This window comes from Pygocentrus nattereri, chromosome 8 (genome assembly GCF_015220715.1).
Source record: "Pygocentrus nattereri isolate fPygNat1 chromosome 8, fPygNat1.pri, whole genome shotgun sequence".
NCBI lineage: Eukaryota > Metazoa > Chordata > Actinopteri > Characiformes > Serrasalmidae > Pygocentrus > Pygocentrus nattereri.
Genome location: NC_051218.1, coordinates 15820415 through 15964593, shown reverse-complemented (window position 1 = coordinate 15964593; position 144179 = coordinate 15820415). Strand labels below are relative to the sequence as shown.

General features: G+C 39.0%; 7 protein-coding genes across 14 annotated transcripts; 6 read left to right on the top strand and 1 right to left on the bottom strand.

Moving 5' to 3' along the window:
* Positions 1-47244: 47244 nt before the first annotated feature.
* bscl2l (BSCL2 lipid droplet biogenesis associated, seipin, like) lies at positions 47245-61103 on the top strand. 3 transcript variants are annotated; one of them, XM_017689418.2, is made up of 9 exons: positions 47245-47270; positions 52270-52931; positions 53555-53636; positions 53867-54010; positions 55481-55615; positions 56697-56794; positions 56924-57053; positions 59217-59313; positions 60230-61103. In XM_017689418.2, the coding sequence occupies exons 2-9, from the start codon at positions 52672-52674 to the stop codon at positions 60505-60507; spliced, it is 1224 nt and encodes a 407-aa protein (XP_017544907.1). In that variant the 5' UTR covers positions 47245-47270; positions 52270-52671; the 3' UTR covers positions 60508-61103. The 3 variants fall into 3 exon arrangements, with proteins under 3 accessions (XP_017544907.1, XP_037396209.1, XP_037396210.1); XM_037540312.1 differs by having other exon boundaries at positions 53552-53636; XM_037540313.1 differs by lacking the exon at positions 47245-47270 and adding an exon at positions 47352-47510 and having other exon boundaries at positions 53552-53636.
* Positions 61104-63502: 2399 nt separating this feature from the next.
* On the top strand, positions 63503-72053 carry si:ch73-22a13.3 (inositol-trisphosphate 3-kinase A). Its single transcript, XM_017689425.1, has 7 exons — positions 63503-64725; positions 66050-66134; positions 67200-67413; positions 69309-69513; positions 69594-69695; positions 70988-71059; positions 71219-72053. Exons 1-7 carry the CDS (start codon positions 63847-63849, stop codon positions 71558-71560), a joined length of 1899 nt encoding a protein of 632 aa, XP_017544914.1. The 5' UTR covers positions 63503-63846; the 3' UTR covers positions 71561-72053.
* Positions 72054-72938: 885 nt separating this feature from the next.
* Positions 72939-88635, top strand: zgc:153681 (uncharacterized protein LOC751719 homolog). 3 transcript variants are annotated; one of them, XM_017689819.2, is made up of 21 exons: positions 72939-73049; positions 76166-76373; positions 76541-76715; positions 76832-76915; positions 79058-79162; positions 79385-79465; positions 79553-79622; positions 79704-79792; positions 81018-81125; positions 81979-82088; positions 84903-84939; positions 85190-85258; positions 85335-85390; positions 85499-85606; positions 86232-86290; positions 86641-86756; positions 86857-86899; positions 87034-87106; positions 87321-87503; positions 88101-88161; positions 88342-88635. In XM_017689819.2, the coding sequence occupies exons 1-21, from the start codon at positions 72977-72979 to the stop codon at positions 88378-88380; spliced, it is 1947 nt and encodes a 648-aa protein (XP_017545308.1). In that variant the 5' UTR covers positions 72939-72976; the 3' UTR covers positions 88381-88635. The 3 variants fall into 3 exon arrangements, with proteins under 3 accessions (XP_017545308.1, XP_017545313.1, XP_037396485.1); XM_017689824.2 differs by lacking the exon at positions 72939-73049 and adding an exon at positions 74333-74774; XM_037540588.1 differs by lacking the exon at positions 72939-73049 and having other exon boundaries at positions 76200-76377.
* A 289-nt stretch (positions 88636-88924) lies between these two features.
* Positions 88925-110330, top strand: atg2a (autophagy related 2A). 3 transcript variants are annotated; one of them, XM_037540573.1, is made up of 42 exons: positions 88925-89458; positions 89861-90023; positions 90137-90286; positions 90427-90529; positions 92245-92383; positions 92706-92903; positions 93181-93280; positions 93964-94134; positions 94237-94379; positions 94857-94932; positions 95046-95298; positions 95656-95797; positions 96160-96258; positions 96443-96604; positions 96987-97248; positions 98866-98953; positions 99157-99328; positions 99517-99659; positions 99922-100055; positions 100133-100290; positions 100380-100530; positions 100702-100886; positions 100975-101055; positions 101166-101272; positions 101412-101504; positions 101588-101658; positions 101737-101813; positions 101908-102078; positions 102207-102333; positions 102615-102841; positions 102945-103174; positions 103539-103674; positions 103784-103999; positions 104286-104387; positions 104669-104753; positions 104846-104999; positions 105088-105157; positions 105512-105594; positions 105769-105890; positions 106363-106517; positions 108056-108208; positions 108802-110330. In XM_037540573.1, the coding sequence occupies exons 1-42, from the start codon at positions 89288-89290 to the stop codon at positions 109036-109038; spliced, it is 6060 nt and encodes a 2019-aa protein (XP_037396470.1). In that variant the 5' UTR covers positions 88925-89287; the 3' UTR covers positions 109039-110330. The 3 variants fall into 3 exon arrangements, with proteins under 3 accessions (XP_037396470.1, XP_037396469.1, XP_037396468.1); XM_037540572.1 differs by having other exon boundaries at positions 93961-94134; positions 100136-100290; XM_037540571.1 differs by having other exon boundaries at positions 93961-94134.
* A 359-nt stretch (positions 110331-110689) lies between these two features.
* On the top strand, positions 110690-112677 carry trmt112 (tRNA methyltransferase subunit 11-2). Of its 2 annotated transcripts, none has more exons than XM_017689439.1 (4): positions 110690-110766; positions 111551-111652; positions 111989-112081; positions 112320-112677. In XM_017689439.1, the coding sequence occupies exons 1-4, from the start codon at positions 110713-110715 to the stop codon at positions 112419-112421; spliced, it is 351 nt and encodes a 116-aa protein (XP_017544928.1). In that variant the 5' UTR covers positions 110690-110712; the 3' UTR covers positions 112422-112677. The 2 variants fall into 2 exon arrangements, with proteins under 2 accessions (XP_017544928.1, XP_017544921.1); XM_017689432.1 differs by having other exon boundaries at positions 110743-110924.
* A 4925-nt stretch (positions 112678-117602) lies between these two features.
* tgfb5 (transforming growth factor, beta 5) lies at positions 117603-123801 on the top strand. The gene is made up of 7 exons (XM_017689445.2): positions 117603-118785; positions 119918-120081; positions 120298-120430; positions 121162-121272; positions 121427-121604; positions 122709-122862; positions 123128-123801. Exons 1-7 carry the CDS (start codon positions 118437-118439, stop codon positions 123284-123286), a joined length of 1248 nt encoding a protein of 415 aa, XP_017544934.1. The 5' UTR covers positions 117603-118436; the 3' UTR covers positions 123287-123801.
* Positions 123802-129777: 5976 nt separating this feature from the next.
* On the bottom strand, positions 129778-143379 carry kcnk4a (potassium channel, subfamily K, member 4a). The gene is made up of 9 exons (XM_017689454.2): positions 143266-143379; positions 141234-141343; positions 140430-140684; positions 135767-135881; positions 135474-135634; positions 134107-134290; positions 133604-133740; positions 133018-133295; positions 129778-132324 (listed from the first exon to the last, which is right to left on the bottom strand). Exons 3-9 carry the CDS (start codon positions 140616-140618, stop codon positions 131763-131765), a joined length of 1626 nt encoding a protein of 541 aa, XP_017544943.1. The 5' UTR covers positions 140619-140684; positions 141234-141343; positions 143266-143379; the 3' UTR covers positions 129778-131762.
* Positions 143380-144179: the final 800 nt, after the last annotated feature.

Genomic DNA, 144179 nt, shown 5'->3' with positions numbered 1-144179 from the left:
GCTAAGGCTTCATTTTGCTTGGCCATCCAATCACTGCTTAGAAACCATCGCTAGCCGCTTTTCAGCTCCTTAGCAGGCCATGGATATATTTTTGCCAAGAGAAGTGTCTGCTTTGTTGTGAAAGATACTATGGCAGAGTGGAGGGTGTTGTATTCTCCAAAGCCACAAATAAGCTTTAAAAAATGTGACCTGTGACCTGTGTGTCTGTGTAGTAAACTCATATACTTCCAGAAACAAATGTGTTTACCTATGTTAAAACATTGGTTTATCATCCGGGTATCTTGGGGACACTAGGGAAATCATGTTAGCCACATACCTCATTCTACTTACCACTTTTTGGGCACAATCAGTACATGTGCAGCATGCAGTAGGCCATTTCAAACACATCTCTGCAGATGCTTAGCTACCTAACCTTCTTGTTAAGTTCTGAAGGTATGCAAAACTATAAGCCATATAGCTATGATATAAAAGTGAACAATTACGACAGAACAAGGGGTACTGTGGGTAATGGTTTTTCGGCTGTAATATACAACCCCCAAAATGTGTTCTTTACTTGAACCTAGTGTTACATTGCTAAATCGAAATCAGCACATACATCTAAATCAGCATATTTGCATTTAGCGGGTAAATTTGATTCACCCTCAGACACATGTGGGTAAATGGATGTAAGCTATGTAAAATATTGCTATGTTTGAGTAGTGTAAGAAACTAATTTTTGTGCCTGTAAATTGCACTCGAACAGTCAGCAGTGTCATATTTATAAGTGGGAGACTAGGGATTATAGAAAATAAACAACTTTATGGGGTGTGATGTATAACATGACCCTTTACGTCTCTCACCGGTAAAAGTTATACACTTGGTTTTGAATGGGAAAAATTATACATGACGCACTTCCATGTAATCTATGTGCTTTTTAATAGCATAAAAAGGGGCAGAATATGTATTTAAAGCAGTTTATGGAAGAGAAAAACAGTTTATTGAAAAAAATGAAATGAGCTGAACAAATGAAATAGGTACATACAAAACATTATAAAGTTAGTAATGTTACAAAGGCAGTAATGAAGTGTTGAAATACATAAAAAAATTCAAATTAGCATTTAGCCCATTTAAGCCCAAATTTTTCCCAGACATGCAAATATGCAAACCATGTGTTATTAGCAACCCTTTGAAATAATCAAGCATTATTTAAAAAAAAAAAATAGAGAAGTAGATGAAAAAGTGTTTTTTATTATCGGTCACAATCATGAGCGGTGGGATAAAATGCGTATTCTTAACTAAAGGTTGCTCAAATTGTTGGGTTTTTTTTTGTTAAAATTAGGGCATCCTGACAGCAATGACTGAAACAGAATACTTGATCAGGAACTTGGGGCTTTCCACACTGATATGAACACAGAACAATGAAAATTTTGATCAAAATGATCAAAATATGTTAAGGTTATTTATTTATTTATTTCAAATACAACTTGCAACAGCATTACTTGTTGAATTCTTTCTTTGGCGTGAAGGGAACATCAAAGAGGCGGTTGTCCCTTATTGTCCCACAGCACCCATATCCCCTCTTTGTCATCTCATCCAGAAGTGAAAGTGAAGTAAAGAGGTTGTCATGATGAAATTTACAACCTTTAGGCACTTCACCTTGCTCTGCAAGACCGAGAACGACAGTCGGACCCTCGCCTAATCCAGTCTGTGGGAGGAGTGTGAAGCGTCCCCCATATGACTCCATATGATGCATGTATGAGGCAAGGCTCCAGATTTTATAACCAAAAACGGATTGATTTGCCTTTGATAAACTGCTTGCATCTATGACGGCCATAATATCGTATCATGCTTTCATCCACAACCAGCCATTCTGAATATGGCATGACTTTGTACACTGTGTTGCGCTCAGTGAAGATGGACCTGACCTGGAAAAATGGGTCCTCTGTGATTTTGGTGTTGTCATCAAAATGTAGTAAGGCCATGATCTCGTTAAATCGATTCCTCCGCATTGCATTTGAAATGCATTCATTATGTACATCATTGTCAAGCGACCAGTGCATACGCCTTCTTGGAACAGTGCTGTAGCCAGATGCCACTAAGATCCCATAGAATGTAAGGAGCTCTTCCATATTCATATTCAGTGGCCTGGCCTTGGTCTGGGCGGAGTAGAGGTTGGACATTTCGACATTGATCTCTCTTAGGGTGAGCGGATACATTAGGAGGAAAAGAGCCATTGGATCAGGACAGCCCTGTTTGACACAATTAGCAGCATTTGGGCTGTATACTTTGTATTCAGGAAAGCTAACAGTGGTTGTCCTCTTTGATCATTTGAACACTGTCTTTATTTTTAACCACTTCAGGCTGTGCCCTTAGCCCTTCCGGATAGCCTCTCTAGTGGCTGACCCACTAGAAGGATTGTCAGATCCATGATTCTGACAGATAGAAGACCTTGAAGGTTCCTCAGACTGGTCATTGTGGCATTCAGGGGAATGGAGTGTTTTTATACTTGTTTCTCTGGCAGCTAGGATATCTTGGAGGTCTCTCAGACTGGCCAGTCTGGTGGCGTGAAGACTTTTGAGGTTCTTTGGTCTTATCTATTTAGTGGCTAGAAGAGCTTGGCTCTTCAACAGTAGATGATGGTGAAGAAGAGTTTGGCTCATGGGCCATCACCTGCATCCAACATGTCAAGGACTTCACTTAAATTCAATCTAAATTAAAGAAAAAATGTAGGTAAGATACGACAAGAATTTTGTTTCTATAGAAGTATGTGTGTATCTAGATACAACATTCTATCCCACCAGTCACTATTGTGACCGTTTACATGTTTACTCATTCTGCAAACACACCAATGACATTTGAATAATTACAAATGCATGTCCCATAACTAAACAACTTACAGAGCATGTCTACAAAAAATCTTTCTCCTATGTTTATTTTAACATACTTTACTATCCTTTTATATGGGAGCTTTGAGGCAGCCAACCTCTTCTCAAGGTGCAACCAGGACATAAACAGCTCTGGTCAAGTGACAATTTACTGTCCACATTTCATTGAAACACTCTATTATTTCAGTTTTTACTGAAAGAGTATTGGGAAATTCGCCAGTACCATTTTTTCCATCCATCCATTTCATAAGCCGCTTCTCCGTCAGGGTCGCGGGGGGATGCTGGAGCCTATCCCAGCAGTCTTCGGGCGGAAGGCAGGATACACCCTGGACAGGTCGCCAGTCCATCGCAGGGCAGACAGACACAGACAGTCACTCACACACTCACACCTAGGGGCAATTTAGCATGTCTAATTGGCCTGACTGCATGTCTTTGGGAGGAAACCGGAGAACCCGGAGGAAACCCACGCAGACACAGGGAGAACATGCAAACTCCACACAGAGAGGACCCCAGTCACCCGGCCGGGGAATCAAACCCAAGCCCTCCTCGCTGTGAGGCGACAGCACTACCCACCACGCCACCGAGTAACATTTTTTTTCAGTCACAATTGTGACCGATGGGTCGAAATGGGTTAGTGTAGTTTGCATATTTGGCAGTGTGGTTTATTCACTGTGTGATGTGGGTCAAACTTCTGCAGTATGGACCTTACTAAAATGCTCGTCCTGGTTATGACTCTGCCACCAACCTAAATATTTTCAATATACTACTTTTGTGTATATTAGAGCTCTAAATTGGTCGGTGTTCGTTTGGCAAAATGGCTGTGTACATCCCTGCATTTGCATAATCTGGCTGTGATGGACTGAATTATGTGTTAAATTGTGTGCTGCTCACATAATCCTATCAAGCATGCTTCGGAAATGATCCAAGAAACTGAATCTGCAAGCCTTTAAACAAGCAACGCTTCGCATCTATATGTTACCAGATTTTCTTTTCCTATTCCATTTTTATATTCCTTAATCCAAAAGTTTCCCTCCCTTATATCCTGGTGGATTGGAGAAAACCTGCAGAAGACTCAGCTTCAAATGAGCTTCCTCCAACCCTTCCATCCTTGGCCAAGGAGGAGAAAATGAACAGTGAGTTAGCGCATTAATCAGAGCATATTTATGTGATTATGGAGAGCCAGGTCTGGGAGATGGCTGTAAGTCACTGGGAGAAGAAGTGGGCCACCGATTTAAGCACACAGGTTTCATCTGTCACAGTGTAGAGATTGATTTCTCACTGAGTCACTCATTCATTAACTCTGACGGAGCGAGATGTAGATTAGGACTTCAGGGAAGATTGAATTTTAGCAAGAAGTGGTGGCAGAAAGGAGGTAAGGGGAATTATGCCACACACTGTATTTCATCTGTTTAACTGTCATTGTGTAAGCACTCATTGCTGTGTTTAATAGAATGAAATAGTTGTTGCAGCTATTGTTAACACGTATGGCTAATACAACATCAAAAAACATTTGCATAACAGTACAATTATAAGTCATCATAGCGTAGAGCAGGAGAAGTTTTCTGTAGTGTTGTTCTAGTGACAATGCTTTTAACAAGAAACCTTCATCATTTCAATATCGAGTAAAAATGCAGTCCTTTTTTATTTCAATAATCCAGACAGCAGAACATTTCCTCCTGTATCTCAGCTGGTCTTTCAAGGGTTATACTTTCATCTGTCGGTAATAATTGGCAGAAAATTGTGTATGCAGTGTGCGGTATTATTTTTTTCCCATCAAAGAGGGAAAAAGGGCCAGCAATTATGGTCCCCCTTATCTTGCTCCTCCCCAGTGTAGGACTTGTGCTCTGCAAGGCAGCAGAATGGGGAAAGGAACATTGCCCCTCGTTCTGTGAAATTTGCCACACTGCAGCGAAATGGATTCAGTCTGCATGCCCTGGCAGAGTGCACATTTGATTCACCTTTTTCATTCATATACAGTTCAGATGTGCAGTCGCAGCACTGTATAGATCCACTTCTTCCAATGTCTGTTTTTCCATGCAAGAAGCTGCCCTGTGTGATAACTGTGGCCATTTTATGCATTGATTCAACACATTGACATCTAACATGATTATCCGAGAGAAAGGGAGAGAGCAATGTGTGCACAGCCAGGGCAATCTATACATTAAAAAGCCCATGTCCTTCATTTTTCTTGCATTTTATTTTTAGTTGTGAGGTCCCCTATGTTAACAACAATTCGCATGGACATTTTTGGGCTGTTATAGAACAAACACAGACACTTCTAAAAGACATTCCTTGTCTTGAAGCTTGTGACAGACATATTAGGCCTTTACTTTGGACAATAAATGTCAAAATTTGGTCAAAACATGACAATAATCCATAGATGTTGAGTTCAGCCAGGCACATCATATTGGAATGATCAACACAACCGCCGCACTGCATTCAGTACATTCAGAGCCAACGTTTAAGAAAGGTACCACACAAAACTGTTTCAAGAACGCTGCACTCAGAAAGTGGGATAGGATTATATGATGGAGAGACTCATGTTTGTGAGATGTCTATGTGGTTGGTGTAATTATTTTCTACTGGTATTAAACTAATTACATTTAATAACTTATGGGATGTCTTTACTTGATGTGAACATCTTAATCTATATGGAATGTTCACACTACATAAGCACCTTGTTACTGTTTTTTAGGGTTTTATTGCATTTTTATTTGCATGCAGTTTAAAAATAATAAACACATTTATGGACTTGCTGATGTGTGTCAGATTGTTGTGTTTCTACCAGAGCTCACTCTAAACTCATGTTGTTTTTTGATATTAGGTGCAGACCGAATCATTTTCCTGCTGCTCTGAACAGCATGAACGTTCACAGGACTGAAATAGAAATAAAAGCAACCGATAGCAATCCTTGCAAGCTAGACAGCTACGTGATGTTTTTATTTATTTATTTATTTATTTCATTTTGTTTGTACACAAGTGTAAGGAAATTAAAATCTTCTTTGCACTTCGTGATAATTTTCTATAACACTCTGACTGAGTTCTACCATAGGACGGTAAAAAGCACTTGTATTTACATGTGGTATGTATTTTTATGACAGCTATTTTAACATTAATGTTCAGACTTTTAAAATCTCAATCAAAAATAAATTAATGGTCATTTGATCTGCTTTCTCTTTGCTGAAGGGTGATCCCATTGCTGCCAGCAAGCATCAGATAAATGGAAATCAAATATTAATTCACTTGGACATTTTTCATCAGCTTCCTTATTTCAGTTCTGACAGGTCATATATAGCCACATCTGTTGGAATGGGAAAGCCTTGTCAATCATATATTTAAATAATCAAAAACATGCAGAAATGTTTGAAAATTATAACAAAACAAAGTTTGTAAAAATTGATTGAGGAATAAGTAAATTCTGGTAAAAAAAATAATGAAAAATTCTCAACACATATATTTATTTACAAGCAGACCATAACTGATCTAACTTGGAGGACACACACATATCGCTCTGAGAACAACAGACAATGTGGCATCTGTGTATGTCTATGAAGAAACCTACTTCTACGATAATGCTAATTTCTGTTAGCATCCCTAGCATTCTAGTAGTTTGTTAGCATTAGACTAGTGGTGATTTGTATGAAGATTTTCTGGTCTCTCTAAATTAAACACAGACATTTACAGGTTCTAAAAGACATTCAATGCTGATAGTTATTCTAAGGCATTTGCCTTTTTTTAGCTCTTGAAGTCCTATCCAATGGAAGAGCTTGCGCAAAAAAGGTTCTTCTACTGTTGCAAACTCAACATTGAGACAATGTCAGACTTTGTGGTGCTATATAAAACCATTTTTAAAGAAGTTCTGTATTTAGCCATATACAACACATTCTCCATCAGAATGAAAAGGATTTCACCACAAACCATTCAGCATGCAAATAGATCTATATAGGACTCATGGTTCTAAACAGTTCTATTCACTGCCTTTACTAGACTTTTTAAGTGCATCAAAAGTATAAAGCTCTCAGAAACATGGTTACAGCCGTGACTCTAAATTGCTGAAAACAGTGTATATGAAGATGTGTCACTGATCCCAGCACAAATGCTTAATTGGCTATTAAGATGGATTTTGAAATCACACAATACAGTCTTTGGCTTTAGGAAGTGCAGCCATCTCTAGAGAAATGTAACTGCTCATCCAGCTTGTCTAGAATTCTTCAGTATGCAAGTTTCTGGCAGGCGGAGTGAATCAACACAGGCCTGCTCTGTGTGGCGTGTGGGATTAAGGAGGTGGGATTAAGGGCTGTTTCACGGCTAAAGGGAGATGGCTAATCTCTCGCCAGCAGACTGGGGTAAAAGCTGCTCCAGACTGACAAGCCGGTCCGTGTTCCTCCTTCCGGCAAATTCCAATTCTCCTCCATCTCTGTCTCGCCTGTCCACTCGATGAGAACTCAGTCTAGAAGCACACTTCCCCCTAGAAATGCATCCTCCAGTGTGCTGCAGTACTGAGAAAATGATTAATTTTCACATGAAACCATTATGACAGCTTGACAGCTTTCTTTTCTCCCACATATTCCATTTACTGCATGTGGATGGCTTTACAGAACAAACAAGCAGCGCTTACACATGTTCAATCCATACAGTTACTGTTTAATGGCTGCTAAATATCTAATCCATTTGTATAATATTACCTCACTGTGCCCTTTATCCTTGGTAAACTGAGGACTGGCTCTCACCCTCAAACTGAGCATCAGTAATAATAGGCTTCAGCCTGTTTTATGTACTGAGAGATGGTGATTAAATATTTGATATGGCTGCAATGCTAACATGCATGTCCCCATTATCCCAGCGGGGGAGTGGAGCGCTTCTCTGAATCGGTGCATCTGAAGGGCACAGAGAAGAATTAGTCACAAAGCACCTGTTCTGCACTGATAACACTTCACTTCATCTGAAAGAATGGACTGTAAGGAAAGACTATGTGTGATAAAGGGGACTGTGGAGCCTTAAGCCTCTTTCATACTCAGCTAAATGCAATCCTAATTTTATAGACCCACCATTGCTCAACAAACACAAACACAAACAAGGCTGGCTGTTGTCTTTAGATTACTCTGACTCATTTATATGGGTCAGACACAAGATTACAGAGGGCATTGCAGGCCCTTTAAAATCAATGCTTGTCAGACATTGTCAACATGAAATTTGAATTTTCCATTAGTACTGAAAAGGAGCTAAGTGGTCAAGGTGGTGGCAATGACCTGATCTGTAGTTTGTGGGACGATATGTCCTGTGTGAAGGGCAAAAATATTCTATGCTTGATTTTGATTATAAAAAGTATGAATTGAAGTATGGATATTAATAATTAATACATCCAGTTATATAAGGCTTGTGAACTATGTGGGGAACCCTCTAAAACATTAACAAAAGCTTATTGATTTTTGTGAAATAAAATGAATTTTTTGTTAATTTTCCCTCAGTATCATGCTTGCTGTATTGAACCTGTGCATGTTTTATAGTAATGCACTTAGTTTAGGGTTTGTTTTTGGCTGAAAACGTATATACATCATAAAGCTATAAAAGGCTGTAATGTTGAGCGATGATGAGGCGGACGCATATGTGGAGACAAGCGATATTTATTCAGAGCAAATCCATAATTAGGGTCGAAATGGTCCATGGTCAGAGAGCCAACATGGAGAGCAGGAGGGACAGACATCACGAAACAAACACAGAATGTTACAAGCTTCAAATAAAGCATGGCATGTCTTTTACCAGCTTCAAATGTCCATTTATAATCTATAATAGACAGAAAAGTTAATGTGACTACTACTGAAATCCCACTAGCAGATATGAGCACTATTATGAAGTTTTTTTTTTTAAGTTTTTTTATGTATATGGCCCAAACTGAAGGCTTCTAATAGTCACAGTTTATACAGATTGACCTTGACTTTTAAAAGAATCCTTTTTCTATGTTATAACATGTTAACTCCAGCAAGGCTTGATTAGAATAAAAAGAGGAACATTTTATCTTCAGTTGCAGCTGCTTCTCTTAATACGTTTAGAACGTCCTCTCCTTAAAGTGTGCTTCACCAAAAGTTAAGCAGGAAGTGTTAAATTACCCTTTAAGGAAGATGTAGCCAGGCACCTGCAGCACAGCCCTGAATTAATGAATAGTTCAGTTCTTCTCTATGCTTACAATGCATTTACTGGCTTGCTCAGCTTCCCTCGCTCGGAGCAAAGCTGAAGGAACACTAGCAATGGTCAGAGTGAACTTTGGAGAAGTAGTTAATGCACAATGGAGGATCAGTTTTTCATTCCTGTCCTTTGCCACAAGCCCACCACATCTCTCCTCGTTCAGAAAGACATGTCTGTGATGCATGAATATTCTGAGAATGAGGCTAAAACCTCTCTTTATTCCTCTTCTGTGAAATGAATGCTCTTAAGTGCCCATTGTTGTGTGCTCACTGAGCAGAGCAGTGAGTAATTGATGAAGCACTGCTGCTCACTTTCACCTGCCCTACTCTGTTATTTGCCGTGCCCAGTGGCCCTGTGATTTTCCCCTCTTACTCACATGTGTAGGAGTGTTGACACTGTGTGGGGGAAAAACACAAAGGGTTGTTACATGTCAGGACATGACTTGCATTGGCAATCTGTTCTGTTTTTTTTAGAACTTATACAGCAATTTAAAAATTTAGAAAAATGTAAAACAAAGTTAGACCAAGTAAAATGAAGAAGAAATATTCAACATTCTCCACTGTTTGTAAAATTTGCTAAATTGACCATGTTAGGGCTTTTTTAGTCTTAATGCTTTACTGTCCAGATGACTTTCAAGAGGATTTGATTTACCTATGATAGGCTTTTCCACAAACTTGTGGAAAGTCCATGCCAGCTCGAGTGCATGGTGTTCAAAACTGTTATGCTGATAATAGAGTTTGAATTAGAAAGAAATGCAATATATAAGCATTTTTACCAGTGGTCAGAGACATTTCAACCCCACTGTACATATTATATGTAGGTCTATAGTCACTGTCATGTCAAAACCTCATATCTCAATTATTTCCATTATTATATTTTTGTTATTCTAACACCTTTTCAAAATGACAGCTGTCTTTTGCATTAATATTTCATTACATTTACACATTTACACAACACTCTTATCGAGAGCCACTCACAATTCATATCACAAGTCATATTACAAAGGTACATTAACTTGTGTTAATAAGAACATTTATTCTTCTATAAATATAGATGGCATATGATTATAGGTGGGTATCAGTATTGGGCTCAAATCAGCAGAATGTGCTGGATTGAATATTGGGCGTAAGAAAGAATGGTGGGCCCAAAGTTTCATGGGTGGGCCCAAAGTTTCATTACACACATGTATAACAAGTCTTTTAAATTGAAGTACCAGTAGTTACTTATAAGTATAATAATCCTTAGTCCTGGGATTTTAAGTGGTTAAACAAGAAGGCTAGACCCCCCCCACCTTGATGAACCAGGGTGAGAGCAGTAGGACTGTGGAACAAAGAGGAGATGAGGTCGGGGGCTGAAAGGGTGAGTGCAAAAATTTTTATGAAAGAGCAGGTAGAGAAGGGGAATTTATAAAAATGGCAAATTTATATTTAAGACATGCATGTAACCTCTTTCTGCTTTGTAGACTGCAGTTTACAACTGAATCACATTTCTTTAACAAGAACAGTGGTTTATATTTTTGAAGAACTGAAATAAAGCTGCTGTTTTATTTCCAAATGTGTGTTTTTTGCAATGGTCAGAAAAGTGCATATTGTTGATTACAATAATGTACAGCTGTCAATATGTAGTCTTGCAAATATGCATTTATTTAAAAATACAGCACAACATGTCATTACTGTAAGCAAACATTACAGTTAAATACAGTTTAAACTGTAAACAATTACAGTAAATACCTGGATCAATAATTGTTTTTGCCTGTTCAGAATTTGTAAACACACAAATACACACAGAGAGAGAGAGAGAGAGAGAGAGAGAGAGAGAGAGAGAGAGAGAGAGAGAGAGAGAGAGAGAGAGAAATGTCCCTAGAGTGATTTCACAGGCCTGTGGTCCAGGCACTGCTCAGTCTCTGTTCAGGATTAGAACGACTTGACTGACAGGAGCTCTTGGGTCTAGAAGACAGGTTTGGCAGAAAATGGGGAAATGTCACAAAATGTCCTGAACTCTCTCAACCTCTCTCTCTCTTTCTCTCTCTCTGTAGCTCTGTCTCTCCCTCTCTATCTGTCTCCCTCTTTCTCTCTCACTCTTCCTTACTCTTTGCTTTGATAGCTAAATCTTCACCCTGTAGCCCAATCAGCTGGCTCAGTGTGTGTGTGTGTGTTGCCATTGGATGAGCTCTGTTGTGTCGCTCTATTTTACAGCTATTTTGTAGCTATTTTACAGAGCCAACATTATGAATGTGTCAGTAATATTATCATGTGTTTGATGCTTTGGGAATCCAGCCAGAAATGCTTTTCAGGTTGCATCTATTGTCTTGTGTCTTTTAGTTATGCAAATTATTCCAGACTGTTAAGTGAATAACTACATATTTTATTATGCAACAAGATTACAACAAAGTAAACTGCAGCAATTGTCTCATACTCTAGATTATATCCATGCTTCATGGAGGCTTCTCCTTTTGCTGCCTGAACTATATCTGATGATCTTTTAAGGCCACCATAAATGAGCAGATTCATCCATGCAGAATTGGGGTCCCAGGTTCAGCAAGTCCTAACATGCAGTGCTTTTAAATGTGCTGGTTGGGCAACAAAAAAGCAATGTACAATGTGAGTCAGCCCAACATCATCAGAGGAACATGAACTAGGAAAACTGATTGAATGATCATCCACAGCATCAATCAACAACATGAGGGGCTAAAAATCATCTTTGTGGCAGTATTTTTACAGTGGTTCACTGCATGTCTGCTCATGTTGGACAGATGAGCCATTGTCTTTCTCTGAAAATGGATTAGATTTGATATTTGTCATGCGGAGCGATGAGGCGGACGCATATGCAGAGATAAGTGAGATTTATTAGGGGCAAATCCAGGGTCATGGTCAAGACAGTCCAGGGTCATAGGGCCAACACGGATAGATCGGAGGGCTGACATGACATAAACCAGAATAAACACATGAAACAAAGACCGGCAAACACAAGAGGCAAACACAGGACTTAAATACACAGGGATAACGAGGGTCAGGTGCAAACAATCAGAGGCGGAGTAACCAAACATTGGGCAGGACTTAAACCAAAACAAATGCACATGGAAGACCAAAACAAAGGAGCACATGGAGTAGTGGGAGGAGCCAACTGTGACAATATTGCTGTTTCACTTAATTGTAAAACTCCATGTGATAAACCTCTTATAAGTTCCTTTTGTGTACTGGTGCTTCGTCAAATATCTTCTAAGAGAACTTGAAAAAACTATTTTAGTCATTATAGAAGTGTTGCAAATAGCTTGAATAATCAGTGAAGGTTGACACATATTGTTGCCTATTATTGCAGAAAAATTGCCATTGCCATTACAGAGGTCAACCAGTGTATTCATGCCTCCAGAGAGCCACATATTATTTAGTTTTGGACAAGATTGCTCAGAAAGAACAGTTCCTCATTTTGTGTCAATCAGTGATCAATAACAATGGCAGAGAATTTACTGTAATGAAAAACAGCTCCTCAGAATCCCGCCTATGGTTTGTTGCTTCAGGCATGGCTCAGTGGAAGCTGTAACAGCTGAGTTAGTCATTAACTCCACACCTCATGCACTCATTCTTTAGCCTACAGCAACGTAATGCAGTGTAAGGTATGTTATATTCATTCTCCAATAGACAGGGTTTCCTTTTGAACTGCTGTTCAGTTATGCTCTCGGTTACAGCATGTTTAGCATTGCTTTATGCACTAGTAATATAATGTGGAATGCAGGAGATGAAAAGAAGGACAGAAATGTTCATTTGAAGGCTATGTTACATTTTTGCCTATCAGTAATAAATGCATAGGTCTACACTAACTCTTGAGAGTATGACTGCAAAGGCTGTAAAAATTCTAGGGTTAGGACTTTAATACAACATGAGTGTGAGTGCATTATTATGAATAACTGTGATAACAGTTCTGGAAAGTAAAGTAAAGGAGCCCCAAATGTGCTTTAGAGGTGCAATGTGTAAGATTTAGGGGGCTCTATTAGCAGAGAGAGAGAGAGAGAGAGAGAGAGAGGGAGAGAGATAATTACGCAAAGAAAATTGCCAATCAGTGACAGCGAGGAACAGTGTGAATTAAGTAAGAAAAAAGATTTCCATCTGCATTAAAAAGATGTATTCAAATATATTCTACATGTAATCTGAATGTTACTTTTTACACAATCTTAAAGTGGAACACTTTACTGAATATATTTAGGACAGTATTCAGCCATCACTACTTTTTCAAAATATTCTGTCAAACTCTGTCAATGTGATGACTACGTAGAAATGATTAATACGTTTCATATAGAAATGAAATCGAATTGATGCACTAAAAACAACAAATAAAGAAAAAGAAAGAGGTGAGTAAAACTATACAAGAGCAGCACTAAATCCAAGCTGGCAGAGGCCTTTTTAATAATTTTCAGTCCACTCCATGAGACCTTGGCACAGGATTATGTTGTTTTGTTGCTGAGTCTCAGACCTTTGTGCTTCATCACAGTACGGGGAGTCCAAGACACAGCTTCATTTCAGATTGGCCCTGTGCCATTCCCCTGCTGATGACTCCAGCATTGGGAGAGAAGGGGGGTTGAGAGAGAGAGAGAGAGCGAGAGAGAAAGAAAGAGAGAGAGAGAAGAGAGAGAAAGAGACAGAAACATTACTTGTTAAGGGTTGTGTATCCAAGGGCGTATATGAGGTCACCACGCATTTGACCTTGCAGTAAATCCACAGATGCTTCAACTCAGCTAAAAAATACTGCTACATCAGGTCACATCAGGTTTAGTCTCCTTGAGTGTGCATAGTTGTGTACTCCATGTCTTGTTTAACCTGTCAGGAGCATCTCTTAGCAAACCACTGAGTGATTATTAGGGTAATCTGCTTAAATCTTACACAGTTCGCAAATATCACTGAATGGCAGTAGAATCAATTATCCACAAAATGAAGCAATTTTCACTTACTTTCTTTGACCTCAAGACACACTTTTGTGGTTTCTGACAGAAACATGCTAACACGAGCACTTAACATCTAACCTGAACTTGAACTATAAAAAGCTGGATAAACAGATTCGAAGCCTTTCTCTCCACAGCATACCAACTGCAGGTTCCGAATAGTGTCCTATCTGCTCTCCTCCAGCCTTCTGCTCTTTCATATTTCTCACCAGGGTTATACAGGCCACACATGTGGAATTAAAATGCTAAATATTGATCGCTAGGTGACAAAGGCCCCAGCAGCTGGGGTTTGCAGGGTGCTTGAAAACCATCTTTAATGAATGTGGCATTTCCAGAGTGCTGCAGGATGCATGAGGCTACCGGCTGGGTGTTTGTCATCCTGTTTGGAGGCTGTGAGACCCATCCCTCCTGCTTTTCAGACAGGGAGAAAAAAACATGTGGAGAACTCAAAGGGTAATCATTTAGCTTCAGGCACAGATAAATAGCTTCAAATTGGAATCAGAAAAAGGAAGTGCTTTTACTAGTCACGGAAGAGGAAGATGATTTAATCTGCATTGTCTGCATTGTATAGAGTGTTCTTACTGTACAGTCATCATGCGTAGGGGTATGTGTGCCTACCAGATGTTTATCCCACATAACAAGTATGTTTATTTCCTTTTCACAAATTCAGTACTTGCTAAATGAAAGTCAGTGGTAATGTAATGTAGTTATTTCACACAATGTAGTCACTAAATCCTAAGATGCATAGCCTGTAGGTCAGTAATATTTCCCATGAATGCCATGCTATAAAGCTGACTTTACACGATAAAACTTTCATGCAAATTTAGTTAAGTTGTAAAACTTGCATGAAATGTAATCCATTCTGCAACTCAGCTGCAACAGAGGCAAGTGTCTTAATTTCAATGAATAAAGTTCATGAAAGAGCCCATCAAACAGAATTAACGCCTCACATGATCACATCAACAACATACTTTCAAGGCATTGATTTCACCAGATCAGTGGACAAGAAAATAAAGCAGAAGATGTTTTATTGATCAGTTGAAAAGGTAGTCTCTGCCATCGTGATGGAGTCAAGGTAGCTGTTTTTCATTTTGTCAATTTCCTGAGTCACAAAGATAACATTTCCATAATTAGCTGGATTAACTAGCCAGCTAATGCTAACTGCTATTTAAAAGGCTGTTGTGTCAGCCTTTACTCTTCTTCAGCCTGCTGTGATTGTGATCTACTCAACTCTTTTCATTTTCTCCTCTCATGATGCTCTTAATTGTGTGCAGATTCGTTTGAGATCCAAAGGGAGAAAATTATTATGAAAGGGGAGAACAAGATGCAGGCCACGATGGTTTAAGGACAGGATGAGTGAGACATCAAGAAGGCTATGACCATAAAGCCTATTTAAAGATTCATTTCTAGAGGCTTAACATTGACAAAACATATTAAAAGTAACAGAAATGGTAAAGACCTCTGTGAAGATAAATGACTGACAAATATAGAAAAACAGGAAGACAATGACTGCTGGAAAAAATATTTGAAGATGACAAAAATGATGCAGATATGTAAATGATACCTTGAACTTTGCAGCATGAACAATGCAGTGCATCAAAAATTCGAGCTGCTAATTTGCTAGTGGAGTAACTTAATGTCTCAAGTTGCACTGAAATTATGCTGCATGCAACTTCCAACCAGCACCTAGTTTGGTTAGATACAATATGGTGCTCTTGATATGATACATTATTCAATATAATAGAATTAAGGAGTACCTCAAATCTGCCTTATGTTAATAGACAATGTATTAGTGTTTTCATTTTCAGTTTATTAGACTATTCAGCCTTATTACAATACACTTTTGTAGTGATCTGCTATAGGCCGGCACTGGCATCTATACACTTGTGAGGCATCAGCATGACCATGCCAGGAGGCTCAAGGGAGGAGCGCACCCTCAGGAAAAGGAACTTGAATGTTGTTGTCCACCAGTTAAAGGAATATAGTACAAGTTTGTTGTGTTGTTCTGTGTTGTGGTTTAGTTAGTGTGGGTGGCAGTCACTGTGAGGGAGAAGTGTATGGTAGTGAGTTCAGTGCTTTGTATGTGCTGCTGTGCCTGAATGAACAGCACTTCTCATGGTGCAATCATGGCTGCCTCTGTCTCTTACTCTATATTCACACTTCAATATTTTAGAGAAATATGCTAGCCATGAGCTCATATATTAGCTTTAAGTTAAAGCAAAGCACAAGAGGCATCCTTTTTTGTCTGCTCTTGATTTTGAGGTAAAGAGGATGCAGTGTGTTCAAATTAAGGACTGTCAGCTGTTATTGTAGGCTTGCTTATTAAATTTCATATACACCATGTAATATAATCAATGTTAAACTGACTACTACTGAATGTATTGTTTGATGCCTATGCATACTGAAATGAGAGGGTCATATTGATTGATATATGTTGTGTTGTTATACTCCTAGTTATAATACATCCATAACATGTTATAATACCTTGTAAATTAATTATAACCTTGTAACAACTAATGACACATTATAATGCATTTAGAGATTATAAACATGGCTATAAATATTTAGTGAAATTCAGGATTCTATGATAATTCCCAGTGAAGAATATCAACATGTGCATATGAATAGGTAATGGTATTTCTGTAGAGAGAATAAAAAAGGGAAAAATGGTCACATTCTTGTTGAATAGGACAGTCTGGGCAGTCTTGGCTGGCTACAAATCTGTTAAAATGGTTTTGGCTATGATCTCTACACATACTGTACCCCTCTAACTGAAATCAGGGAAAAAAGGCTCAGAGTGAGTGATTGAGAAGGGGGGAATGAACAAGAGCATGCTGAGTGAGCTAAAAATACAACTGCATATGATGACCTCTGATTACAAGCACACAGTGAGTGCCATTTCATGCAATTTGGCAGTCTTTTTGAGGTTATTAAGGAAAGCTCAGCTGATTAGTAGGATGTGTCTGTACTTGTCATAACCACTAAGAAACAGAGGAGTGGATCTATTAACATAAAACCATTATTAACTTCCTACTGGATTATATCTGTCACACATCTAGCAGCAACTTGGATGAATAAGGATCTCTACAGTAGATGAGCAGATTGTGGAAACCAGCACACTGTCCAAGTTCTGTTTGACTAATATTTATGCAACTTCTGTTTGGTCATTTCATTAAGTGCATACTTAAAAATGAATGGTTCTTAAATGGTTTGTGACTTGAACATACTGTTCAGTGAAAAAAAGCCTTTTAATTGGTTTAGAATCTTCTTCTTATTATGTTCTTTAAACTTTAGAAGGCTCTTCACGCTCCTCACATATCCCATTTACAAAACTCTCTAAAGAACTAGTCATTAAGGTCCTTCACAGAGTAAAATGTAACTATTCTATGTCATCGCTCCAAAGAAACCTTTAATCTTAAAAGTGTCTATGCACAATACTCTTACGCTGTAGGGGAGACTGGGGTTAGATGTAACACCAGTTTCACCAATCAGAAACACGCTACAGGCATAAGAAGTGACAGAGGTTTTTTGCAAAATAGGGATGTGTTTATGTTACACAATCCAATTCTGAGTTAATACAGTAAGATTTCACATCTGGACCTTTAGCTTATATCACTCATATTAAAATCAATAATATTTTAATCTGTTTCTCCAGTTAAATTAAACTCTAGTATAATAGGATGTGTTAAATGCTAGTTTTCTTGCTTCATTTCTAGAGGCTTAACATTGACAAAACATAAAAATTAACTGAAATGGTAAAGACCTCTGCTCTTCTGCTTAACCATATGGTTACACACATTTTACATCACGATTTAAGGCACAAGATCTACATGCTAAAAATCTTACAATGTCTAACCAGCACAAACATTTTACTTTGTCCTACATCACCTGCAGTCATTCAATTAGACATGCAGTTAGCTAATGGTAGCAAGCTAAAATGAACATAACAGCCATTTATTAATATAACATTCCTTGGCTGCATGTCACAGTCTAAAGCAGTCTACACAAATAATGCCATGCACAATTATAGCTACTGCAACATAAAGATGAGCAAACATATATTTACATTTTTTTTATTTCAGTGGCCTCTAAAGAGTTCTCTTTAATTCAATTCATGATTACATTACTTCCAATAAAAGTAGATGCAGTAATGCATTACAATGCAACTACATCATCACACTGTGAATTAGTATGAATACTACAACTGATTAACCCTTTAACAAACTGCTCCACCATATGGTTACCCACATTTTACATTACAATTTAAGGCTCAAGAGATCAGAAATCTCCAACTCTTCATCTTATTTCATGTAATTGCAATGAGCTTGTAAATCAACATATATGCACAAGAGGACAATCTGTATTGTATGAAACATGATTTTGAAGATGATATTCGTCATTCATTCCTTTCTTCTCATTAATATCATCCTTCTGTAAATAAATCCTTTGTTAAAACATGTGTGACTGTATGGGTTCAGATGCACTGGCTGGTAGCAACAGGTTTTTCTCAATGTGCTATGCTTGTTTATCCTTTATTTGTGCTTTCAGATACAACATAAATATAGATTATTTGAAATCTGTAATATCACAGCTAATTTGGCATAATTCACATGAACGCCCAAGTATAGAGATTGTGATTGACTATACAGTCAAATTCTACATGATTTTATCTTGTGTTCTGTGGCCTTTTGTTGTTCATTTAGTCTTGATCTGTTTTCCTCTCTTGTTGTGGGCATGAGGTTAAAATGTTTTTAATGCTTGAGCACATGGACATATTTACAAGTAATATTGTCATTTATAATTTATTTGTAATATAATGCTATTTTCTTCCAATTTTTCAAATGATTTTCATAATTTTGTAAGCCTAACAGTAAATTCTGTGTAAGACCAAGTTGATAACACTGATATCTTGTCATTTAATTAATCTTGAGACATCTCTTATGTGTAACCTACTGCTGTTTCACACTCAAATGCAGAAGAACACAGTTATTAGCTCTTACAGCATTATTCTGTCACAATTGGCCCCTCCCAATCCTGTCCATGTGTTCATGTTGTGTTTTGGTTTGGCCCATGTGTTTTTGTTTTGGGTTTTTAGTCCAGCCTCCTCGTTTTATGACTCCACCCCTGATTGTCTCCACCTGCTTCCCGCCTGTCCCTCTTTTACCCTGTTATTTAAGCCCTGTGCTTTGCCCTTTGTTTTGCTGGTCTTTGTTCTGGTTATACTGTGTGTTAGTTGACTGTCTTGTTTGCTTGAAGTACTTTGGATTTCTGTGCATTTCGTCATGACTGACTTTAGATTTCTCCATGTTGGCCATCTGACTTTGGACCATTATGACCCTGATTTTGGATTTGCCCACAATAAAAGTCGCTTACCTCAGCGTATGCGTCCACTTCCTCGCTCCCAAGCATTACATATTCAAACATGGTAAATCAGATTGTCCCTAACTAATTTTTCAGACTTCCACACTGTTCTGTCTCATAAAATGCCAGAACTGAGAATGGAATTACAGATAACATTCTCCACAGGTTAGCTCACAAAGCCTACAGACTGTTTCTCAATTAACTTCTAATTGATTGTGATAAGAGAGAATATTGCACAGTTTGAGCACAGGCCCAGGTAATTTATTTAGGTAGGTTTCAGAAAAATCCGGCTCTTTATTGTTCAAGTGGAGATTGACTTGGCAGAAGACCCAATGCAGTACACATCTTCTTTATGAAGCACTGGAGTAATAAGTTTTGAATCAATCTAATAGAACTCTCAATGTTGTGCCACTGTTTCGACAGGGCAATTGGCTTATTTTTAAAACCTGGTGTGGAATGAAGGGAAAAATTCAATCAAACAATCATAAAATTGCTGCTACGGTTATTTAATAACTACTCATCCTACAGTATAGAGTTTGATTGTGGGCCTTTTTGAGTGATTGATTTCTGAATGCTTGTGGTACCACTGATTATGATACCTGGAAATATTGATTTCATGCCTTATAACCTCAGAACAATGGACTGGCCACCCCAGAGTCAAGGCTTCAACATCACTGAATGTGGTTGGGATGACTTAAATAATGAGAAGCAGAAAATGCAACCAACTTCTAAGACTGAATTTTAGAGGTGTGGATTTCTTTGAAAAACTGAAAGCAAGACTTTTGAAAAGAATGGAAACTGTAATAAAGGCAAAGGTGGACACACTAAATACTGAAAATACATGTTTTCTGTTTTTCCTTGAAAAATGAATGGCCATTTTGCCTAGAAAGTAAATAAATGAAAGGTGGTCTCTTTACAGTACTGTATGTTGAGCAATTAACAGTTCAGTGGATTTAGAATTCCATTTAGGCTGAAAAGAATTATTATAATAAACTCACAGTATTTATACATTTATTATGGTCATTTAAAATGTACAGGGTTTAAAACTAAACATATCCTTTTCTTCAAGCTTTGCAACATCTTTTTTACTGACTAACAACTAAAGGCTTGTGGGTAGATCCCTTGTAAACTCTGTACTGGAGGTTTTAGCTCCATGCCATCTGAACGCTGCTGCTATGCCTTTCAGTGAGGCGTGTAACTCTTGGGTGCTCTGAACATTTAGCCCTTGTCACTGTGTTTCTTGTTGTACAGGCCCCAGGCCATTCATATAAATAAAAATGATTTTGTACTAACCTGTTGGGAAGATGTCATGATGGAGCATGTGGTCAGTACGATAGACATGTACCTGTGTTACATTCTGACCTCTCTATTTTGTGAAGGAGATGTTTGCTTGTTCACTTACAAATGGCTCTATTTATATGACACAAACTCTATTTAGGCCCTCAGGGAGAATTGTTCCTGCTCTAGTGCACCTGATTGAACTCATCAGCTAATTATCAGACCATCTGGGAGATGAATGAAGTGTCTTAAAGCAGGTCAGGATCAGAGTTGGAGAGTCAGAACACAGCTGTACCATTGGGTTTTGTGGAGGTGCATAGAATGTCTTTAAAATGGGGAAGCGCAAATGTTATTGTTGGTTCATGCTGAGAACACAAAAACGGTCACCCTTGCACTACAACATACAAGGGTAATAGCCAGTTTCAAATCCAAAATCATACAGTAGGGCCAGATCATACAAATGTCAGTGGACATACACCTTAAAGATACACAGTGAGGGAAAACAAGTATTCAGACACTTTTGTTTTTATTATTCATTATACACTATATAGACAAAAGTATTGGGACACACCTCTTAATCATTGAATTCAGGTGTTTAATTCAATCCCAGTGCCACAGGTGTATAAAATTAAACATCTAGCCATGCAGTCTGCTTTTACAAACATTTGTTAAAGAATCAGACATTCTAAAGAGCTCACTGAATTTGAGCATGGTACTGTAATAGGATGCAACAGTTGCAACAAGTCAGTTCATGAAATTTATTTCCTTCTAGATATTCCACGATCAACTGTAAGCGTTGCAGTTGCAGCTCAATAGCAGACCACATAAAGTTACAGAGCGGAGTTGCTGAGTGCTGAGGTGTATAGTGCATAAAACACTCTCTCAACTCAGTAACTGCAGAGTTCCAAACCTCCTCCGGCATTAACATCAGTGCAAAAACTTTGCCAGGAGCTGCATGGCATGAGTTTACATGGCTGAGCAGCCACATGCAAGTATTAAATCACCAAGCACAATGCCAAGCATCAGATGAAGCGGTGTAAAGCACGCTGCCACTGGACTCTGGATTCTCTGGAGTGATGGTTCACTAGCTGGCAGTCTGATGGACGAGTCTCGGTGTGGCGAATGCTAGGAGAATGTTGCCTGACTGCACTGTGGCACCTGTGAAGTTTGGAAGAGGGGGGGGGTCTTGCTATGGGGTAGTTCCAGTGAAGGGAAATCATAGTATTTCAGCATACCAGAACATTTTCTATGCTTCCAACTTTGTGGGAACAGTTTGGGGAAGGCTCTTTTCGGTTCCAGCACGACTGAGCCCCAGTGCACAAAGCAAACTCTATAAAGGCATGGCTGGGCAAGTTTGGTGTGGAAGAACTTAACTGGTCCTCACAGAGCCCTCACTTCAACCCCATCAAACAGGGTCTGACCTCACAAATGCTCTTCTGGATGAATGGGCAAAAATTCCCTCAGACACAGTCCAAAATCTTGTAGAAAGCTTTCCAGAAGAGTTGAAGATTATAGTTATATAAGATTATAGTTATAGCTGCAAAGGGGTGACCAACTCCATATTAATGCCTATGGATTTATAATGGGATGTCATAAAAGCTCCTGTAGATGTAATGTGTAGTGTCCCAGTACTTTTGGCCATATAGTGTACTTCTAGTGCCCACTTGTTTTGTGACTTTGCCCCTGAATGTTTCCACCTGTTTTCCGCCTGTTCCTCATCATTCCCTTGTTATATAAGCCCGTGTTTGCCCTGGTCTTTGTTGGTCTTTGTTTGATTATGCTGGATGTTTGTTTGCATTGGATGTATGTTTGATTTGTACATTTGTTGGATGTATCATTTGCTATTTGTTCTCTGTGTTTAGCCTGTGTTCTTCTGTCATGTTTGCACCCCGACCGTGTTGGCTAAAGGAACCTGGATTGTTCCGACGATGACCCACACATAAAGTCTTTTGACTTTGCACTTATAAATATAAACAAAAAGGTTTGTATTTATAAGCATAAATGAAGAAATAAAAAAAAATTAATTCATAGAGAAAAAGTATTAAGACGATATTAAAATATACATATATGTAAAGGTTAGAAGCCCTGCGATGGACTGGCCACTTGTCCAGGGTCTATGCTACCTTCCAACCGATGACTGCTGATGTGACTACTGAACCGATGTGTGTGTGTGTATGTGTGTGTGTGTGTGTGTGTGTGTGTGTGTGTGTGTGTGTGTGTGTGTGTGTGTGTAAAGGTTAGAAATTAAAATAATTTAAGTTTGATGTGTTAATATGCCAAAAAAGTTGTGCAAACTGCATCAGGTGCCATTATTAAAGATGTCACTGGTTGAAAAGATTTCATGCAAGTAGCAATCATGCTGGAAGTGCAGAAACTCCCTAAAGTTTTCAAGGACAGCAAAACTAAACAACATCCTTATCAGTACAGTTGGTTTCTACACTCTCAGAAAAAAAGTATGACAATGTCACTGGAGCAGTACCCCTTTTGGCACTGTGGTGGTTCCCTCAGGGGAATGTATTTGTATCATTATCCACTGAAATTATATTATCTAAATTTTATTGATTCCACACACCCTGTCTTGTCCCGAGGCTTTTTAATTTAATGTTCTGATTAAAATCATTTGGTTATGAAAAGGTACAAATATCTACTTTTCCACTAGGAAAAACTAAGGTACACCAGTGGACCTTAAAACCACTGTTATACCTTTGAGAGTACACTTACATTGTTTGTACCTTGATAAATGAATCATGTAGCTGCATAGTCCATTTATTTCTGACAGTGTACAAGTGGAAAAATCATGAAACCACAACTAATTATCCTCAGACAGGGGTGGCATGCCAGATTTCAATAATGATTTCGATAAAGAATAATGATAAGGAAGGTAAGAGAGAAGTCAGCAGTCACTTAAAAAGAGCAACAGAAACAGAAACAGAAACAGAAACTGGATGCAGACAATTACTAAGTAGTTATTCATAATGTTTATGAATTGATAGCATGCATTTAAATAGACACTTAGTACTTTATTAGTTTAATAATATGCTACATACTGTTTATTATTTACAATCTATGAGTTCAAAATACAATATAATGATTAAAACCTTATTAATGATTCTGTTTCTATTATTCTAAAATGACTATTAAGTACTATTAAGTCACTAAGTAAACAATCAATAGAGCAGTAGCATTGTAATATCCAACAAATACATAAATATAAAGAATTATTATGAAACTATACACAGCAGCTTAATTATATTATCTACAGTTATCTTCTTCACTATTGTTTTTTGAGAAAACTACTGTTTTTTGGCAAAATGAATCAAAATGTTGAAATGCTTAAACGTTACTGTACAGAATCTATCCATCCATCCATTTTCTAAGCCGCTTCTCTGTCAGGGTCGCGGGGGGTTGCTGGAGCCTATCCCAGTCTTCGGGCGGAAGGCAGGACACACCCTGGACAGGTCGCCAGCCCATCGCAGGGCAGACAGACAGACACAGACAGACAGTCACTCACACCTAGGGGCAATTTAGCATGTCCAATTGGCCTGACTGCATGTCTTTGGACTGTGGGAGGAAACCAGAGAACCCAGAGGAAACCCATGCAGACACAGAGAGGACCCCGGTCACCCGGCAGGGGAATCGAACCCAAGCCCTCCTTGCTGTGAGGCGACACCGTGCTGCCCCTTGTACAGAATCTAATAAGGTCTAATTCACTAGATCTAATGAAATGAACTAATTTTTGGCTCTGTAATTTCCCATTCTTCATAACTGTGTCCATGAATAAAGCTTATACAAAACATTTAAGGAGGCATCATTTACACCTAATCGTTTAATGTGTCTTGAGTATCAGGATTATATCCAGATTTGAGATTATCCACATAAAAAGGCAAGTGTAAATGCACACAAGACGAAATAAAACACCTGTAAATCTAATCGCTAGCTAAATATTTATACAAGTTTAAATGCATTCATCTCTCCAAACCACATCGGACAAACAAAACCACTCCCAAAACAGAGGCATCATCATCATCAGTTTCTCCTCTAGTTTATTTCATTAGCTTTAGCAGCCTGAGCTCAAATAAAGTAGCGGTTTGATTAATCTCTCCTTCGCCTTATCATTATTCAATGTCTTACATGAATAACTGAGATGACTAATACAGGAAGCTGATTATTCTACACAGTTATCTTTGAGTAAGCACTGATGTAAAGACGATGTAAGGAGATGAATAACACTATGCAAATTGTGCTTTTCAACGCGACAACCACCTTTCTAAATAGAACAGGAACAACAAAACAGCACAGGTGATTGGATTTAGTATATGAGTTGATTTGCATATTGCAGATTTCATTGGTGTAAAAGTAGAGGAGGCAGTGGATAGGGCAAGATGGAGGCAGATGATCCGCTGTGGTGACCCCAAAAGGGAGCAGGCGAAAGAAGAAGAAGATAAATGTCAGATTTCAATCTGCCTACCCAGAGACCAGCTGACTACCATATGTAAAATTCTTGTGCTTATTTAAAAAAGTTCAATGTTTTATAGTGATGGACATTCATAAGATTTAAGCTTGTGAAGGTGGCTAAGATTTCGTAAAAAGGTGTAGCTGTGATTTTGCCACTGAAAGAAAGCATATCGATATAAAGAATATAGATATAGATATTGTGTGTGTGTGTGTGTGTGTGTGTGTGTGTGTGTGTGTGTGTGTGTGTGCACATGTGATAATGTGGATTAGATCTGATTTGACAGTGTTGGTTCAGGGTGGGCACGATCAAATCAGTGATAGCGTCATCACTGTGTGACAAGGTGTGGATGGGTTTGTCTGCGAAGATCATTTTCATACTCTCTCTCTCTCTCTCTCTCTCTCTCTCTCTCTCATTTGCCTGCTCTCTCACTCTCGCTCTCCCCACCCTCCATACACACATACACATACACACACTGTTTAGACTCTTCCCCCTCTGGGCGAAGCTCTTGATCTCCATGCTCATGCTGTAAGACTCCTGCAGTTGAGGATTTGGTGTTTTTAGAGCATCACATTCTGATGCAGCTCCATTCAGACATGCTAGCCTTTCCTCGGGGGTATCTAATCATGTCGCATTCTTCTTCCATTCGTAGCACTCAGACAGAAATATGCCTTGAATAGAGCTGTTTTTCAGGTGATGCTTAACATGGTGTCCTTTTGCATTAAATCCACCAAAGGCTCTAACAAAGATGAATGACCCCTCTACAACAGGATCAAACCCAAAAAACATTTTTTCCGGCATCTTTGCTTTGAAACTTTGTAGAAGTACATCGAAGTTAACTTTGACACTGACTCTTTTAGATTCAACACTCATATTTTAATCCTCTCTGCAAAGAGCTTTTTAGATATTGCGGGAAATTAATGATCATGGTGGGTCGTCCTACTAGGAGAAAATCTCTGTGTAGAAGAAGAATACAGACAGACATTTTAATCATCTGTCTTCACTTATCTTATCTTTCCTCATGATCTTTTTCCTCCCACAGTCCTTTAAGCTCTGCACTATGTCCATTTTCTTAAAGTCTTTTTTAGTGTTTCAAATGTAAATGCCCACTTACAGTGTTCATGCTGATCAGATGATTATATAATTTTTTCTTATATAAAAAGTTGGATTTGAGATATGTTTATATGCAAAAGCTGATGGTGCTGGGAGATATGAAGTGAAAGTAGACTTGAGTGTTTTAATCTTCTGCATTTTAATAATCCCATTAATGCCTTTGGATTCCTGTTTTACAGCACAGACAGGCTATTGTCCTCTCAGTCAAGGCTGCTTCTTGGTGTAAGCTGTATAAGTAGATAGGCACAGATCATAAAGTTTAGGTCCTCAGGCACAAATGCTTGGTGGACTACCTTTTTTGCTGGTAAGGGCTTTTTAATGATATCACAGCAGACTACATGAGGGCTGCGCAGCATCATAATAGCATAGTAACTAACTGTGTCCCTGTGTAGTCAGGGTTTTTTGTGTAATCTTAGGGACTGAGATTATAATTATTGCAAACAGGTTATACTGTGCAGTATTGAAAGACTGTGGCCTTATTAAAACTGTTATTTTGTTTCTATCTGTCTTGTCCAGAAGGCAGTGTGTTGACTTAGCCTGGTTGCAAGATAATAGCAAGTTGCAAGGCAATATATGCTAGCTATATGCTATGTCCTACTATGGCATGACATGACGTTATAGCCTATTGTTGATAGAAGGGCACTCATCATTCTACACATGCTAACTCTCAACAGGTGGCAGAAAAAAACAAAACAGTAGCAAAATTATATACACACCAACAAGTATAAAGTCATCCATCAATGCTACCCTTCAATGCGTCCACTCAAGATGAAAAAAAAAAAACACTGGAAAACTAAAAAAAAACATCAACTGTCAAGCATCCTAAGCTACATCATACTTCTACCTCAGGCATGACAAATGTCTATGAATTATTTATCTTACAATTGATGATTTTTTGCACATAGGTGGACAGTTTGCAGACTACAATCAACAACAACGCAGCAACAAGCGCTGACTTCTGTGTGTGTGTGCGTGTGTGTGTGTGTGTTGGTGTGTGTGTGTGTGTGTGTGTGTGTATGTGTATGTGTGTGTCTGCTTGGTGTGGAAATGGGATTCCTCTATTCTGACAGGATCCATCTCACTTTATATGCCCCCCAAGCACATCTTTTGAATAAAGCTTCAATTTCATATAGAAATCCTAGCTCACTGCTAAACACAAAAACTGAAAAGTGATGTTGGATAGTGGAACAGTAGCTAAGTAGTGATTGGAGAAGAAAACAAAGCAGGGTGTTAGATCATTAGATCTTTTTGTTTTATCTGTGACACTAGTAAGGTTCCACAGTGAGCCAAGGAAATTGGCGAAATCTGTTGCAAACAAAGATACACCCTTTCTAAAACCTGCCAACAAAATCCTCTAGTCTGTGCACTTAATGTTCAGAGTAATCAATAGCTCAAGAAAAAAAGCTATCTAGCAAAACACTATCATTAGCTTACGTGTAGCAATATTTATATTTCAACTCTTTAATGACCTCATAATTCAGAGGATCCAGTGAAATTTGAGAATAATAAGCATATGACAAAACAAAGAGGCAATTTTTGAAAACTCAATTCATTCTTCTCATAGAGAAAAAACTTAAATGAGCATAAAAGCATGGTCTTTGTCTTTGAGGCCAGAGAAAGGATGCATCAGCGGTTACATGTGTCAGTTAGGCTCCATGTATATATTGTTGCCTCTCACCTTGTTATATCACTTTATAACACATTCTGATGTAAATAAAATGAGTAATAAATAATTTTATGAGGCAAGAAATTTGCACGATGTCATTGCTTACACTTATACATGATGCTTAAAACATTCCCACTTCCCTAATATGCACTGCATTTAAATACACATTTATTGTATTTAAACCTGTTTAATTTACTATGTATTGTTAGTTTATTACATATAGTTAAATACTGTATATAACTGTATGAAAATGTTTTGTTCATCAAAATGATTGATCTCTACATTCTTTTTTAAATAATAGGATGGTCCCACAAATGTTGCTCTCAGTGCTTGATTGTTGCAGTCCCAATGGGAAGACATCCACAAAAATGAAGACTTCCTCCTTTGGTCTTGAGTAATGACGGTGGATTATGGCTGACCACCTTCAAAGGCCTTCGATTTTCTTCTCAATTTAGTTTGATTTGCATCCGTCAGCTTTCGCTGACAACCCTGACCCTAGAGGAAATGAAGAAGCGCTCAGACGTCCATCACACCAGTGAGCACACACCGCTGCCTTCTTCCCTCATCTTTGCCAGGCTTTCGTTTCTCTGGTTGGCTGCAAAAGCAGAAATCGAGCCATGGCAGAGCTCTTTGAGGCTATTTGATGCATCTTCATTCATCAGCACTCATTATTGGGCCTAACAGCTGGTGACACAGGAATGCAGCGACATGGCAACAGATCTCTTCATCCGCTCCCATCTGTTCCAGGCCATTAGCTCGGGAGATGGGCCTGGGCCTCCAGTAAATGCCTTCCAGAACGTACTAATCCCACCCAGCTCTCTTCAACTCCCTCCAATGTGCCTTTCCAGCCCCATGATGACAGACACAACATGGCCACCTCCAAGATCCAAATTCCGACCCATTGAGGCAGAGAGAGTGTGGACTTTAAAATGGCCATGAAAAGAGATATTATAATGATAATAAACCCAAAGAAAAGATGAAAGTGATGAAAAATACCTGTAATTATACAGTAATTCTTAGAAGAACATGCCTCTGATGTAATAGTACTGACTCAGGTCCCAAATCTCGCCTATTCTATTTTCAGAAACTATTGTAGATACAATACAGAGCACACACTGTATATTTAAGGCCGAGGAGGACAAGTTACCAGCTCTTTTACAGCTTTCTTTAAATGGTGCAGAAAAATAAGCAATTATTTTGTTGTCTCCCATAAAAGGCAAAACTTCTGTTTATGCTGAGAATTGGTTTGGCATTTTCAATAGTCTGTTAATGTTAATGGCTCCATTAACTCATCAGATCTGGTCACCCCTCACTAATTTATTCATGAGCACGCCAGGAACACAGCCTTTGAAAAGCGCAATTGACCTTTAGATTGGCTTTTTGTAGTGGAGCACAAAAGGAAACCTGCACCAGGAGGCCGCAGCTAGAGTCATTACATGCTTTAACACATTGACTACCACGATAACCAGCATCTACAGCATACTGTACCATTCACTGAATGTTCAAGCACCAGATACTATTTCAGCTCAGTCAAAATCAACTGTATGATGTTTCCAAAGTGAGGCTTAATTAAAAAATGTGAGGAAAGAGTATTTTAAGTATTTCAACTAAAACTTTTAGAAAACTTCAGTTTCTGTGTAGAGCTTTTTTATTAAATAAACTCTGCTGTAGTTGCAATGAGAATTCAGACACTGAGGTGTCAAAAAAGGTTTTTGAAGTGATGCCACAGAAGAATCAGTTTTGTTTCTTCAAAGAGCCTTTCACTTGAGCGGTTTCAGTAGTTTTAGGAAACCAACTACTGAAAGGTTACAAGGGGACAAAAAGTGGTTCTTAAGTGACATCACTCCAAAGATCTTTTCTGGCATCTTTACTTTTAAGAGTGAAGTTGATTTTTAGCAATAAATTGTCCTTTCTTCTTAAATCTTGAATTATTTTAATGAAGCATGAATGCTTTTTTTCTGAGGAAAGAATAGTATTATACTATTCTACATACATCTGGGTTTTCCCAAAGCTTTTACAACAGTTTTTAGAAGAAGCTCCATATTCACAGATGTAGATTTAGGTGGGGGGGGGGGGTGGTGATGCAGAGCAGTTATGTTACTTCCCGTGTTTGGAGGACAGTGAACTGTTAATAAAGGAAACAGTTACAACACTGTCATGATGCTGGAGTATAATTGTGAATAGTTCTGGTAAGAAAAGGAGGTTGATGGTGCAACATGTCTCATATAGGATTTTAAATTAAAGTATTGTAAGCAAGAATGTGTCTGCATATTGAAAACATCTGCATATTTCTAGTGTAACATGTCCTTGGCGATATTATTTAGCATAAAACTCTAAACATATGATGGAACAGGTGGTATGAGCAGTGAAATGAAGTTGAAATATATTAGATGCCACTGTGAATATAGAAAGAAGATGCAATATTAGGCAAACTTTGCTTGGCTGAAGACACTGTAAGTATGCTTATTAATCAATTTGTTTATTTTGGTGTTTTTTCAAATAATGGTAATTTGTATTGCCTACTAATTTTACATAAAAACAGTGAACTCATTTACCGCCAGGCCAGCTCTTTTTATGTCCCTAGAAAAGAAACCCCAACAACCATGGCGCTTACTGAATTATTCATATTACTAGCATTAAAACATGCAAAGTACTAAGCCTAAAGCTTAGAAAGGGCACTGAGCTAAATTTGCGTGCTGCATGCATTTAAAGTAGTTATGGCTGGCTGCCTTAAAATGGTATGACCCAATGCGTACTAATGCATATTAATAAATAAGTCAAGTAATTAACAAATAACAAAATAAATTAAGAACAATGAGCTATAATGCATATTTGGTATATGTGTGCACAGGTGGGATTCAGTGCAATGTTCACAGCTTTATTTCTTTGATGTTTCATGAAAGGATTTGACTTTTTGACTTTGTGAAGGTGACATGTTTGATCACTCTACCAAAACTCAGCAGAGTAATTTAAAGTGCAGTTTAGCATTGAATAATTTCAGTGCAGTTTCTGAATCAGTTTGTTAGAGTTAAGGTCTGCTTTACATCAGTCATTGGATTAGCCAAAAACTCACTGTTCCTGCATGTTAATTTGAGGTCATTGCTTTAAAATCAGACACATTTTCTTAGTGGTTGTGATCTTAAGTGGTATGTAGTTTCTGTTGTCCAGCAAGTTCCATTTATTGCAAGAGATGGTGCGATGTCTCACCCAAAGCATTTCTATGCCCAATGATCCTGTGAATATTTATTTAATGTCACACCCACACACTTCTCACAGAATAGAGAATTCATATAATAAGAGTGCAAAAATGGCCTTCACACCTTTATTTAAGTATCACTGCAGTCATAGCCATGCTGGCACTGCTTTTAGGACTGAAAACAACCTTAAAGGTTCATGAAAAATGCACACAATTTTCTGATCTATGTTGTTGATCAGCCAAAACATGTTTGGACTTTGAAGTTTGCTTCTTTAGTTTCACACTTGTAGCAAAGAAGTAATTTAATAACACTTACACGTACACTTAAAACATCATGTTTGCCTCATACTATCACAAACAGACTTCCATGGTTTTTGACACTGTATGGCATACTACTATCTTTGACAATTGTATAGCTAGAAACAGCAGTGGAAACTATATTGAGGCCTGAACTCCTCAGGTCTGTATATTATATGTTTGTAGAGTCTTTTGATATGTACATTACTGTGCACAATATGAGTAATGTTTCTTCAGAATGTCCTGTCTTCTGTTTGGGTCTTCAGGCTCCTGAATGTCTGGTTCATGATTCCTCTGATTGTACCCATGTATCTTGTATCTGGTTGTCCTCTTCATCTTTTTAAAACGGTTGTTCTGAGAATATGTCCAAAATACAGTAGTTTCAGTTTGTTTATATGGGCTTTAAGTGAGAGGTTGATTTGATTGAGGATCCATTTATTTGTTTTCTTTGTGGTACAAGGTATTCTCATAAGTCTTTTAAAACACCAAAGTCCAAAGGCATCTATGTTTTTCCTGTCTCACCTGTTTATTGTCCAGCTTTGAAATCCAGAAACACAGAGAAATCCATAGCCTGACAATAATTGGACTGAGTAGGAAACAGCTATCTACCATTTCCACATCTCCTCAATCATTTACATTTTAGATATTCATTTACAGCATTTGGCAGATGATCTTATCCAGAGCAACTTACAATTTGATCATTTTACACAGGTTGGCAAAGGTAGTGTTAGGAGTCTTGCCCAAGGACTGTTATTGGTGTAGTGTAGGGTTCTTGTCCAGCTTGTCCTAGGACAAGGTTTTGGTCTTGTCTAGGCCATGCCTGGTATATCCCCACCGGGAGGCATCCAGGGACCATCTGGATCAGATGGATCAGTTCCCTCTTCACCACTACAGTCCATTACAATGATCACATTACTGCTGCCTCCTGTCCCAGCCTGTACCCAATCTCACGACCCCTCTTCCCATCACTTGTGCAAAAAACCCTGAGATACTTAAACTCCTCCACCTGGAGCAAGTCCTTTCCCCTTACTTGGAGTAGGCATGCCATCTTTTTCCAGGCTAGGACCATGGACCATGGAGGTGTTCCTCATCCACTCCTGGTGCCTTGCCACTGAATAACTTGCCAAATACCTCAGTGACCTCCACTTGGGAAATAGAGCTTGACATGCCAGAAGCCTCTGGCCTGACTGCCATGGTGCTGGAGATGTTATTGCCTATCCTGACTAACTGAGGTCTTTCAGTCAGGAAATCCAGGACCCAGTTACAGAGGGAGGCAGTCAAGCTCAGTAGCCTCATTTTTCCAATCAGCAACTGAGGGATGATGGTGTTGAATGCTGAACTGAAGTCTATGACCAGCATTCTGACGTATGTGTCTTTATTGTCCTGGTGGATGAGAGCCAGGTGGAGTGTGATGGACATGGCATTGTCTTTTGAGCGGTTGGGGCGAGATGCAAATTGTAGTGGGTCCAGTGAAAGAGAAAGCTGGTCTTTAATGTGCCTAATGACAAGCCTCTCGGAGCACTTCATGATGATGGGAATGAGTGCAATGGGACGGTAATCATTGAGGCAGGACACTGGAGACTTCTTCGGCACAGGGATGATGATGGTGGAGTTAAAGCACGTTGCAATGATTGCAGTGCTCATATGTTTGAGATGTTCAATATGTCTGTGAGATATCAGCCAGCTGTTTGGCGTATTCTCTGAGCACTCTGCCCAGTATGCTGTTGGATCCTGGTGCTTTTCGTGGGTTGACTCTGTGTAGAGTTCACCGCACATCAGCAGTGGACAGACACAGTACCTGTTCACTTGGAATAAGTGTAGTTTTCCTCGCTGTTGTGCCGTTCCGTGCTTCAAACTGAGCACAGAATTTATTATTCGTGTCTGGAAGGAAGGCATCACTGTCACAAGCATGTGGAGGTGACTTGTAGTTGGTGATGGCCTGGATGCCCTGCCACATGCGCTGTGTGTCAGCAGTGTTTTGAAAATTATTGTGCATTTTCTTTGAGTAGGCACAGTTAGCCTCTTTGATGGCCCAGGAAAGCTTGGCTTTTGCTATCTTGAGGCTTGCTTTGTCCCTTGAATTAAAAGCCTTGTCACATGTTCTCAGCAACATGCGCACCTCTGCAGTCATCCATGGTTTCTGGTTGGGGTGAGTTGTGACGAGTTTGGAGACAGTAACATCATCAATGCACTTACTGATGTAGCCAGACACTGATTCTGTATACTCCTCCAGGTTGATGGAGTCACCTGAGGTTGCTGCTTCTCTGAACCCAGTCCTCCCAGTTAGTGTGCTCAAAACAGTCCTGAAGAGCACAGATAGCTCCTGACGGCCAGGTTCTCACTTGCTTCTGGTCTGGTTTGGCATGTCTGATAAGTGGTCTGTATGCTGGAATGAGCATCATAGAGATGTGGTCTGAGTAGCCATATTGGCTCATTTAGTGTGGCATTAGCATTAGCACTGGGAGCTATATACACCGCAACTATGCACAGCATACTTAGCTCTCTTGGTAAATAAAATGGCCTGGCTCTGACAATTGCAAACTCCACCAGTGGTGAGCAGTGACTAGAGACTATCACTGTGTTATTACACCATTCAGTGATTATGTAAACACACAGTTCCCCTCCTCGAGTCTTACCGCACAGTTCAGCATCTCTGTCCACATGGAAGAACAACAAGCCATTGAGCTGAATGGCTAAGTCCGAAGTGGAGCTCGTCATTCATGTCTCTGTAAAAACGAAAACACAGCAGTCTCTGAACCCACGCTGGGAAGCCCGCTGAATCCAGAGGTAGTCTAGTTTATTCTCCAAGGAACAAATGTTTGAGAGATGAAGCGATGGAACAGCTGGTCATCTGGGGTTAGTCATTAGACTAGCATGCACCCCAGCTTGTTTGCTTTGCTTCCGTCTTCTCGCACATCATTTTTGGCCAGCAGGCTCACGCAATGCCATGAATTGTAGCAGGCCTAGCTCGTGCAGCTCTTCTTGCAGTTCATTTGGAAGCAGAGATTGTGGCTGAATTCTCAGCAGTAGCAGGCTCTGGTGTAGGTAGGCCCTGGTGCTGGTTGAAGCAGTCATGATATTTAGTTTTGGTCAGGTTACACGACAGATAGTAAACAAAAAATAGCAAAAAAGCACTGTTTTGCTGTTCCCAAAGTGGCCACTGCAGCTACTCGCTGCGTCGCCATAACCAGACACCAGACATTAGTTTTTCCACCCCTCCTGAATACAGTTTGGGCAAAGCCACCTAGACTGCTCCTGAGTCAGCAGACAATTGTGCAGAATCTCCTCAAGGCCGACCAAAAGTATTTTTTCCATGGCTTCATCAAACTCCTCCCACGCCCTGGATTTTGCTTCCACACTGGTACTGCTGCCACCTTTTTTGCCTGTCAGTACCTATCTGCTGAGTCAGGAGTCCATAGAGCCATATAGTCCCTAAAGGCCTCTTTCTTCAGCTTGACAGTCTCCCTCACCACTGGTGTCCACCAGGGGGTTCTTGGGTTACAGGCTCCCACAAGCTTTTGGCTACAGCTAAGCCTGGCAGCTTCCACAATGGAGGTTTTGAACAAGGTCCATTCAGACTCCATGTCCCCTACCTCCTCCAGGACATGAGAGAAGCTCTCCCTGAGGTGGGAGTTAAAATCATTCAGAACAGGTGCCTCCAACAGTCATTCCCAGTATGCCCTCACTATTTGCTTGGGCCTACTGTGTCTGACCATCAGTCTTTTTTGCCATCTGATCCAGCTCACCACTAGATGGTGATCAGTTGACAGCTCAGTACCTCTCTTCACCTGAGTGTCCAGAACATATGATCCCAAGTCAGATGAAACGACAACAAAGTCGATCATTGACCTTTGACCCACAGAGCTCTGGTACCATTTACACTTATGAGCATCCTTGTGTGTGAACTTGGTATTCGTTATGGACAATCCATACCTGGCACAGAAGGCCAATAACAATTCACCATTCGAGTTTAGATCGGGCTGTTCTTCCCAATCATGCCTCTCCAGGTCTCCCAGTCATTGCAAACATGAGCATTGAAGTCTCCCAGTAAGACTATGGAGTCTGTAGGCCACAACCCCACCCATTAACTCCAAGAAGGCCTAATACTCCAACCTGTGAGGCCTGTAATCCAGGCCTCGAATGCACTGAATTTTTTTAACAATGCATGCAAAAATGCAACCCACTTCTGACACTGAATGTTGGAGATGGGGAAAAATATAAGACTTCTTCTGTTTTCTTTGTGATTCTGAAAAATGAATAATGGGTACTGTTGTGACTAGACAATAAATGGTATTCAGGGCTTTCCTCGTTGGCTGGCTTCAGCGTTGATGGGCTGCTAACTCACTCGCCATAGCAGCACTGTACTAGCTTCAATAGAAACAAAATGTTTCATTTAACAATTCTTCTTTTGGAAATACTTTGTTCTAGTTTGGTACTTTTGCTCTTCCACACATTAACTGAGACCTTACACATCTCCTCTTTCATCTTCGGTTTGAGAAATGAGTAATAATTCACTCTTTTCATTAATCTCTTGGGAAATTTTCAGATTTACAAATACGTTACTGCACATTGTAAAGAGGTATCCTAGGCATAGTTGCAGTTGGTAGGCTATGAAGGACCAAATGAGTGAAACAGTTTGCTACAGCCCCACCCTGAGGTAGACCAGTGCTGCCTCCCTAGTTAGCTAAGAAATTTAAAGACAGAAGCTCACTGGTTGTGGGTGAAGTATTTAAGTAATAAGCTTTTGCTAAATTTATATTTGAGTGCCTATTTTTCCCCTAATAGACAGCATAACATCATAATAAGCTTATTTTCAGTGATCCGCCAGAATTTTGATTTTCTGTCCTGGAACCTCTAGATTTTCTGTCCTGGTACATCTAGGACACCCTGTATTTCACAACTTGAATGTAAAGTACACTTTTACTTGCAGTACTTCTATTTTGCTTTATTTTAATTCTATATATATATTTTTTTTTATTTCAAGACTCTCTCATTATAAAGTAAAATATGGGCTCTTACCCCACAATGATATTTTTAGAATACAACATAGTAGCCTTAGTAAGTAATATTTTAATTTAAAAAAAACTTTTCTTTATCATCATTTTTTTCAATTCATCACTGAGGAGAGCCATTAGCATGCATTGCTAATTACCATTGGACTGTTTGAGCAGGAGTGATTCAGGCCAAAAACATTTGAGCTTGGCATGAGTGTGGCAGGAACTAGGCTTCCAAACCCTCAGCTGTCATCTGGATGATGGCAAGTGCTCACCAGGCACAATCGGAAGGCATACAATCTGCACATCAAAGATAATATCATCAAAATTCATTCATTCATTAATTGACTTTTTAGGCAAACTCTGTAACCATTAAAACCCCAACCCTTTATTGATTTTCATCTCTTACACTCCGCTTGTCTCTATGATCATTATTGTCAAGCTGATCAGAATAATGCTAATTGTCCTTCAGGGCTTTGCAGAAGAGGAGAGCAAGTCAGAGCAATCTGTCCCCCTGTGTCACTGTCAGTGTCAGGCTTTCTAACAACATAAAATTTTCTGTTTGAAGAGAGACAAACTCTGTGACAAGTGGGTCAGAATAGAGCAGAATGAAAACAGCGTGACCTGAAGAGGTTGGAAATGTCACCAATGAAAAAATAGATGCATTGACAAAATAAATTCTTCAGGGGCTTTGATCAAATCTAAACCTACAAAACAATACCTACAAATGATTTTTATCATTATATTCTTAAGTACTGATAAACAGCTCATTCTTTCACCACTGTAGCATCTAGCACTAAAAACCATTTATATACTACCCTCCAAAATCACGGAACAACAATAAAAATAAAAAATACGGATGCATTGTTACCAAAACAAGTACCGAGAAGCGGCCCGATAGCATGCTCACATACTCGTACTCATAGAAATTCACAGATACCAACATTCCGATACCTGCTGTGACGTAAAGCAACAGCTACACTGCTACACTATTGAACAAATGCAGTGAGCGAGGCTCTGCTCTCACAGAAAAGAGTTACTGACTCCATCACAGTTGGACACAAATCTGTAGGCCATTTCAAACATTCCGCCTTGGCAGATGTTGTTTGAACTCACACATAAATACAATCACAACTGCTACCACAATACAGGTGAAGACATGCAGGTCAAGTTAACGACTGACCATTCAGTCTACAGTGGTTTAGCTCACACATTCACACTTAAGTGATAAGGAGTGTTGGTTTTGAACAAGATATAATAGGGTCATCCAATCAGAAAAGAGGTAATTTGCATATATGAGTCATAAAGGCACAGTAATATTAACAGCTTCACTGTTAAATATGGTTCTTCAAGGGTTCTTTAGTGAAGAGAATGGTTCTGTGTAGAACCATGATTTATATATAGAACCATTTCATGCTTAAATGGTTCTTGGCATGGTGAAACTGTTCTTCAGATTGATGGAGAATGTGTTGTTTATGGTTCTATATAGTTCCAAAATGGGTTCTTCTATTGGTATTATGTCAAGCTTGTAACAGTAAAAACGTTTTTGGTGCTATATAAAGAACCATTTTCAAATAGGTTCTACATAGAACCATATACAAGAAATTTTCCATCAATCTGAAGAACATTTCAGAAGGCAAACAACACTTTAATCATACAAATGGTTCTTTGAGTGTTCATGGTTCTATATAGGATCCATTGTATTTACTAAAGAACACTTGGAGAACCATCTTTTTGAGTGTTAAGAGGCATGTGGACACTTTAGGGTTTAAATGGTTAAAATCTTCTTTTGTCTACTTAAAGTTGTTGTTTGATGATGATATGTTCATTCTGCATTATTGGTAATACAATACTTGAACCATTCACTCTTTTATTAGAGTGTGTGTCCTGCAGTATGTGTTTGACCAAACAGTGAGACCATGTGAGCTTGAGTGCATTTCTTTCTCAGCATTGTTTGCCTACAAGCGGCCAGCGAGGTCAGAGGTACGTTTCTTCCAGGTGACCATCTGCTGACTAGCGATTCCAAAAAAAAGACACACAATTTTGCATACACACACACACACACACACACTACAGCCTGCATGGCCAGAAGCAGTCTGGCTCAGTGCGCAGCTCTGCACAGGTGACGGTGCAGGAAGTGGAAGGATACAACTGTTTTCTTCTCCAGCTCTATTTTAGCAGTAACTGATTGAGGCAGGGACCGTGAGACTACTTTATTCTGCTCCAGATCATGTGATGAATTGATGTGCACCCATACATTGTATTGATTGAAAGTTGCCTAAGGTATGTGCTAGACACACATATCCACACATATACACCCCGTAAGATGCACAGTGACAGGTGTGCATAATGTGTGACTGAATTAATGTAAATGATGGGATGGATTAAACACTGCTGTCCATCACACAAGCTACTGCTGAGCACCGTGGCTCCTGAGACAAATGGTCAATACAGCAAATGCCAGGTTAGTTTTACATTCAGGCCTACACAGAACCACCCTAGACATTGAAAATGAAAAACCAATGTAAAGTTTATCTCAAATACGCTGAATTAAATCTACTGTGAATACAATCACGTTGTCTCCCTAGGTTAGGATCATTCCTCTACAAGCCTATAACACCATTAAAACCAAAGCCTGGAAAATGTAAAATGCATAGCTAGGCCTAGATGCTGTAAAGGTAACGAGTTAACATGCCTTTGTTTGATCCTGCATAATGAATGTTGGCATTTAAAGGTCATATGCCATGTTCGAGGAGGTGCATATGCCATGCTTACCCATCCGTGTTGTGTTTTGATTATCACAGCACAGGCATAGCACCATGTCAATAAGACCTGCTGGCTGGAACTTCATTTTTAATGTGAGAACATCAACATTGCTGTCTGTAACTAATCTGGAAGTAATCCTTTTAGGCTCCCTGTTTGCTCTTTGATGTGTTAGTATCACCTCATAAAGCTGCTAAATAAGACAATCCCTTATTACGTACTTGTAGTAGTTATAATTTCAATCAGTGCAGGAGAAAAGCTTTGTGTTAAAGGAAACTCACTCTATTGTATACTCGCTTCAGATTCATTTGTGCTGGATGCCTTTGAAAATCAGCTTAAGATAATTTACATTTGTCAATATTATAAAAATATTTTTTCAGAAAAGTAATATTCTACGAGGTTAAAGGGGAATTCCACTGATTATTTGAACAGTTGTTCATAATTCGATCATTAAGAGGTAAACAAAGTCATTCAAAGTGGAAGAAATGCTCCTAGAGTTCTAGACAAGCTTACTCGGGCAGGATTGTCCACAGTTATGGAGATAGGAACAAGGCAGGTGAAGCGTTTAATGACTCTGAAAGCAACACTACAGAAAGTTATTACATGAAAAAGTTGCTAATATGCTCGATGCCTGAGAGACTGTTCTACGATAGTTCAGAGATTTTACCTAAACATATATATATATATATATATATATATATATATATATATATATATATATATATATATACATCCATCCATCCATCCATGTATATATGTATCCATTCATATATTTATATATTTTAATTTATAGATCTGAGCATCAGCAGTGTTTGTGTAGAAGTGTTGATTGGGTCAGAATTCTCCATACTAGAGCAGCTCTCTTAACTCTCATCCTTCAAAAGAGAGAGAGAGAGAGAGACAGTGAGAAAGAAAGAGAGAGACAAAATAGAGCGTGAAGTAAGCTAAAGTGCATACACCTCTGTGATGGCTTTATAAGTATTTTGTAAAATGCACACAGAACTATATGCTGGATCACATTCTTAGCTTACCATCATGTGTCACTGGCAGAATTTGAGAAACATTTGCAGCAGTTAACCTATTAAACTGCAGGTCATTTGTTTATCTTATTACTTATTATTCAGTTACCACTACATGTTATTCAGTAATATTATGAAACTAACATACAATTACAGTTATATGCAATGGTTTGGTCAAGTTGCACATTTGTTGAGAATAAAAAAGTTTACCACCACCTCTACATGGAATAAACTTAAATATGACATATTTCTATTTTTTATTTTTAATGTTATCGCTGTTACAGTGCCAGCCACATCTTCCTGCAGGTCCTTGAAAGTGATGTGGAGGTTTTGCTGTGCGTACCTCATCGGTCTATGAGGGGTTTTACTTCACTTTACGGTTGACTTTGGCATTTCTCTAACTCCATTTCTTAACGATATTTCAGACAGTGAAACATACAGGCAGAAACTACTTAGATATCTTTTACGGTTTTCTTTTACCTTTTAAGATCAAATTATCTTTAGTTTCAGTCAACTGCTTAGATGAGCCCATGGTTGTTGAGTGTGTAAGCATAACACCCTGAAAAGTTTGAAGGGTCACATAATTTGTTATGCTCTGAAATTGTCTACACTTGACTGGGAATGAATTAAATAAATTACAAAAACTAAGTGGAATCATGTGTCAACTGAATGGGTGCCCAAACTTTTGCACAATCCACATTTGATTGAAGTTTTTTTTCCAAAATATTACATTAAGCAAATAAACAGTATTTGTGCAATAATATTTGTAGAAATGTGTTATATTTACATTTTTTCCAAGCGCATGTTGTGTCAGCTTCTTTTGACTTCAAAATCAACAAAGCATAATTTGACAAGAGGTGCAAAAATCTTAGCATATAACTGCACATACTGTAGTTATGAGAGTGAAGAACTGAAGTGTGTCAGTGACACATTCAGAGACTTTGGCTTTGCCTCTTGTAACTCATTAAAAAGCCTCCAAAGTAGCTGGAACGCATGAATGCATAATAAAATCTATCAGCATTTGGAATTGGCTCTTTCTGTGTGCTGCCATTTTTGTCACTGTGTAATATGTGGTTGGTATAGTGTAGACTGGGGTTCAAGCCCCCTACACTATAGCAATAAGAGTTCTTGGGCAAGACTCCTATTACTGCCTTTGCCTACCTGTGTAGAATGATCAAATTGTAAGTCGCTCTGGATAAGAACGTCAGCCAAATTGCATAAATATAGAAGCATGATGATGCATTTATTGTATCAATGGCATTGAGAAGTCATAACAGTCAAGGAGGATTAAAGAATACAGAAATTTGCTTATTGTCTCTGCATTAAAGGATTAAATAGGTTAGTAGAAGGCCCAATATTTCAGTGTTTTTAGGTACTTCATGTTTCCAGCCCAATAGGATCCAGATCCCACCCTGAATCCTGCCTGAGTGCCATTCCCACTTCGCACTGTCTGGCAGCTCTGCCTTCGCATAAACCTTTTCCAAAGGGAGATCCACAGAGAAAATGCCAGAGCCAAACTGTCTGTCCTCTCAAGATTCTGGAAATTAATTTGGTAACAAATTGCTTACATTTGCATATCATTTGGAATACAAAGAATCAAATTATTTCTGACTCCTCTTGATAGAGCCCATGACTGTTGCTGTTATGCTTCAAATTTTCAACATGACAAAGGACACATATAATGGAAAATGTATTTTTCATTGTCTTAAAATTAGATGTAAACATTATTAAAGCTTAGAAACTTAAAATAAGATGTACACTGCATATGAAAATGAAGCCGCAATAACAGCTTGTTTTTGTGATGTAACAAGAACCAATATATTTTGATATAGACACCTATTCAGTCTACAGCAGTTTAGCCCCACATTGGCTTGCTATTTGAATGAGGCACAATATAGAGCAACCAGTCAGAACAGGGCTCACTTACAATCATCAGTCTTAAAGCCACACACACCTTCTAAGCCACTCCTCTTTCTGGGTCACAGGGGGTGATGGAGCCTATCCCAGGTGTCAATGGGCAGAAGGAAGGATACACCCTGGACAGGTCACCAGACAGACATATTCACACACTCACGCCTAGTGGCAATTTACCATGTCCAGTGGGCCTGACTGCATGTCTTTGGACTGTGGGAGGAAACCGGAGTACTCAGAGGAAACCCACACAGAAACAGGGAGAACATGCAAACTCCACACAGAGAGGACCCTGGTCACCCAGCCAGGGAATCAAACAAAGGCCCTTCTTTCTGTGAGGCGATAGCGCTAACCATCTCACCACCATGCTACCTATAACAACGAACAGCCTATTTTATTATAAGGGAAACAGAGATGTTGCAAAACGATCTTATAAAAAGGAATTATGACTGGTTTTGGTACATAAACCCACACAAACATCACAAAACAAGACTTCAGGGGATATGACTCCTTTAATTTTAACCAGCTGAGAGTTGCTTTGCCTTGGAATCGGGACCTTGTTAAAAACAGCCTTATGTGAAATGACATGTGACATAGTCTATATTCATGTCATTTGCACTTAAACTCAGTATCAAGCAGATTTTATAAATGCACAAATGGTGGCTCTATGGTGGAATTACAGTCTGTTCAACAAGACTTCAGAACATAAGGTTTCCACAATGATTCCCCCACATGTGCATGTTCAGTGGCATCTGGCTCAGGCTGAGAGAGAGAGAGAGAGAGAGAGAGAGAGAGAGAGAGAGAGAGAGAAAGACCATGACGTGGAGAGTGTAGAGGTCACTGATGGTTTTATTAGTATCGTGTAATGGCAAATCAACCAGATGGGAAATGGACACCTGGACCCTGACACACAGCTACACGTCACATCACACACTACTGACATAGCCTCAGTGTGATCACTGGGAGTTTTGCAGTCTAGGTCAGATCAGAATATAGAGCACAAGCCCATCCTTCATTTATTTAATTTCCTGTTAAAACTGTCACCAACAGATAAACAGTACAGAACAGTATAGCTTTCATATTTAAGAGACTTGAGAAAATCAAGCTACACTGTTTCTTCTGATCAGAAATAATTCACGGGTGTTTCTGTCCATCCTTCCACTGTGAGAAGACAACTCGATGCTATGAGTCTGAAAGGATGTGTAGCTGTCAAGAAGCCCCTACTAAGAAAAGGAAATAGACAAAAAAGAAGAACATTTGCAAGTTAAACAAAGAAGCTGCTGTTGTTCTCAGTTCCATGAACTGACCACCCCAGCGTTGACACCTCAAGATCACTGAATGTGTTTGGAATTAATTGCAAGAAACTTCTAAGACTGAAATTTGAAGCTGTAATAAAGACAAAGGTTGAACACACTAAATACTGAACATTTTGATATCATAGTAAAGGATTCATACTTTTTATTTTCATTTTGAACTCAATTTAATATTTGTGTGGTTTTATCTACAAAAAACTATGATAATTCATTTTTACATGATCCCTTTCCATGAGTTGGTTCCCATGACATAAAAGGAAAAATATATTCAAAGCAGTGTATACAGGCTTTGTCACCTCAACATAAATTGCAGCATATTTTTGCAGCTTAGTTTCCACATATGAAGTGTGTGGACTGACTACTGAAATGTGTTTTGACATGTTAACAATGTTAACCCATTAGTTCAAACTCCTTTGCTTTGAAAAACCAAGGGGAATTTGGTTGACCATGATATTGGCCCTTTCAGCTGGTTGAGTGTAATTGTCTGTTAATGTATCACATGGCACTGAAAATCACTTACCTTTGACTCCTAAAGAAGCCAACCAGTGCATCATGAAATCTCAGTTTTCACCACAGTTGATCCCATGAATTGGGTACAAGCATATATTTGTTTATTTTTATTAATAATATAATCAATTCTAATATAACATTTCAAAATTGATGCAGTTGAATCGATGCCATCACAATGCATTGATGAATATTCACACTTGTATTCATGTTCCTATTGTTTATGTTCAGCACAAGATGTTCATTTAATGTTATAATTACTTATTTATGCTGAATTTCACACTGACTATCAGAATTAGAAACGCATGAAGGTGAGATGAGAGGCAGGACTTGGCAAAGTCCTACACTTTAAAGAAACAATCAGGGTGCGATGTGAGAATGCCCTCTGGTGGTGCATGAAGTCACATTCACATCCACATCTGACATTCAGCCTGCCCCGTTCCCTACAGCAAGCGGCTCTAATGCAGGCAGCTGCCAATCAAAGCCTCCCTGCCATTCTCAGCAGGTCAGCCTGTGGCTACCCTACTTCATCTCACACGCAGCCAAAGCAATCTATAGCGCAACCTGTCGCTCCTATAGGACGTGTGGTCTATGTAAATATACAGAAGTATGGTCCTTCTAGGAGCCTGGCAGTCATTTCCCTTCCATGGTACTGATTGTTGGCAGGGCTTGACATTTCACTGCTGCCTGGCATTTGAGAGCTCAGGAGTATGAACACTGTTGCTGATCTCTGCTGACAGTGTGGGCTGATTGACAGGAAAATTTAAAGCATGCCCACACCGCTTCACTGCTTACACATGACCTGCTGCTTATTGTAGCTGCAGTGTGCATGTATTGCTTTTTGAGATTGCTCAGCAAGGTGTGAATCAATGCAAAAAAGAGCCTGAAGACAATGCCAAGATTCTCCCACTGATAGAGGCTACATTTAGCATTCTTTAAAGGGCCTATACCTTGAAAAACCTGGGAAAGCTCCCTCACTTTTTTAGTAAAAGAGTTTAAAGCAGTATGGAAATATCATTAAAAGTTTCAAAACATACCATTCTCATTCTAGTATGTAACTTTTATATATGGAAGCTAAGTTGCAAAAACAGACTGTTTTTAAATCTCTGTGTTTGTGATGCTATAAGAATAAGTACAGATGCTCTACAGAGAGCACACGTTTTGTATTTGCACAACTACTGTTAATTTGCAAAGCACATCGTGGCCTGTGCCAAAGCTATGGCACATTTTACACTTTATGTCTTATTTTTTCCAATATACTAAACTCATCACATACATAGAAACTGTGCACTAAATTTAGAGACAAATGCCATGTTTAATATTAAAGTTTTCCCTGTAGAGGATGTTTTAGCTTATTTTCACTTAGAACAACAAAACGTAACAACAAATTAACAAAACATGTAAATTGACCAGGGGTCAAACTTCTGCATATGACTGTATATGTAGCTATTCACATTGTACACAACGTGATCCCCGCCCTTTCGTGTTGAAGTTATAAGAAGTGTTTGTTTAAATGAGGCACAATGCATGGCAGCCGATCAGAACAAAGCTCATTTACATAATCTGCTTTAAAAGCACAGTACCAAAAACAGCCTGTTTCACTCTAAGAGATAAAATGAAATTAAATATGAATATTTTTGATACATAAACCCAAACAAACATTGTGAGTGGAGCTCAGGGGGTAAAAATAATAAAATGTAAGGAAAATGTAGGATATGGGCTCTTTAACTTCAGTGCTAGATACATCTCTCAGCTGCCACAGATTAGAGGCCCAGAATCCGGCTGGTATTTTATGCAGATTATGCTTTCACACCAGCATTTTGAGCCTGTTTTGAAATTGACTCATAGCTTTGGAAGGGAAACTTCATAGGCTCTATAAATTGTCAGCACACCCTCCCTTCCCTGCAACATGACACATCAAGCACCATCCGCACTTCAGGAACTGCCCTGAGAATTCATGTTTTTAAATTTGCTCCATGGCTGCGAGGTCACACACTTCAGTGACTGGCTTACCGTCAGAACTCATGTGAACAGCATTCTGTGGAACAGATCAATTTACCTGCCAGTTTCTATGCATATACAGATGTAGGCCAACAGGGGTTTTTCCCTTCCTGTTCTTCTTTTGGCAGGTCACCTGCAATCGTCCTCAAAGTTTCGTCTCCACCTACACTGGCAGCAGAAAAATCGGGTTGGACATGGCACCTGTTCAAGGACAGGCTCAGGACAGGAGATGAAAACTCGCCTTCAAAGTAAGCACTCAGTATCTGTGCTTCAAGGAGCCTCTTAGTAAAAAAGCTACCCGATCTCAATTTTATTTACTAACCATTACCAACATGAACCAAATTTACATTCGTTTTACGAAGATTATGTTGATTTTAATCTTGCTTTAAGTGGCACAAGAGGTTAGGGTTCTTGAGCAGGTAACATAAATTGCAGCATATTTTGCAGCTCAGTTTCCACATATGAAGTGTGTGGACTGACTACTGAAATGTGTTTTGACACGTTAACAATGTTAACCCATTAGTTCAAACTCCTTTGTTTTGAAAAACCAAGGGGAATTTGGTTGACCATGATATTGGCCCTTTCAGCTGGTTGAGTGTAATTGTCTGTGAATGTATCACATATATAACATTGCAGTTGAATCGGCACCATCACAATGCATCAATGAATATTCACGCTCATATTCATGTGTCTATTGTTTATGTTCAGCACAAGATGTTCATTTAATGTTATAATTACTTAGGTATGCTGAATTTCACGTTGACTATCAGAATTAGAAACGCATGAAGGTGAGATGAGAGGCAGGACTTGGCAAAGTCCTACACTTTAAAGAAACAATCAGGGTGCGATGTGAGAATGCCCTCTGGTGGTGCATGAAGTCACAGTCACGTCCACATCTGACATTCAGCCTGCCCCGTTCCCAACAAGCGGCTCTAATGAAACACATTTTACATTAGTTTTATGAAGATTATATTGATTTTAATCTTGCTATAAGTGGCACAAGCGGTTAGGGTCCTCGAGCAGCCAGGGGAGCCTGAGTATGTAGGCCCACTTGTAGGAAAACAATTATTATTATTATTATTGTTATTGTTATTGTTATTGTTATTATTATCATAGCTGGTAAAATAAAATAAATAAATCGTATTTCTCTTAATGGAAGTAGTTTACTTATTCGTTGTTCTTCTCTGCTTCCTACAAAATAGCACGATCTGTGTAGGTCGGGGGCTTCCCAAGTAGGACACCGCGGAGAGCCCCCAAATGCTCAGAAACGGGCCTGATTTTAATGTTGTAAAGCACAACGCTGCTGTAATTGTTGTAAATGGAGAGCTCGACGACTGGAAAAAAACAAAGCGGTGCCCTCTAGTGGGCGAACACGGACACTGCAAAAACAGTGAACGAGACCGTGGTGAAGACGACAGGTAAAAGACACAAAAGTTCTTGTGTGGAACAACACTTTAATAACGATACTCCGTCAAGTGGACGTTACTTTCGGTGAACTGTAGTGTCGTCCTGTTGCGAACGACTGTATAAAACGTTATGCCGAAGACTTTAGCGCTGTGGCTGCTAATGTTCGTTTGTCTTAAAAGCTGAGGCTCAGCTGGCGACCAAGGACTTGTGAGCCATCGACCCTCACTTGCTGCTTTCAGTAGAAGCCAAAAGTGAGTTTAATTGGGTTATTACGGAGCTGGTGACATCCTGTATAAATGAAAATAATGCGTGGCCACGACTTAGTAAGGTGTGGGAATAAGATGATTAAGTTGTGGCCACGACTTAGTAAAGTGTGGGAACGAGATCCTAATGCAATGCAAGTTAGTCTACGCATTAGGATCTCGTTCCCACGCGTTAATAAGGCATGGCCAAGCATTATTTTTATTTATACAGGATGTCACCATCTTCTTCTTCTTTCGGCTGCTCCCTTTAGGGGTTGCCACAGCGGATCATCTGCATCCATCTTGCCCTATCCACTGCCATCTCTACTTACACGAACCATCTCCATGTCCACCTTCACTACATCCATAAACCTTCTCTGAGGTCTACCTCTTCTCCTTCTACCCGGCAGCTCCATCTCCAAAATTCTTTGACCAATATATCCACTATTCCTCCTCAACACATGTCCAAACCATCTCAACCTGGCCTCTCTGGCTTTATCTCCAAACTGCTCCACCTTCACTGTTCCTTTGATCTGCTCATTTCTAATCTTGTCCATCCTTGTCACTCCCAACGAAAAATCTCAGCATCTTCATCTCCGCCACCTCCAGCTCAGCCTCCTGTCTTTTAGACAGAGCCACAGTCTCCAAACCATACATCATAGCAGGACGCACTACTGTCTTGTAAACCTTCCCTTTCACTCTTGCTGCTATCCTTCTGTCACACATCAGCCCTGACACCCGTCTCCACCCACTCCATCCTGCTTGCACCATCTTCTTCACCTATTTTCTACACTGTCCATTGCTCTGGATGGTTAACCCAAGATATTTGAAGTCATCCACCTTTACGACCTCTACTCCTTGCATCTTCACCTTTCCACCTGCCTCCCTCTCATTCACACACATGTATTCCGTCTTGTCTCTACTGACCTTCATTCCTCTTCAGTGCAAACCTCCACATCTCCAGATTCTCTTCCACCTGCTCTCTACTCTCACCACAGATTGCAATGTCATCTGCAAACATCATGGTCCATGGAGCCTCCTGCTTGACCTCATCTGTCAACCTTTCCATCACCATTGCAAACAAGTAGGGGCTCAAAGCTGATCCCTGATGTAACCCGACCTTCACCTTGAAACCATTTGTCACTCCAACTGCACACCTCACCACTGTCTCACTATCCTCATACATGTCCTGCATCACCCTAACATACTTTTCAGCTACATCTGACTTCCTCATACAGTACCACAGTTCCTCTCTTGACACCCTATCATATGCCTTCTCTAGATCCACAAAGACACAATGTAGCTCCTTCTGACCTTCTCTGTACTTTTCTACCAACACTCAACAATAACAATAAATTGCATCTGTGGTACTCTTTCTGGGCATGAAACCAAACTGCTGCTCACTGATCTGAACCTCTCACCTTAGCATTGCTTCAACAACTCTTTCCCATACCTTCATGGTGTGGCTCATCAACTTTATACCTCTGTAGTTACTGCAGCTCTGCACATCACCCTTGTTCTTAAAAATGGGGACCAGTACACTGCTTCTCCACTCATCAGGCATCCTCTCACTCTCCAGGATTTTGTTAAACAACCAAGTCCCCTGCCTTCTCTCCTAAACATCTCCATACCTCCACAGGTATGACATCTGGACCAAGTGTCTTTCCATTCTTCATCCTTTTAAAAGCTGCCCTCACTTATACCTTACTAAATCTCTGCACTTCCTGATCCACTATCTCTCCCCCCGTCGTCCTCCTCTCTCTCTCGTTTTCCTCATTCATTAGTTCTTCAAAGTACTCCTTCCATCTACTCAACACTCTCTGTTCACTCACTAGTACATTTCCCTTTTATCTATTTATCAGCCTAACCTGCTGTACATCCTTTCCAGCTCTATCTCTCTGTTTAGCCAAACGATACAAGTCCTTTACTCCTTCTTTTCTGTCCAGCCTCTCATACAGCTCATCATAGGCCTGAGCCTTTGCCTTTGCCACCATTCTTTTCACTATGCGACTAGCCTCACAGTATTCCTGCCTACTTCCTTCATCTCTGAAATGAAAATTACCCTGTTTTCCTTGTCGGGTTACAACTTCACATATTAAAGGCTAACCAGCTATGTCGGGGAGACAGTATCACGGGTTTAAATAAGCTTGTTCTGGCAATGTCTGTGACAGTGCTACACTCACACTGCAGAGAGATGGTTCTTAAAGGGCCCTTTGGTAATGACAGTGGTTCTATATAGAACCATGAACACTGAAGGAACCTTTTTTCATAATACAATAGCTCACTGCATGGTAAAATGGTTTTTCAGATTGATGGAGATTGTTCAATATAATAACAACATAGTAATAATGCTACCACAGCTCAAAGTTAAAGGGATATGTTTTCAAATGTTTCTCAAAAGTGTTCATTGAGCTTGACTGTCTAATAAAACATGGATTTGAGTTCCACAGTTTCGAAGCACACACTTACAAATGTTCTTCAAGGGTTCTTTAGTAAAGGGTTCTTTGCATAATGAAACCATTCTTCAGATTGATGAAGAATGTTCTGTAGATGATATTAAATAGAACCTTTTTGAAAAGGGTTCAATATTACAGCAAAAAGCGTTCTTCTATTGTAAAAAGTCTGACATAACAATAGATTAACCGTTTTGGTGCTATATAGCCCCCTACTCAAAAAAAGGTTTGCACATTCTCCATCAATCTGAAGAACCCTTTCATGATGCAAAGAGCCCTTTAATTATGGAAAGGGTTCTTTGAATGTTTATATTTGAATGTCTGTGTAGAACCATTTTCCTTACCAGAGAATACTTGAAGAGCCGTCATTTTTAAGTGTGCATAATATCTGAAAGAGGCCTCTCCATGTTTTCTGTATTTTAATGAAGATGCTTGCATAACCTGCAGATCTAATATCACATGTTGGAACATAGACAGACATTCTGTGAGGTAAGCTGGTGCTTTCAGGAAATGTATAATTGCATGTCATCAGCACAGCTATGAAATTGTATATCCTGTTTCCTTATGACATCAGACACCTAGAGGTAGAATGTACAAAGAGAAAAGCAAAGGCCCTAAAACAGAGCCTTGTGGGACTCCACAAGAAATGTCACATTTTTTGAGGAATGATTTCCCAGTGAAACCAACAACTCTCTATTCATCAAATGTGATTTAAACACTTCTAAATCTGTGCCTGAGAGGCCTACCCAGTAGTCTAGATGGTGGATTAGAAACTGTGGTCAACAGCATCAAAAGCTGCCCTAAGATCCAAGACAAACCAGAAGAATATTGTGCATCAGCACTAAGCCAAAGGTTATTCACAACACAAACCAAAGCTGTCATAGTACTATGGCTGAAGTAAAAACTTGCTTGGATTTCCTCAAATAACTTGTTTTCACTTTTTTACCTAAAAAAGTTGAAATTGGCATAAATTATTTAGTACAGAGGCATCCATGCTGCTCATTGTTAGTAGAGGTTTCAACAGGCCAGTTTTAAAAGCATCTGGAAAAGCAACCGTTGACACAGAACAGCTTACAATACTTATGACCTCATTTTGAACAGAATCAAAAACCCTCTTAAGGAGTGGAGTAGAGACAGGGTTAAGATCACAGGTTGATGAACTTAGTTTGTTTATGACAGTTGTAAGCTCCAGGAAGATGTCATCACTGATGTAAGTGGCTTATCGGGGAGGTTATACTGGCTTGTTTCGTCTTATCAAAGCTATTTTATTTTGAAAATGAATTGCAGACACTTCACAAATTTTGGAAAATAAATCACAATGCATGCACCACGCTAACAGAAATGATAGGGCTAATTAGTTGGTCTATGGTGGAAAAAAGGACTTTGGTATTATCTTTGTGTTTATTAATGATACTAATTAATGATAATATCAGTGAGAATTAATGAGAATATCATAATGTACCTGCGCTATGATTTGCAACATGGACTGGGATATTTCCTCATTCATCCACAGATTTTCATGAGTGCATGAATTTTTCTTCCAATATTATTCTATGCACAACCTTTTTGTGATTAGTTCTATATGGCACCAAAAAGGGTTCTTCCACGGTCACAAGTTATCCAACACATTATTCATCAGTCCAAAGAACCATTTCAACATGCAAAGAACACTTTAAGCATGCAAATAGTTCTTTGAGTGTTCGTGCATCTACATAGAACTACTGTCTTTACTAAAGAACCCTTGAAGAATCTTTTTAAGCGTGTACCTTGCCTGGAATATCGAAGCCCACACATCATGTCAGCACTCAGAATTTTCAGATGTTTAAGCACCTATGGGACTATTATTTAGAGTGTCAAATAATTTATTAACCATTCTTCATGCCAAGAAGACACTTCAAAAACATAAAATGTATATATACATATATATATATATATATATATATATATATATATATATATATACTCAAACATATATACTCAAAAGATATTCAAAGATTATTTTTATGTTACAAAAAAACTTTTCAGGCATTACTTCTTAATAGAAAAGCATTTAAAAATCAAACATTGCTCTGAAAATTCCTTTTGAGGAGCAGTAGATAATGTTTTAACAAAGTTGCTATAGATTCACTTCTAGCATTTTGTTTACGCATTTTCACACTTTTATGAATAAGTTCAATGCTTAATAACGTGGGTCTTGAATCATCTGATGCACATTTTTCCACTTGTGATAATGATTAGTCTCAGATGTTTCACAGCACTTGATTTCCTCACTGCTCTCCTTGTCCTCTTGCCTCACATGCTGGTCATGAACTCAGGAACTGTTCCACACTGGGTTAAGAGTCTCCATGTTCCAGGCCCTCGCCCTTTTCCCTGAATGAGACAACATAAGAGTGACATAGAGGGTTCTTGTACTGTTTAGTACAATGAATTTCAGGAAGATGAAGAGGGGTTAATAGCTGATGAGGAGTGGGCAGCTCATACGGAGCCTCTCTTTTAGGAGCATACAGAAGTGAGTAGTGACTTACTGCAAGAAGTCAGTCACTTTATATACTTCATGATGTGTACTTTGTCAGTTTACTACAAACGTGGAAAAGGAAAGTGAAGCTGAAGAGGGCAAAGGCGAGGGAGAAGAACGACGAAAAGGACAGAAAACAAGGCAGTTGCGAAAGATACTGTAAACAAGACAGAGTTTCAGAATCTTCCAGGCAGTTGGAAATATGAGTTCAGAGATGGAGGACATGGACAGCGAAGGCCCCACCATTCAGGAATTGGGGACCCATTTTAGTGGTCTCCTGATTCACATCCAAGAAAGGCTGACCATTCTGTACAGGAGGATCCAAAAGAGAGTCCTGCAGACTGCTGTTTTTGTGTGTGTTCTTCTGCTTCTTCTCTGGGTGGCCATCTTCCTTTATGGCAGTTTCTACTACTCCTTCATGCCCACTGCCAACTTCATCACTCCTGTCCACTTCTATTATAGGTGAGAGCACACCTGTGGGTCTTAAGCTTTTTGAACCTGTATTTGCTGCATCTGTAGTATATGGTCGATTACCACAGACAAGGATTTTGACACGTTTCCTTGTGCTTAGTTAAAGAACGAAAATCCCTCCAACTCAAAGCACACTTAAAATAATGGCCAAACATCTTCCAGCTGGCTTCAGTTACCAGTCTATTGTGAGTTGACAGGTTTTCTGATCTTTTGTTCATGGTAAGTGAGGATATTCTACATGCAAAAAATTCCAAAATTGCTTTCCAAATTTATGATATATTTGTTGTGAAATGTTCACATAACATGAACTAAAGGGCAGCTGGAGTTTTCAAATAGAGTTAATGAATTAATAAAAAATGAGAAATCAAAGATTTACTCATAACAGCAACAAAAAGAAGAACATGAAGATCACATAAAAGAAATCCTGTTATCATTTACTTTGCTCTGCTGTAAAAGATACATAACAGATTTGGTACATGATATGTTCTGTAGCCATCTGTTGACTTCAGAAGTGCTAAATTGCAAAGACAGAATGAGCAAGAAACAGAAGCTTGTGTAACAAAGGCATATTTGTCTCCCCCACTCCTTCTAACCAGTGTTTGATTGTCCAGCAGAACTGACTGTACCTCTCCCCACCACTCCATCTGCTCCTTCCCCATGGCTAATTTTTCTCTGCGTAGGAACAGCAAGAAACAGGTGCCCACATCCTTGTTCTTCTTTGTTATTGATTTATGAAAGTGTATGTAATTACCCTTTACCTGTTAAATTCACCTTTAGAATTGCTATCTTTTACTTTCTATGTCCTTGGTAGCCTTTAAACATGTTGCCCATGTTCACAGACATGTATTGGAAACGTTTTCATTTGTGACTTTTCCAGCTTCTGCTATTAAACTATGATTTTTCTTGCCACTACTCACTGACTCTAGGTGATGACATATGGGCAGCCCTATCAGATCACACTGGAGCTGGAAATGCCTGAGTCTCCAGCCAATGAGCAGTTGGGAATGTTCTTGGTGAAGATGTACTGCTACTCCTATGAGGGACAGATAATTGACACCGCTGCACGCTCTGTGAGATCAAAAATAAATAAAAACTTGTGAAATACTAGTGAAAAGTCAAATTTAGACATTTTCTCCTTAACCCAAATGTCTTCAATCAGTCTGGGCATGTTTGGTGTCCAAAGTCAGCTTCTTTAGTTTTGCACTTGCATTTGCTACAAGGTTAATGTTGCTAACAAGTAATGCAAGTCTATACCCTGCCTTTTAGAAATATGCAAACTGTAGACGTAAATCATCACAAACGTGCCTCAAGTGTCCTGTAATCTCAAATACACTTGCTATGTGGCTTGCTGTATGGTGTATGACATACCATTATCTATAAAAATAGACAAAAATAATGTTGTATAGCTTAAAACAGTGCTAGCAGCCACATTGAAGCCATTTTTATATCATCATCATCCAAAGAAAGCCATGTATCTCCATTTTTGTTGATTTTTAGTTTTCTACATCATTTCAACACACCAGCTGTCCTTTACATTATGTAAACTCAGATGTTGTGATGAATGGACCAATAGAAATGCTTTAAAATCACTTTACATTAACTTAGATTGAAAGGTAAGAGTGTTTTTGCCTTCTCCTGTAAACTTAGTATTTTGGAGATACTTGTCTTTATCGACAGTGACGATATGGAAAACCACATAAATGTCACAGTGTCCATATACACATAAGTGAGGCTATTTAAAGGTTAAGGTTATTTACCTTTAGGTTATACCTTAAAAACATTTGTGTGGTTTTATGTACATGAAACTCTCATGATTCATTTTTACGTGACCATTTTCAAATCTCACTTTATTACTTATAATGAAACCATCTGTTTTTGTTCATTTGCCTTTAGGACTGATAAAGGTACATGACTCTGTTTTGACTGGCTGCTCTGTAATGTGCCTCGTTTAAAAAGCAGTCTGGGCTCAAACACTCTTTATAACTTTGAAGGGGATGGGTGGGGATATACTGCTGTAGCCGGAATTGACAGGTATATGTTAATGCATTGGTTTTCGTGACACCATGAAACAAGAAATTCAGAATACACTGATTTTAAGCTTAATTTCTATCCATGGACTTTATGGATGGGGAAGTTAATGGTACATGCTGAAACTGAAAAAAAAAACATTTACATGCTGCTTAGAACTGTTTTATTTATTAAAGAAATGAGGAAAATTAGATTTTCTGTGAGCCCTTGAAGATTATTTAACAACTGGACATAGTTGGAGGCAATTGTACAGTGCTAGTTGGTGGGCTAAAAACTTCTATTACTTGACAGTTCTTTGGACATATTACAACTGGACATATTCTCATTTATTCTCATAGTGTAAATCTGTAGAAACAAGCCTCAAACAACAAATATGTCTTAGCTAACTGACTACATTTGGGAGGAAAATTTTGGAAGTTTTTTTTTTTTTGCCATACTATTACTATCCCATTACACTATGCTGTAAAGTTGCTACTTAAATAACACCTTTGTGTGTATGTATCTGTTCCTAGACCATGCTGCACTATCGCTCTAGTCTGCTGCAGTCTCTGAACACTCTGATGTTCTCTCCTCTTCTGATGATGGGAGCAGCTGAGCAGAAGCAGTACATCCTGGTGGAGCTTTACTCTTCTTACATAGATAACTCTGTGAGTGCAGCCTACACTCAGACCACAAGCCATATAATATGACCATACTGTATGAATTTAAACCACCTGATTTTAGAAAATGTCCTTAAAACACAATTGAAACCAAGAATTTTCTGAAGATTTCATGCATGCATAATAAGCCTTAGTATGCAATAAACCTGGGATTTTAAGGGGTAAATGCACTTGTGTCTCAGAAACCAATAAAGATAAAGCCTACATTTTTGAATATTACTTATTAGGCACAATAGCATCATTCACTTGATCTTTTAAATAGGTCTGAAATGGTCTGTTAGGATGGCGGCATGGTGGCGTGGTGGGTAGCGCTGTCGCCTCACAGCAAGGAGGGCCAGGGTCCTCTCTGTGTGGAGTTTGCATGTTCTCCCCGTGTCTGCATGGGTTTCCTCCCACAGTCCAAAGACATGCAGTCAGGCCAATTGAACATGCTAAATTGCCCCTAGGTGTGAGTGTGTGAGTGACTGTCTGTGTCTGTCTGTCTGCCCTGCGATGGACTGGCAACCTGTCCAGGGTGTATCCTGCCTTCCGCCCGAAGACTGCTGGGATAGGCTCCAGCACACCACCGCGACCGTGACGGAGAAGCGGCTTAGAAAATGGATGGATGGATGGTCTGTTAGGAGGACTGACCCAAATTTAATAAGAAAGATGTGTATATTTGCTTAAGCTACATTAATGGAAGGGCAACATTATTTCTTAGACCTCAGGTTTATTTCATGGCTCTTTTACATTCCTCAACCTCCAAACTTATACTTATTCACTCCATATGACTTGCAACAATGCTCTGAACAGGATTACCCTTTATCAATGATCCACCAGTGCTGGAATGAGATGCCATATTCATACAGAAAAAATAAAAATAATAACTGGTTAAAAATAATAAACTTCCTTCCATATGTTCCCTTAAACCCTTAGACTGCCTCTGACTTTTAAATATTGGACACTAAGCTTTAGACTTGCAAAAATTGTGTAGCAGGAAATATGTTTCATCAGAATTCACCACACAGAGCACAAAATTGAAATGAAAGATCTTACATTGGCTGTGCTTAACCTCTCTCGCTCTCTGCAGTATAAGCCCACTGTTGGAGCAGTTATAGAAATCCACTCTCAGCAAGTTCAGATCTACAAAGCTCAGGTGTACATCCATGCTCACTTCTCCGGCATAAGGTAAGTGTGTGTGTAGGGGTGTGTGTGTGTGTGTGTGTGTGTGTGTGTGTGTGTGTGTGTGTGTGTGTGTGTGCATAAGTGATGTATTTGAACAGCATCTGATTGAAATCTGTTTGTTTTTCTGCTCAGGTACATCCTCTATCACTTCCCTATGGCTTCAGCTGTTGTGGGCGTGTTGAGTAACTTCATCTTCCTCAGTGTGCTCATCCTCATCAGCTACCTTCAGGTCACCCTGGGTGGCATATGGCCAAATCAACAGGTATGTATTATCAGTCCAATATAATATAACATTAGCATTCATCAAATTTATAGCACCAGTCAAAAGTTTGGCAAGAGTGTATGCAACATGCTCTTAAAAACATTTTGACCTAAAGGCTCATGATTAAGGCAAGACATCATAGGCAGAAATTAGTTTTTTGCTGTCAATCAGTTAGCCCCACCCACAAACAGAAAAACTACATGGTGTCATATATCACAAACCTTTAAAATCTACATAGACTATCCAAATACAAGCCCAAAGGTTGGGACACTGGGCAGATGCAATAATATGCAAATCATGTAAACCATATTTTTAAAGGAAAATAGTACAAAGACAATACATTAAATGCTGAAACTGAGAAATGTAATTGTTTTTTGAAAAAAAATAAATGCCCGTTTTAAGTTTGGTGCCAACAACACATTCCAAAATAGCTGAGACAGGGGCATGTTTATCACTGTGTTTCATCACCTTTTCTTTTAACAACACTTTGTAAGCGTTTGGGTACTGAGGAGACCTACTGCTCTAGTTTTAAAAGTGAAATGTTTTGCCATTCTTGTTTGATATAGGATTTTCAACAGTTTGGGGTCTCCTTTGTCATATTTTTCATTTCATAATGTGCCAAATGATTTCAGTGGGTAACAGGTCTGGACTGCAGGCAGGTCAGTTTAGCACCCTGACTCTTTTAGCACAGAGCAATGCTGTTGTAATGCATGCAGAATGTGGTTTTCCATTGTCTTGCTGAAATAATTAAGGCCTTCCCTGAAAAAGACGTCTGGATGGCAGCATATGTTACCAAAACATGTATATATTGTTCAGTATTGATGGTGCCTTCACAGATGTGCATGTCACCCATGTCATGTGCACTGTACCATCATGACTACAGGCTTTTGGACTGGGCACTGATAACAAGCTGAGTGGTCTTTAGCCCAGAGGAAACTGTGTCCATGATTTCCAAAACTATTTACAAATGTTGATTTGTCGGACCACAGGACACTTTTCCACTTCTCCTCAGTCCGTTTTAAATTAGCCCAGGACCAGAGAAGGTGGCAGCATTTCCGGATCCTGTTCATATCTGGTTTCTTCTTTGCGTTTCAAAGTTTTAACTTTCATTTGTGGATGCACCGACGAACTGTTTTCACAGACACAACTTTACCAGTCTTTTGTTGCCCCTGTCCCAACTTTTTTGGAACGTGTTGTTGGCATCAAATTCAAAATAGGCATATATTTTTCAAAAAACAATTAAATAAACATTTGATTTGCTGTCTTTGTACTATTTTCAATTAAGTGTATGGTTGAAATGATTTGTATATCATTGTGTTTTGTTTTCATTTCCATTTTGCAAAGTGTCCAAACTTTTTTTGGAAATGGGGTGTATGGCTACTTTCTTTTTAATAGTAACAGCACATCCACAAATGGCGTTTGTTTTCTGAGATCTCACTGGAGTTTTGCAATTTTGAGCCCCGTTCGTGGTTTTTCAAATGTATCAGATTTTCTCCTCATTAAGAACTAAAAATTTTCAATTTATAGAATACCTACATTCATAAAATGAAGCATAAAGAAAATCACACAATTTCTTAGTATACTGCTAATAGTTGTATTGATGCTAGATTTTGTCTTATAAAATGACCTGGAAAAACATTGTTTTCTTGATTCAGCACTAAAATTAGTGATACTAAAAAGTATCACTTAACTTAACTTAACTTAACTTAACTTAACTTAACTTAACTTAACTTAACTTAACTTAAATTGATGAGGTTCCAGTAATAGTGAATCAAACATTTTATTTCTGTCATCCAAATGCTAGATTTTCTGTTTTTTAATATTTGCATATTTTCTTAGATAATGTGTCAATTGCATATCTAAATGTATTTTTTTTACTTCAAATATAAAAAATGAGAACATCAGCAATCAACTAATCAAGATTTATGGTGATATCTATTGTTTACTTGTAGTGTGTTAGTGTGCCTTAAGTGCTTGAAATGTATTTCCAAGAAAATTTAATTTATATTAATGAGAGTAATGAAAGTGGAAGTGCTGAAATGAGTGGGTTTCTCTGAACTTTTGACTGGCACTGTATTTCTGAATATCTGTACTGCAGTGCTGTTTCAAGACTGTTCATACTGTTGGCATGCTTTGGTGTGGGACTTCTTCTGTTGACATCAGGTTGGAAAATGGAATAAAGAGAGACAGGGGAGAGCAGATATTCCTGAACCCACAGATCAGTATAAAAGAAATATACACCCTGAGGACAACAGCATAGGTAAATATTGCCTAATTTTAAAGTTTTTTTTTTTTATATTTCTGCATAATTCACCTGTTGAGGTTTAAACAACGTAATATAAAATGGATTGATGTGAAGTGATCCATTATAGTGAAACTTACCAACTAAGGTGTTTTACAGTGGTTGTGTTAGGAACCATTGCCATTTTACTTACTATCCAAAATGACATGTGAATCATCATGTGGCTTCTGAGATTTTATATGTAATGTTGATGATGGTAAAATAGTACATGTAAAAAAAATTATTTTGTGGGAACTGTTTTGACTTACAATGCCCTGCATGTACCTCTCCACTATTAATAGATTTAAAAAATGTGTTTTTATCTCACAATTGTAGAACAATGTCTCAGTCATCAGACAGTGTAATCAGTTTGTGAAATAACATTGCATGAGACATTTTTAGAGACATTAAATGCTTTGGAGATCTGGTTCCTATCACCACCAATGTGAACAACCCCGATTTGTTACGTTTCTCTAGAGTAAAGCATTATGTATCAAACTCTGAATGATTTTCCTTACATCTTAAGAATTTAACTATGTAACTGTGGGACAATTAGTGGAATTCCCCTTTTAAAGCTTTTCATGGTAACTGAGGGTGACTGAGTTACAGATTGCTGGTACTATATATTAATATTTTTTAAAACAACACTTTTGTTTGTACTGTGTCACTTTGATGCCCTTTGACAATACCAGCAACATCATAGAAATGTTTCATGATGGACAGACTGATAGAAAGGTTCCAAAAATACAAAAATCATGGATGAAATTTTGGTAAATTAGCATACAATACATTAAAGTTAAGAATATCCTTTCTCTTATGAAGTTGCAATTCTGGTTTTGCAAGAACAGTGATGATATTTTTGATTTTGAAAAACAATATCTGCTCATTTGTTTAGTCACAAAGACACATTTGTTGGATGCATCTGTAATGGGACCCAGTGACATCAATGCTTACAGTTCTGGCAAGATTGAAGAGTCTATTCTGGATACAGAGGTGGAGGACAACGTGGAGACAAATGGCTCTAGAGGCCTTGCTGAAGAACAGCATGTATCTGAGGCACAGAATGAGGAAACTTATTTGAAGCTTAGATTTCTGTCTGAGGGGCTGCCAGATGTGTCCACTGATCCTACAGACCAGGCCTATTACCGTGCTGGAACCTGTCTGAGCTCCTAGAACAGAGCTAATGGAATAGTTTAGTAATGAAGGTAAAGGTTATGACAAGCAAAGGGCAACAGTAAACTGCTGTTCTCAGTATCTTAACTTGAGCAGCAGATTGAGTCATGTATGGTGGTGGTAAACATAATGTTATGGATTGTTGTGAATTAGATATGAATGCTCACATTGGTTGATTGCCAAGAGGCCCGTATTTTCCACCTGTTTTGCCATGTGTGTGTACTGTTCTGTAATGTTCTGGCCTGTGTTCTGCAATTACACAGATATCCAAATCATTATCTGTTTTTAATTTTTTTTTTTCAAGAAGTTCAACACTGTATAACCAGCAACATTTGTTTGTGGTGTATTTGTGGAAAGTAAATTCTTTATTTGCATTTATTTACATGGCCTTTGCTTTTCTCACAAGTCAGTCAGATATGACAGGTTGTTCTTTGAATAACTGATATCACGGCTTTCTTTAATGTGTATATGTCCCTAGGTGCCTTCAGAGAATTTAGGATAAGAGCATTGGTTATTCATTTTGCTATAAAGCTGAAAGGAAGGAGTGCAGTCATGCTGTTGAGACAAATAAACACAGCCATAGATAAAGAATTGAAGATGCAAGTGTTTTTGCATTGTTGTTGTTATTGTGATCAACTGAACTGTGTATTAGATATCATAAATAAGTCTACTGTAGATCATTAACTTTATGTAAACAAAATAACATAAAATCTCAGTGGTAAGCTCCATTGAGTTATTTTTAGTTACACTCTACATGTCTTAAAATTCAACACTATCCTAGCCTACTACCTTTCTGAACCTGTTGAACTACCTAGACCTGAGTTCACTTCCATCTGCCCTGGTTGTCTCCATGCCGCAGGCTCTGTGATGAATGCCAAAATCAACGCCTTCATTTGCATCCCATGATCCAATGTTTCCACTTGCATGTTTCACACAGCATGTTTGAAGACAGATTTCATGCAGATGTGTTAAAATAATTAATTCTTGGAAATTCTGCATGCATTAATGCAAAATGTTAATCACTGACTTACATACAGTTGTATGCAAATGTTAAGCCTCCCCTGGTCAAGTGACATGTTTTGTTAGTATAAAGTAGTTAAAGTAGTACATTGTCTACAGAGAACAAACTTATGCACATTTGAATCAAAACAACAATAAAAATTAAGCAGTAAAATGAACAGAAAAATGCAAAAACTAAGTTTGTTCCCCCTAGAGGATGTGTGTTCAAAACAAAAAATTGACATACACCTGTAGTAATGACATACAGATCTTCTTCCTGTTCTACTAGACTCATATAAAGAAACATTTGGACAGTTTTAATTGTGCATGATCATACAAATGTACATACAGTTAATTCCAGGTGTAAAGAGGAACCTAGATAAACAGAATACACTATATTGCCCAAAGTATTTACTCACCCTTCCAAATAATTGAATTAAGGTGTTCCAGTCACTTCCATGGCCACAGGTGTATAAAACCAAGCACTTAGACATGCAGACTGCTTCTACAAACATTTGAGAAAGTCGCTCTCAAGTCCAGTTGTGAAATTTCCTCGCTAATAAATATTCCACAGTCAACTGTCAGTGGTATTATCACAAAGTGGGAGGAACAACAGGAACTCAGCCATGAAGTGGTAGACCACGTAAAATGACAGCGAATGCTGATTAGCATAGTGCACAGAGGTCGCCAACTTTCTGCAGAGTCAATCACTACAGACCTCCAAACTTCATGTGGCCTTCAGGTTAGCTCAACAGTGTGTAGAGAGCTTCGTGGAAAGGGTTTCCCTGACCGGCCAGCTGCATCCAAGCCTCACATTACCAAGCTTAATGCAAAGCGTCAAATGCAGTGGCGTAAAGCGCTGCCACTGGACTCTAGAGCGGTGGAGACGTGTTCTCTGGAGTGACGAATCACGCTTTTCTGTCTGGCAATCCGATGGATGGGTCTGGGTTTGGCGGTTGCCAGGAGAACGGTACTTGTCTGACTGCTTTGTGCCAAGTGTAATGTTTGGTGAAGGGGGGATTATGGTGTGGGGTTGTTTTTCAGGAGTTGGGCTCAGCCCCTTTTCAGTGAAAGGACCTCTTAACGATTTCATTCTCCCAACTTTGTGGGAACAGTTTGGTGATGGTCCCTTCCTGTTCCAACATGACTGCGCACCAGTGCACAAAGCAAGGTCCATAAAGACATGAATGAGCAAGTGTGGTGTAGAAAAACTTGACTGGCCTGATCTCAACCTGATCTGGGTTGAATTAGAGCAGAGACTGTGAGCCAGGCCTTCTCGTCCAACATTAGTGTCTGACCTCACAAATGCACTTCTTGAAGTATGGTCAAGAATTCCCATAAACACGCTCCTAAACCTTGTGGAAAGCCTTCCTAGAAGAGTTGAAGCTGTTATAGCTGCAAAGGGTGGGCTGACATCATATTAAACCTTATAGATTAAGAATGGGATCTCACTCAAATTCATATGCGTGTGAAATACTTTTGGAAATACAGTGTATATAAACGCCATGCCAGGCAGCTCCTTATTACAGGTTACACTGAAAGCAAAGGATAACACAGAACAGTCTATAGACTACAGCAGTGGTCACCCACATTGCACCTGGAGATTGACCTTCATGCAGAATTCAGGTTCAGCCCTAGTCTAACTCCTGATCCAACTAATTAAGTGGATAGGTGATCTAGATCAGATGTGTTTAAACAGGATTGGAGGTTAACATTTCAGGAAGGTAGATCTCTAGGAGCAGAGATGGTAATTAGTCTGTAGTATATTATAGTCGACACAGTCTATACTCTCACAAGGAATTGGTTTATATAAGGCCACAGGCCAACATGTTTTGCATCTCCAAACTGGCTGGTGCGGTAAGTGTGCTGACTGGCACCCAGCTCAGTTCATTAGGAGTCACTGCTGGCGCTTGTGGAAACTTCATGATGTCAGGGCATGCAAATCCAAGGCTATAGACATCGACAGCAAGCATTTTGAGTGGAGTGCCGGGTGGATTTTGGACAGCTACAGAAATACCTTTGGATCTTGCAGAGCAAACTTCAAACTCTGAGCTCATGGCTGGGACAGGCTATACAAAAGGAGTTTGACTTAATTAGGTGTAATGCAGATGATCTGAAATTTAGACTTTGTAAATGAACTTCACATTTCCATACAGAAGTGCTTTTTTTATTTTAGCATTCATGAGCATGAGTGACTACAGTTTTTACAGATCCATTACAGTTAGTAGAGCATATTTGACCCATCTTTTCATCGGATTGTCCTTGTAGATCATGTTCTTCAGTGGATGAGTTATTGGATTATTGGAATTGTGCTGGATTTGTACTGGATAGCTTATCTTCATGAAAGGCTTGGAGTTTCTGTTGAGAAATATGAGCACATCTACAAACAAGCATGATGAAGATGACGCAGGAAGGTCCACTGAGCTTCAGAATGATGAAAGTTTGAGAAACAAGGTGAGAGAAGAGGAGAAAAGAAATATGTTTGCAATTGCTCCTTCTTATCCAATAAACAGAGGGAACAACATAATGAAGGAACCATTTGTCAAGGGACGAAGGTCCAAGCCCAAACTAGTGTCGGCTCAGGCTGTGCTTTCATCCAGACTGGAGCCAGAGTCCATTCAGGAGGAACCGCTAATGAATCTAGAAATTGTACAGGATGGGGAGCCCAGTGCTGTTCTAGACTGCTCTAAAAACAATGTTAGCAAAGACAGAAAGTTCACAGTTGAAGAAAGATGGGAAGAGTCAGTAAAAGAAACTGGTAAAGAAAGAAATACTGAAGAAAAGGCTTTATCAACAGAGAGTGGAGCAGTGTCCAGGAAGAGCATGTGGAAAGCTGGACAGAGGGAGAGATGGAGGGGAAAGAGAAGAGAAAGGCTAGGAGGCAGCGTGGAGGACCTAGCGCAGGAAAATGACATTATTGAGAAAGAAATGAACCGTAGAATTCAATGGCGAGATGCAGGAAATCACTGGGGGTCCAAAGAAAGACGAGACGAGGAGTCTGAAAAGGAGGACGGGCTGGAAGAAAGAAGACAAGGGAGCATGGAGGGAGATCCAGAGGCAAGAGGAACCATGTCACAACATGTTTTCTCCAGGGTCTTTGCTCACTCCTTTGCCTCGTCGTCTTCTTCCTCATCTTCATCCTTCAACTGTTCCTCAGCAGAAAGTGATGAAGTGTTCAGCGAGGGAGAGGAGATGGCCAAGAGGAAGAACGTGAGGAGGGTGAGAATGATGACCAAAGCTAAGACAGCCTAACATCTCTACTATGCTGCCTGTCAAAAGTTTGGTGACATCTAGCATTTTTTTTGGAAAAAAAAAATTAACTTGTCAGTTGTCAATAACTTCACATGTAAATATTTATGATGTTGTTTGTGACAGTGCTACTTTGAGAATGATGCCAAAACCCAAACATTTTAACCCTTGTTTTGATGTCAGCACTCTTCAGGTGTTTTGGGCTAAATGTTCAGTATGTGGTTTTTAACAATAGTTTGGAAAAGGAAAGCATGTCAAACTGTCTAATTAGGCAAAATCTACTCTCATGGTCACTTTGATGACATGACCATTAAACCATTAGTTAACAGACGTTTTGCTGTTTTTCCTGCCTAATAAAAATATCTAGAAAATTCAAAAGAAGGCAAATGTCCCAAAACATTTGATGAGCTACTAGCATAAACAATGAATTCAAATATATTATCCCCTTAAATGTCTAGGACCCAGCAGCAGGTCCAGGCTTCTATTCCTGACTCCCATAACTTAAGAATAACAAAGTCAGATTGTACTGTTTTCCATTTAAATGAATAATGAACAGAATAAAAAAGTAGGATGTAATAAACCCAGGAACTGAATGGGTTAATCAATTATTTTAAACAGCATGCTTTTTTAAGATTTATTTTTTAAGGTCGTATCCACTTCAACACCAACGTATACATTTCTGTAACATGAATATATTGGTGTTTGGGGGTAAAAAAAACAAAACAAAACATGTTTTCAGTAAAGTCTCCCTCTCAGTAAGAGTTCATTTGCATGGTTTTGAAAGAGAACCTTGACATTGGCCATTTGAATAAGCTATTTGCATAGCCCAGTAGATGAAAATAGGGTTGTGATAGTAGCCTGTCACAGTCAAATTTAAACTGTTCTTTGCTAATATACCCAATAAATGACAACATATTTCAGCTGATGGAGGGATGTGAAGAACTTGTAGTGATATTAACAATTAACAATTACAACAGTAGTACATGTAATAATAGTAATAAGTAGTACATATAAAAATAGTAATAATATTGCAAAATGAATTAGATTTTCATTCTTAAAATTTTCAGGTAGTTAAACAGTTCCAAAACTATATACATTTTGCTTGCATTTGCTATGTCTCCTTATAAAACAATATGATTTTTAAGGCAAAAAATGAATGATTCTTGTTTGAAAGGCCTAAACTTTCAGAATTTTATCAAATATCAACTAATATAGTATCATTTATATGAATCGAAGTTTTAGCAATGTGATTGTATAAACTGCACAAAATAAAGATGAACTTTTCTTTTTCCAGTGTCGATCCTGGAGGACATTCCTGACCATGATGCAGTGGTCAAAGCGTAGACAGAGCTCCTGGATTCAGCTGGCTGGACACCAAGGCATGTGATCTGTGCTTAATCAGTAACACCATAATAGCGTTTGCATCACTCAGAAAGGGTCACTCTTCACTTAAAAATTCTGTTTACTTTCTGTTCAACATGGTTTCTTTTACACATTGCTGTTGTACAGTCTTCTTCATTTAAAATCTGAAAGACATGCTATTTATGGCGCGCCATGAATCAATGCTGACTTACCAGGAACATCCACCACGCTTTGTACATATACAATTAGTGACTGTAGTCGATTTGTAGCTGTACAAGTCATCAGTCACTCTACTTCAATCATCATTAGAAAAGAATCAACCATAGAACATTTACTGACAAGGTATTTTTTGGATGATAGGTCATTAGAGACTACATGCTAGTGGTTTCACACACTGGTCACACTTACTGTACACTATATTAGACACAGTTATACTCTTAACAATGAGCCCAAAAAGGGTTCTTTGCACAGTGCCAAAGAAGAACCAATTTTGATTCCCTAAAGAACCTCTCAGTGAGTGTTTTTATGAATGAAGATGAGAGAATGTGTGACTTTTTTTTAAGTTCAAAGATACAATACATAATGTAAGTATTATAGGAAGAGCCATTATTTTGAGTGCAAACCCCTAAAAATGGCTTCACACTCACATATCTCTATTTCAAACATGGTTCTTTAGGGAACCAAAAGTAGTTCTTCAATGGCATCACTCCAAAATGCTTGTAGCATGATTATAAGGGTACCTTGTTGGTACACCTTGCAGATGTACAGAGACCATTAATCATCTTTTTCCAAAAGCACTCTGTGCTATCTACCCTCTAGCCCTTCATCAGTTAGATTCTGTTAGATTCTGACTACAGAACTGCTCTTTCCATTAATGGACAGAGCAGAGGATGACTGCCAGTTTAGGCCTAGCAACAGATGGACAACACTCAGTAATAGATTTGCAAACTGCACCTAAATGGTTGGTGTACCTGATAAAATGATCAATGTGTGAATAAGTCATACAGCGGCAACTCTTTTGTCTGCTAACCTACTAAGTGTGGCACAGATACAAATGCTTCTGACATTGCTTGCTTTACCAGGTAACATCCAGCTGGGTGAAGGTGGGGAAGTGTTAAAGAGATTCAGCGAAGTAGAGGACAGCTGTCTGCAGGCACTCATGTCAGACCCCCTCCGCCGATTCGTGCCTCAGTATTATGGGCACATCAGCAGGAATGGAGAGCATTACATCCGTCTGGAGGACCTGCTGAGTGGCCTCAAGCAGCCAGTCATCATGGACTGCAAAATGGGGATCCGGTATGCAGGAGCACCATTTCGTTTCTTCTATGTGCTTCACATAAAAACAGGTGGCTGCAATCAGTCTGCATAAAATTCTGATTGCATTCTAGGCACCGATTAGTGCTTTCTGTTTGACACAGCAGATGATTCACATTATTGTGGCCGTAGTGCTATGTCTTATGCCTACTTATCATTGTGGCTTGTAGGATTACAGTCATATGCAAAAGTTTGAACACCCCTGATCAAATTATATTTGTTGATTTTGGAAGTGAAAATAAGCTAACATCCACTATAAGGAACAAACTAAAATATGGAATTTTCTGATAATTTTAGTGCATAATTTCTACTTATTTGCTGGGTTTAACATATTATACATGCCTAAGGTTTATTTTTCTCCCTATTATGTTCAATTCAGCAAATAAACTGTAACTGTGCATTAATATGTGCAGAAGGGTATTCTCTCTGTAAAATATTTGAACTTATTTTCACTTAGAAAATCAAGAAAGCATGTCATTTGACCAGGGGCCGACAAACTTTTACATACAACTTTGTGAGCTATGGCTGAAGCTATACATGTGAAGTGAAATGCTGCATCTACTTCACGCTGCTTGATAGAAGCAGAAAAGCAAATAAGGATTTCCATAACATGTCCTGCTCTTTTCACATAGAGCTAAAGAAGCAGTAAGTTAAATGTAGACAGAGTCAAAGCACTCAACAAAGGCCAGTGTGCAGTGTGCATTTTTTTCCTATTTAGGTGAAGAGGTGATGTATTACATGGTACAAATGCTATATGTTCAGCATACTTAAATATTTTTTTTTCCATTTTGCATGGATCTTTCTGTTTCAGTTTAACTTGGTCATTGGTCATCATTTCTATTGTGAAGTATATTAATTTGCAGTGTACTTAATATGTTACGTTAAGAATATGAGAGAAGAAAGATCTTTGGACATTGTATTATTTTGTTAACACAGAAACCAGATTTTACTGTTTAAACCTGGCATTATGGAAGCAATACTTACTTTAATCTAGTAACACTTTTCACTAGGGGTGCATGATGAGAATGGCCAAGATCTGACTCTGACAATTTTTGCTCCAAACGTGCACTCGGCCAAATTATTATCAGTACTTGCGCTGAATTTGAAAGCTCCTGCACACCCATAGCAAAATGTTTGGGTGTAGGCTATGAAATAGCAACTAAAGTTATTTATGTTACATCTCTCGCTAATACAAAGTACTGGTACTAGTGTGTTTCAGGTGTTCACTTAGCCCAGAAGGTGAGACAAAATTGGACATTTGTCAATTCTCCAGTAAATAAAATCAGAATCAACCTTAAAGAAATCATGATCAGTATACCTTTATGGAGTTACATTAATGTAATTAGACATTTTAATTTGAATGCAAAAATCTAAAAATGGATGTTATTATTTAGAATCTGTATTATACCATCTGAAATTGAATACTGGACTGAACGGTTTGTAGGACAGCAATATAAAATCTGAAACTGAATTTTATGGTTCATTATGTACAGTCAAATGTCTGAAATTTCTAAAAAGCTTCACATCTTTATATTAATTCATGTTTTCACTTTCAAAATAACATCTTAGGGGTCTTGCAGGCAGAAGCAGTCAAACACAGAATCTCTTTAACCCTCCCCCTTTGCTGCCATGTACTTACATTCACAGGCCATTTTGTCAGAAACACTTAGCCTTCACATACATGTGTATTTTCTGATTGCAGCCTGTCTTTCACTGTGGTTTCTTTTTTAACTTTAACTCTTAACTGACAACCTTAAGACAGTACGATACAGATATAAAACAATTCAGATTTCTGCATTTACATTCAATTTTCTAATGGCATGAATCTAACTACTTGCTTAACCTTTGCCTTTGTTATTTTGATGTTATCTAATCAGTACATATCAGGAGGAGGAGATTGTTAAAGCCAGGACCAAAGCAAGTTTGAGGACTGATATGTACCAGAAGATGGTGAAAGTAGACCCTACAGCTCCCACAGAGGAGGAACACGAGCAGAAAGGTGTAACCAAGTTGCGCTACATGCAGTGGAGGGACAGCACCAGCAGCACTGCAGCACTGGGGTTCCGCGTAGAAGGCATTATGGTATGAGACTCACTGATAGACTGCATTGCTTAAAGATCAGTTTGAACTAAATTAAACATAAATTTTGTCCTCTCTTTCAGACGGAGAATGGGATTGTACTAAAGGATTTTAATAAAACACAAACCAAAGCACAAGTCACTGAGACTCTGTTATTCTTTACCAAGAAGCAGGTTCATATTCTAGTAAGTGGCCAATGTCAAATCTTTCATTCACTCATGTTATGAATTGCTTAGAAACATTGATTAATATTTATTGATTAACTTTCTCTAACCTAATATATACCATATAACTACTATAATCCTACTACTTGATAATGCCACACATTTCCATGCAGGCAGTCAGTAAGGCTTTACAATATGGGCATTGAGTGAAATGTTCGATAAAATAACAATGACGATATGAGAAGTGATCAATTATTATTAATATAGTATGCCTCTGCCTGGATGTGCCACAAGCAGAAAAACAGCAATCTAACATCTGCTTTAAGCAAATAGCAAAAAAAAAACATTAAATTCCAAAAGCAACATTCATTATTGTGCAAAATAAAAATAAAGTGCTTAGATTAGAACTGCAAGCACATTTCTGTACACTGTACTGTAATGGTACTGATGTGAAGTGCTGCTCTAATGAAGTATCAAAAGCAATCCGACTGCTAATGCTGCCACCTTGAGGAGAATTTGTGGGCTGCAAAATGTGAAAGACCTCCATGATGTGCTTCAGTCTAAAAAAATTTGGATTCCATGAAGACCTTAACCTATTTAACCTAATCCCTTAAAGAGCTCTCCTGCGACAGCAGGCGTTACAGCGTCATACATTTTACTATTCAATCTTTGCATTTTACATACAACGCTGAGACTGTGGATAGTCATCACATTTTAAGCACTATACAGGCCAGACGTTCAGGAGCGAGTGGTTTCTCACACTGGAGAGAAAGATTCAAGCCAAAGCAGAAAAGCACTTGTTGGGCTTCTAATGCTATATTCCCACCAATCGAATTGTGTCATTTTGGCACTGTGTATGAGGTAATTTGTTCTGTTCTGTCATCACAGAAACGCATATAGTGATAATAATAAAAATCCAATTTATCATGCTGTCCTATCAATCTCCAAAGTTGCAACCTTACAGAAGAAGGACAAAAACATTCATAGCTTTGAAAGGAAATTAATAGAACTCTTTTTTTTTCAAGTAATTTTGGAGCTTTTCTGTTGGTTTATTCATCATGAAATTCTAGCATGCTGTAAGCAGCAGCTGGCATTTTCAAATTCTGTAAATAAAGAGTACAAAATGACAAAAATAGAGATACAAGGTTTTGTTCCGACAGCAAACATATTTTATCTTGTATGTAACAGTTTTACATCGACTCCTGGCTTAGAGCTGTCACTGCTGTTTCCCATTACTAACAACTGACTGAAACTTGCTTACACTGCCTTTAAAAACTTCAAAAGTCATTTCCCCCATTTTGTATGCATGACAGAAGGCCTATCAATCCAGACTAGAGGCCCTGAAAGAGACATTAAAGAAATCTGCCTTTTTCAACAGCCACGAGGTAAAGCAGAACACCTGGAGTTTTCTTCTAATATGACTGTTGCATTTCACTTTCTTTTCACATTGAATAATTTTATTTAAATTATTTATATATTAATATATTCTTCCATTTATTTGGCACCCTTTAAAATAACTCCCTGTCCATCCGTTTTCCCCACAGGTCATAGGAGGCTCTCTCCTTTTTGTACATGATCACACCAGCAAGGCCAACATATGGATGATTGATTTTGGGAAGACCATACCCACACCTGAAAACATATGTCTGAAACACGATGTGCCATGGGTCGAGGGGAATCATGAGGATGGCTACCTCATTGGTCTGGACTCCCTAATCTCTCTGTTGAGTGAGGCCATCAAGGAAGCTACAGGTGAAAACACGAAGACCCAAAACCCACAGACTGACCACAAGGAGACAGAGAGAATTAATCAACCCCAGTCTGAGCTACACAAGCCACAATCGGACTTGTTAAAGGAAACTACAAGTAGCAATCACCTTGACTGATTACTGCTTTTGTACTTTTCATTTCACACCAATAACTATTTGTAAACAATACTGCCAGACTGTGATGTTAAGCATTTATAACAGGTGTATCACCCTGGATTGGACTGTAATTGTGGAACCCTACTTTTTTATGTTTTATAGTATTTTTGTAATATCATTTTGTGATGGTGATTAACTATGTAAATTCATTTTGTGTTATTTATAAAAACTAACTTAAATGGTTACTTCTTTGTTAATTTTAGTTCATTTTTATGTGGCAATATCAATTAATCTTGAGGGGAAAAAAGCCTAGTATTAAACAAAATGCTGTTGTTCCTGTGCTGAAAAAAAAACTTTTCTTGTACAAATTTGACACATACAATCTTAGCAAAAAAGGTTCTATATAGTACCAAAAAGTGCTCTTTGACTTGTGACAACAGCTGAACCCTTTTTGTTACTATACAGAACCATCTTTTAAAAGCTTCTTTAAATGTGAATTTTACTCATTTTTCATTTCTACACAATGAAATCATGTAAACAAAGTCAATGAGAGTGTTTTGATGTGAAATGGTTCACTGTAGAGAAACTTAACAATCTGATTTCTTTACAGTGGTGATGATAGGAACCAGAGGTCACAGCATCTACAACACAAACAGAAATTTTATTCACATTTCAAAATGACCTGTGAATCTACGTGTCTCCTGAGTTTTATATGTAATGCTGATAATGGTAAAATACTCATCTTTGGGGACTATTTTTGTCATACTTTGTACTAACTTTCTATGAAGTAGCTTTCAGAGGCATTAAACACTTTGGACATCGGGTTCCTTTCACAACAGCGATTTCATTAAGCAGAAATGGAGAAAAATAGTTAAATTCACATTTAAAGAAGCTTAAAAAAAAATACAGTTCTAAATAGCACCAAAAAGGGTTCTGCTATTTTTACAAGACCTACAACACACTACTGTGAATGGCTTTGTTTACGTTTGAATAACTTTAATAGGCAGAAATTCCGAACAATAACAATGGAATAAAGAAACATAACATTTTCTATCATAGACAAGAACCATTTATGCTTTCAAATGGTTCTTTGAATTGTTACGGTTGTTTGTATAACCATTGCCTTTACTAAAGGACAAAGGAATAAATACTTTTTTTAAAGGTGTAATGAGAATTTGCTTTGCTTTGCCTAATATTTCCACTAGATGGTGCCACTTCGTCTTAAACTTTGCAGGTTCGAGTCAACATTTGTGAATGTTTTTCTCGAAGTTCTAAAAAAAAACGGTTCTTTGCAGTGGTGAATGAAGGTTTTGGCACAACCAGCAGGTTATTCTGTGTGCTTCAGTAGAAGAGTAAAATGTGCAGGTGTTTGTCGTTTTTACTTTATTAGACACACGCGTGTTCATCTCCAGTATTAAATATCGGTGCTGGAAGAAGATGGTTCCGTTCCGCAGATGGTACCAGAATCTAGCTGTGGTTACACGTGTTCGCCCAGACTTTCCAGAACAAGGTAATCTGAGAAGTTTGCAAACTCGATGTTTTGTAAGTGGGACGATGCTCTAGTCCTTGAAGGGGAGGATTTGCAGTTTTTGTACTGAATAACAGAGAACGCGCTAAGGCTAACGCTAATTAGCTGATTAACTAACCCAACGTTAGCTAGCCGAGAGTACCTTCCCGCCCTTAAAGCGCCTGTTCCCGCTAGCTGACCCTGGTTCGTCATAAACCAAGGCTAAAGCGGCCTGGAGGCAAATTATTGGGGTTGCTGAAAATCTTTCCTAAAATGTTTGAAAGATTTTCGTGGTTATCTATTATTCTCAGAGTAAACTAACTAAAGTCAGTGTCCTAACAGAAGTAAGCGCCGTGAACACGCTGCCATGGCAGGTTGGCTCGGTAAAACGTGTTTTATGCAGTTAAAGTTGTCATTGTTTAATTGTACAAGACACGATTTTTAATTAAATTTTTATATGATAGCTGAACCATAACGAACGAGTGTAGATTAATTCCCCACAACTTATTATTAAAAAAAAAAAGCATACATTGGGTAAGTCCAGTCAGTGTTGCCAAATCCTCAGTAAGGAAAGTAGCTATTGGCTGTCCTAGAAGGTACTAGAAGTCGCTAAATGACGCCATCGCACAATTTGCATAATTGTCAATTTGCTGTATTTGAAGCTGAAGAATAAAGGAATAACGCTGTGGGAGAAAAAAGTGAGTAAAAAAACACCCTAAATATGTTAGAACTACAAATGAACTCTGAATAAATGAACAACTTCTGCTGATTCTTTTCTTTTTTGCCTTTGAAATAGGCCGTCACTTCTGAATATAATTTAATGACTTTAATGCTTTGTCTAGACCCACATTACATAAATGATTTTTACATAAATGATTTTTACATAAATCAATTTTGTCCCGTGTTGTTAAATGTTAGCATATCAAATTTAATCGAAAGACTGTTATGTGGGGTGCAACTGCTACTTTACGTTCAACCCTCCTTCTTTATCCGGGCTTGGAACTGGACCTTAAAATAGACACTTTGGCAGAGTTACTTAGTTTTTTTGTTTGTTTTCTTTCTTTTTAGTTTTTTTTAAAGCACATATATATATATATATATATATATATATATATATATATATATATATATATATATATATATATAAAATGTGTTTACATCTTGCTCTGTAAATAGGGGGCGGGGTCAGCGGCGGCTGTGGGCATGCGCAGTTCATGCGCAGTGTGGCCGTGGAGCGGCGTGGCTCTGCTCTGACTGTGACACCGAGCACTGTGGGTGCCGTGGGACGGGGCTCACGGCAGCACCCGCTGCTCGCTGAGGGCAGTAACTGAAGAACATGTGTGTTCATCTCAGAGTCTCCAGTAACACCGTAAAAAGTCGTTAGATTTGTCGCTAGTCGCCTTTGAAAAAAAAAAGTCGCTAGAGGGGTCTGCAAAAAAGTCGCTAAGTTGGCAACAGTACTTTAAAAAAAAAACCCGGAAGTAAAAGATATTGCCACTGGTGATGATGGGTAGTGTATTTTTTTAACAGTGGGCTTTGGAGTAGTGCGCAGTAGTGGACTACACCGACCACTATAACATAATTTTAAGTAAAGCGTGATGGCGGTTAAAATGGTTGTCTCTGCCTGAAAGCAATGTACACTTAGTCTTTATTCGGGAGACACAGACAGTTTATCAAACTGACCGTGTTACGGTGCAGATATGGCGGAGGCTGGCCGCTACTACATTGGTAAGTGAGATTAACCGTGAAGTGCGCTGACGTTTAGTTTCTCCTCATTCTGTAGATTTTGATGTCCCCGGTGTAAGAAAGGTCTGGAGCAATGTCAGCTCTCCAGGAGGTAAACAGATAAGCAGGCGTTTGTTTCCGTTCGTGATGTTCTGCGAACCTGAAGTCAGCTTCGTGTTCGAATGTTCGTTCCACCTTAAGTGGTGCAGCAGTTGTTATTATGACCCTTTAGGCGATGGAGTGTATTACTGCACATTTTAAGGTGGAACGGGAAAACTCGAACAAGAAGCAACTTAAGCCTCGTTGATGTTCCTTTCTCTTGTTATTGCACTGCCGTCTCCCGGGGGTATACTTGTACTGTTTATAGCTGTTGTTAGGAGGCGTCCTGACTTTCTGAAGTAACAACCTTATTGTAGCCTATTATTGTCTGTTCATGTTTCTTTTAAGTAGTGTTCGTATTAGCATGCACGACCGCAGAAATTGATTTAAGACTGTTTACGTGTACAACACGATCACGACTGTGAAGAATTGTTGTTGATTACTGTAGTTACATGACGTAAAGTTGATGTTGTAACACTATAAGTATAGTTGTAGCCCTTTAATACAACTTTTAAGTTTCACTGTGCAGTGTTTTCATTACATCAATGATTATTTTTCTCTTGTCATTTTTCAATTGTTTCTGTTTATATTATATTGTAATTTTTATATTGTCATTTAATTAATTATTTCTTAATATTGTTCTGCACTAGGGCCACTCCTGCTTTTACAGTTATGATGTTTCACTACAAATAATGCACAAGTGATTTTACACAGATACTGCAGCTAGTGTTACCCCAGAGACCAGTCCAAATACTCACAAATAAACAGATGTGCACAAAAGTGAAATTATATCAAATGGAAAGTGGAAATTGAAAGAGTGAAAGTATCAAGATTTGTGCATAGTCAAATAAAAAACTTCTAATTGGCAGTACTAATAGACAAATTAACAAAGTTGTGAGAAGTCATTTTATACTGATATAAATATAGTTGGATATTTTAATGAAAACAATACATTCTTTGGAATACATCTGAACTTAACTGACTGGCAAGAGAAAAATATCCTGAAATTTGAGATTTGTAACAAGTACTTTGCCAGTCAAAAATGAATGTGTAAGGAGAGAAAATGGGTGGAGAAATTTCTTTTGGAAATCTAATTAAGTAAAAGAACAAGTATGCAGTTTCAGCAATACTGGAGTAAAGTATAAATCCCAAGTAATGTTTACGTATAGCAACAATGTACAGTTACTCATTGAACAGTTGAAATTAAAAAAAGCATTTTAAGACGAAGGTTAGCCCGCCCAAGGCACTAAGAGGAATTGATATTGATTTTATCTAAAATCACCTATGTGGTCCAGAGCATGATGATCGTGTGGGTGGCCCTCAATTCCGTAATCGCAAGGGTCGTGGACACTTCAGAGGTCACATGCACAGCCAGCCAGTACGTCAGAGGCTCCGGGGTGGTCCTGTTGGAGGCTTTGGCCCTGGACCCCGCAGCAGGCTTGAAGATGAAGATGGTGATGTGACTATGAGCGATGGCCAAGATGGGGTGCCCCAGCGGAGATTGTGAGTATGTGTGCTTGTGTGTTTATGCAGTCATGTCATTGCAGCATTTGTAGACTGAAGGTAATATCAGAGCTCGTACTGAACGACTTCTGTCAGTTTAGTGAAGAAAATGCTGAAAATCTCATGTGGTCCTATATGGTCACATATGGTCTGTTTGTTTATTAAAGTAATCCTTATGGAAGGCCAAACCGAAGAGATGGCAGATTTGATCGAGACAAAAGAGGAGGTGAAGGGGGATTCATGGGATACAGGTCAGCAGGAGGAAGTGGAGCATTGGGGGATGCAACAAGACTAGGTGGAGGAACAAGCTCAGAAAAGTCCAGAAGCTGGTTCAAAATAACAGTAAGATAATGGAACTGAGGATGTGTCAAATTAAGTGGCTATGATTTTATTTTATTATGTTTTTTTTTAATCTTCTGATAAAAGTCAATGTTTGAAGCATGGCTCTTCTTTTACAGATACCCTATGGCAAGAAATATGATAAGAAGTGGCTTCTTACTGCACTGCAGAATCTCTGCCCTTTACCTTTTAGTCCGATACACGTGAGTAAACTTGAGATGCATAGTGGTCACAACAATTAGCAATTTAGCGTTTTTCTGACTGAATTATCTTGTATTATTGTAATGAGTCATTTTCGACCATTTCTGCTTCTCCGTTTGTCATGAAATTGATACGTTATGAACTGCAGGTGGCATTTTCGAATTTTGTATGTGTGTGCACACAAACATACATGAAGTGGACAAAAGTCCTCTTAATCATTGAATTCAGGTGTTTTATTCAGTCCCGTTCACAGAGGTGTGTAAAGTCAAGCACGTAGCTATGTAGTCTGCCTTTACAAACATTTATGAAGGAGTCGTTCCAAGTCATTCTAGGGAGCTCACTGAACTGAAGTGTGGTACTGTAAAAGGATGCCACTGTTGCAACAAGTCAGTTTGTGAAATTTCTTCCCTCTTAACTAGAGCTGGGTGATCAAATGATAATGAATATTGCGATCCTCCATAGAACTCTAAGAAAGGTTAGCTACAGTTTTGATTTAATAGAATATCGATAATATAATTTAGGGGTTGCCAGGTATACCAACATCTGAAACATGGAGTTATATATTTTCCCTGTTTGTGTGGAGCAATTTGTTGTGATCTGTGATCTGTTCTCCAGTGACCAAGTGTGAGTGACAACATCAGTGGCGTAACTGTACTGGCTTAGAGTAAACTCGCCTCTTTCCTTACATCCTAACACTCTTTAGCAGGGTTCAATCATGTCTGTTGTTCTTAACTACAGCGCTGTTACAGCGCTCAGTCATATTTCATATTGGTGCATTCCCAAGCAATGAAAGTGAAAGAACGAACTTGGTTCATGCAAGTTGCAGCCCTGATTTAAACACAAGTAAACTGAAGAAGCTGCAAGGCATTGGAGAGTGGCAGAACGCTAACTTTCCATCCTAGCTGTTTTTAGCAGCTGGCTACCTTGAAGCAGCGCTCGGTGAATACTGTGATATGTTCTGAAATGGATCTGGTAGTGATTGCTATAAGGCAGTGTGATCCATCTTTGACCTATCGAGCCAGCTAATGTTTGCTGTTCGTATTAAGCTAATGTTGTTGAAAAACTAAACAGTTTAGCACTCATTACCAGACAGCTAAAATTATATATATTTTTTAAATTATGACTTAATTATTAAATTATTACAAACAGCTCACCAGACACTTTCTCCCACTCTCCCATGACATGTTCTATTGTTTGGTGAGTGTTTTGTCATGATCTTACCATAAAGGATAGTTTCAAATCACAATTTACCACTTGGGAGGAAAATCAGCCTTTAAACTTGAAAGAAATAATGTTTTGACATTTCATCATGATATGTATCGATATCGAACGATATGAATTGCGTTTATCGTGATAACGTTTTTGGCCATATCGTCCAGCTCTACTCCTAACCATTCCACAATCAACTGTGAGTGGTATTGAAAAGTGGAAGTGTTTAGAAGCCACAGCAACTCAGTAGCAGACCACATAAAGTTAGAGTGGGGTTACCAAGTGCACCAACGCTCTGCTGACTCAATAATCAAACCTCTTCTGGCATGAACATTAGCACAAAAACTGTACATCAGGAGGTTCATGAAATGGGTCTCCATTGTCCATCCAGCCACACACATACCTAAGATCAAAATGGAGCAAAAAAATGGACCACTCTGGAGCAGTGTAAACATATTCTGTGGAGTAATGAATCACATTTCTCTATCTGGCAGTCTGAAGGACAAGTCTGGGTTTGGCAAATGCTAGGGGAACGTTACCTGCCTGACTGCATTGTGTCAACTGTAAAGTTTGGTGTAGGATGGACAATACAATGGGTTTTTTGTCAGGGGTTTGTCTAGACCCCTTAGTTCCAGTGAAGGGAAATCTTAACGCTTCAGCAGACCAAGACAGTTTGGACAATTCTATGTTTCTAACTTTGTGAAAGCAGTTTGGGGATGGCCCTTTTATTTTCCAGCATGTGCACAAAGCAAGGGATGTCTTAAAAGCTTCTATAGATGTCCCAATACTTTTGTTCATTTAGTATATTTAATAATTAGGTACAAAATGAATAGTGTGTGTGTATATATTTTTTTTCTGTCAGTGGAGAATGATTCATTGTGAAATTAACTCCACTTATGTTATTGCTGTTGTGTTTTTTCCTGATGTGTGTGCAGTACTCCACAGAGGGGCAGAAAGTGCAGTTCTACTTAGATGATGCCACCTCTGCTAATGCCCTGTGCAAACTCACTCGCAGGATTACAGATACTGAAGGATATAAGGCATGAAACGTTTTTCTGTTTTAAACAGCTGCATTAAAATGGGTTTTTAAATTTTTCACTTGTGTTTTAATTTGGTATTAAAAGAGTATGTCACAAACTTGACAAATAATGAGTAAATCTAGTACAGCTCAGCTATTACTTGGTATCCCCTTAGTATTGTTTTGAAAAAAAGTATTTCTTAAAATAAAGATATGCCTTATGTTTATTTTTTTTTCTATTCAGGTGGTTGTGTTCATGAACCCCTGCCCACCTCCTTCCTTCCTTCAGAGTGACCTGAAAGAGCAGGACCTGGAACACTTAAAAGTGAGAGAGATCAGCCCTTAGTTGATGTTTTATTTGGAAAATAATACAATTGAATTAAAATTGACATAACTCCTGTATTTATGTTAGCAATGCATGTCCAAGCGTTTTGATCGCTCCAAGCAGTATCTCAATCTGAGCAGCATTCGCACCGATCCAGGTAAGATTTTTAAATTGTGTAGATTACACAGAGCACCTTTTGTGAAAGAGGGAATTAAACTTGTAGTGATGTCTTTCTCAGCTTTAATATCTCAGAACATCGAGGTGATTTTGAACAGGAGGACTTGCATGCAGGCTGTGATAAAGATCATTGAGGAAAATGTTCCAGAGGTAAGACTGTTTCACTAATGCCAATTTCCAAGTGAGAATTGGGCTTAAAATGGGAGGCTTTTCTATAATGTCATATTAGGATGGTTATTATTGCCCTCCTTTTGTACACCATTTATAAAACATAATAAAACACATTATTTTTATTTATATGGGATGTCACCAGCGGGTACTTTTCAATAAAGGGATGAACATTTCTGCCACCGGCAGTCCTGCATCAGTCAACAGAACTATCCATTAAGAGTTCAGGTTTTTCAACCTTTACTTTAACCAGTGGGTTGAAATAAGCCCACTGCTGGTTTTTATGAGAGCTGTAGATGAATGTCCAGCAGCACCCAGTATTATACAGTTAAAAAAATAAGAATATGGAGTGTCTGCCTGACCTTGTTTTTCCCACTTTAAGTAGCCAATCAACATTGCTAAAGCTCTTCCCTGATAATTAACCCTTTCCACCAGTAATACTGTGACAGTGGCCAACATGTCAGTGGCATGCTGCTGTTAGTGGCATTGCTAACGTACTGCAGGTTTTTTATATGTAATAATAACTATTTTATGTATATTTTTTATATATATATATGTGTGTGTATGTGTGTATATATATATATATATATATAAAATTATTATTGTATTATTTTTTTATATATAATTTTTTTTGTGCAAATGCAGTATTGGAGCATTTCAGCTTCCCTATCCCCCAACCCCAGATTGAATTTTGCTTTTCATTCATCTCTCATGATTTTATCTCGGCAATTCATGTGTTTTTTAAAAAAAATACGGGTTAGGCCAAAACATCATCTCGAGACTATCACAAAACAGTGTCTCATGCATTAGGCAGCGTATTCATAAATTGTCTTTCTGTGATGGTGGTTTTAGAGGCATTACATTTTTCAGACATCTGGTTTATATCTCCACCACTGTGAACAGTCCTGACTCTCTAAGCATCTCTACAGTGAAGCATTTCCATCTGAATGACTTTGTTTACATCTTAGTGACAGAGTTATGCAGAGATTTTGATTGAAATTCCACTTTATGCAGAGACGTGCTTCAGTAGGGCAATCTTTGTTTTAGTGAACGTGAGAGGGCAACTGAGATTTGTGTCTGATAAATGGTCAATACTCTGACTTGTTTTGTTGTACATTATTTTAACAAACCATGGTAGCAAAGGTCATTAACACTACCTTTTGATTTAGTATTTTATCTCTTGCTGTCTCTTCCATATCATCTGCAGCTGGCATGTCTCAACCTAAGCAATAACAAACTGTACAAGTTGGACGATCTGGCAGAGCTGGTGAACAAAGCACCCAACATAAAGACACTCAACTTGTCCCATAATGAGGTAACACAGTAACATTTAAACACTTGCCCTATGACAAGTTAAAACAGTACTAAAAAATTCACAGTTCAAACTCATTTCTGCATATTTAGCTTTGTGAGTTCAGTTTGTTTTGAATTGATCTAATTAAAATGAACTTGAGCCCAACACTGTTTCAAGCTGTTTAGTCAGTAATTGAATTTACTTACACCTAATAATATGATAATTGGATTTCTGCAGTTATCTGATTATTTAAATAGTTCTATAAATGACATACTTCTTATATCGAAGTAAGGTCTAGAAGTCTGATTAAGAAGAAAGCTTGATTTTAGTTCAGTAATCTGATTTCTCAGCACATATTTACATTTACATTTATGGCATTTGGCTGACGCTCTTATCCAGAGCGACTTACAACTTGATAATTTTACACAGGTAGGCCAAGGTGGTGTTAGGAGTCTTGCCCAAGGACTCTTATTGATATAGTGTAGGGTGTTTGCCCAGGTGGGGATTGAACCCCAGTCTACAGTGTAAAAGGCAGTGGTGTTAACCACTACACTATCCCAACCACAGCTGCATATATTCTCTTACTGTTTTTGGAGCAACGCTAAAACCAACTACATGTTTGACTAAATTAAATTTAATATTCTTCATCTTGGATATGTTCATATTTTCAAATAAAGTGGCACAATGTTAAATAATAAAAAAGGGTGAATTTAGGTTTTACATTACGTCTTCTGTGTGTTTATTGGCCGGTTGCAAAGCAGAAATCTGTATACTGCTTGACTTGTAGACCTGGAGTTTTCCCACTATCTGATTAACCAAGTGTGTGTAAATGCATTAAGTGCATGAGCATTTTCTCTCTGTGGTTCTGCTATAGCTAAAGTCAGAGAGGGAGCTTGACAAAGTGAAGGGTTTGAAGTTGACAGAGCTGTGGCTGGATCGCAACCCTCTGTGTGATCACTTCAAAGACCAGTCCACATACATCAGGTCAGTGCTTTCCCCCATTGCAGTCATCTCCGTACTCCAGTCCAGGCAGCGACAGTAAAATCAGAAAGATTTTCAGTGTGTCAGATATTAGTGGTTAGGCCTCTTGTGTTTAAGATTCTCATGTGATGGTTTATTATTCTAGTTCTGGTATCTACTTGAATTCTTAGTGGAATAAATATCAACATTTAACAGCTTATGCTGATGTGAAACCACATATTGACTTGAGTCAGTTCAGGTTCAGTTTTGGCCCTGCACATTGAGCCTGAAGCACTGAGGAGATAGGAGAAACAGTGGTTATTTGGTGAGATTAGAACAGTAGTCCTGTGTAGCAGTAGCAGTCGTCAAGTGTGACTGTTCAAGAAGAATAAACAATATATACGTGGGATTTTCTTAATGCTAAAGAGATTTGTAAAGAAGCAACATGAGGTGGATGCATTGTAAGTTGAGGATTTAAATTCACTAGGGTGATATTCATTAGCTAATTTCATTTTAATGAATGCTTTGCATGCATGTGCGCTTGAATTTTCTGTAGTTGCAATCTTAATCTTTCTGTTTTCTAAGTGTGTATGCTATTAACATTTTTCTAACTCACAGCCACGGTTATGAAGCAGAAACGCAGCAATGTGTCCTTTTTTCTCTCCCCCTCCCCCCTTTTTCTTACTGGAGACGTCTGCTTGTGTGCCCCACGTTCTTAAGACAGTTAAACATGAAGTTGACCTGTTCCACTATAGATAACCATTTGTGCTGTACTGATGGAGGGTGAATCTTGACATGTTTCAAGGCAGCTGAATGATTTTAAATGATATAGAGAGAGAAACAAAAACAATAAACCGCCTCTGGACAACAGTGACCACACTTATCTGGGACAGATAAGGTAAAGGGGTGGTATGGTCTTGCCTTCTGTAGAATTTGGTCATGTTTCTGTGCTATGCATTTCTAATTCAGCGTTGCTTCCTCATTTCCTACCTTTTCCCTTCCCCTCATGTTGTCCCTCCAATCAGTGCACTGCTTTTGGCCAGTAAGGAAGGCTGGATAGCCAATGACGGGTAAGATCCCATTTTCTGCATCTGGGGCAACCTAAGGCAGGCACAGTCGTAATAACTGGCCATACAATACATGAAATGTGCCCTTAAATGGAGGAAGTCCACTGCAAGAAAGATGATGTTAAAAAGTAAAGCTGTTTGGAAGGAGGGGAACAGGTCTATGCAACACAAAAATTCAACAGAGCTTGCCGTGTTCTGCAGCACCTCTAAAACTTGAGAGGTGATGGTGCTATACCAACCTGGGGAGAAAAAAATCTCCAAAGGAACTGCACTGGGAAGCATTATGACCGATGATGAAAAACAGTGACTTGGGTGTAAAAGTATTTATTTTCAGCTGGCCTGAAACAGGCAGTTAACATCTTTTCCTTCAGCTGTCTTCAAAAGAAGGCTAAATACAAATGCAAAAGAATTCCTTTGGGTATCACAGTCTCTACTTATCTTCAACGTGTAGCAAGATTTAAACGTTTAGCTGATTATGAGCTTATGAGTGAATCATTACTGGTTGAAGAGAATGGCTTCTGTAGTGGAGTTATTGAGGTCAACTTCACTGTTTACTTTTCTCCCTCACAAATCTCTCTTGTCCAATCAGGGTAGCCAGCAGCATCGCCTTTTTCTCCACAGCCTGCTCTGACTCTTGCAGAATTCATAATTTTTTTTTACTTGTGGTTTTTCTCTCTAATGGTGGTCTGCAATCAAGCTAATGCTGAATGTTTTAATATAACATTGGCTTTCTTGCTCTTTGTGATGCCTATTAAATACTTTGGTCATTATCCTGGTGGTAAAAAAAAAAACCCTTTGTCTACAGGCCTGTTCTGTAATTTCACTTAAAAACATAAGCATTTAATATAGCTCATATACAGATGTAAGGCAGGCTTTACCTTATTGGGGTGTGTGTGTGTGTGTGTGTGTGTGTGCGCGCACACGCACCTGAATGATCGGTTACATAAGTCTTGTTTGTGCTGTCAGAAATATGTGGACAAAATCTTTTGTGTTTTTAGATATTGCATATGTACAGTGTGTGCACGCACGTGCATACAGATTTTCCTTTGTCAGAGGCTGTGGGTTTTTAAAATGTGTGTTTCTCTATATATCTGGGTGTAGGTGGGTTGCAGCAGCTGGTAAGTGCTTGAAGTGATTAAATTAAGTGGGCTGGGACATGGGACATGTGTAACCTGAGAGACAAGAAGAGAATGACATTTGACAAACTATACATGCAGTATTACCAAATACACTGTTTATTATTATAGTAATTATTTATTTTATTATTGTATAACACTCAATCCGAAAGCAACAGCATTTACAACATTAGCTACCTAAGAGAAACTAGTGTTTCTCTAACAAACGAACACATTCTTCTGAATGTGTTTTGGCACCTGTTAAAAGCTTGGAACTCTTTCTTTGTTTATATTTATTTGCCTCAACCAATATAAGGAAAATATAGTCATTTCACATTGTTTGTTACAGCACAGTATTATTGTAAAATGTAAAAACTGAATAATTGTGACAGGCCTTACTGGAAAGGTAGTGAAGAACTAGATGTAGAAAACCTTTTAATGATTTTAACTCTTCAGTATCTCCTCATATAAATTTCCTTTGTTACATTGTAGATGTTTACATTCGATGTAACTAATCTTTTCTGACACTGCTGATTAGAGAGAGATCTTTGTTCTAATACGTAAATGTATGACCTGTGCATGAATGTGAATGAAGGGTAAATATGCCTTGCTAAAAGCTCAGATCTAACACTGTACCTTTTTTCCCCTGTTGACAGCGCTATTCGTGAGCGATTCCCCAGGCTCTTAAAACTAGTAAGACATTCCCACCTGCCCACCCATGTTCTTTTTATCTGATTTTATATCTTGTTAACCTTATTTTAAACCCTCTTTGCCATCTGTAATATCCACTGGACTGTAATGCTTTGAGCTCCATGTCAGTCTTAAATAAGCTGTTGAATTTTTGATGTCATTAATAAACCATAGTTTTGCTGCTAAAATATTGTTTTTACTTTTGCTTTTTACTCTTACCTTTTTCCCCATTCTCTGTGCTTTTTACCTGCAGGATGGCCATGATCTTCCTGCACCAATAGGCTTTGATGTTGAAACTGGCACTACAATTCCTCCCTGTAAGGTATGATGTTCATTCATTGAGATGGGTTATGATGAATATGAAGAACTGTATGTTTTAATGGGGTTTGTCTTTTCAGGGCAGTTACTTTGGTTCAGACGAAATCAAGGAATTCATCCTCCGCTTCTTGCAACAGTAAGTCTGTGCCCTTGGGATTTTTCTAATGTTTTTCTATTTGTTCTGCTTTACCCTATACTTGATAGACTGAAGTCTTTTGCAGTAAGTTTGTCTGTTTTATTACAGATACTACAGTGTGTATGACTCAGGAGACAGACAGCCTCTGCTGGACGCCTATCATGAAGCAGCCTGCTTCTCTCTCAGTCTTCCTTTCTCCATGCACAATCCCTCCAGGTTCATATTTGTCACTTTCAAGTACTGTACGCAGTACACAACCTACACTCAATTCTTTCTCAATATTTAAATGTGCAACACTGTGTAAAAGCCAGAGACCACCCTTCATTTATGTAATTTCCATTCAGAATGGACATTTAGGAAGTTCATTTTTCAGCACCAGGGGAAAAGAAAAATACAGATGCCTCAACAACTAAGCATTCACATTTTTCCAATATTAAGTGTGTCCACATTTTGCCTTTGGTACAGTTTCCATTCATTTCTAGACTAGCTTTTAGTATATATAGTATATATAGTGTGTGTGTGTATATATATATATATATATATATATATATATATATATATATATATATATATATATAAAAAACCTTTTTTTTCCTATATTTCATTTTCACACATCCTTTCGGCATTGTTCTCTCACAGCAGAAGACACTTGCACACCCAAAACACTTGCACATCCATTTTATTAATAATTATTTCATGGATAAATGGTAACAGTTTCACTGTCACAATCTCATTGTCCTTTTTTATACATTATGGCTGGAAATAAATAAAAGATAAGTAAATAAAATGCTTGCAAGAACATTCTCAATTTTCTACCCTCTTTAACTCTTTACTATCCCAGGTCTAGTTTGGGAGACTATCACAAAGACAGTCGCAACATTAAAAAGGTCAAAGATCCTGGTAAGTATTTAATTTCAATTTATGTGGTTCCCAGTTCTGTAAACTAGAGACTAGTATTTTATAGGCCATGTGTTAGGATGTGGGTGAAGAATGATTGATCCTACATCAGCACTGCAACAATCAGTCAGCAAGGCTGCTATCAGCTGTTCACATAGCTTCATTTTGAAATTTGTCCCTGTGTTCATCTTCAAAGTAGGCATCACTTGATGCTTAATCCTGTGCAGAAATGCAATGAGATGTATCTGATGGAAGAGTCCCCTTAAGGAAAGTAGCAAATGTAGTGATGGCTACAGTGATGGTGAGATGTTGATGGCTATATCTGAAAAGCTCCTTTTGAACTTTCCTGACAGCCACACGGTTCCGCTTGTTAAAGCACAATCGACTTAATGTAGTTGCCTTCCTAAATGAACTCCCCAAGACTCAGCATGACACGGCTTCTTTCAGTGTGGACGTAAATACCTACACAGTGAGTTCCTGTTCAGTTTTATATAGAGTCTCCATTAAGGCTTGTTAACTTTTATTATCCAACTTATTGATCATTTTTCCCTCTTCCTTTTTTGATGCAGCAAACGTTACTGGCATTCACAGTGAGCGGAGTATTTAAAGAAAGTATGCATTACAGACCTGCAAAAACATTTTGCAAAGTATTGACAACTTTGTGCCCATAACTCTATTACATTAAGTAATGTGGTGGTGATGGTGTTTTTTTTTTGTTTGTTTTTTTTTTTTTTCTGCTTTCTTAGTGGATGGAAAGTCAAGAGACTCTGTTCGTGCATTCTCTCGGGTCTTCATCGCAGTTCCAGCCATGAATTCTGGGTATGAAAGAAAGAACTGTTTTGTTGACAGGAGCCTCTCTTGCTTTCATAAAGTAACAACTGTAATTAGTTTATTACTTAACATGATTATAGCAATTTCCTGTCTCTATAAGAGAACTAAAACGCCCAACTTTTTGAGCTCAAATGTGTAAATAAATACTTTGTGTAAATAAATAGAAGCTTTCTTAGATGTTATAAATGTTTTTATTTTGTAGGCTGTGTTTAGTCAATGATGAGCTGTTTGTGAGGAATGCCACTACTGAGGAGATCCGCCGTGCGTTTGCTGCTCCAGCCCCCACCCCTTCCAGTAGCCCTGTGCCCACCCTTTCTGCCTCTCAGCTAGAGATGCTCTCAGCATTCTCCCAGAAATCTGAGATGAATCTGGAGTGGTCTCAAAAGTGAGTGGACATTTTGAAATATGTAGTTGTTTATCCCAGTTGCTAAAAAAATATATTTTTAATGCCTTGTGTCATGAAAAAACTATTTTCCCCTGCCTTTTTAGTAAGAGTTTGTAATTTTTAATATTGGTAAGTTTCAAAATGTAATATCCGCTGCAAAAACAGCCTATTTTGTGTGTTTCTGTGATCGTGTCATGAGAACCAACTCCCATCTACCTATTCAGCCTACAAAAGCCCACTCGTATTGAAGTTCTAAGGAACAGAACAGAGCTCCTTTATCATGTCAGTAAAAGCACAGTAACAAAAACCACTAGTTAAATTTCCAGGGATAGAGAGAGGTTGGAAAAAGGTCCTGTAACCTATGTGACCATTTTTGGTACATAAAATCTCGTGAACCTCAAGGGAAGATAAAAGAAACAGTTGTACAGTTTATAAAGTTGTATGTTTAAATTGATTCATTCTGTTAATGAAAATGTATCATTTGAAAATCATTAAACTCTACCTCTCAGTTCCACACTTGTGGGGGGGAGGTAGTTTATTTAAAACGGATTGCACTGTGGTAAATATTGCTTATGATATTTTTCATGTTTGTGTCAGGTGTCTGCAGCATAGTGAATGGGACTTCAGCCGAGCCGTGCAGATCTTTACAGAACTCAAGGTGAAACTAAACAGATGTATCTGCAGAGGAGTGTAACTGTATAGACCATCATATTTTATTTGTAATTTTGTAACAAGCTTATTTTGATAAATGTTTTAGACTTATAATCTTGGTGTGTTTGCGTGTTTGTGATCTGCCTCTCTCATGTTCTTTCTTTCTGCCATCCCTACTCTCTTTTAGGCTCAGGGCTCCATACCAGAAGCCGCTTTCATTAAATGAAAATGGATCAACTTAGATTTGTTTGTTTACCAAATCCAATTGCTGTGTGGAAAGAAAAATCAGGAACTTGTTTTATATACATTTTTATTGTTTTATTTTCTGTTTCTCGACTTTGTATTACACCTTTAAGCTGTGCTAAGTTAGAAAAACTAAAAGCACTTGTTATTCTGTTAAGTGTTGCAACCCTTATTTAATATTTTAATTTCTGATGTACAAGGAGTTATCAAAAATAAAATTTATAGTTATCATACATACTTTTACAAGTGTTTGAACCTTTTTTCACTGCTTTTTCTCCACTGGCATGTTTTTGATCATTTGGGGTACCACAGCGATGCTACCATAAAGCATGGCATATGTCTCGGCACAAGCTCATCAAAACGCAATAAGTAATGGACCAGTAGGTCCACGATACTTCATAATAATTTCTAATGACATTAATAACTGTTTAATGAACATATGTGACCTTCTCAAAATGGCTTCTCCAAACTCCTGTGACCTGCAGACCGTGCGTCTGTGGTGACGCAATGACGTCGTTCCACTGTTCGAGTCTGACTATGAAAACAATAAACAAGGAGAAACGAAAGAGGACCTGTCGCTCAGAGTCGAGATAAATTGTGTTAGAAGGACAGCGTATTTTACAGAGCGACATAGTTAAAGGAAATAAGAAACTACACGGGACAAATATTTATCTTGACTCGAATAATTTTGGCGTTTTTGTGTCAAAGAAAAAAAGGAAGTTCGCTAGCCAGTGTCCTAGCTAGCTAGCCACCCCTGTCTATCCTCTGCTTGTCCCTCCTTCAGCCAGCAAACACTTCGTTTTTATTGTTATGCAGTTGCCGGAGGATTGTTGTCTCACTCGTTTTCCTCCACCACCTCTTCACTCCCTCACCCCCCTCTCTCTGGACCTATGTCTCGGTGGTTCTTCCCCTGGTCGGGCTCAATAAAGAAGCGGGCCTGTCGGTACCTTTTACAGCATTACCTCGGTCACTTCTTGGAGGAGCGTTTGAGCTTGGAACAGCTGAGTTTGGATTTGTACAATGGCAGTGGAGTCATTAAAGAAATCAACCTCGACGTGTGGGTAAGTTAACCTGGCTACTTTGTTCACCACGTTGTGCAGGCCAGTCTCCTCTAAGGTAACCATGAGACGCGTCTTAGAAGTGTTTCGCAATTTCTGGGAAAGCTGAGAACAAATGTGTCAGTGTGCAAAATCTTGGAGCGTCTAAAAGAGAAACGATGTTTTTCTGTGGTAGCTGTTTAGATATCCCTGCTCATTAACTGGAGTTGGGCCTGGACATCGATGTCCCCAGTGGCCAAGACATTGTCAGCTTTCGGATGTTCTCATTACATGGGATATTAGTAAATTAGTGCGTTTGGAAATGTTTTAAAGTAGTCCTCAAACAAAAAACTTTTGAATAGCCTCTTACTTTATACCTCTGTGAGCTGTTGTCGTTCATTATCTCTCTTATCCGTCTTCTCGCAGGCGGTGAACGAGCTGCTGGAGTCGCTAGGGGCCCCCCTGGAGATAGTTGAAGGTTTTGTGCAGAGTATAGCAGTAACAATACCATGGGCAGCGCTTGTGACTGACCACTGCACACTTGAAGTCACTGGGCTACAGATAACATGCAGACCCAAGTACAGAACCAGTGAGTGGATTGCACGTAACTACTAAACCCTGTGACCAGTTATTGATCGTGGTTACACTCTGTACTGTAATATGTAGTGTAAACATCATATGACATGCAATGTATTATTGTAGGCAGGAGCTGGGACTCCCAGGGCTGGTCGTCATGTATGACCTCCAGCATGCAGCTGGCCCAGGAGTGTCTGAAGGACCCACCTGAGGCATCTGAAGATCCACCTGCTCCTCTGGAGGGGCTAGAAATGTTTGCACAGACCATTGAAACAGGTGCGTATCAGCAACTGGAGTCCTTTTGGCCAGACGTGACATATGGTAACTGTAAAATTGTATTGTGGTACGTTTGCCTGTCAGTTCTCAGTTTGGCCATTGCACAGTCTAATGATGTGCCTTCTTTCTGAACTGTGCAGTTCTCAGGCGGATAAAAGTCACTTTCTTGGACACTATAGTGAGAATTGAACATCAACCCTTTGATTCTGAGACTGGGGTTGCCTTAGAGATGCGAATAACACGGTAAGAATTTCAACACTGTCAAGTATCAAAAACTGTCTCCTCTTCCTTAATTTCAATTTATCTTCCAATAGCCACACATCCATCATCTGTCTGGTATGTAGGTTAGATCTGTCCAACCACTAATTTTTTAACAAATTTTTGTCAATTAACAGGTCAACAGCCACTGAGCACATGCAATTATTTTCAGGTGGAGAAACAAATAATATAACAATAATAAAATAATAAAACAAGTCAAAACATAAAAAATACATAATTTGTTATGGTTAGCCATGATTAATAACAGTCTTGTTGTTATACATAATACATAACTGGTGAGAGTTTTTGGTAATGCAGTGTCAGTGTAAGCCAAATTTCTATGAAAATTAAGTCTTTTTAACATAATTTCCTTTTAAATGATTCCAGAATTCACATATAAGTTTGGAAATAATTCATATAATTTAAACATTCATTGTACATATGTCCTGTGTTTTTGTTAGATTAATGTTATGCTTTGTCTATAGAGTTCCTTCCTGGTTAATTAAAAATAAACATTACCATCTCAACTGAAAATTTGAGAAATTGAAATGCTGGTATAGTTGATTTAAGCAGTGGTAATCATTGCCTGAATGTTCAGGCATCTCTAATCTCACTCTTGTCATTTACTTGCAACTGCTTTCACATTGTTATTGTTATTCTTGAGATGTGTAAATTCCAAATAGCATCTACAGTATCCTCAAAATACAAATTTACATCACATAGTTGCCTAAACTAGCCAAGTCTCAAGCATGGCTGCCAGTGAAAGTGGCTTAAGTATTGATGATGTAGCTGCAGTAAGTGGGATGCGAATGAATTCTGTGTTGTAAAGAACCATTTGATCCAGCCACATACCTCAAGCATCACTAGATGATGCTTCACTTATTAATATTACAATGACCTATGCATACTAGTGAAACAACTAAGAAATGTTTCAGGTCTAGAAACTGGATTGTTCTTGACTGGCTCAGTCACCTTGCCTGAACCCCCTTGAGCATTTGTTTTACTTACTGTAGACAAGACCAGTGTAAAAATGCCCCAAAACAAACATACACTGTAAATGGCTTCTGAAGATTGCTGTCAGTTAGTAAATCCTTACTTTGTGTACATGACGTCTGGATAAAATGCTACCATTATGTCTGCCAAGTTGGGGCAAGAAATTCCTCTGAATCCAGCTGTATTATTGCTTAATGATGACTCCAGTTTAAACCTAATGGGGAAAAAAGGAGGATATGGCTTGCTGGTTAACATTGGCAAAAAAAAAAAAGGCAGAGGTGGCTTCCCCCACATAATCTAAGTGTATGACATTGGCTATTTCAACCACATGATGCAGTTGACCACAGCTAGAAGTAACAAGGCTAAATATCTTCTCTTGAGACACTGAGACAGATGTTGTTTTGATGTAATGGAAAGATTAGAACAAACGATATGATGTAATAAATATATAATGTGTGTATTCCCCTCCATTTTTCATCTCATTAATCTTATTTATTTAATAGACTTCTAGAAATGTATGCACCTAAGAAGGAGATGGGGAAGGAAGTGGGATTGTTTTTGATCTCCTCTGATTTTGGGTTATTGTGACAATGAGCTGCTTGGTCAACAGAACAGAAAAAGATCACAAAAACAAAATAGCTGGCTTTAACTAATGTACTTTGTGCATTATTGTATTCTGCTCTTGGCGGTTGTGGCTCATATTGCAGGCTGGATTACTGTGACGAGGCTGTGAGAGACTCGAATCAGACAGTGCCTGTAGATATCCACCAGCCCCCAGCCTTCTTGCACAAGATCCTCCAACTAAACTCTGTAAAGCTGCTCTATGAGACTCTCGGAGAACCACAGGTGAGAACCATTTATGACTTAAGGATTTAGCAGCCTGTTGGTATACAAGGTTAACAAAGTACAAAGTGAAAGTGAATCTGTGTTTGACAATGGAAGGTTAAACAGTTGGTGCCAACAGCTTGCACATGAACCCTCACATAACATCAAAGCTCTAATGCTTAGTTCAGGGTAATACAGGAAAATGTAAGTAACTGAAATTATCTGCCATTCTCATCATGTTAGCATAGTTGTATTTTCTCAATAGATCACTTTAGAATGCAAACATTTTAACATTGTTATCTGGTATAATTGTGCAAGTTCTTGTAATTGTCTCATTATCTAGGGACTTCTTGTTCCTGAAAACACCCGAGGTAGTGAAGATGATGTTGATGATGATGATGATTATGATGATGAGGAAGAGAAAAACTCTGTTCCTCAGCCATTACGGCTGCCTCCTGAGCCTCTGCTTATTGGAAGTTGCTCTGGCTTCATGGAGACTACTGTCAAAATCAAACAGAATGACATGTTACCAGGGCCCAAGGTTTGTGGTCTGACTTATGCATGTGTGACATCATGAACCTGTGTGTGTAGTCTTTACTGAGTAGAAAATATGAAAATGTGCTGCTTTGTGTTTTGTGTGTGTGTATGGAGCCTCTAAGTGGCTGTGGTAAAAAATAAATAAATCAAATAAAAAAATTAGTTCATGACATTGCATTCCCTCACAAATGTTTTGCATTATGATGCAATGGTTTGCAATTGCTTGCAAAAGCTGTGTTTTACTTAAGCTCAGACATGAATTTAATCTTCAACTCTTTTAGTTGGAACTCGATGGAAAGGTGGGCTGTCTGCACCTGTTGCTGTCCCCAAGTCAGATTATTCACTTGACTGACCTTCTGACTGCCCTTTGCATTGAGACAGGTAACATGCCTTTCAGAGCTCTAAACACTCACCATTATTAATAGTGCACTGAATCAAAACTTCCTGGCCGAAGCCAAAAACAAAATTCAAGACACAAATACCCCAAAGGTGAAAATGTATTATTATTATTATTATTATTATTATTATTATCATCATTATTATTATTATTATTATTATCATTATTATTGTTGTTGTTATTGTTATTATTATTGTTGTTGTTGTTGTTATAAAGCTATACTTTGTTCTTTTGGCACTGTCATTTGTGAAGTGTTTTGTCATTTCAAAACCTGTGGCCACAGATTGTGTTTGTACTGCTTCTGTTGTTTTGTTGTTTTCTGTGAAATGAGCAAGATGCAAAACCTGTAATGGAGAACATCTTGAGCATTGTACCCTCATCATACACTCTTGTCATACTCAGGATGAACAGTCATTATAAATGGCTCATTACACATTTTTTTAAATTACTTCTTATTTTCAACTTATTTGCTAAGTTTTAGAAACTTCATTGTAGTCCTGTTTATTTCTTTGTTTTCTTTCTGGTGAATGTTTTGGCGGCTGAAATTTCAATGCATCTGTATTTATTAACTGTATTATTTGCCCTCCCGTTATTATTTGTATTCTCTTCCTCACTTGCTTTCTTGCACCCTCTCTCTCTCTCTCTCTCTCTCTCTCTCTCTCAGAAGGTAGCAGTAATACTAGAGGTGGTGCAGGCATTGGTGGTCATAGTAGGCCTCTGGGTTCAGATGATCTGAGGTTGATAGAGGAGGACCTCAGTAAACAACTCAGTACAGATATGGCAGAGAGAGATTTGGAGCTGGATGCAGATACTTATGTCACTGGCCTGGAGAATGGAGGTGAGGTTACTATGTATGTTTTAAGTCTTTAGTCGTAAAAGGTATATCTTTTTTCCCTAACAACTTAATTTATGGCTGGCCTACATGTGTTTTCTGTCTCAGAAATGTTTTATTCTATGGGGCCTGGATGTATGACGAGCAGTGTGATGTCAGCACGCTCTGGAAGTGAGCTGTCTGACAGTGACATGGAGTCTTCAATACACAGCCAAAGCAGCCTGGCTCAAACACACCCTCTGTCTCCACAGGTCAGCTCTGTGTGTGTGTCTGTTAGGGAGAGCAATAGATTATATTATTATATAACGTAATATTATCATTATGGTGACAAATTAGTATATAATGGATATAATCAATTCATGTAGAACACTGAATAGCTGCATCTATCATTAAAAGGCCCAAGGTTTAAACTAATTATAGAGAGCTTTAACCAACCAATGTGTAGTAACTACATAAATAAAATTGCAAGTTGATTAAAAAAAAGTCCCATTTTGTTTTTAACTTGTTTATTTTTGCCAGTAATTTGATGGTCTTTGTTTGTGCTTTCTACTTAAAATGTGTACTTAATTTCTACTTAAAATACTTTAAAAAAAGTATTGTTATATTTTGGTCATATTACTGAATATCACTGTCTGTCTGTTTCATTGTATTCCTTCATATTTCTGCGGTGTGTATTTATTTGTGCTGTGATTATGATCTTTAGTTTCTTATTGTTCTTTTTTAATCAGGGCATGCTCAACTGCCCCAGACGTTATCCTGTACCAGGTACCTTATCCAACTTGCCTCAATGTAGCAGGCCTCCACGTACGTTCCCGTCCTTGCTTAACAACACACATACACTCGTTTAGTTTCATGCACCTAGTACTAATTTATATGGAATTTCTGACAACCTCTGTTCTTTCAATGTGTTATAATAGGGCGCTCATCCCATGGTGGCCAGGCAGAATCCATGAAGCCTGACTCCTTGTTCCGTCTTTCCCTGGGAGGAGTCACTCTGACTCTACTGGAGCAAGAACCACCCCTGGGTCCTTATGGCCAGTCTTCATTGGCTGAGGTGTCACGGGTGTTTTTTCACGAGCTGGCCTTCTTCAAAGACAGCATGTTCAGCGAGAGAAATTTTCAGAACTTGAGAGGAAACTTTGCTAAAGCTTGCCCTCATTCTCACCTCAGGTACTTTCTTTCTCCCTCCCTCTCACACACAAACATATTCCTCTCTCAATGAATGTAAGTTCTCAACATCATTTTTCAAATCCTTGAGGCAGCTCTGAAGGAATGTTCTGTCTGCTGTACATTGTGAACCAGGGTGTTTATACATGCAGAGACTCTCACAGCTCATATCTGGCACACAGCTGTGTTGCTATCCAGATTCATTTTAAACTAGCTTAAGAATGAGATAAACAATACAAGTCCTGTCTTTATTTATATGTTATTTACCAGGTCAGAATAAGATGTACGTTCCATATTAGAACATGCAGTATTTTTCAGCACAGTTTTACTTCAGGTTTGACACTGTGCTTTGGTCTTCAGGCTGACAGGGGCAGCAGTACAGGTGGCATGTGAGATGCGTAGCTCTGGGCGGCACGCCCGTTCTGTGATGTCTGACCTCTCCTTCAGCAGGCTGGAACTGCTGGAGTGTTTGTGGGAGCCAGGCAACCCCCAGTACATTGAGGTACTGTATCAGCAGCAGCCTTTAGAAGTCCAGTTGATATACAACTAGACATTTTAATTATCTGTTCGACTTGTATGCAAGTCTTCATAGACGTATTTTCACCTTTACCAGGAGCCATAAAGCAGCTTTTGCCACCTCTTTTTCTTCTATTCATTTCATATTCATTATTATGATAAATATGATCCCTTTAATTTTGTACACTTATTTGTTGATCTGTTTTAGATGTTAGTTCATCTCTAGAACTTTTCTTTTTTCTTTTACCTTAGATGCCATGTAGGTTATTAATTAATAAGCTTGAACTATTGCTGGAAAACTTTCTGCCACGTGACACTGTTTTTGTGTTTGCATGTGTGTCTCTTCAGCTGTTGCAGTTCCAGACTGCTGGTCTCTTTACTGTGGGAGCCACTGCCAGACCCTGTGCACAGCTACACTACAGTCTAACAGAAAAACACCAGCGCAAGGTGCTCCAACTCAGTTAATATACACAGTGATTACACTTTAAATTCTTCCCATATGTTAAGTTAATCGTGCATCATATAACTCTAGTAAAAGTTTCCCCATCACTCAATAGAAGTTACTTGAATCTTGTTTCACATTTGTTTTGGTTTAAACATGGTTATTGAGTGTTTTCCTACTGATCTGCAGAGTGGACTGAAGCAGCGTGTGGTGCGCAGGGACAGCTCTGTGCGTATAGAGCTGGGTGAGCTCACCACTGAGGTAGACCTGGACACACTGGGCAGACTGGACAGCATCATACAGGCCTTAAGCCACTGTCCCAGCCAACCATCAAAACCAGCACATATGCAGGTCCTGGTATATGCTAACACACTGATTAAGTTACACATTGTTGCTGTCAGAACAAAACCTTTGATCTTCAATATGCCAACATTCCACACTTTTAATGGAATGGAATGGAATGTGACGATGTGATGTTATCCTAAGCAATTTATTACCTTTCCTATTGGTATGTTTATCATATCTTAACACCTTTTGAAGGGAAGCTGGCATTTTCAAATGGTACCCAAAAAAAAAAATCAACAAAAGTTAGGAGGTTTTGGTATGACTGTGATATGCTTTTAGAACTATATACTTGCTAGTCCTTGTTGTGTTTATAAATGATCTCTGTACTTTTCAGCTATTATATCTCCATCTTTTCTCCTTTATCTGTCCTCCCTCTATCTCTCCACAGACTCAGTCACTAGAGGTGCACTCCTGTCTTACTCTTCTCTCTCCCCACGCCATGCTGAGGCTCCGATTCCCCATCCCTGACCTTCGACCCTTAGACCAGAGAAGACCCATTAGCAAGCGAGCAGTGCGTAAGGAAATCCTGAGCCTGGAGATGTCCAACTTGGAGATGAAGTCTCAGCAGGGCCCAGACATCCAAGAGACACCTTCCACTCCCAGTGCCAAGCTCATACAGTTGTTCGAGGCCACTTTCAGTGACATGCATGGTGAGAGAGGCAAACTCAATCATTTTTAGCTATTTTTCTTAGCTAAGTTTTTTTTTTTTTTTTTTTGTTGGAAAACCACATAAATGTATATTGAAAGCTAAACTGCTTTGGGGACCTCATTGGTGAAAACATGTAATTTTGTATTGTTGTTTGTACTTGGAACCCCTTTCTCAAGTGGATAAATCAGATGTTTCCATGTGCATTGAAAGAGTATTCAAAGAGAACATAAAGAGAAGAGAATGTAAAGATAATGTGGTATGAAAACCTGCCACAAAATTTGATGCAGCACCTTTCACAGGCATTATAGGGTAACTTGCAGTAGTACATGGACACCATATTTTCGAGTTTTTTTTTGTTTGTTTGTTTAGTTTTTTTCTCACTCAGCAACACTACTTCTTTTAATTTAAAAATAGTCTGACAGTATAGCTTTAAATGTTTTATGCTGAAATTATTTGGATATGTGTGGCTGTTCATATTGTGGTTTACATTTGAACAGAAATACACTATATTGCCAAAAGTATTCGCTCATCCATCCAAATCATTGAATTCAGGTGTTCCAATCACGTCCTTGGCCACACCAAGCACCTATGCATACAGACTGCTTCTGCAAACATTTGTCAAAAAATGGGTCGCTCTCAGGAGCTCAGTGATTTCCAGCGTGGTAACGTGATAGGATGCCACCTGTCAAGACAAGTCCAGTCTTGAAATTTCCTCGCTACTAAATATTCCACAGTCAACTGTCAGTGGTATTGTAACAACATGGAAGCGATTGGGAGCAACAGCAACTCCGCCACAAAGTGGTAGGCCACGTAAAATGACAGTGTGGTCAGTGGAGGTCGCCAACTTTCTGCAGAGTCAATTGCTACAGACCTCCAAACTTCATGTGGCCTTCAGATTAGCTCAAGAACAGTGCGTAGAGAGCTTCATGGAATGGGTTTCCGTGGCCGAGCAGCTGCATCCAAGCCTTACACCACCAAGTGCAATGCAAAACGTTGATTGCCATGTTGTAAAGCCCCACCACTGGACTCTAGAGTGTAGACATGTTCTCTGCAGCGACAAATCATGCTTCTCCATCCGGCAATCTGATGGACGAGTCTGGGTTTGGCAGTTGCCAGGAGAATGGTACTTGTCTGACTGCATTGTGTCAGGTGTCATGCTCCCAACTTTGTGATAAGTTTTGGGACGCCCCTTCCTGTTCCAACATGACAGTGCACCAGTGCACAAAGACATGGATGAGTGTGGAAGAACTTGACTGACCTGCACAGAGTCCTGACCTCAACCCGATAGAACACCTTTGGTAGGAATTTGAGTGGAGACTGTGAGCCGGGCCTTCTCATCCAATATCAGTGTCTGACCTCACAAATGTGCTTTTGGAAGAATGGTCAAAAATTCCCATAAACACACTCAACTGAAGCTGTTATAGCTGCAAAGGGTGGGCCGAAATCATGTTAAAAAAGGATGGGATGTCACTCAACTTCATATGTGTGTGAAGGCAGACAAGCGAATACTTTTGCCAATGTAGTGTATAACATATATTGTTTGCATGGACCTGCAAAGATAAAGAGTATCCTTTGTTCATATTTTTTGTTTATTTCTTTTCTGTCTCCTTTTTCTTAGGAGTTTATGAGGGCTGGGAGGGAGGCTCTTTCCCTTGTATCCGTGTCCAAAAAAGCACAGACTGGCAGAACCCAGATGGCACACCTAGGTGTGTTTGTGTGTGGACTGTATATACACAAAATTTAAATCTATTTCACAATAGATATTAACACGAATAATTCTGAGTTCTAATTCTCTCTCTCTCTCTCTCTCTCTCTCTCTCTCTCTCTCTCTCTCTCTCTCTCTCTCTCTCTCTCTCTCTCTCTCTCTCTCTCTCTCTCTCTCTCTCTCTCTCTCTCTCTCTCTCTCTAGGATTGTTGTACGTGTGAGTGGAGAAGCAGGTACAGACAGTAGAGGAGTTGTAGGTGTGGGGCTGAACAGAGATTCTGGGCTTGGCTCTGTGTCTATGGAAAATCCCTGTGAGCTGAGAGAGAAGAACAGCTCCCCATTCTCCTCCAACCGCACCATGTTTGAGACAGAGGAGGTAGATAGCTTTCTTTTTTCTCACTATTCTTGCTTTTGTATTCAGTCTCTTGCCTTCAACTTTTAGTCCTTCTGATCTTTTCATGTTATTCTTACACATATCTTTTTCACATCTGCTTCGAATTCCCATCTGTCGCTCTTTCCTCACAGCTTTGTCACTCCCTGTCTTTCTTATTTTGACTCTGCTAGATGGTGATCCCAGCAGATCCAGAAGAGATGAAGGAATTCCAATCTCAGTGTGTAGCTCAGTGTCAGTATGTGGTGGATATCACACTGCCTGTTGCCTACATTCTCTTTCCCAGCAAAGAGGCCTTCCAGAGTATATACAATAGGTAAGCTAATCCTGCTCAATGTTTCATTTTCTTTTCTGTGTTTTAAAAAAAAAAAGTGTAACTTGATTTTATTATTTCAATCTCTGACCTTCAGTCTATCAGCACGATATCTTAACCTTCTGCAGGTGTATCCTTAGTTGTTTTTAATCCGTCAGTGTTATTAGTGCCAGTGTGACAGTGACTCCTTTTTCTGTTTTAAGCTCTTTCCCATGTTTTTATTTTTTTCCGTGATTTCACCTTTTTCTGTGTCTTCACTCTTCAGGATCAATAATGATTTGTTGATGTGGGAGCCCCCTCTTTCACCACCCTCCCCCCCAAAAAGCTTTCACAGCCCCTCACAGCAGCACAGATCTGAGGATGATGAGTTTCAGCTCTGCAAATCTGCTTTTAGACTTGGTCAGTCTATATTTAAAACCTGATGGCACTTGACTGTGTTTTTTAAATGTTGAATTCATGGAGTTCGTTGTTTATAGTAGAATCTGACTCAGAAGAGGAGGAGCCTCAGTTCTCTTCAGCCAGTGATCCAGGGAAAAAGAGGCAACTAGAGTCTGAACTTAACCATGCCCTCAGTCTACTCTGTTTAACTGTACTGATTCACAAGGGCCGCATCCAGACCATGGTGGACAACAAGGTGAGAAAATGAACATAGATGCAAATGCTGGCATTAAATTAAAAGTGAAATGATGGGCTTGTCTCTTTTTTTTTTTTCTGCTCTCAAAGAATGAGGCAGGACGAAGAGTGGAACAGTGCCATGGGGAAATGTTGCTAGACTTTGAAGGTGGAAAGATTTTCAGTGTTACACAACATCAGAATAATCCTAATCTGAATTTCTTGACGATAGAGAGCAAAAAAGTAGAGCTGTATCATAAAGGTAAGATGTTAAAAGTACTGTTGTTTCTGAAAAATGTTCTGACGATAGCTTAGGTATCTTATGTGTTGCGTGGATAACATTTTATCATTCACATTTTACATGTCTGTTATCTGTAATAACGTATAATCCAAGTCTCTTTTGAAAATAAAATTTCTCTGTTTCTTTCTGTAGCGGAGGTACAGGATTCCCCTATTCCTGTGCGATTGGAAATGCCCAGGTTCAGTCCCCCAAACAATCTGGACCCTACGATTTATCCCACAGAAGTGGGGGTCAGCAGCGTAGGTGGCAGAGAGATGGGTGGTCAGATGCTGTCGACTGCCATCAAAATCACACTAGATCTCCAACGCAATGTCAAGGTTTCTATGTTTTTTCAATCCATTTTATCTATAAATGTAATATATATATTAAAATTTGATTTTGTTCAACACATTTTTTTTTCTTCAGGAATTCCTGGTTGCCCTTCGGCTCCAAGGTGCTACTTTACAACATCACATGGCATTGACCAATCACAGTTGGCATGAGCAGGTATCTCTAATTAAATGAAATATAAGGAATGCTTAGACATCAGCAGGAGTTTTTGGTTTATTTCCAGTGATTGATTTTTGACATCCTCTGGCTGTTTCTTCTGTCTACAGTTGGTTGATTTTCTGGATGTCATCGATGATGATATTTTAGGATACACCCCTCCTGCCATCATCACAGTCTTACATACACACCTGGCAACTTGTGCAGTTGACTACAGGTAAAAAGTCATTACTGGTCTCCATAATATGACCATGAGTGACCTACTTATGTAGAAATGATGAAGCAATTTAAGTTAACTGTAATAGTGTGCAAGGATATCCATATTTATGATCTTTTATTATGTCCTCTGTTTTCAGGCCCCTGTATCTTCCATTGCGTGTGTTGTTTACAGCAGAATCCTTTTCTTTGTCCAGTAATATTATTGTGGATACTGCCACTTTCCACCTCAGGTACTGAACATGTTTTGATGGAGAATGGTCATGCTAAGATATGTTCTATTGGTGTACCCTGATGATTTTGAAACCCTTCTTAGGTTCATCCTGGATGACTCTGCGTTGTACCTCACTGATAAATGTGAGAGTGAAACAGTGGATTTGAGACGAGGTACTGTGCTTGTATGTTGTATACGTCTCAGTGAATGATAATTGTTCTGTTACTGATATTTTTTTTCCATTTCTCCAGACTATGTTTGTGTATTAGACATTGACCTTTTGGAGCTGGCCATTACTACATGGAAAGGCAATGACACTGGCAGATTGGTGAGCCTAATGATGCTTTTTTTCATGCCCAGGTGTTACATTTATGTTTCAGTGTAGTGTTCAAAGTTGTTTGACATAACTTTCCCATATTCAGACACAGCCTTTGTTTGAGCTCCGCTGCTCAAATAATGTGGTTCATGTGCGCACGTGTGCGGACTCCTGTGCTGCTCTGGTGAACATGCTACAGTACCTGGTTTCCCAGGGTGACCTTCACCCACCCCCACGGCATGCCTCCCCTACTGAAATCGCTGGACAGAAACTTCCAGTAAGAATCTTCCCCCATGTTTTTTCATTTATTTATTTTAAACTAAAGTTTAAAACCCATTAGCACTTGGTGTTTGACAGGTTAATTGAGGGTCAGGAATCTTATGTGAAGATGTTGGTTTTCTACAGCCCTCAGAAGCTGCTGCACCTTTACCACCCTGCCCGCCAGCAGAGACTGCAGAGATTAACCAATGTGATCTTACTGATGCCTTGATTGACACAGAAAGAACGATGCGTGAAGAGGATCAAGACACTGGTGAGATTTTGATTGTCATCTTTTGTGACCAAATCAGTGAGTTTGTCAGTAGCCGAGTATTATTAATTATTATTATTTTACCAACCAAATCATGGTAGTCTAATAAATAATACTAATAATAGTCAAATTGTTAGGATACCATACTATTGCAGAGTTTTTCCTCAGACAATGAGTAGGTGTAGGCACACCACACTGAGCAAATGAACTACTGTTCTGTTGAATGCTAAGCATGATCTCTTACTCTTCACTGATTTTCTAGACCCCTTGTGTTTGATTGGCAGGTTCTCCTTCCTCAGTAAAGCGAGGTTCCCCCGTGTCAGTGTACTTGTTCCCAGGAGAGGCCCCCAAGCCTCGCTCTGCCATGCTAGAAGGGGACGTGTCAGAGCTTGATCGGCTAGTGGTCACAGCCACTGAGGCTCATGCAGATATGATGTCAGAGGAGGGTTCTGAAGGCTCCACTGACAATGATGACTTCTGTATCTTGGAGGCTCCAGGCATGGGCATTCCAGTAAGTGTTGGGTTTTTTTTTTTTTTGTTTGTTTTTTTTAAATCATTAGCATTTTCCTGTTTTTTTTTCTGTTACACTCTTTCTTTCTCTCTCTCCTTCACAGCCCAGAGACGGAGAGCCAGTGGTGACAGTGTTGTGTCAAGGCCCTATAAAGGTGCGTGATGGCTACTTCTCTCGTCCTCGGGGAAGTTCTGACCTGTTGCGGGCCCCCTCCCGTTTCCCTGTGCCCCAGAGCAGAGTAGTGCTCAGAGAGGTTTCCATCGTCTGGCACCTCTACGGAGGCAGAGATTTTGGGGGCAAACCCACATCTGCTCACACACAGCACAGCCACAGGTAAGGAAGTTTATATAACTGGCTAGAATGTGCATGTGCAAATTTCCACATACAATTCCACAGTGATATTGCTGGTTTGTTTGTTTAAAAAAAGGTCATGACCTGAGACTTAAAAAAAGAAGTGAGGATTATTATGGCAGTATTTCCTGCTCTAGGTCTGTGCCCTTTTTCTTGCCAGTTTTGAGTTTTCCTCTGACTCAAAGATTTAGCTGATGAGAGGCTCAATTATTAGCTAATGAGTTAAATCCGGTATGGTGGGCCTGTAGAATACTCTCCTGGAGGTCTCCAGGACTACAGCAAAAAATCTTTGATGTGTATACCCCTTTCTGTGATGCCGCTGATAAATCCTCTGTACATTCTACAGAGGCCGTTCAGCTCCTACAGGAGCCCGTAGTTCTCCTTCCCGCTCAGCTGGCTCCTCCAGGCCACAGAACTCATGGCGTTGGGTGGGAGGCAGTGGCAGACAGCACTCACTGCTCATGGAGATACAGCTGACTAAGGTTGAATATGATAGTGGTCCAAAGATGACATACTAGTAATATTTACAACAGTAGCAAATGTTTCAGCATTTTGTTTTATGTAGTCTGAAACTCCTACTTGTCATTCCAGGTCAGTTTCCAACACGAATCATACCTGGTTGTGGCACCACCTGCTGTCCCAGGGCAGGACGTAGAAGGGGCAGGTGTGGGAGAACAGCCTCTCTCCCGGCAGGTGTTCATTGTGCAGGAGCTGGAGGTGCGCGACAGACTGGCCTCCTCCCAGATCAACAAGTTCCTCTATTTGTACACCAGCGAGAGCATGCCTCGCAGAGCCCACTCCAACATGGTGAGCAAAGAAGACAAGCACATGCTCTGTACTGGTGTGGAGTGCATAATGCCTTTTATCCCACTTCAAAGAGTGTAGAAAGCTTAATTAGACATAGTTGTGAGTTGAGGATATAGAAGGAGGTATGAATAATATATGCATTATGGAATTTGCACCAACATCTGGACAGTCAGAGTCAAAGAATTTAACCTATGCGCAAGCAGTAGCCAGCAGAGGGCATATATTAATAGTATTTTTTCGTTTCTACAGTATGGGTGTTTAACGTAGTTCTGTATGTGTGCTGTAGTTGACGGTGAAGGCTCTGCAAGTACTTCCTGAGGCTGGCCTGGGAGGACCAGAATGTTGCCTGAGAGTTAGCTTGTTGCCCCTCCGACTCAACATAGACCAGGTAAGCAGCATGAGTGAAGCAAAATTTCTTCACTGGATACTGGTTTCTGGTAGCATAGATTTGATAGACTGGTGATATTTATATCCAGGATGGAATAGCCTGAGACCCAGCTGTTCTGTGGTAGAGATTCTTGAAACTATGTATTGCCACACTTTAAAATGTTCATATTCGCACACCAATATCACTACCTCAGTGTTAAGGTAGCCAAACCTTGAAACTTCTGCCCAGTGTAGTGGGTAAGCATTGCGACTGTCTACTGTTATTTTTTTCTTATTCCCCAGGATGCACTTTTCTTCCTGAAGGACTTCTTCAGTAACTTGGCAGCTGGAGTTAACCCCTATCTGCCTGTTGACCCAGCAACTGAGGGTAAGCCTAGATGTCTGAGCCAGCATTTAGAAGGGGATTGATGCTTATATGTTTGGGATATTCTTACACATCTTCCCTTCTTTATTTTATAGTGAAGGCAGACACTACACAAAAGCAGTCAGAGGAGGCAGAATCTGTCTCTGGTTTAGGCCCTGACCTCACTGCCTCTGTGGAGACAACCTATAGTGAGCAGAGCTCTTCTTCTGCTGGCTCTTCCTCGTCTTCTGACCAGCCAATCTATTTCCGGTAAACAGGATTTACAGTAATATTTACAAATCTGATTTGTAATATTTGCATCAAGGTCTACACGCCTTTTCTTTTTTTGTGTTTCCAGAGAATTCCGTTTCACCTCAGAAGTTCCAATCTGGCTTGACTACCATGGGAAGCATGTGGCCATTGAACAGGTAAGGGTTTGGGGGATATGCTAAATGATACTATTTTGGGGTTAAAGAAATCTTAATACTGTATGTTTAATGCAAAAGTGAATGTTGTTTTGTTGAAAGCATTGATTTGTTTGTATTCATAAGAAAGGACATGGATGTCTCACTTTGCTTAGTAATACTTCTTTCCTGTGCCTCAGAAGCATATTGAAGCATATCTGTTACAGTGCAGGCCAAAAGTCACAGTTATACTATCCAAAGATAGTACCACATGCTGCAAATTACAATATAATGGAGTACATGACTGAAACAGTGGTCAATTGCTGATGGTTTGCACACTGCCTTGTGTTTACCCACTGATGTTGTATTGTTTTATAGGGAACGTTTGCAGGGATTCTGATCGGCCTGGCCCAACTGAACTGCTCAGAGCTGAAACTGAAGAGGCTGTGCTGTAGACACGGGTGAATAGCTCCCTCTCATTCACATCCACCATCTCTGTCCGCTTTCCTATAGGACATTTCTCTCCATTATACCTAGTACTTCTCACTTTTCCTTTCGTTTTTCATAATAATATGCCAAGACCTGTCTGATTTATATTGCAATAAGTCACATTCACATTTGTCTTCTTCTGTTAGATTGCTGGGTGTTGATAAAGTCATTCAGTATGCTGTGAATGAGTGGCTGACTGACATCAGGAAGAATCAATTACCGGGCATTCTGGGAGGTGTAGGTCCAATGCACTCTGTAGTTCAGCTCTGTGAGTATGCATTATGATGCAGCTTAATTCATGATCAAAATCAGGCATATATTTCTGTAACTTTTCTCATTCTGAGCTCATTGCCCAGAAACAGTTTAACTCTAGTTTTGGTATAGATATTTTTTATTTTTATTTTTTTCTACTGTAAAGCTGCTTTGTGACAACCCCTGTTGTAAAAAGCTTTATATAAATAAACTTTGACTTGACTTGATTGCCGATTGGGGTTCCCTAGCAAAAGTCACTTTTCACTATATATATATATATATATATATATATATATATATATATATATATATATTTAATATATTTAATATTTATATTATTTTATTATTTATATTATATTATTTAATATATATATTTATGCTATATATATATTTAATTACAGTGTTTAACAAATGGAATGAATCTAGAAAATTCTGATTTTGTTTGGATATTTGCTTAAGTTCTGCTGGCTTTTTGTTTCTGACTGTAGTCCATGGAGTGCGGGACCTGTTCTGGATGCCTATTGAGCAGTACAGAAGAGATGGGCGCATTATCCGTGGCTTACAGAGGGGGGCAGCCTCCTTCGGCACTTCAACAGCCTCTGCTGCTCTAGAGCTTAGCAACAGACTGGTGCAGGCCATACAGGTATTCGCACACAACTGTTCATTTTGTTCTTTGCTTTTTTTTGTGTTTAGCCTTCAACAGTCTTGTTTTCTGCCTCGAGATCTTTTATCTTTTCGGTTAAGTACCTATAACTAAAATGACAATTATTTACCATTTTTTTAATAATAAATGTTGACTAAATATATTAATTGTATTCAAAACAGTAAGTGGAATCATTTTTTTTATTCATTTGATTACTTCATCTGTAGAATTTTACTGATCTAATTTAATTTTATGCTCATTTTGTTATGCAATAAATCTGTAAAACAGACTGTGGTTCTATGATAACATGCATTATATTTCCAAAAGTATTTACTCACCCATCCAAATCATTGAATTCAGGTGTTCCAATCACTTCCATGGCCACAGGTGTATAAAACCAAGCACCTAGGCATGCAGACTGCTTCTACAGACATTTATGAACGAGTGGGTTGCTCTCAGGAGCTCATTGAATACCGTGATAGGATGCCAGTCATGAAATTTCCTCACTACTAAATATTCCACAGTCAACTGTCAGTAGTGTTATAACAAAGGGGAAGCATTTGGGAACGACAAACTCAGCCACGAAGTGGTAGTCCACGTAAAATGACAGTGCAGAGTCCGCGGATGCTGAGGTGCATAGTGTGCAGAGGTCACCAACAGTCAAACGCTACAGACCTTCAAGCTTCATGTGGCCTTCAGATAAGCTCAAGAACAGTGTGTAGAGAGCTTCATGGAATGAGTTTCCAAGGCCGAGCAGCCTTACATCACCAAGCATAATGCAAAACATCGAATGCAGTGGCATAAAGTGCCACCACTGGACTCTAGAGCAGTGGAGACATGTTCTCTGAAGTGATGAACACACTTCTCCATCTGGCAATCTGATGGATGAGTCTGGCTTTGGTGCTTGCCATGACTGCATTGTGCCAAGTGTTGGTGGAGGGGGGATTATGGTATGCGGTTGTTTTTCAGGAGTTGGGCTCAGCCCCTTAGTTCCAGTAAAAAGGAACTCTTAATGCTTCAGCTGACCAAGAGATTTTGGACAATTTCATGCTCCCAACTTTGTGGGAACAGTTTGGGGACGGCCTCTTCCTGTTCCAACATGACTGCGCACCAGTGCACAAAGCAAGGTCCATAAAGACATGGATGAGTGAGTTTGGTGTCGAACTTGACTGGCCTTCACTGAGTTCTGACCTCAACCTGATGGAACACATTTGGGATGAATTAGAGTGGCGACTGTGAGCCAGGCATTCTTGTCCAATATCAGTGTCTGACCTCACAAATGTGTTTCTGGAAGAATGGTCAAAAATCCCCATAAACACACTCTTAACTCTTGTGGAAAGCCTTCCCAGAAGAGTTGAAGCTGTTATAGCTGCAAAGGGTGGACAGATGGCATATTAAACCCTATGGATTAAGAATGGGATCTCACTTAATTTCATATGAGTGTTAAGGCAGACGAGCGAATACTTTTGGAAATATTTTGTATATACAAGTGAAAAAAAAATGTGGAAGTGTTTCACATTTGCATATTTGTTTTGCAGGCCACAGCAGAAACAGTGTATGACATCCTATCACCAACTCCACCCTTGACACGTTACATCACAGAAGGACGCCCCACTTCTCGCCCCAGACGGACCCCCCAACCAGCTGACCTCAGAGAAGGTGTGGCCAAGGCCTATGACACTGTCAGAGAGGTATCGTTCATATTTATATCATATTTTCAGTGCTCATTAGATGTAAATTGTAAAAGAAAGTGACACACATACAGTTTATGTATATAAATACATTCTTTCCCTCTTCTTTTGCATTGATATCAATATGATAGAAGTTAAGTCTGAAATCCAAACTGTAAAGACAAAAGTAGGTTAATAGAATAAAAAACTTTTTGTCTAAGGCACCTTTGTGGATATTAAGTGCCACTGCACCTACCAACCTGACTAACCTAAGCCCCACAATCCCCACTGTTGTCCACACTCTTATACTCACTTCTCTCCATGTCTCACCCCCTGGTCTTTGAACTGTGATTGGCTTGTATATTAAATTTGAATAATGTTTAACAACATCTACCATCTTTAAGGAATGGAATCCTGTTTAGATCTAAGTAGATTTAATAACTGGCAAAATAAAAAGAGCAAAGTTCTGAAATTTTCTGTGTCCTCCTTTACCTCCTTCCCCACAGTTTGAAAATTACTGTTTTAATGACCTTGCATTCATGTACAAATTTACTAAAGCATAACATTACCAAGTTTAACCCTACCTGATAGAGCCATGTTCTTTTATTTCATAGGGAGTGATTGACACTGCTCAGACCCTGTGTGACGTGGCTTCAAGAGGACACGAACAGAAAGGTCTTCCTGGGGCAGTCGGTGGGGTTCTGCGTCAGATTCCACCCACTGTGGTGCGTCCCTTAATAGTGGCCTCTGAGGCTACCTCTAACCTGCTTGGAGGCATGCGGAACCAAATCAAACCAGATGCGCGAAAAGAAGACTTCTTAAAATGGCGCACAGAAGATGGCCAAGAATGACTGAGAGAGTTGCTTAATAACTTTTTTTTCCTAGTGTAAATGGAAGAGTGAAAGTGCGAGTGTGCAAGTGAAAATGTGAGTATTTGTGTGAGTATTAATTCAGTGATGAAAAAGAAGAAAAAAAATTTGCCGCTCAGCAAAATCTGAGATGTTTTAAGTGGCTTCCAGATGTTAGTTGCACATTTTCACATTCATGCAATGCAAGCATTTTCATTGTGCACTTTGGTACAAGTAAAGCTCTCTGTAGGTAGCCAAGTGCAATTCGCTGCCATGTCATATTATCAGAAAGTATGCAATCATATCAATCTTGAACACTGTTTACCATTTACCAAATGATCTGCTACTATTTTTTTGTTTCCTCTTGGAATTACACGTAGGGCATCTAGAATGTTTTCCTGTCTTTCTTTAATTGTTTAAATTGTTTGTTTCTTTTTGTCAGCTATAACAAATGTGACATTGTTTGTCTGGCCCACATCTGGGATATGAGGAAAAAAAATTGTCAGCAAAACATGGATTACTGCATAAAGGTGGCCTTGCTGTAATAATTTTTTTTTAAACGATGGGAATGTGAATCTTCCACAACCTGTTTAATGATCTTGAACTATTTTAAACTATAACCCTGGTGTTATTGTGCCATAATTCTGTTCAACGTGAAGATGAACATTTGGTTTGAACGTAAGTTTGATCCTTCTCCTCCTAATGCCAGTATACATGGTTCTGTAGCACTTTCATGCTAATTTCCTAATCAGTACCCATTGTTATTTTCGCTGAAAAGCCTTTATATATATGTCCACTTTCCTGAATTCAGACATGCTTGACTTTGTCTTGTTGGTTGCCTTCCTGAATTAAAAAAAGTGTTTGTTTTTTTTTTTCTTTTGCTAATTATAATTAACACGATGATCATCATATTCATTGTGATGTAGTCTTTGTACTGGGAATGGCTTTCAGCCACCGAAAAGTTGGAAAAGGGGTTATGACTAAAATTGTACACTTTTGTTAAATGCATTATACAGTTTAAAGGAAGTGAGGTGTGGGTGTGTGTGTGTGTGTGTGTGTGTGTGTGTGTGTGTGTGTACATGGTGTCCTATGAGTGTCTGACTGAGGATGTGCATGTTTGTGGGCTGACCGTTGTTTTGTTGGGGTGATCTGTTGGCTATGTGGCTCATAGCTCTCAGTATGTTTTTTTTCTGTAATTACTACTATATCATAAGCTGTAAGAATGACCTGTATAATACAAAGACAATGTGTAAACAAATTACTACAAAAATAATAAAACATGTACATTTGAAAGAGGTTCTGATCTGAACTTATTACGTGTTGCATGAAATGGCCTGCCACTCTACTTTTGTGCCTATAGTGTATTTGTTGTATCTAAGCGCTTCTGTGCTAGAGTATAAGTGCTCTTGGTAGAGTATTACTTGAGTAAAATTATTTTGTTTATATTTCTACTTGAGTACAAAATGCAAAAGTACTTGCTTGTTATTGTTACGCAGATCTCCTTAATCATCAAAAACAATAAGACTTTCCATTTCAATACCTCAGCACATTCACAAGCAAGTACTTTGTTCAATTAGGACTATAAACAGAATACTTGTACCTCTACTCAAGTGATATTTCTATTTGCCCGCTTGTTGACAGAGAAGACATTTTAATGAATGTCCTGATGGTGGCGATATGATCCAGAATTCTGGTCGTAGCGGCTGTTTGAACACAGAAGGAGAAGTACACGTGAGTAGCCGAAGAAAGCTAACGAGGGAACCTTAGTTCTTATTTATTCTCCCCTCAAATATACCGTTCCAGCTACTACAGAGATGAAGCTACTAACGCATAATATGTTGACATCGCACGTTAAAGGTGTGACTAAAGGATACCCACTGCTGATAAAGGTAAATGAATGAAGGAGCCAGAAAGCCGAGTAACGTCAGGAACTTAACCGTCACCCAGTCCCTCGAAAGCGGCCGCCGTCTGCTGCGTAACAGTGGTGTTTACAGCGAAAAACTGTAGATAGGAGTTTTGGATTTGTCTTGTTAAACCTTGTATGTAAATAACAGCCCCTCCTGCCGTGAAAAAGGTCTCACTGCCCAGCTGCAGTTCTGCACAGTAACGTTACTCGGCTCTGGATATGATGTTGCCCCGGTGGTCGAGAGGCTCCGTAGCCAACTTTACACTACGTCGCGTTTGACATGGAGGATTTGTTATTATTGTAACACTCCGCCATTAATGTGTTTCCAGAAATGATTTTTAAGGCCAAACTTTATTTAAAATGTAAATTATAACAATGTCTCAGGCACTGGTATTTATTTAATTTCTCTATTATTTATATATATATATATATATATATATATATATATATATATATATATATATATATATGTATGTGTGTGTGTGATGTTCCTCTACAAAGGCAGAGGTTACATCAGACCACTGGATTACTTTCTTTTTTTAATGAGTGCAGTTCCCCTTTAAAGACTCAAAGGGCTGTTCATTTGTTGTACTTCTGTCCATTTTAAAGGCAACTGAGGTCAAAGTAAACGAAGTGGAGTTCAACCCCCAGTTTGTGAGCCGAATGATCCCAAAGCTTGAGTGGAGTGCTTTAATTCAGGCAGCAGAAGGGGTGAGATGGACTGCACTTCCATTTTAGGCACAATGGGCCTCATTCTTCAACATCTTCCTATGTTTTTTCCTTAAATTTGTTCTTGAGAAAAGTCCTCGAGAAAAAGTCTATGTCAGATTGTTGATGTTCTTAGAGCGCAGAATCGTTCAAACCTTTGTGCTCTTTAGTGTTTGTAGATTCTTTTCTTACCTAAGAACAAATCCCAAATAAGAAAACATGGGTGAACTTCTGAATCCTGGAAAAAAACGATTGGTGAATGAGGCCCAGTGCTCCTCTCAAGTCAGCATCATTGTTTTAGATCATTCTACAGACTGTGTGCTGACTCTGTTTCTGTAGGTAGGACATCGGCAAGACTTGCCTGATACACTCGTATCAAACTATGAAAATGATGAAGACTTTCTGCACAAAGTACACAGAGTTCTGCTGGAGGTACGTGCAGTTGCACTCAGCATCCGTATGTAATGGTCTGTAGGTGCATTTATGTATTATTTGTTGCGTTTTATCACAAATAACTGATGTGGTTGTATCACATTTGACAGATTTTTACACATGAAAATGTGACTGATGTGTGCAAAGACTGTACATACAGTACTGAGTCAGCAGTGGTATTCAACTGTACAAGAAATTTATAAACACTGATAATGTTTCTGTTCTTACTTGATCGTAGGTAGAGGTAATTGAAGGGTCGCTACAGTGTCCAGAATCTGGCAGAGAATTCCCCATCTCCAAAGGAGTCCCCAACATGCTGCTCAATGAAGATGAGTCATAGCTGATGATCCCTCTCCCTTTCCGCTCAAATAAATTAATAGAGCAAATGGGCTTTCAGCAGAATTGGATGGGATATCAGCAAATCCTTTCAGAAAAGATAGCAGGACTTAATCTGAAAAACTGGCGAGAATTTAAAAATGATCCTTCATTTCTGTACTTAATGTCTGTTTCAAAGGAAAGTTCTTTCAACTTTGTATTTGTGTATTATGCTTTGTAATATACTTTAGAATAAATCTTTATTGTGTTTAAAAAATGTACAATTTTTATATCATTATTTGGTTCTGTTTATTTGCTTGTACATAATGCACTTTATTGATGTCCTTAAAGTCAGCATGAATCAAAACCACAAATTTTTCAGTAAAATGCTTTACCAGTGAGCGTTTCTGAACTAGCTTAGCATTTCATTCAGTGATATATGGGGGTTGTGGAAGGCAGAGACCTTTTGAGAGCTTGACTTTAAAAGAAAGCTCTTTTCTTTAAAGTAAAATTTACATGAGATTTATAACCAATGCAAGAGAGGACCCTAAACAAAAGCAATGCTAGATTGAACAGCAACATAATTTTAACATTGCACAAAAGTCTGGGGATGTTGGGAAGGTCTGCCCTCTGGTGGTGGATCTATATGTAGGTGAGTGTGTGTGCGCGTGTGTGTGTGTGTATACATTAGGAACGCTATACTATTCTGCTCTCAGAACAACAAAACATTGATTCTTTGTGGTATGGATTACACAACACGTTGGATACGTAGCATTTGGTGTTGTTGCCAAATTCTGATCCGACCATCTGTGTGCCTTGGCAGAAATCAGTATTCATCAGGCCAGTATACGGTTTTCCAGTCTTACTTTAGTTTGTGTGCCCGCTGCAGCCTCATCAGAGTTTTGCATTAACACAATGACAAATCAGCCGGTTTATTATTTTGCAATTTCACAATGTAAATAATGATGCAGTAAAGTGCACATGTGCTCCATTTGAAAGCTGCTGCAACAAAATGTCCTTACAGAATTATTAATAGCTAATTGTGCTAAACAGCCAGTTGCCTCTTTTGAAGTAGCCCTTGATTGCTATTTTAAACAGGAAATTAAGTTTAATTTAAGAATTTAAAAGGCCAAAAAGCACAGTTATTTATATTGCATCTTTGGTATGTACAACATACCGGAAATCTGCTGGTGTGTTTATTTAGCCCTTGCAGTGTGAGCTTTGGTCAATAAATGTAAGGCTAATAAAAAAATAGCCAAAAAAAAGTCCAGCAGTGAATTTGACTGTAAAGAAATCAGAATCTGAGCCAGCTACAAAAATTCATAATCACTGGATCCCTAAGAAGTAAATTACCTGTTTTCACAAAAATTCCAGCTCAGCCATTTTTTGCAAAATCCACATTTACACTCCATGGTTTCTGTCATGCTTTGAGAGGAACTTCAAAATACTCTGTCACTGACCACATCAAGAAACCTATTTGGTGTTTTGGTGTACAGTTATACCAGCTGGTGCTGTGACTGGTATTTAGTGCATTTGGTTTCTAGAGTTCAAATCAAGTTAAAATGAACATTTCTCAAAGGTCTGCACAAATTTCCTGAAATCGTAATTTTGAGATGATCTGAATCACCACAGTTTCCTGAAAAACGTGATGTCTAACAGTTCTCTTTGTGTTTTGGGGAACTCTCACCTTAAACAAAATTCAATGAGCAGCATTCGCGCAAGAGCTAATTCTTTCAGTGGCCTTTTGACAGTCGAGGTGCTTGGACCCCTATTATTGCTTTCTTTAGTACTGTTAGCCTGTTCCTCGCTTTGTGATGCGTCTTGCTGATAAAGTTTACACGCAAAGCTTTGAAGGTTTGATGACGTGGCGTTTTAAGGACTATATTTAGATTATGGGATGCCAGAAATAAAGGTGCCACACTTTGGTGGTCACTATTTAAATCTCGTATTTCAATCTCGCCACTAACCGCAAGAGAGTTACCACCAGGATACCACTTGTATCCCTCCGCCCCTCCTGGGGCGCTAGATGTCGCCAAACCATCTAGATCCACGTAAGCGCTTTTCACTTTTCCTGCCGGGAGCGCTTTCCTTTCAATGAATGCTCAGATTCTGAAGTCATGTTTGAACAGGGAAAAAAACGATTTTTTTCTTGCAGTGGCATCAACCACTCTGCTAAAGAGAAATTCCTTGCTCGGGTGTCTCTGAGCCTTGGAGCACACTTCTAACTCTTCTGCTTGGCCTACTTCTTCAATTACAGCCCTCTGACTGCGACTATAATAACGTTATAATGGGGGAGGTGGAGAGCTGCAATAAAGCTGTTTTTGACAGATTAACGATCGTGTAGTTCATGAACTGTAATTAACAATGAGACTGAGGGAAGAGAGGAGGGAAGGGAGAGGTAGAAGAAGGAGAGGGTGTAGTCAAAATGAAAGGACTGAGAGCTGAGGTGGGTATTAATCTTTTCAGTGTGAGAACAAAATGGAAGTTAAAAATAATAACACAGCTGAAGGTGAGGCGAATCGACCCGGCTGGATCGTGAGAGGGGAAAAGTTGAGGGAAAGTTATTTTAGTTTCTCCGCTATACTGCAGCGCTTTGTATGGTCTGCTGTTAATTACCCAGCAGCACCTGAGCTGGGTGGAAACTTTTTCTACGTAAAAGATTTTCTGGGAGTAGATTCCAGAGGTGAGCCAGGACGGTGGGGATGGAAGGAGAAGATGAAACCTGCTTAAAATCTTCCTTTGTGATTTTTGACCTCTTTGAAACAGACCTATAATTTCCTTACATTCTTCAGGCTTGCCACCGCCCCCCCCCCCCCGCTCCCCCCCCCCCTCTCTCTCTCTCTCTCTCTCTCTCTCTCTCTGTTCAGTTCAGTTCAGTCACTGAAGTGTTCTGTTGAACATGAATCATGTATCATTTAAAATAGGGACAAAGAAAATCATATTTCTTTGTTGATGTTCAGTCGTTATTTTAAACCTTATTTTCATTGTTTTTGTATTTAGCTCTACAACCACAATTCCAATGAAGTTGGGACACTGTGTAACACATTGAAACAGAACACAAAAAAGAAACAGAACACACAAAAAAAAACAGAACACGATGATTTGCAAATCATTTTCAACTTATATTCATTTGAATACACTACAAAGACAAGATATTTAATGTTCAAACGGATAAACTTTGTTTATTGCAAATATTCACTCATTTTGAATTTGATGCCTGCAACATGTTCCAAAGAAGTTGGGACAGGGGAATGTTTACCACTGTGTTACATCACCTTTCCTTTTAACAGCACTCAATAAGCGTTTGGGAGCTGAGGACACTAATTATTGAAGCTTTGTAGGTGGAATTCTTACCCATTGTTGCATTCAAGTTGCTCAACAATCCAGGTCTCCATTGTTGTTTTTGCGCTTCATAATGCGCCACACATTTTCAATGGGAGACAGGTCTGGACTGCAGGCAGGCCAGTCTAGTACCTGCACTCTTTTACTACAAAGCCACGCTGTTGTAATATGTGCAGAATGTGGCTAGGCATTGTCTTGCTGAAATAAGCAGGGACGTCCCTGAAAAAGACGTGTCTTGGATGGCAGCATATGTTGCTCCAAAACCTGTATGTACCTTTCAGCATTAATGGTGCCTTCACAGATGTGCAAGTTACCCATGCCATGGGCACTAACACACCCCCACACCATCAGAGATGATGGCTTTTGAACTTTGTGCTGATAACAATCCAGACAGTCCCTTTCCTCTTTGGCCCAGAGGACACGACATCCATGATTTCCAAAAACAATTTGAAATGTGGACTCATCAGACCACAGGACACTTCTCCACTTTGCGTCAGTCCATCTCAGATGAGCTTGGTCCCAGAGAAGCCGGCGGCGTTTCTGGGTGTTGTTGATATATGGCTTTCGCTTTGTATGGCAGAGTTTTAACTTGCACTTGTAGATGGAGCGACAAACTGTGTTCACTGACAATGGTTTTCTGAAGTGTTCCTGAGCCCATGTGATAATATCCATTACAGAATGATGTCAGTTTTTAATGCAGTGCCACCTGAGGGATCGAAGGTCACAGGCATTCAATGTTGGTTTTCTGCCTTGCCGCTTACTTGCAGGGATTTCTCCAGATTCTCTGAATCTTTTGATGATATTATGGACCGTAGATGATGAAATCCCTAAATTCTTTGCAAATGCATGTTGAGAAACATTCTTAAACTGTTGGACTATTTGCTCACGCAGTTGTTCAAAAAGTAGTGAACCTCACCCCATCCTTGCTTGTGAACGACTGAGCCTTTCAGGGATCCTCCCTTTATACTCAATCATGACACTCACCTGTTTCCAATTAACCTGGTCACCTGTGGAATGTTCCAAACAGGTGTTCTTTGAGCATTCCTCAACTTTCCCAGTATTTTGTTTCCCCTGTCCCAACTTCTTTGGAACGTGTTGCAGGCATCAATTTAAAATGAGTGAATATTTGCAAAAAACAATAAAGTTTATCCGTTTGAACGTGAAATATCTTGTCTTTGTAGTGTATTCAATTGAATATAGGTTCATTGGAATTGGGGTTGTATAAAAATATCTAATATCTCTCTTTTATATATGAATCTACTTACTTGGGCAGGTGTTCATTTGCTCAGCACAGTACTAACATCAGATTAAATACAATTAATATTAGTATTAAGTAGTGATTTTATGGATGCCTGTGTTCATATAGCCATGGTCAAACCTCTCCCTGTGGTATTATTTGTAGTTACTTTTCCGGCTGGTTTGGCAGATCAACACTTCATTACATTAAGTCAGGGGTGTTTATGAGTTTAACAAGTCAGTAAGATGTCACGCAACTACTTTTTTGGAAACAAGGATTTCTGGTTACTCTTTATAGCACATGCATGTTACATTGGCGTTTTTAAAGGCATAAATACCCAACTATCTGCTCCTGGTTTAAACACAATAAATGTGATTCTGCTTGTATAAACAACCTTTTGTCGCTGAAGTGGAGGCAAGGTGCCAAACATCTTGTATGATCAGCCCACTCTTCTCTCCAGAGACACAGGGCAGTTTGGTGTTTTCTCTCTCTCTCTCTCTCTCTCTCTCTCTCTCTCTCTCTCTCTCTCTCTGTCTCTCTCTCTCTCTCTCTCTCTCTCTCATACAGCTAAATGTTTTGTCGTTTTGCCGCCACACTGATCGACATACTGTTTTGTCTTTTCTCCATTACGGAGCGGAATTAAAACCCTTCATTTCTTAATTTTAAACCCTACATTAGAGACCAGGCTCTGTCTCTGCTCTCCGGACTGCTCGGCGCTCAGTGCGGTTACCTGCAGAAATGCTGGAAGTTTTCAGTGTTTATTTCTCCGAGCGGCAGCACTAGTGGGCGAATTTAAGAGGGAAACATGTGGACTTTTAACAGTGAACTCATTTAAGTGCGCGTTTCTCGCGAAGAGCGAAACGGTTAAATGTGCCTGGACCGTCCTGTGTTCGTGGGAAAGTGAAGTGCAGAGTAACATTAAAAAGAAAGTAGTTTAACTAAAATAGCGTTTCCTCACAAAACTGCGGACCGCAAGAATCCAGACCACAGCGGAGCTTCGGCAGAAACACTGGCGCGCAGACACGGCTCCGCTCCCGACGCTGCGGAGAGCGGGAGCTGCTCAGAATAATGCACAGAAAAAGAAACGGCGGTTGTAACACCTCCCAGAAACAGCATGCAGGCGGAATCCGTAATGAGGTGCAGCAGTTTAACACGGGGCTCTAAAATGGTTTTTCTCGCGTCGTTTACCTGAAGCGCGCGGCTGATGGAGGCTGAACGAAGCTGAAGCTGTAAACTCAAAGAAACTCTCACAGGCTAAAAGTAACTTCGCACAAACAGGCTGGGCTGCTACGCGTGAAGGAGGTGGAAAGGGGCGCGCGAAGAAGGTTAAAACGTGCACGCGAGCGCCACGCGGGGTGCTGAGCAGGTGAAGGCGGCGGCGCTGCTGCCCACGCACTCCGGTCCGGTCACTCCGCGAGGAAACTGCTGCTGTTTTACTACTTTTCCCCTTCTGCTTCAGCCATGTGGTTCATCAACCTCATCCTGCTCGTGCTGAAGCTCTCCGCGTCGGCCGAGGGCTTCTCCACCTGCCAGTCGTACGACCTGGACGAGCACAAGTCGAAGCGCATAGAGGCGGTGCGCGGGCAGATCCTCAGCAAGCTGCGCATCCGCTCGCCCCCGGACCCCGCGAGCGCCCCGCGGCCGGACGCCGTGCCCTTGGAGGTCATGCTGCTCTACAACAGCACAAAGGAGCTGCTGAAGGAGCGCGCGCGCCACGCCGAGGCCGCCTGCGACCGCGAGAGCAGCGAGGAGGACTATTATGCCAAGGAGGTGCAGCGCGTGGACATGCTGCCCCAGCGCGCGGACAACAGTCAGTACAGCGCGAGCTCGGCTTTATCTTTACCGTAAATCACTGCGCGGGGGTCGAGCTGCCTGCAGCCCTCCGGTAGCAGTGACGGTGAACGGCAGGTTTTTTGTGGGAAAAGTTTAAAATGGGCATTTTAGAGACGCACGCTTTAGCTGTGCTTTAGTGGTAGCTGACTTTAACGTCAATGAAAAGAGTTTTATAAAGAACATTTACGCTGAAGTTCATTTCGGGGTGTTGTATAAATGTTCCTAGCTAACTTTAACACAAAGGCCATTTCAGAGTTTTTACAAGATTTCCTTGTATTCTTTGCTTGACGCCCCCCGATGGTGTAGTGTGAATATTCATTAACTTCTTTTAACTTTAAAGGGGAATTCCACCAATTTTTCAAAACGTCTGAATAGTTCAGCCCTCGAGATGTAAACAGAGTCATTCGGAGCGGTTTGGTGTGAAGTGGTTCATTGTAGAGAAACTCACCAATTCTAATTTCTCTACAGCGGTGCTGATAGAAACCAGGAGTCACAGTGTCCACAGCACGAATATGGCAATTTTATTTACTCTCCAAAACCACAAGCGAACCTACACTTATGTGTATTATGAGATTTTATAGGTAATGTTGATGATGGTAAAATAGTTCTAAATCTGAAAAATAAAGTTTTCTTTGGTGACTATTTTGTCTCAGAACGTCCTGCATGTACTCATCCGCCAAGGATGGATTGAAATAAATGGATTAAAAAAGATTAAGCCAAGCTTTTATCACAAAACTACCACAAATGACGTGCAAGGCAGCATGTATTAAATCATTTTATGGAATAACATTTTTAAGCAAGCTTCCAGAGGCATTAAACTCTCCAGACGTCTGGTTCCTATCACCACAACCGTGAAACATTCTGACAATTCCGAACGAAGCATTTCACATCAAATCACTCTGAATGAGTCTCTTTGCATCTCAACCCTTTACTTATGCGGAAATTTTAAAAAAGCGGAGGACTTCCCCTTTAACATGGATAAACTTCTTAACAATGCGTGAAGTTGTCAGAGCTTCGTCACGCAACCTTAAAAAGCTAAAAAGTTGTAATGCTGAAAGCTGCACGCTACATTCTGTGCTTTGTCCCCCCCCCCCCCCATCCCCCCGCAGACGCGATAAACCCGCAGCCCCTCAGTCCGTACTTCAGAGTGGTTCGGTTTGACGTCACCAACGTGGAGAGAAACTCCAGCACGCTCGTGAAGGCGGAGTTCCGCATCTTCAGGGTGCAGAACGCGCGAGCGCGCGCCACCGAGCAGCGCGTGGAAATCTACCAGGTGGGTCATTACCGTGGACGTAAGCATTGACCTACAGTAAGTCCAGAGTAAAAGTGCTGATCTAGCATTATTCTCTCTCTCTCTCTCTCTCTCTCTCTCTCTCTCTCTCTCTCTCTCTCTCTCTCTCCCTCTCTCTCTCTCTCTCTCTCTCTCTCTCTCTCTCTCTCTCTCTCTTTCTCTCTCTCTCTCTCTCTCTCTCTATCTTTCTCTCTCCAGATTCTAAAGTCTGATGAAGTCACAGGCCCCTCTCAGAGGTATATAGACTCAAGAACAGTGCAGCCACAGGCCAAGGGGGCGTGGCTGTCCGTGGATGTCACTGAGACAGTGAAGGAATGGATGGCTTTCAGAGGTCAGAGAGTTCAAGCAGCCGCACAACAGCCGAGCTGCATTTTACTCATTTCTCTTTGCTGTCAAATGATTTACTCTGTCATTTGACAGCATCTCCTTTCACAAATCTGCAAATAACATCTCAGAGCAATATGTGTCATATTTTAATAGTTTCTATTTGCTTTCAAACACTATATGCCCAAAAGAGTTTACTTCTGAGACTCATTCTAATTATTGAATTAAGCAGCTTTAAAGTGTATCTTAAATAATCTACATAGAAAAACGTTGCTGCTAGAATGGGATCCTCTGGAGCAGCTGCATAAGAGCCTAGGTTCACCATGCCTAGTGCCAAGCATTGACTAGAGGGGTATAAAGCTCCCCAGTATTAGGCAGTGGGGAACCTTAAAATACCTTTGGGATGAATTGGGGTGATCCAGAACTAATCATCCAACATCAGTGCCTGAAATCACTAATGCTCTTGTGGCTGAATGCAATGAAATCCTTACAGCAATGTTCCAACATCTAGTGTAAAGTCTTCCCAGAAGTGTAGAGGCTGTTATTGCAGCAAAAGAGGGATAAACTCCTTATTAATACCCTCGATTTCAGAAGAAATGCTGGATGAGCAGGAGGAACTTTTGGACATATAGTGCATGATGGAACTGCTCAAACTCTTCTTCTTTCGAAATCTTCAAATAACATCACCGTGAAAGATGTGTGCAGTCAGTAATTTTCCCTCATTATCCTCCCACTCAGAGAGGAACCTGGGTCTAAAGCTCAGTGTTCATTGTCCTTGCTGCACATTTGTGCCCTCCACAAACAATATAGTGCCCAACAAGAGTGAAGAACTAGAAGCTCGATTTGCAGGTCGGGGTCTTTCTGTTTTTTATGTATACAGTATATATAGCATGTGTTCTGAAATGTTTTTGGTGATCACACCGCAGGAAAAATGTTACTGTGAACTTTAACAGTACCTTTTGTGAAAAAATCAAATTCAAACCGTTCTTCCTCAACTTCACAGGTGTTGATGATGACCTGATGCGACAGAGCAGGAGGCCAGGGGCAACCAAAGGCCAGATAGAGTTCAGTACTAAAACACCACACCTCATACTGACCCTGCTGCCCACTGATCGTTTGGACAATCCCGCTAAAAAGAATCGCAAAAAGAGGGCAGCTGCTGACACCACAACATGCTCAAGGTAGCTTTTTAAAGACTTCTACATGATACTGTGCATGATAGCATGTATAAACGAGCCATTGAACCCTAGTATACTGTAAACTGACAGACATACAGTGTATCCAGTGTTTGCATGCAGTGACTTGCTTAGGGAGTGCCTCATATTTAGTTGTGGAAAAAGAATCATAGAGATGTGCATAAACCCTTTTTTTTGCTTGTGCCTTCTCCTTGCTGTATGAATTGAAATCATCAGTGATTGTCAGTGCTGGCTGCAAGAGTATCTCATGTTTAGCTTATTTTTGAGTGTTTAGCTGGAGATCAGGGACTCATGGGGCTATATTTCATATATTCATAAAAGCTTTTTGGTATTAATATGATCATTTAAATGTGTTTATAAAGACTGAATAAGAAAACATGTCTGAGGTCAACACACTTGCACTGAAAAGTTTGACAATCTTTACTGAAAACAGCCCCCAATCCATTGGTGCGATCCGTTGGAACAGAGGTTCACATAAATAGATAATTAGCATAGAATGAATATAAGACAGAGTAAGCAGTGAGTGTGGACTGTTATTTGTTATTTTTGGTTCTTATGCCCTATAGGAGGTAGTTTAGTTTTATCCGTGCATGCTTTCTGATAGATTAGAAGTACATATAAAAAGTCATTGACATAGAGTACCTTTAAGATTCAGTAAACTGTAAAGACTGTTATTCTTTACCACTCCTAAGATCTCCCCGAGCTCCTCAATGAGGAGATACTTTAATTTAACTACCATTTAAACTGAGGATATACTGTAATTAAACTGCTGTTTCAATTGGGGAGGTAGTTTAACTACCATTGTTTGCATTTAGATGATCTTGGGAAACTGATAAAATTGCCAGTTTGTAATTGGTATTTTTGTCTTTGTCAGTTCTTAAAATTCAACGTTTTGAGATTACCTTAGAATTTCCTGAGTTTACAAGGGCTATCTGAATGCAATATATTGTAATTTGGATACATTATACAGATTCTTTATGAATCAGCTGGTCACATCTCTTAAGGATTACATTACAGAACCTTTTCTGGTAAAAATAAATCCGGGTTGAATAGTGCTTTAGTTTTTGCCATTTTGTCATTCTTCTACAGGAATGCAGATCAAGGCTGCTGTTTGAGGTCTCTGTATATTGACTTCCGTCGGGACTTAAACTGGAAATGGATCCATGAGCCAAAAGGATATCGAGCTAACTTCTGTGCTGGGAACTGTCCTTACTTGTGGAGTGCAGACAATCACTACAATATGGTGCGTGAATGAAATGCGTTATACCAGGGGTGTCAAACTGGGTCCCTTCCAGGCCACAGCTCTGTAGTAATTAGCTGTGCTAGAATGAAACTCTACTGGGCAGCAGATAACTAGCACATTACTTGAGCACCACTGGTCTAGCCTACTAACGTATATATAATACAGACTACTTCTGTGTCGTCTAGAAGTCTTTGGAGGAATTTATATTCTTACTTTCTATTTCTTCACATCTTTATTTATTTGTGCCCCTCTGTCCCTCTCCCAGATTCTGCCGCTCTATAACAAAATGAATCCTGAGGCTTCAGCGTCTCCCTGCTGTGTGCCCCAGGACCTGGAGCCCCTCACTATCGTTTACTTCCTGGGCCGGACCCCTCGGGTGGAGCAGCTTTCCAATATGGTGGTCAAATCCTGCAAATGCCGCTGATTGCTGGAGGTACATGAGTGAGGATACTGAAGAGTCAAAGGGTTTGGGGTGATGTGCAGGAGACGAGTGGAGAGGATGCAATAGACAGGACGAACAGTATCTCTGGACACCAAGAAGAGCAAGTGAATACATCTGAGATCTTGGTGCTCATGCTGTTTCTCAGGTTTCACTCATTTTGAGTTGATTCAGAGACTTGCACAGCATTACTTGAGAAATACAAACTATGTTCAGGTTCATAGTCATAATCAGTCTTAGCAAACCGTTTTTTAACCATAGTTTTATCATAGCTTGAGTGAAAAATAAAGCATTCAGGAGGTAGTGGTCAGAAAAAAACACCAAGCATTTTTTTCTTCTGTGCTGCTTGTATAGAGTGTGGACATAGTTGTGCAAGAGCAGTTTACTGTAGAGCAGTTTATATTTTTGATTACAGCAAGTGTAAATATTTTTCCCAGTCCGGTAAAGGTTGTATATGTTTATGTACCACATAAAAATAAAATGTGATGACATAACTTGAATTTGGCACTTTTAATTGGATTGGTTGCACAATAATTTTATTGAAATTTGGCGGAAATCTGTAGAAATAATGTAAAGTATGTTTGTTTGTTTATTCAGTTACCTAATAACTTAGTAAATTATTTAATTGATCAGACCTTTGCTTTTGTTTATTTAGATTTATTTGCATTTAGTTATTTTAATGAACTCACTTTTATTTGTTTCCTTATTTACTTGCATTGATCTGTTTATTTACTCACATTTATTCAGGTAGTTAATTGTTAAATTTATTTATTATGTATTTATTTACCTACTAACTTTATTGCTTGCTTATTTATTTATTTATTTATTCATTCATTCATAAATTGTTGTATTAGTCAACATTCTAGTTCTCATCTAAATGCCAAAGGAGGTAGGAAGTGAGTAAACTGATACTGCACTACTCTGTGTTGAGCACCTCTCCTGTGGTCAGCTCTGCAGATGTCCACTGTAAACTGGATGTGACTGCCTTGGCCTCACGGTTTGTGGGCAAATGCAGAACAACAGAGAAAGCAATGACTGATAGAGAACCTTTCACTCACTCTCTGTATCCTCTTCAGACCTCTGAAATATTGGTCAGAGCAAGCTGGACGTTTCTTTAAATACCGCAGCTGAGCCGTCCACGTCTGCTCCTCTTTACTGCTGAATAATGCCCTTCTGCAGCTGCTCTCTTGCCCTACATATTGTGTCTGTTTGTTTTTTCTCCCTCTCATCTAGACCTATAAAGCCTTAGTGTATCCTTTAAAAACCATCCCTATAGGCCTGGCATGGCAGAGCGCTGTTTGTTTTTGAGCGGAGACATTACGTTTTTTGTGCTGTTATAATGTTTATCTGTGGAGCTCTGCGGCCTGGGAGGGCGATCGTTGGGAAATGAGAGGCTTTCTGTGTCTGGCTGCCAGAGTCCAAACCAGCACATGCCTCCGTCTTTTCAAGCCTTATGAAAACAACTTTTTATAACCCAGCAGAAAGGGGAGGCTGAGAAAGAGAGAGAGTCTGTTAAATGCAGTTACATAAGTGGCTTCTATATCCAATCAACCAAAATACTGTCTCCAAGCAACCACCCAGTCATCGTGGTCCACTGAAGTGTGCGAGAAGTCACAGCTCTGCAGAGAGAATAAGAGTTTGTCTCTGAAGTTCTGTAGGCTAAAGAATGTAGTTCAGACAGGTCTCATGTGAGCTCAGATGTTGCACCAGGTTGAGGCTAGGTGGGTTTTGCACTGAAATGTTCTAGCCAATCTATTATGTCCACACATCTCCTTCCAATCATCCTTCTTCCTTCCTTCCCTACAACCTACACAAGCCACAAAATAAACCAGAGCAGCCCTGACTCAGATGAGTCATTTTCATAGGCTGCTCATGGACTTTTACAGAAAGTGTAGTCAAGAGAGGTCAGCTTGGATGGTTTCAAATGATATGCCTGAGGAGGCACTGCAAGGAATGAGTTTGCGATTATAATTGAATTTAATTCAAAGTGTTGGTGATCTCTGACTGGGCTCTACTTTGGTTATTGTTCAGTGGCTGACTTGAATACATTCATTTTTCAGTTGTAGTAAATTTCATTCAGTGACAAAATCTGAGCCACAAAAAATGTTCACCCAAGCTACACAAATTAGAATTTTCAAAATGTTTTTCAAATCTTTAAAATAAATGTACAACTATATGGTTCACAAATACAGAAAAAGAAGGAAAAAACTAAAACGGGACATCTGAGATGTGGAGTAAGGTTTTATGAACTGATGATTCTGAGTTTGTAATTGAGATTACTTGGACAGTGAGAAGCAGAAAAGATATGGAAAAATAACCCCTACAGATTTATTTGGGAAACAGAATGCAAGTTTTTCAATGAGAATTGAATGTGAAGGAGGCTTCTATGTAATTTTCTGTTAAATATACAATATTTTTTAGCTGAAAAGTGAATAATTCTTACTGGGATTTTAATCAAAAGGTAACAGGTAGTAGGAAGCAGTGCTTACATTATTATTATTTAACAAAGTAATGTTAGTTGTTTGATTTAGACTTGCAGTTTGAGGTTCAGATATAATTGAGCTTTTGTAATATAAGCCCATGAGGATTTTGGAGGTGCATAGAGCATCATCTCTTTTGATACAACTTTTGATCTGGTTAAGATGAAGAATTGAAAAGTGTTAAATTTGGTAGGATTGTTTAAATCTTAATTTCCTGCAATAATGTGGTGTAATTGTTTTGGTATTTTGATCAATTACAATTACAGTTACAATTACAGTGTTTACATGAGACAGTCGTACATGTCATATGTTGTTTGATTTTGGTTTTTGGAGCTGGATGACTGGCTGATGCTTCACAGCTGGATGAAATGGACACTGGCTAGTGAGGGCCGGGTCTGCTGAGTGTTCTGATATGTGAATGTTTGTAGCTCAAATTGTTCTGAAGTTGTGAAGGCTTGAAGCCAGCAATGAACATTCTAAGTGGGTTCCAAGCATTAATTAGGGAACTTTTTTTATTTATTACAAGAGTATAGCTTTTGTAAGAGAAAGCTCCCTTCTTTTCAGAATTCACACAGCCTCTGTTTCTGATTAGGAGTTATAAGAGAAATAAGAGTTTCTGTCCATTTCAGTGAAGTAACAAATCTGTTGTGGAGCAAAATATGGTAAGAGTACATCGGCTAAAACAGACAGTAACTTTCTTATTTGTCATGGAGCATCACGTTCCACACGGAGTGTTCAGATGAAAATGTGAAAAATGCACATGTACATACATTATTCACATATTTACATATGTATGAAATGTGTTTTGAAATAAACAGGAGAAAAAGAAAGAAACAGGAGGAAGAAAGAAATACAACAGAAGGAAGGAAATTTGAAATGGCTATTTTCACACTGCGAGTAAGAGGCTGACCATGTTAAAAGACCTGAGCCTAAATTTGTTCTGCCTAAGATTTGATGTTGCAGTAATAAATTCCACTATTGTGGGTTTAATATAGCAGTAATAAATCACCTTTTGCCTCAGGACTATTTGGTCACCCAAACACTCTCAAAACCAGCCTTAAAGAGTTTTTGAATAGCTTGTGGTATTCTGGATTTAGACATGACATTACCTTCTGCGTCATTTCTTAAGGATTGCTCCAGAAAACCAAACCAACCAGCAATGCTAACACCACTACACCACAATCTGAGTTGGTTTAGCAATTGTTCACAAATATTAAGTCCTTCCACTGGTATCTACAGAAGTGCTATCAAATGTCATGCAGGTTGACATAGTCCTGGCATGTCTGAATGCTTCTGTAATTGAGCTTTTGATTGTACATAGGTCACGAAATGTTTAACTACTTATAAAACTATTCACTTAAGTGGGTAAATCAGCATTATTGCTTAATCTACAGTTTGGAGAAACAGGCGTTATCTAGCTGTGTAGTACTGAACTTCTGAACTTTTTCCACAAAGTTTCTATTTTGGAGATATGAGGTTTTATTTTGACAGTGATGGTGTATGTGTATGGATTATTTTACTAAATTAGATCAATGTGCAGTTCCACAGTAAAAAAAAAAAACAAAAAAAACAATTATGTATTCAGGCTTTAAAGATTTAGAGAGATAATGTTATAAAGGCATTATGTGAGTATGTGAGTAACAAACTAAATATGTACAAAATCATCATTTATAGAGTACTTGATAGCACTTTATTTGAAGGCTGCTTACATAAAAACATCATAACAGACACATAAGCATTGAATAAAATATTTACATAATAACATGAAGCAATATGCAAGTCTTTGAACAGCTTATGCCATTAACCACAAGATCCCATACGCTGAAGTAAATCATATGTTGGCATAGTATTATTACAAGAGATTTGTGCTTTAATTCATGTGAAACAATGAAAATGATGCCTCATAATAGTGTTATAAATAGCACAAATGTCAATCACTTTTGTTTAAGGTCCCTTATGTCAAAGCAATGTCATTTATTTCATATAACATCTTGTGTCATCTTGCGGTTTCTAGCATAAGCTGGTCATAAATACTCAAATATTGCTTCATAAATGTTATTGTTATTCAATGTTTATGCATTTGTTATGTAGTCTCTATGTAGGTAGCCTTCAAATAAATTATTAGTGAGTACTTTCTACTGGGAGGTGGCTGTCCCAAACCCAAGCCCTACCCCCTAAATTTCAACTTGTGAAAATAATATATTTTTTTAAGTTTTAGTTTTAAATTCTTTAAAAGTGAAGCTGGTAGATTTACATTTATAGCAAGTTTAATTTAAAAATAAATACATAAGAAATGATATTAGGAACATTAAGAATAGTCAGTACTGAAACACATCTTCATGTTTTCTAGAATTATATTATCATTGTACGCTGTTCAAAGCTGTGTTCGCTATTCACATACTGGCTAGTGTTTTTGAGTTATCCTCAAAATTTGCCAAAATTGTCACTAGCAAAACATTCACCACTGAAACATTTGGTAAAGTTTTAAAGAAATGATTATTGTATTGGTAGTGATAAAATAGAATATTCAATCATTTGTTTTATTAAGGTATAGAGTCATTCAAAGCAAAAGGATTTTAGTTAAAGGTCCACAATGTGTTTTCAACTTTGAACCAATTCAGTACAATAACCAACACATGTGTAAATAAAACGATTATCCCTTTATATATCTCCCTACATATACCTGGTTGGTATTTGCTTTGAGAGAAAAATCAGGCCATTCAAAAAAAAAGGAGTTTTTTTCTGTATAGCCCTGTATAAAGTGTGAAGAGAAATGTAGCCAGAGAAATTTTAGCATTTACAAACAAAGAAAATGAAGAGAGGAGAGGAAAAAAACACCCCAAAGCAGATTAGGGTTGATTTTCTGGGTGAGACGGATGGAAAAAAAGGCGTCCAGCCCCAGACATCAGTGCTCTGGGTGTAGAGAGGCAGTGTTAGGTGGGGCTGAGCTGTAGGCCCTCAGAGGTAGAAATTAGGGGAGCTTTGCCGGCCTTGTGGCGAGGCTCCTCACTAAACCACCATCATGTGTTTGTCCTCTTGCCTCTAAATACCCCCTTCACTAAGCACACCCGCCACTTATCCCCGCAGTCAAGCTTTCCAGGGCCTTACAAAAGCCATTCCTGGAGCTGTCTCCCTCTGGCCTGCAATGTTTTTCTCTCCCTCTCCTTCTCACTCTCATCTGCCACCCTGGGCATTTAAAAGCTCATCTGGCCAGCACTTTCCAATTTGTTTGGACCTTTCTATAGACATGTTTGTGTTTATGATCTATCTCAGGTTTTGTGTACATACTCTAAAATGGGGGATGGAGTAGATGTATGGAGGCCTATTCTGGGAAATGGAGAGCTATGTAAAGAATCAGGTTACTGTGGGTGACAAAGGGCATGTGTATATGATTCATTTCTCAGCCAACCGTTCACCTAAAGAGTTAATACATTTAATTCAGGCTGTATGAGCCCTTCGGTATCACAAGAAGAAGATGATGTTTAGTACATAAAAATGGTGGGGAAATATGGGAAATGGTGGGGAATTTATGGAAAAACAGCCTTTAGAGGGCGCCATTTGTTCATCTTCATGCCAAAACCGACCCTGCCATGGACAGCTTGGCAAAGAAGTAATATAGCAGCCATTAATAACAAACTTTTACATGAAAAGATATTCATATAATCAGCAAATGTATGTCACACACCTGACATCAAAAAGTAAAATACAGTAAAATAAAAAAAGGTTAACATTTGTAAAAGTTATGTGAAGCAATCCAGAAACTTCATTCTGGAAGTTTCCACAATAACATGCATGTCACATATGGCAAATAAGAAGTGCACATCAGAAAATCACAAAATATAGCAATCACTCAAAACACTCTGACTGTTTAAAAAAATACATTGACAAAAGGGAAAAGAATATCTTCACTAAAACAAGTTGTGGAAAGTGTAATGGTAGATGCAAGACTTCTGTAAATATTATGTTTCACTGTTTTCAAACACCTTCACAGGACCATTGTTTACAGGCTGTTTGATTAACATTATCATCATGTTTTTTTTTTTGTTTTGTTTTTGTTTTTTTGGACAGCAATATTATGTTAGCTTTTCGTTTGGAAGGCACTAAGCTCTCCAGGAAGTTGTGCGATGCAGCATTGCGTTCATGGCAACAAATATCTCAGAGGCATTCCAGGAGAAACTATAGAAAAACTACACCATCATTGCTTTGGGTGGATTTTTTGGGCTGGACTTATGCATAAAAAGATATGAATATTTTTTGCCATATGTGTTCAAATCATCATTACAACGGATTGAATAAAATACTGAAATGGCACAAATGACTCAGACAATGAGAACAACAAGCTAAAAGGTTAGGGTTAACCCTAAAACTAATCCTAAACCTAACCCTAACCCTAACCCTAAGCTTAGTAGTTTCATTGGCCGTGATGGTGATGGTAACTAGATCTAGTTATCTTGCCTCAGTTTGGCTCATTTTCTCATGCTGAAAATGTAAAATTCTTTATGTATGGAATGAATATCAAATGCTATTTCTTCACAATTTTGTTTGATGACCAAGGTAAAAGGTGCATGCATTCTAGTCTAGTTGTATTAATTCACCTATAGCTCAGTGGCTAGGGTAGTATTCAGGATTGGATGACACTACAGTGATTCCCAAATAGTTCATGTGTTTGTGTAAATGCATGCTGGATATCGTAGTGAGGAGACACTGCTGAATGATAACATGATAATATAAACTCGGAAATTCTGTCAAATTCATGAGGCTGAGGGATAATTCTGTACCATAAAACACTGCAAAACACAATAAATAACATGTATCATAATCTAGTTTTAGGAAAGAATGTCCCTTTAAATATAGTAATTAGTATTCACAACTGTAATCTCATCAACATAATGGTTCATTGTAGGTTAAGTCATACCGGTTTATGTCCACTCATTTTTCTGTGGTGCTCTCACAGTCCTGGGGGGCCAGTTTGCTTAATATCACCTTGTGTCTCAATTCAGGCACTTTGCACTACATTCTTACACTGTACACCGTGTCCTTCATCGTCTACGGCCTGGACTTTTGTAGGGTATTATTGTCTCAAACCAATAACATTAAACAGTAATTATAAATTACCAGCCATGTCACTGAATCATGTCTAAATGGTCAACAATTGTAAAATAAAAATGCTGATGGACAAAGACATTTAACTCATATGTACCATAAGGCAACAGTCACCCTGCTAGTGCTATATGGCCCACTACATATGGCAGCCTGCATCTACTAACTATAAACAGTGTGCAACATTTTATCTTTCTGAGGTTCTAGGACATGATCTGGGTAATGAAGGGGAAGTCATTTTTCTAAATTTCTGTAGAGAGACTTACTGATTCAGATTTCTTTGCAATGATGGTGATAGGAACCAGAGATTGCAATGTCTACAAAGCAAATATAGCCATTTTATTTTACTATCCAAACTGACCAGTGAACCTACTGAGAACCTGAGTTTCTATAGGTAATGTTAGTACATTAGGGGTAAACAAATAATAAAATAAATATAAAAAATTTGGTTTGGGGTTTTGTCTTAAAATGCCCTGTAAGTACCTCCACATAACGAACGTTATAAAAAATATGATTTAGGCCAAAAGTAAATCTCAAAACTATTGCAAAACAACATCTCAGGCATGAGGCAGCATATTCATAGCCATTTCATGTAATATCTCTTTGTAAGGTGGGTTTTAAATCATTAAACAATTTATTTGTCTGGATCCTTTCACCACCACTGTGAACAGTTCAGATCATTTCACCTTAAACCACTCTCAATGACTTTGTTTACATTTTAACCAGTGAAGTATGGAGAATTAAAAATTCTTGGAATTGTTGGAATCGTTGGAATTGCCCCTTAAAAACCCATTGCATTTTCCAGTGTGAACACACTTGACGCATACTTGCACTACAAAATAGATAGTGTACTACAGAGGTGCTTGATTTAAGACACAGCATCAATCTTTGAGTGGTGGAGGTGTTGGAGGATATGGTGGGGGTTGAAGTTCATTGCTGCACTCTCTCTGTATTCCTGAAGGACCCCTGTAGGGAAGTTGCCTCCTCATGCTTCTCCGCTTGGGCTTGCGAGGCCTGTTGGATCCACTTCCGGTCGGTTTGATGCGGTCACTCAAAGTGTCCGAAGACTCATCAATGTAAGCCAGGTTCTCACCAAAGAAGTCCAGGAGAGAAGGGCGAGGAGGAGAAGATGGGGAAGAAGGAGAAGGAGGTGGTAGAGCTGAACAACTTGCAACCAATACAACAGGGACGTCCTTCTCACTTAACTGCTTTTTCTCTGCTGCTTCGGACCCGGAAGCAGAGCCGGAGTCCTGCGAGTTCCAGTCTGATTCCGACCAGGATTCTGATGGTGTCTCGGATCTGGAATCTGACCCAGAAACTGATCTGGAGGCAGACCTTGACGCAGGCTTGGACTGGGACCTCAGCTCAGAACGGGAGACAGGTCTTGACCCGTGACCTGACATCAGTCTTGATCCAGGCCTCATCTCATACTTTGCATATAATCTAGAAGGAGATGACAACATTATTATTATCTATTGTATTTAAACAGACATTCTAAAGCATGAAGTGCAGAAAGATGTATGTTGTTGCTGTAATACGAAAGTATTACAAAAAGGGTTTTGCCTATGTTGCAAAAATCATGACTTGAGGTAAAGGATTTCACACAATTTTGTGTTGTTGGTCAAACAGTGGTTAGTATATAGTAATAGATATATTCGTGTTGATGACAGTGTGACCCCTGGTTCCTATCACCACCATTATAAAGAAATCTGTAACTTTTTTTTTGTGCACCATTTCTCATCAAATCACTATGAATGCCTGTTTACAACAGTTGTATTATTTAGAAAATTGGAAAAATACATGAAATTTCCCTTAACAACTTCATATGGTTTGTGGGATGATTTAGGTTTGCAGCTTGAACAATGGAGGCATAATATTCTTTCATTACTTGTTGGTTACATTAGCCTTGTAGTTGTAGTGCAAAACTAAAGAAAAAGCAAAGTAAAGATACCATTGGCTCATTAACTACATTTTGACTAAGGGAAAACTGTGTAAATGTAATATCTCTAAAAAAAAACAATTCTTTTTATTTAGCATCTGTTCTTATAACTTTAAAAATGGCAAGTTTAAGCTTCTTATAACTATTAGGATGGTGCATCAAAATGTAGTGAAAAGTGAAGAGACTCCCCCTCCCACCTGGTATCGGACGCGGTGTTATATCGGGAACCAGGCCAGCTTACAAACAAATGCCCATTCTCCCTGATGGGCTCAGCCTCCAAGGAGAGCCCATGAGGAAGCCCATCCACAGCTATTCGTGCGTGCCTATGGTGGGCACCACGGTGGCGTTTCCTCCGGCGTCTACGCTGGAGCTGAAATGGGTCATTAAGGTCCAGAGGGACAGGAATGCGGAAGTCCATGGACATGTTCTGGATATTCTGAGTCCAATCTGTGGCATGAGCTCTCAGCTCTTCCATCTTTGGACAAACATAGGGAGCAAATGGAAATAATTACACAGAGACCTAGTTGCATTGAATATATTTTTAAAAATCAAATGCTTCAAATTCATACTTTTATGCTGATAAGGATCATCTAGGGCTGACTAAATGTTACTATATCATAATTTGGATAGAAAAAAATACATAAGAAAAAATATGCAAGTATGTAAATATTGACACTACATTTACTGTAAGACATCAAGTAAGTTATAAATCCGCTGAATGATGTTATATATACTGTTGTACACCATTTGCAAAGGCAAATACAAAGTAAAACACACACCCACCTCTGCCCTGGTTTTCTTGGAGAGCACTCTGAGCCAGTTGCCTATCATAGTGAGGATAGAAGCGAAATAGGCCAAACCAAACACAATCCACAGCCACACCAGGGGTTTGTACATTGGGATGCCTTGTCTACGGTTATCTAGTAGGGGACAGACACACTGAGCTTATTCTAAATGTAAACTTCAAACTAAAACTTTCAGAACTCAAGTATCTAATGAAATTGCCAGTAACTATTCTAACTATTTGACTTTGTCAGGACTCAAAACTAAATTCTTAACTTTAACCAATATCTAAATGTATGTTCTTGGAAAATATACGTTTTCACTGAGGCCTGCTTAATCAGCTTGTTAAAACTTGAATGTTATTACCATCTTAAGCAGGGGAAATGAGCTAAATTAGAGAATGTTCTGTATGCCGGGAGAAAATATCTGCAAGCCTTCCCGCAAACCCAATGTAAATGCAATATCCTGCCCCTCTAATGACATTAACAATCTTAATTGAATACCTGCTACATAATCACCGAAGCCAACTGTTGTCAGTGTTATTACTACAAAGTATCCTGCCTCCAGAAGAGTCCAATGTTCCACTTCCTGAAACACCACGGTGGGCAAGGCGATGAAGATCAAACAACCAATCAAAATGGAGAACACAGCAGATATGACCCGTACGCTGGTGGGGCTCACCCTCTTCTGCAGTTATTCGAGAAAAGCAGGAAAAATAGCTGTTATTCCAACACATGCTTGATTTAAATACTCTACAAAGCACTCAACTGATGACCTTGGCCAAGACCATGGTCTTAAAACTACCCCCAAAACTACTACTACTTTTTCCCACTTCATCCCTGTCATCCTGCTAGACTACCTAACAAAAGAGGCAGACTGGTCAGAAGTGAATTGGCACAGCAAAAACTATGACAGTACAGTGGAGCTGGCTATGTTGCTGGTGCTAGCATGCCTAGTCAACTAACAGCTCTAAATACACAGAACAGGGTTGTCTTTCTGTTACCTCAAAACTCGACGTCTCTCATTCAGATTTGATTCATTAATTGGAATCAAATCTCTTCTGTGGTACAGTATGTGGAGCTGTTAGCTAGATAAGTTGGCACCTAGTGCTAACTATTACAGAACTGTGCTAGCTTAGCCAGCAGCCTAACAGCCCCACAAACAGAAGTAGTGAGTGAAACAAATGTGTATGGAAAACTGCAGCTTTACTGGTTGTCATAGCATCCTTGCATGCTCAAAATCATTACTGTTTTCTAACTGTTAAATCGCTGTCATCGGATCAAAACCTTGTTTCTCCAAAATGTTCACTTTACAGGAGAAGGAAAAAACTCCCTCTACTTTTAATGTAAGTCAGTGGAAGCAGACGTTTTTCCAAGTAATTTTGGGTAATTTCTTTTGGTCTATTCAACATGAATGTACACTGAATGTATAGGACCATGAATACTCAAATTATGTCAAGAAGTGAAAAACGACAATAATGGAGATACAAGGTTTTGTTCCGACAGCAGCGAAATGCTATTTAAGTGTTGCGACTGCTCTATGGCTTTTCTCAATCTTTGTGCAGAGTTGGTAGGGAATTCACCCCCCATCTTCAGTTCTGGGGGCCAATGACCCAATATCATTGCCACCTATATGTTTAGCTGTGTTAGACCAGACATGTTCTTTAGCTAAACAAGCCTGTCACCATGTGGTCATCCTTTAATTAGCACATTCTAGTATATTGAACCATGATATTGTGTGGTATCACATTTGACACACATGTAATCATACAAGCCATCCAGTTAACAATTTAAAATGCAGATTTTTGTGCAGTAGACTTTAACATAATCAAAAGGGTCCTTAAAGAAGCATGTTAGTTCAAAGCACTCACCAGGAACAGAGCCTCTATCTTTGCTACTGCCCTCCGGAGTATGGTTCCCAGGTGATCCCCCACTCCAGCTAAAAGGATTCCAAATATGGGGATCCCCACCAGTGCATAGAATATACAAAACAACTGGCCTCCCTCAGTCTTAGGGGAAAGGTTCCCAAAACCTGAGCAGTGCACATGAGAGAAAAGGGACCATTATGACCATTTGATTAGTAGTTCAACAGTAACACAGCATTGCACTTGCTAAAGTGAGGGATGACCAGTCTATCTTCAGAGAGGCAAACTGTGACACTCACCAATGGTGGTAATAATAGTCCCGCAGAAGAAGAAAGCATTGGAGAGATCCCACCTGCTGGTGAAATTAGCAGTGCTTTTAGCATCTACTCCAGCCTCAATGGCATCAACCACTTCCTGCAGAGATATGAAAAGATTATAAAATGTTAGATACTGTACTTCTGTGTGTACCCTATATGAGTGGTACCCAACCCTGGTCCTGGAGTAACCCTCACTGATGACATTGGCATTTTCCCTGGTGAAACACCTGATACTGAACTACTAGCTAATTCCTACATAGAAGCTGGTTTGTTAAAACACCAAAATGAGAAGGAATGTGGGATCAGGGTGCAACCATTACAAAAGTAAAGGTTCCTAGTTGACAATTGGCTTGGAGGGATGCTTCCAGTAAAAGCCTTTATTGGATATAGAACGTCATGCATAACTTATTTACGAGAACTAATCTTTAAATAAAGCACATAGACTCTGCCACATCATCAGAAACACTGGCTCAGTCAGACAATTTTCCCATTTTCAGTCAATCATGAAAGTCAAGCAGGGCAATGCATAAAATCATGAAGATGGGTTAAAAGTTTCAGTTAATTTTCATATCAAACTTCAGAATTTTTTAATGCACAACATGTCTAACATTAAGGTGCATGGATTACAACAGATTGATGAATTTCAATTTCTGTGGCCACATGCAAATAATAGGGTCAGAATTTTGTTTAAACAACATGAATAAATTAACCCAACTTGCTTTGTGTCAACAGTTCAAGCTGGTCATGGTGGTGATGTAATGGTGTAGAGTTTGAATATCATATGCATCCCTTTATGGCCATAATTCACCCATCTTCTAATGACTTCTTTCAGCATGACAATGCAAGTTGTCACAAAGCACAAGTCATCTCAAACTAGTTCTATGAACATGACAATGAGCTCAGTGTATTTCAAAGGCCTTCCCAGACACCAGATTCCACATAATCCATTAGATCACCCTTGAGATGTGGAAAAGTAGGAGATTTGCAACATGAACAGGCATCTGGCAGATCTGTAGTAATTACATGATTTAATTATGTCAACATGGACTTGAAGGAATGTTTCCAGAATGTTGGAATCCATGGTACAAAGAATGAAGGCTGTTCTGAAAGCAAAGGGGGTCCAATCTAGTATTAGAGGAGTGTAATAAATTGACAGGTGCATATATGACTATATGAATATGAACTGATTTACCCAACCTGCGTTATATTAACAGGTCAAGCTGGTGCTGGTGGTTTAATGGTGTGAAGAAAAAATGTATATATATATATATATATATATATATATATATATATATTTCAAATTTCATCACAGGACCTACAGCAGGCTCTTGCTACTGTGGATGTGAAAATGCATGAATCAACTATCAGAAAGAGACTACACAAGTTTGATTTTCATGGGAGGTGTGCAAGGAGGAAACCTTTGTTCTCTAAGAAAAACATTAAGGCCAGACTGAAGTTTGCCAGAGAGAATGCAGACAAAGTCCATGACTTCTGGAATAATGTTCTTTGGACAGATGAGTCTAAAATTTAATTATTTGGACACCAGAACAGAAGACATGTTTACAGCATTCCAAGAAAAGAATCTCATACCAACTATGAAGCATGGAGGTGGAAGTGTCATGGTTTGGGGATGCTTTGTTCTTCAGTGGTCAGGACCCCCATGGACCCTCACAGAGCAGGTATTATTTGGGTGATGGATCATTCTCAGTACTGCAGTAACACTGACATGGTGGTGGTGTGTTATTGTGTGTTCTGCTGGTATGAGTGGATCAGACACAGCAGTGCTGCTGGAGTTTTAAATACTGTGTCCACTCACCGTCCACTCTATTAGATGCACCTGCGTTGTCCGTTCACCCTGTTGATGCAAAGCCAGAGGTGACAGCTCATCTCTTGCTGTACAGTATGAGCTAATCATCGTCTAGTCCTTCAGTGGTCACAGGACGCTGCCCACAGGACGCTATTGGCTGGATGTTTTTGGTTGGTGGACTGTTCTCAGTCCAGCAGTGACACTGAGGTGTTTAAAGACTCCAACAGCACTGCTTTGTCTGATCCACTCAGACCAGCACAACACACACTAACACACCACCATGTCAGTGTTACTGCAGTGCTAAGAATGATCCACCACCCAAACAGAACCTGCTCTCCATTGGGGCCTTGAGCACTGATTAACAGGGTAAAAGGGGGCTAACAAAGTATACAGAGAAACAGATGGACTACAGTCTGTAATTGTAGAACTACATAGTGCAAAACGTATGGAATCACCAGTCTGGGATGAGCACTCATTCAGACATTTTATTCTGTAGAACAAACTTAGATCAAAAACATGATGCAATAATAAGGTCATTCCAAAGTGCAACTTGTTGGCTTTCAGAAACACTAAAAGAAATTAAAAAAACATTGTGGAAACAAAGTAAATGTTACTTTTATTGAGCAAGCACGGGGAAAAAAATATGGAATCACTCAATTCTGAGGAAAAAAATATGGAATCATGAAAAACAGATAAACAAAAGAACATTTAAAATACATCACTAGTATTTAGTTGCACCACCTTTGGCTTTTATAACGGCTTGCAGTCTCTGAGGCATGGACTTGATGAGTGACAAACAGTATTCTTCATCAATTTGGTGCCAACTCTCTTTGATAGCAGTTGCCAGATCAGCTTTGCAGGTCGGAGCCTTCTTGTGGACCATTTTTTTCAATTTCCACCACAGGTTTTCAATTGTGTTGAGATCTGGACTCTTTGCAGGCCATGACATCGACTGAATGTGTTGTTCTCCAAGGAATGCCTTCACTGTTTTTGCCCTATGGCACGATGCATTGGCATCTTGGAAAATTATTTCATCATCTCCAAACATCTGTTCAATTGAAGGGATGAGAAAACTGTCCAAAATGTCAATGTAAACTTGTGCATTGATAGAAGAATTAATCACGGTCATCTCCCCAGTGCCTTTGCCTGACATGCAGCCCTATATCATCAAGGACTGTGGAAATTTGGTTGTTTTCTTCAGGCAGTCCTCTTCATAAATCTCACTGGAACGGCACCAAACAAAAGTTCCAGCATCATCACCTTGTCCAATGCAGATTCTTGACTCATCACTGAAGATAACTTTCATCCAGTCATCCACAGTCCATGATTGCCTCTCCTTAGCCCATTGCAGTCTTGTTCTTTTCTGTTTAGGTGTCAATGATGGTTTTCTTTTAGCTTTCCTGTATTGAAATCCCATTTCCTTTAGGCGATTTCTTACGGTTCGGTCACATACATTGGCTCCAGCTTCCTCCCATTTATGCTTCATCTGTTTAGTTGTACTTTTTCGGTTTTCAAGACAAATGGCCTTAAGTTCTTTGTCTTGACGCTTTGAGGTCTTTCTTGGTCTACCAGTACACTTGGCTTTAACAACCATTCCATGCTGTTTGTATTTGGTCCATATCTTGGATACAGCTGACTGTGAACAGCCCACATCTTTAGCAACCATGCGTGAAGAGTTACCTTTTTCAAGAAGTTTCACAATCCTCTCTTTTGTTTCAAGAGACATTTCTCTTGTTGGAGCCATGTTTCTTGCCACTCCACTTCGTCCAGCAGCCCTCCAAGGTGTCATGACTGCAGGTGTTTTTAACTGCAGACTAACGAGCAGATCTAATCTGAGGCAGATGTCCATTTAGGGAAAGGAAATTGACTGGGTGTGTCCTTATTTTCTATCTCCAATTTGAGTGATTCCATATTTTTTTCCTCAGAATTGAGTGATTCCATATTTTTTTCCCCGTGCTTGCTCAATAAAAGTAACGTTTACTTTGTTTCCACAATGTTTTTTTTAATTTCTTTTAGTGTTTCTGAAAGCCAACAAGTTGCACTTTGGAATGACCTTATTATTGCATCATGTTTTTGATCTGAGTTTGTTCTACAGAATAAAATGTCTGAATGAGTGCTCATCCCAGACTGGTGATTCCTTACTTTTTGCCAGGGGTTGTATATAGTAAGCGGAGCTGATAAAATTCTACGAGTGTAGAAACAAGGAGGTGGTCAGAATGTTACGCCTGACCAGTGTATCTTGCTGAAATGTTTAAATTGGAGTTTTATTTAAACAGTTGACCACACTTTGCACAAAATTCTCTGGTTTGTATTCAGTTCTTTTTGTTGATTTTTGTTAGGAAAAACCTGGAATGATTGACTTTGCGTTTAGTTTTAATTTTTGTTGGATATCATGCCTTTGATTGTCGAATACACTTTTTGCAGCTTTTCAATTGTGTGTTTCTTTCTGGCTCATGATTAAATATAGTGTCTTGTTCACACTATCAGTTGGGCCTGTTTGGTGTGTCAGGTGATTCACAAACAGTCTGACAGTTGCGCTTTGAAAGTAACTAAAAAGTAGCACACTACTTTTCAAAAAGTAGTTAAAAGGTAGCCACTGCTCTTTCTGGAAAATTAGCTAAATTTTAGCTAGCTACAAATTTTGGGAAAGTACCTACAAAGTAGCTAACTACTAATTTTTCAGTAGCTATCCCAACCCTGCATATATATGAATATTTATGAAAGCATATCTGTGTATGTGCTTCTATGGGTGCATTTACTTGTGTGAACTAAGGTGAATGGCTGTAACAGAAACTGGTACTCTAGGATGCTCATTTTTACCTGCTTATACAAATGTACCTGAGTGAACTTGCTGAGGCTGCTCTCTCTGACGCAGGTGTGGTTTTGCAGAAAAGCAAGGCGAGAGTTGAGAAGCTTCCCATAAGCCAGCTCTTCTCTGGGCGTCTCCAGCCAGCCAAACACCAACGCCCCCATTACCAGATACAACAGCACGGCAGCCAGGATCGTCAGCAGGGTTGAGCAACGCATGGTTCTTCAGCACTCCTCTGGGATTCTGATTCAGGGGGTTTCCTCTGTCATGTCCACATGAACTAGCTGCAGGGGAAATGAAAGTGCTAATTGCTGTCTGCAGGGGAAATATGGCTGCTAACTACATTTCTGTCTAACAAGATCAGGACCAAACATATGCATGTACACTGCCTGTCAAGACTGGAAATAGCGCGGCTTCTACGTTTGAAATAAGCCAGAAATATAATACCTGCACAGCTTTGGTTATCAGGAAACAGCAATTATTTTTGAAAGGCTTTGAAAAACTCAGCTTTATCTTCATCAAAGTGTGTTCCTCAGTAAGAAGCTAGGTTTGGTTTGACAGGTTTCATTTCCAAACTGTTGTTAAAAGCACATTTTGAAATTGTTTTTCCAAAAATAGTTTAAACACCTGAGAGCTTTGAGTGCTGCGAAAATGAATGAAGTATGCCATAATTCCCAATGCAGCCTAGGTCTTGCATCATCATGTGCCTTCAGTTTTGCAGGTTTTACAAAGAAAAACAGCAATATCTATACAGCTTTTTAGAAAGAAGCTCACAGGCAGTGTAGGTCATTTCACTAAGCAATCTAATAGAAAGGTGAAAACACACTGGTCACCTATGACACTGTGCTGTCATCCCAAAAAGCAGTCTTTTCCTCCTCCATCACAGTATGTCATTGCTCACTCTTCCTCGCATTCAATATCCTTTACAGGAACTTACGCCAACCTGTGGAGCACAGTGGCCAAAAAATGTGCTAAACAGCTCCGTATTGAAGACATGTTGGCGGGAAGCAGACACGGGACAGAGTATCATAAGCATAACAGATCAGAACACAACAAATGACGCCATAGTAACAGGGCCTGTGGTGGAGGTCTGTGTAAACACACTGTTCTAAAGCCTGCTGACAGCACCCTGATGCACAGCAGGACATTCAGCATCACTGGCACATGCTCACATGCATACGAGAAGACGGCACCAAAGCAGCATTTATTACAGTTTAAAAATCATTAAGAGGTCAGATTAGTTCTTAAATTGATAATGAAAAGCAATTAAAATGCAGCAAAAAGGGAATCTTTCAAAATGTCTGTATATTTTATTGGTTAAAATATAAACAAAGTCATTCCATAGTGGTTTGATTTGAGATTTGCTACTTTAAGGATGTTTACAGTGTTAGAAATTCACAGTGGTGGTGATAGGAACCAGATATGTTCCTATATCTGATATATCAGATATATATCTGATATATCTGAAAAACAGATATGTTTTTAATGCCATTAAAATCTCCCTCACAGAAAGCTATTACATGAAATGATTATAAATGTGCTGCTTGATGCCAAATATGTTGTGTTACGGTTGTTCTGAGATAACATTTTGGTCTAAATTGTATTTTTTTTAAATCCATTCATGATAGAGAGGTGCACTTTAGGCATTTTAAGAAGAAATTGACATTTTTTAAAGAACATATATATATATATATATATATATATATATATATATATATATATATATATATATATATACATACACACACACACAGACACACACACACATATGTATAATATATAGCAAATAAAATGGCTATATTTTCGTTGAAGACATTGTGACCAATGATTCCCATCAACTCAACTCTAAAGGCATCCAACTTGGTGTTTCTTTACAGTGCACCATTTCACATCTTACCACTTTGAGTGACTGTTTACATTGCAACAAGCAAATGACACAAAACTTTTGAAAAATTCACCTTTTAAATAAAACACCTACATTATGGTTCTAATTGACTTTTGCTGTATATAACAAATTTTAAGGTTTTAGGATAGTTACCCCTCTAATACCAGGATTTCCAGGTTTCCTTTCCTCACTCCTGTATCACTGCTCAGTCATTTTGCGCTGTTGTCCATTTTGTCCATGCAATTACTGAATAATAAGGCTTATAATGTAATACGCTTCAGAATTTAAGGGGTTAAAATTTGGTTGCCATAGTATCAACAGCCAAAACAGAAAATATTCATGTATTAGAAGAAATGCTTACTAAAATTCACAGCATATGTTAAAAGAAACAAGACATGAGGCAATAAATTAGTGTTCAGAATTTGCTCAATCACTGCCGAACCACAGAGTACTTCAGTAGTACAGTAGTAACTACAGATCAGGCTTATTTTAAGAACTTTGGGAAAAGAACATTTTGCCATTTAAACGCACCAATGACTGATCTAACAAACTCTAACTGACAGTCTCTCAGACATGTATCAAGCCTAATGTTGGACTAAATTTCAGTGTTAGTGGAGAATTACCATTTTCAGCCTAGGTTTATGCTTAAACTGGGGCTGGAAAACCAGCCATATATGGATCTGCACTTCAGTTCCTCATTCATAACTGCTTTATTAACTGCTTAACTTCCACAATCATTTCGTAGTAGTTGCTCAATAAATCTCTAAACAATAAGACAAGAGTTTGAGATGTTAAACCACTCTTAATGCAAAGACGTTTCACTTACAAAACACTGTACCGTTTAAGAGACTGGAACAAGCAGATAACCTGAGGGCCATGTTGACTTTAGCCTGTCTAACTCATGCACGCATGTCTTGATAAAAAAAAAATCCTACTCTGATTGAGATGGTAAGTTGCTACTGTGCCACAAGGGTTCTTACCTCAGTGAAGAGAAAAGATACAAGAGCATGAGATTCCAGCAAGTGACAGTCAGGAGTTCCCTCTGCGCAATAAATGAGAGGAGTGTGTGCAAACACTCTCCTGGTGTTTCCCCATTCCCATGCCTTTACATCAGCCCGCCAGTGCACAGGAGAAAGAACAGAGGACATAAGACAGACAACAGACAGAACAGAGATCAGAGATGTGCTGGAGGAGGGTAGAAGAGAGAAAGATAGGAGGAGGAGGAAGATAGTTTAGGGATGTAGAGGCACACAAATAAATGTTTATCTGTCTCCATCTTATATTTCTAAACCACTTTCATTGCCCATCCTTTGCTCATCCCTCTATTTTTAGTCTCATGTTCATGTCTTTACGTATGATCTTTGTGTTTTTATGCATGAACTTGATGCTTAATATTCCAGTGACATAAACCACAGAGATGCTTAAATGGGAATTCCTCCCATTTTTCAAAATATCTCCGAATTAAATCAGTGAGGTGTAAACTGTCATTCAGACTGGTGAGATGTAAAACGCTCTGTTCTACAGAAACGTACAAAGTCAGATGTAATCATAATTGTGGTGACAGGTACTTAAGGTTAAATGGAGCGTTTAACAGCTTTAAAAGCTCCCTCACAGAAAGTTATTAATTAAATACATTTCTAAAATCCATTCACTGGGGAGAGATGCATCAAGGGTGTTGTAAGGCAAAATAGCCCCCAATTTCAGATTTTTCAGACATTGTGATCCCTGGTTCCTATCACCACCACTGGAAAAAAGATCGGAATCTGTTTTTCTACAATGCTCCTTTTCGTATTTAAGCATTTTGTTTGAATGATTTTATGCACAATTTAATGATTGAATTATGCAGAAATTCTGACAAATTTCCTTTTCAGAAGGATTAAAGTAAAAACCAAGA

What these genes read in the sequence shown, in the direction of transcription:
- bscl2l (XM_037540312.1), top strand. Translation starts at nt 52,672, where the DNA reads ATGAGTTCAGAGATGGAGGACATGGACAGCGAAGGCCCCACCATTCAG. An exon ending in CCTGTCCACTTCTATTATAG is followed by an intron (nt 52,932 to 53,551) that starts GTGAGAGCACAC and finishes TTGATTGTCCAG; the next exon opens with CAGAACTGACTGTACCTCTC. An exon ending in GTAGGAACAGCAAGAAACAG is followed by an intron (nt 53,637 to 53,866) that starts GTGCCCACATCC and finishes CACTGACTCTAG; the next exon opens with GTGATGACATATGGGCAGCC.
- si:ch73-22a13.3 (XM_017689425.1), top strand. Translation starts at nt 63,847, where the DNA reads ATGAAAGGCTTGGAGTTTCTGTTGAGAAATATGAGCACATCTACAAAC. An exon ending in AGAGGAAGAACGTGAGGAGG is followed by an intron (nt 64,726 to 66,049) that starts GTGAGAATGATG and finishes TTCTTTTTCCAG; the next exon opens with TGTCGATCCTGGAGGACATT. An exon ending in AGAAGCAGGTTCATATTCTA is followed by an intron (nt 69,696 to 70,987) that starts GTAAGTGGCCAA and finishes TATGCATGACAG; the next exon opens with AAGGCCTATCAATCCAGACT.
- zgc:153681 (XM_017689819.2), top strand. Translation starts at nt 72,977, where the DNA reads ATGGTTCCGTTCCGCAGATGGTACCAGAATCTAGCTGTGGTTACACGT. An exon ending in GTTCCAGCCATGAATTCTGG is followed by an intron (nt 87,107 to 87,320) that starts GTATGAAAGAAA and finishes TTTATTTTGTAG; the next exon opens with GCTGTGTTTAGTCAATGATG. An exon ending in AGATCTTTACAGAACTCAAG is followed by an intron (nt 88,162 to 88,341) that starts GTGAAACTAAAC and finishes ACTCTCTTTTAG; the next exon opens with GCTCAGGGCTCCATACCAGA.
- atg2a (XM_037540571.1), top strand. Translation starts at nt 89,288, where the DNA reads ATGTCTCGGTGGTTCTTCCCCTGGTCGGGCTCAATAAAGAAGCGGGCC. An exon ending in TTAGAGATGCGAATAACACG is followed by an intron (nt 90,530 to 92,244) that starts GTAAGAATTTCA and finishes CTCATATTGCAG; the next exon opens with GCTGGATTACTGTGACGAGG. An exon ending in CACTTTCAGTGACATGCATG is followed by an intron (nt 97,249 to 98,865) that starts GTGAGAGAGGCA and finishes CCTTTTTCTTAG; the next exon opens with GAGTTTATGAGGGCTGGGAG.
- trmt112 (XM_017689432.1), top strand. Translation starts at nt 110,850, where the DNA reads ATGAAGCTACTAACGCATAATATGTTGACATCGCACGTTAAAGGTGTG. An exon ending in GATACCCACTGCTGATAAAG is followed by an intron (nt 110,925 to 111,550) that starts GTAAATGAATGA and finishes TCCATTTTAAAG; the next exon opens with GCAACTGAGGTCAAAGTAAA. An exon ending in TAATTCAGGCAGCAGAAGGG is followed by an intron (nt 111,653 to 111,988) that starts GTGAGATGGACT and finishes CTGTTTCTGTAG; the next exon opens with GTAGGACATCGGCAAGACTT.
- tgfb5 (XM_017689445.2), top strand. Translation starts at nt 118,437, where the DNA reads ATGTGGTTCATCAACCTCATCCTGCTCGTGCTGAAGCTCTCCGCGTCG. An exon ending in AGCGCGTGGAAATCTACCAG is followed by an intron (nt 120,082 to 120,297) that starts GTGGGTCATTAC and finishes TTCTCTCTCCAG; the next exon opens with ATTCTAAAGTCTGATGAAGT. An exon ending in CAGACAATCACTACAATATG is followed by an intron (nt 122,863 to 123,127) that starts GTGCGTGAATGA and finishes TCCCTCTCCCAG; the next exon opens with ATTCTGCCGCTCTATAACAA.
- kcnk4a (XM_017689454.2), bottom strand. Translation starts at nt 140,618, where the DNA reads ATGCGTTGCTCAACCCTGCTGACGATCCTGGCTGCCGTGCTGTTGTAT. An exon ending in GACTATTATTACCACCATTG is followed by an intron (nt 135,635 to 135,766) that starts GTGAGTGTCACA and finishes TGCACTGCTCAG; the next exon opens with GTTTTGGGAACCTTTCCCCT. An exon ending in CTTCGGTGATTATGTAGCAG is followed by an intron (nt 133,741 to 134,106) that starts GTATTCAATTAA and finishes GTCCCCTACTAG; the next exon opens with ATAACCGTAGACAAGGCATC.